Source organism: Hyposmocoma kahamanoa, unplaced genomic scaffold (assembly GCF_003589595.1).
Source record: "Hyposmocoma kahamanoa isolate Upper Pololo Valley unplaced genomic scaffold, ASM358959v1 100021, whole genome shotgun sequence".
Classification (NCBI taxonomy): domain Eukaryota; kingdom Metazoa; phylum Arthropoda; class Insecta; order Lepidoptera; family Cosmopterigidae; genus Hyposmocoma; species Hyposmocoma kahamanoa.
The window spans coordinates 18,656,297-18,783,138 of NW_020653200.1; the positions used below are offsets into that span (position 1 = coordinate 18,656,297).

The 126,842-nt window shown below is 33.8% G+C and overlaps 1 protein-coding gene across 2 annotated transcripts; it reads right to left on the reverse strand.

The window, feature by feature from the left end:
* Positions 1-14,447: 14,447 nt before the first annotated feature.
* LOC113227651 lies at positions 14,448-115,211 on the reverse strand. Of its 2 annotated transcripts, XR_003310222.1 has the most exons (5): positions 114,456-115,211; positions 44,500-44,843; positions 19,065-19,213; positions 16,476-16,592; positions 16,269-16,283 (listed from the first exon to the last, which is right to left on the reverse strand). XR_003310222.1 is itself a non-coding variant. In XM_026460617.1 (4 exons), exons 1-4 carry the CDS (start codon positions 114,604-114,606, stop codon positions 16,235-16,237), a joined length of 693 nt encoding a protein of 230 aa, XP_026316402.1. In that variant the 5' UTR covers positions 114,607-115,211; the 3' UTR covers positions 14,448-16,234. The 2 variants fall into 2 exon arrangements, 1 of the variants encoding a protein (XP_026316402.1); XM_026460617.1 differs by lacking the exon at positions 16,476-16,592 and having other exon boundaries at positions 14,448-16,283.
* Between the last annotated feature and the right edge of the window lie 11,631 nt (positions 115,212-126,842).

Below are 126,842 nucleotides of genomic sequence, written 5' to 3' on the forward strand. Positions count from 1 at the left end.
CGCATCTACAGCACCTCAGTCGCGATACAGTAAGCTGCGATACATTCGCAATGCAAACGTGATGCTATTGCCATGCAAACGCGATGCAATCGCCATGCAAACGCGACACACGTCTTTGATGATTCAACATAAGCGACTGCATCGATATAGTCGCGCGTTTGCATCGATGCCACTGCTTATAAATCGCTATGTAATCGCGCGTTTGTATGGCTGGTTAAAGACGCTGTATTTAACCGCTCTAAAATTAAACTATTTACTTCGCAAAAGTATGTCAACGATGAAATTATTTAATATAGGTACTACGGAGTACAAGCCGTGATATGTGACCGTTAAATTAAAATATATATATATATATATATATATATTTATGCACTTTTTGCTATTCTGGTCAATAATTGAATTATTGTAAGTTATGTCTGTACATATTCTAACCAAAGTACTAGATAATATGTGTACTACTTACTTGGTGTAACGGGCTATTGTCCGCAACTCGACGTCAAGGCGCCTATTTTGCGTGTGGTAGATAATATGTGTATATATTATAATCTAGTAGACAACATAACTGATTTTGGTAAGTTTCCATGCAAAGCGGTAGGCTGTTTGTAGGTTTATTATCGTTATCAAACTAAAGCCTACAATTTTCGAGATAATGCAGATTAATTTGTATTTTAGAATATGAGTGAGTTTAAATAATATTATCTGTATTTTGAACAGAGAATGGTAAAACTTATTTTGTAAGTTTACTTAAGAACATTAAAAAAGGTCATAATTTGTCATTCAGTTCTTATAACAAAAAAAACATATACCTAAACTCAATTTGTCACTCCGCAAACCTCAATTTCATAAACTTACAACAAGGAAATATAAAAAGGAGAAAAATAATGTTACTTATGGTAACAATCGGGGTATATACATCTCTGGTGTTACGAAATAACACGACGCGTCGATGTGTAACAACCCCTTTATGTTAATATAAAAGGATATTACACGAATATGGAATATTTTTAGACTATTTTCTATTCCATATTTATTTACATATCTTTTTCTTCATCTCTATCTAAGTAGGGAAATCTAAGTATGGAAAGTTGATAAATAGTCTTATTTGTAATTTTAGAGCGGTGATAGCTAGTGGGAGACCGGTTGCTTTTTAATTGAAATGCCCACGGTTTGAATCTCTGTCACGGCATATGACTTGAATTTGCAAGTTAGAGCGATGCGGGCTGCGGCGAAACCGGTGCGTTGCATCGTTGCAAACGCTATGATTTCCATGCACCGAGTGCCACACAAGCAATGCGATGTCGCAACATAACACTATTTCCTCTAATAGGGAGGGTGCTGTAAGTGCACCCGTGACCGCTCAACCGAGGTACTAGCATTTTTAGAACCGGATGAAGTCATTAGCATTGGTCTATGACAACCCTATCCACGAGCTAATCTGGGCTCAGGATCTAAACTTGGTCCCTGTGCTTGCATAGGTTATAGTGATCTTCCCGTATAACCAATCTGCTTCGTCTTCTTATTTCTTCTTCTTCTTATTTTTAAACATAATGTATAAAGGTTTTAAAGGGTACACAAGAGTGAAGTTCGTATAACAAATTTAAAATTTATTGAAATTATTTTCGAAAATGAAACAATCACCAATTTTCTGAATTCACGTCAATAATTCGATTTAAAAGCAGAAAACACAAAATTTACAATTAAAAACAATGCAATTCAGTATTCACAGGGGAATAAACCATCACATAACGCAAACTGAACCCGCTGCGTTCCAAAAAAGCAATATGTAACGAATTTGTTTTTCAATTTCGTACCAATTTTACATACGGAACTTCATCACCGCATAACATGGACAAATAAAATGCAGTATTGTGCTTTTACGATGCGTAAATATTTTTTTGCCTTTATTTCGACTTTTATTGGTGTTCGTAAGGTGGAAATGAAAAGATGATAAATTCTCTTTCATAACAGCTTGTTACTGTCGCAGATATTTGTTAATAACACATGGGGGACTTTTTTTAGTACCACTGTACTTTACTACCTTCTTGCTTTATTTGAGTTTTGTTTTTTGTTTATTAGATTTTGGAATTTTTTTAAATTTTCACGATTGATATGAAATAACAATTGGCAATCGTCCTGGAATAATGTTCTCTACTGTAAATTTCACGCAGTAGGTGCATGGTTACCTCTACTGCAGGAGTTGTTAGTCAATCAGAGAAATAAATCTTCGCCAATTGACACATAACAAGTCTATTACTTTATGTGTTACTACTGTGCATCGCTATGAGCAAATTGCATCCGTTGACCACTTATTCACTTCTGTAACGCATTTGCCCCTCTTTCTAGTGCAGTCTATTGTCAATCAAAATCAACTACTCCCTATTTACTGTGATGGCGTATAATCTATTTGAACTTATGACCTTAGTCAGTAAATGTGTTATCAATTGGTACATTACAATTGGTTCGTTTAGGATCCAACCTAAGCTTACTTAGAGCTATCTAGAAAAAAAGGATTGGTTATCAAAGCGCTTTTTTGTAGCACCATGCAGTGCTACGTTAATATTGCCACAGAGATATTTATAAATTATCCAAACCGCATAAAAAACACTAGAAAATGCTAAGTTGGCAACACCTAGCAGTTATATCCGCGCTATATTGCGCGCGTACGGTATACAAAAACTTATTGCACAGGCCTTAGGCAGCAGCTCATATGCAGAACTGATAACTACAGGGCAATACACCAGCTATCAAAATCATACTTTGAAAATGTCTAAATCAATATCAAAATGTAACATATTATATCTAAAAATATTGTTCTAGACGGACTTACAAAGTGAATTACATAGCAAAAAAAGCAGTTGGCAACTCGTAGACGAATCTAGTAAAACTAGTAATTCCAAAATATTCAATGTGTTGTTACTAAATGGTAATGTACTTGTGTAGGTACTAAGAGAAATGGGACATTTTGCAACCGGAGGCACGTAATTGACTTTCATGATGATGACGCAGATGCGTCTCGTTGCATGTAATTGGAAGCTGACTACCGTATAGCGATTATTGTTTTGTACCGATTATTTTAATGTAGTGGTTGTAGGTAGCTAGTTTATTAAGCACAATGTCAGCGTGATTGAAATGAATTATTAGTGCTAAATTTTGTTCCTGCTCATCACTTTGTTTGGGCCGTAGTTCGTCACACTAATCCGACGCGTGTTAGTGACTTTTCACGTACGATTTCTTTAAATAACGTGTTCCGCAGCATACTTGGTGTGAAACAGACCGACCGAATTTGGAACACGACAATGCGCTCCCAACCTAAAGATTGCCGATGTAGCCCAAAACGCTGCGAAGCTGAAATGCAGTTAGGGCTGGTCTTGTCCACCGCATGCCAAAAACCTGTGGGCCAAGGTAGTCACTCACCGTAGCCCCAAAACGCGTAAGGCGCCACGGCAGACCTAGGAAGCGATGGCGTGACGAACAGATAGCTCAGGATCGGGATGCGTGGAGGGATAAGGGGAAGGCCCTTGCTATGCAGCAGGATACATCAGACTTATTGTAATTATAACTTGTTCTGACATGCGCACACGTATGTAATGTCGTTTTCCCTCAACATTAAATGACGAGTTGGCCGGCAACTTTATGTAAATTTAAGCTAGAAATTACTAAGTAGGTACGTTTTGTAAATACGAAAAACTTGCTTAGCTCGCCATCTTCACTTAGTCGATGTCAAATTTTGTTTTATAAATCTCAGCCTAAAGTACTTCGACAAGGCAAGCCTATGTTCTCCGAACTAGGCTGTATTAAAATTTTGTATTGGTGATTAATAAATTAAGAATACGAAAATACCTAATAAGACGATGACCATCATTTGTTAAAACGTGGTCTAGTTATATGTGTCACTTTTAGAACTTACATTTCACACTTGATGCTTTAGTCCTGTTTGTATAGATTTAACATAATATGTAAATGTTAAATATATATCCTGATTGATCACCAAGTTGATTCGCAAATAAGTTAAAAAAGTACGTGTGAACACGATGTCCCATTCTTTTCTCGTGTAGTAACCATAAATAAACCAACAATAATGAAATTATCGGTGATCGATGATTGTTACCTTGTCTATATGTAAATTCCTCATAGTTCGCGGCCCAAAATTTGAAATGCAAATAAAATGTTATTTGTTTATTTTTTGGATGCGGTGCTTAATAGTGTGTGCACTGTTGCAATATTGCGTATGCAAAAATACTGATTTGTTTGGTTACGACATTTTGACTGTCGGCCCTTTTAGATTGGATTTTTGATGGATGCCAATCAGTCTGTCGGATTCTTTGTAGTGTGGGAAACAGACGGAAATATAATTGAAATTAATCGGTTGTGGATGAAAGGATTTCTGCTTTTGTAAAAACAGGGTTCTTTTCCGTACATAAAGAAACAGCTGCTTTGTGCTCAATCTTAAATCTTTTTAAATATTTTGCAAGACTTGTACGTGCGACTTTACGAGAACGACTAATTTAATGTAGAAATTTAGGGACTAGAGTCGTTGACTGGTTTTTACAAAACTTTTTCAATACCCTTATTTTTGGCCACATCCACTCATTTAAATACAAAGAACTTTGGCTATTAATAGCCAAAGTTAGTAAAAAAGTGCGATGAACTGATGACGTGTGGTACCTACACAAATCATTACTATATATTGTTGTAAAAGAAGTTGTAGTAACTTTTGATTAGGTTTGCGTTATTTACGCATTATTTTTACTTCAAAATTCGTTATCTTAGTTTTGTGATGTATTTAGAAGTTAAATTAGTGAAAAAGTGTTCGTGGGAGTATTGCACTGGACGTTAATATATAAAGGTAATTTTTTGTGGAAGTTGAAACGATGAAAAACTGTCAAGTGTGCTAATGCAAATGGATCTTAATGTATAAAGGCCTTCTAACGTATACGTACTCCATCTTATTTCAAGGATAACAATCCTTGTTATTTCAAGATGGAGTACATATACCACGTCCTCGTGAAGAGACCTAAGCGAGGCAGATAGGCGTCAGCCGGGCATCAAATTCAACTTGGCAGTACTAAGTATGGGTATATGTAACAGCGTACTGGCTAACCCTTCGTCCAAAGTTGGCAAAGTGCTGTACAACATAGTACAAAAATGTATACAATGTAGATAATTAGTGTTGATTTGTACGTATTGTGTTTTATTGATGCTATGTTTCTATGAGTATGGCTTATTCTCTTGAGAATAAACCTTCTTACAAATAAAGGCAAAAATAAAAAAAAGGTCATTTTTCGTGTTCCTTTGATACTTTCCGTTATTTATAGTAATTCTTTTTTATTATAATTTTATAATGTTAAGTACTTATTGCTTCGGCATTATGATTTATTAATGAACTGAAATATAAATAAGCGTGTAGTTTATGCTGAAAGAAATTAAGTTTATAATAGAAAATTAAAGTCTTTGCGATCGCGATGGTGTGATAAAGGCGATAAAGACTTTATTCTGATTTTTTAATTAGAATATCGATACTTCTGCAAAGAAAGGACGTAAATTCGAAACTGCAAAGTATAATTGACGAGTGAAACACAACCAATTAGAGACGTTTGAGTTCATATCTTTGTTTTTTTATAACTGTTAAATAAAAATGGAAGTAAATTAATTTGCTACTCCGCGAATCCGGTGGCGGCTAAATCATTATTAATTAATTACTTTTATGATTGTGTTTACGTTACAAAAACCTTTTTTTAGCGAATAACTAACTTTTGGGTTGATATACAGAAAATTTAACGCATCTGCCAACTCTTTATTGATAAAAACAGACTGTTGAGCCTTTTTTTACCGCGAAGAATTGATTTATTAAATATAAGAGAATTTTTCAAGGTGTCGCCATCTCTGAGGTCCCGGAGGTGTAGATAGACTATCTTTTCTATATTGTATTGTCTAAGTGTTTGTGGTATCATCTTTGTTTCCGGTTTCCGTGACACAAGTGTTTTAGTTACTTACTTTGGGATCGGAGTAACGTGACGTATACATGTGGTGTTGTGTAATAGTTATATATTTTGTAAATTCAACAGTTTGTTAAACTACTGTAGATTTTTTTTTTAATATATAATAGACACACGCTTGGCCACAATCTCACCTGATGTTAAGCGACGATGTGACCGACGATGGGACGCGTTTGCCTAAAAAATGCCTATTCACTCTAGCCTTGAATAGCCCCAAATTGTACTTTTCGGGAAATACAGATGCCGCCGGTAGAGCATTCCATTCCTTTGCCGTACGCATCAGAAAGGAGGAGGCAAAGCGCTTAGTGCGAATAGGTGGAATATCAACGACATAAGAATGGAGTGCTCCGGACCTTCTAGTCGACCGAAGGAGGAACGGTGAGGGCGGAACCAAATTGAAAAGTTCCTGCGCACACTCCCCGAAATGTATCCGATAGAAAACCGACAAGCAGGCTACTTTTCTGCGATTATATTGGCACATTATAACAAATGTTATATATTTCGGCTTGTAAATTTCAAGAAACGTTATTTGAATTCGGCACCCAGTTTTATTTATAATTGTTTATAACTTTTTGTTGACGAAACTGGTGGAGAGATTTGTGCGTTGATTGAGCTAAGCCTCTTTTCCTTTGCAATTAGATTGGTGTTTCACTGTTGAATTGCACAACGTTACTGATACAATTTGATAACGTGATATCATAATAACTAATTTCGTTGAAAATTTTAAGGAGATCTAAATTAACATTAGCTTCCCAAATTAGTTCGAACGGGATTCTAACCCGAAAATTTTTCAAGTATTACCCCATATGCTTCAGCGCTGATTCAACAAGGTCCAATCCTCAATTACGAAGAATTCCAAAGCTCCCATTATTAATACTATTTAAAATTTTAAAACACCCTCAAATTAAGTCAGAATTAGAAACAAAGATTTAAGTTAATACTAATTGTTTTAAAAGTAATTATGACGATTTATTGCTCCTCCCTCTAAAAGTTATTGGGAATGTGTGGAATCTTTAGTTTATTCGAATTTATACAACATTCATTGACACTTTATGTTATGTTTAGATGTAAATAATTAGTTTGTCTTGTTGGAATCATGCGGCTACAGTCGCATTCTTTGCATTTCACACACGAGTTAACAATAGAATTCATCAATATAATGAAATTGTCATTTATTTAGGAAAACTATACGGACCTCCTTCATAGGTGAGCATAGAAACATAATAAGCCACATACTGCTTATTTTTAAGAAACGTTGTGTAACGCAGTGGGGATGTACGTGAACTGGCGACACACTACTTACCTACGTACGTTGCGTAGCAATAAAGCTCCTTGTGGAAGAGTTCGTCCAGGGAAGTACTGCCACCTTACCTATTTCTGCCGTCAAGCATATATGTGGGCATTACTGCGTTCCGGTTTTGGAAGGGTAAAGAGTGCTGGTGGAATTACAGTTACATGGGACTTGCCAACCAAGTCTCAAGGTGACGGGCACAGTGGCAGTGCCCCTCAACGCTTTCTTATTTAAATCTCTGGTATAATAAAAAAGAACAGAAAACTAAATTAGGTACAACATTTCTTAAATTACTTTACTATCAATGTCATAAGGATGCGCAAACATGGGTTGAACATGATTTGGGTCACAGACCACATATCTTTTCTTTCTTCCGTGATTTGGGTCTAATAAAAATAACAATAATAATAATATTAATGATAATGGTCGAGTAACATCAAACTAGGTTGCCTTTAAGCCAAAAAATAAAAATAAATGTCATACATATAACATAAAAAAATGTAGTCTATGAGGGCTAACCTATTTAAGTGTGATTTTATTATACTATTTTTTTACAATAATCCTAATGACTACAATACATAACTCTCAATTTACTGCCTTGTAATACTCGTCCATCAATCCCTTATTTCCCGGCCTCTGTAATAATATACTCAAACATTACTTACTTATTTCTACCGCCAAGCAGTAATGTGAGCATTACTGCGTTCCGGTTTGGAAGGGTAAGGTTGCTGGTGAAATAACAGGCACATAGAACTTGTCAACTTATGTCTCAGGGTGAAAAGCGCAGTCAAGTGACAGTGCATCTAAGACCTTTCCGTCCCGTCATAAGGTATTATAAAAAATGTGCTTAGAAAAACATTATACAACGTTGTTTAAAATGACCAACTTACTTAACGATGCTGTTTATCTAAGTTATAAACTTATCTAACTTAGACCGATGACGATATGAGTTTGTTAACTTTAAGTTAGAATATGATAGAGCCGGCTCAAAAGTTTGTGATTGAGTGCTCTGGGCTCTTATTAGATGTTTTTAAACTTCTTGTCAATATGATATAGGATATGTAGACGGCGACACGATTTGATTAGCTTCTATGTCATTCGGGCTAGCTATATCAAAAATTATATGAGAGGGTGATAGGCGCTGAAATAATTACTTACAATGACATTTCGTACAAATCTCGATTTTTTTTACAAGCCGTGGTAGCTTAATGGTTTGACATACCGCCTCTCAAGCAGAGGTTCTGGGTTCGGATCCGGGCTCGCACCTCTGAGTTTTACGTAACTTATATGCGAAATTTGATTTGAAACTGTGACGGTATGATACTCATTGCATCCCACCTTTTTATCGCCTTTCTCCGGTTCCTGGCCACTCATATTTAAATTTATATTTTGAATTGCTCATAGTTCTTTAGCCTTTTTCATTTTGTTTCGTTCCATCGTTACTCCACCACAACTCTCGGAAAACGTGTGAAGTCCACAACCCGTATTGGGCAAGCGTCGCATACTATGGCCTAAACCATTAGAGGAGACCCGTGCCCAGCAGTAGGACATTTAAATGGGTTGATGATGATTACCTTCAGCTTTATATTTAATACCTAATTTCGTCAATGCCGGTGTCGCAGGATTTTTTCAATACACGTTCAAAAGCGCATTCCATGTTAGCAAGCAACGGAATTGTTAAAACTCCAAATAAAATTGTTGGTAAATAAGCATTAAATAAGCATCTGATTATCCAACCACTAGTTTTAATTGAAAAAAGAAAAAAAAAATTTAAGCCACATTCTTTTTTTTTACAATACCAAGTGACAGAACGAACAAGTCGTGCATGCGACACGCCTATCTGTAGCAGTTGCAATGCCATCGCAAAAATCTTATGGGCACTGCGCCCGTCACCCTAAGACATAAGTTGACAATTCCCATGTGCCTGTAATTTCCCCAGCGCTCCTACTCTTCTAAACCGGAGCACAGTAAAGCTCATATTACTGATTAGCGGCAGAAATACCTAAGATACATCTCTGGGCGAACTCTTTCACAAGGAGCTCTGATACTGAAATTTTTAAAAGTATAAATGAAAGTACAGTTCGAATTGTAATATAATAGTGAGAAATGTAGTTATTACTACGAATAATTATACGATTATAATAGGTTTTGTACAGATAAAAAAATAAGTTAATGGTAATGGCCGGATTGAACAGCTCTATCATTACCATTAACCCTAACGTCTCATTGATAATTACGAGTCACCTTCTAAGTAGGGGTTCAGGAAATGGTCCACCTCTCTGTCCCAATGGAGGTTGGGGGCTTACATGTCCTCGAAAAACTTGGTGACCTCTGAACACTGAGAAAGAAGATATCGTGACATATTGATTCAATATAATATATTACGCTGTATCTCTGACGGCTGATCCCGTCCACATGTTTGTATAAAAGAACGTATGGCCATGATAGTATTAGGATTATATTGTGTCACATTGAATTACTAAAAATAAAACTATGCGTTTTAGAGAAAAAAATTGGTTAAATAAAACTTATTATTGCTGTTAGTACCTACAATGGCACCTGCATGTGCAGGCACATGGGACTTGTCAACTTAAGTCTCAGGGTTGATGGGCGCATTGGTAGTGCCCCTCAGGTCTGTGCATCTTAAAGCTCTGAGTGGCACTGTAACTGCTATGGACAGGCGTGTAGCTTATCGTCAGGTGCTCGACTTGTGCGTCCCGTCACACTACGTTATAAAAGAAATGTAGTTGTTTCACCTCGTACAAACACGTATGTCGATTTCCACTGTATTGTCTTAGCGCCCAGATATATGAGGAGAAAGTTTTCGCGCGACCGAAGTCGAAGAGCGGACTCCGCTCGGCGACCGCGTAGACAAAAGAAAAGCTAGTGCCTTCCATCTAAAAGCTAAAGAAATAGAGCGTATTTTGCCATGACAGTTCGGTCTCTGACGTGCACGCGGTCGCTGCTGGCGGCCGCCGTAGACTCCGCTCTTCGATTGCGCGGCGGCCGCCGCGGATTCCGCTCTTCGCTCGCGCGCGGTGAGCACGATGAAATTCATGTCGTATAAACGCGCCATTATATCTTTATCTTTAAAACTACTACATTTTGATTGAAGTTCAGTGTGAAATTACTAGCAAATAAAGGAGATGTTTGTAATCAATTTTATATTTTGTACCACCTATAATGTTCACTTTTTTCTGCCTCTGACTTAAAGGTCTATTCAGATATAAGCGTTATTTGCTACCGTAGTAGGTAGAATAAATACCGCGCGATATCCCGCCGGGTATTTGCAGGAGGATCTCTAGGCTTAACCGGAACTTCGCGCTATACCGTCCAGGTACGCGGTATCTTTTCACTTGCTTTGCAAACAGGTTTCACCAAATTCAACCCTCCGCACAGCTCGTAAGTCAGTTAGTGGTGATCAGTTGACATAATAAAATTAAATTATAATGTATAATCGTAGCGCTTAGCAAATAATGCGTATGTATGAACAGGCCTTTATTCATATTGCCAAGGAATATACAGGTGAAAATAAAACACCAAAATATTGATTAAAAAGTATATTTTAAAATTATTAAAAACAGGCATAATATTGGCAGTTGATTTAAAAATAATTATAATAATATAGATCAGAATAGCATAAACAACTTAAAAGTAAAGTCACTTGGTATGACTAAAAAACTAGACTAAAAATAACCTAAACTGTTGAATACAGGGTGGTACAAAAGTGTCCAATAATATTTTACATAATGGTGAACAATTTTTAGCTAAATAAAAAAATACATACAAAGAAAGATTTACATTTCATACAAATCGTTTCAGCTCCGCAATATAAAATATACCCAAGGTATAAAAATAACATTACATTGTTCCTACTGATCAACATCACCCATATGCCAACGAATTTCAACACGTCGTTTATATTAAAAGTCTCCTAGCTGAAGAGTACTGACGAAATGCCTTCAGTCACGGATACAGTGTTGAAGCTTGCTGCCAGATGGGAGTCAATCCTAAAGAAAATCGACATGAAAAAATCGCGATTTTATTTTATTACCTATTGAGACCTTAGGTAACACCCTACAAAGAGATTAACTAAAAATATACAGGCCATGTTTATAGATTTACATAATAAAGATCACACACTTTAACTAAATAATTTACGAACATACATCTAAATATTATCGAGAAATAATAGTGATATATACGTAGGTCAGTATGTTGTATAGGTTATCAGCGTATGACGTCAATACTGTTGAACCATAATCCCTCTTTAATATAAGAGTGCAGCCAGGAGAAGAATATGGAATGTCCACGTGTTTATGTTCGCGTTAGGTGCTCGAAACATAACAAAAGCTGACACCTTTTCTTCGACTCTAAAATTATAGCATTAGCATGGTCTCGATAGCCCAGATATTAGCATTGTGGTTGCTAGACGTGGTGATCCCGGGTTTGATGTCTGGTAGGGCAAATTTAAGAAACGATCTTTTCTTAATTATTTCCCGTGAGTGCTCCCAAGTTAATATTACTCTTATTGATTAGAACACCCTCAAAACTTTGCCAGCCTTTGCTATAATCTTAATAAAACGACATAAATGTCATCAACCAGCACGAACAAAGTCCTACACAGTAACTAACCATAAAGAAGAAAGAAAAAGGATCCAACTACCAAGTTAAACAATTGACAATCGTTTTGAGCGACTCCAATAAAAATTATATTCCCGAACGCGACCTTTGCGCTTGATAAAATATAAAAAAATATTTATATTAAATGACTACAGATTATGACATTTCAATATCAACCTTAAAACATAATAATTAGAATAGTAAATGTAAAGTTACGGGTATTAATATTTAAATACAGAGTGAAAATATAATTAAATTTTTACCAAAATTATTTATCTTTTATTTTTGGGTATTATGACCCAAACAAACAAAAAAAAAGTTGGTAACATGGACGAATTTTCAACAATATATTTAAAGATTTTATTTTCAAATTCGTTAAAAAGTTTTATTCAAATTTCGTTATCAGTTTACATATTAATGCTCGTAACGTACATTAAATGTTTTAAGGCAATATGTTTATGACTTTATGGTTTACACAATGCTTCGAAATTTCAGTCAGATTTTCTTCCGTTTGCTTATAAGTAACCACTGAACACATTTTGATGTGACTTACCTAGGAATCCTTACGGGTATCACTGAAACTACAGGCTACTTATCCCGTTCTATAGTACTATTCTCATCTATTGAAGACAAACCAGTACATTCTAAGCTCACAGGTCGTCAGTTACACCATGTAGTACATGTAGTACAGCACATACCGAAATTACAATCCAATGGTCTCCGGAAAAGTTGGTTTCAATTTTAGAATATTTTACTTAGTAAATCACATTTACTAAAATCGACTATTAAATTAGTAAATAATTTACGTCTTTACTGAATATTGCCAACGAAAATCAAATTAGAATTTTACACGCCAGTTTAGTCATAATTAGTGGTCGATAATTCGGATGCTTTTATACTTAAAATTAGGCGAAATGTGGAAGCGGCTTCTTATAATACTGCGCCTGCAGCGCGACAGGTATGTTCGCGGCGACAGGCGCCGACTGTTTTTATACGACCATACTCTAAAGATGCTCATTACGGACCTGGCCATCATAGCAGGAAGGCTAGATTGCCTCTATATCCGGCACTTTTGTGATAAGCATGCCCGGATATGGCGGCAATAGAGAGAAGAAGAAGTTAATTTTATTACAATTTGTTAATTTTAATGTAATCCTATCTTTTAAATTTTTGAGATCTGACGTTTAATTTACTTTTAGTTTTATTCTATCTGATCAGTTTTAATAATTTATATTTGGGATAATATGATATTTTAATTAAATCATACGATTTTGGCTCGGTACAAATTTCAAAGGTCTGATGATGGCCAGGAGCACGTCGCTTAGATCTTAATAGTATGCACAACTAGAAGTGTCAAATTTAAACGATGGTTTCGGTAAAAAAATGATTTAAGTACAATTTCTTTTTGATGTCCGTTTTTTTACATTTTTCACTTATGAATTTTAATTCAATTGTTACTAAAAATTACAAATTACATTTAAAATGTTTATTTGCCTTCTATGTATTTACGATACATGCCTTGGTAGCCTAATGGTTTGATCTAACACCTCTCAAGCACAGACTGTGCTTTCAATCCGGGCTAGCCTCAGAGTTTTCCGAATATATGTTCTTTTTAGTGAAAGAAATATCGTGATGACACCTGCACGTCGAAGAAGGTTCAGAACCTTTGAAAAACGTGTGAAGTTCCCAACCGGCATTGGGCCAGCATAGCGGACTATGGCCTAAACCATAGCCTAAGAGGAGACCCATGCGCAGACATGCGACGTATAAATGGCTTGATGATGATATTAGATAGTTTTATACTTAATAATTTCGTCAATGCCGGTGTAAGGGGTTTTTTCGATACAAAAGCGCATTCCATGTTAGCGAGGAACGGATTTTTTAATACTACGAATTGTTCGTAAATAAGCATCCGATTATCCAATCACTAGTGACAATGGCAAACTAATATTTGGAGCCGCATTGTAATTTTTTAAAGTATAAATGAAAGTACGGTTCGAATTTAACAAAATAGTGAGAAATGTACTTATTACTACGAATAATTATACGATTATATAGGCTTAAAGTTCGGTAAATCGATACAAGTTGATTAGTTATGTTTATGAATTATTATGTTATATAGAAGCAGTTTAAAGCAGCGCTATGCAGATATAGTACAGAAGACCTGTGCGTTTAAAAATAGAACAAATTTGCAATTTTTTTTTTGCTTAATTCCACTCTTGATAGTAATGTATGTTCAGGACTCGTCTGGGTAATAATAACCTTACCCATTGCTCCCTTTGCTGTGTTTCTGACTGAAGGTTAGGAAGTGACAGATTCAGTGACAAAAACGTTAATGGACAGCTAATCGACACTATCAAGTGGATGGTATGTCTGTTTGCCGGTATATCGATACCTACCTGAATATAATAATGAAATAATGAACTCTATGCTATTTTTATTTTTTGGCAATTTTCTGCTATTTCTGTAAACAGCCATATTTATTTACTAATTATGCTCCCCGAATTTTGTAAAAAAAAAACAAAAAACAAAGTTCGAAAAAAGAAAACAATTTCGTGAAATGAAAAACAAAACACAATAGCGTATTGTTCATTGGAGGTACGATATATAAAACAATAAACACATTTTGTTTTATCAGCTTATTTCGACTTATTATGAACGGACTACGCTATGGATATAGTTAATATTAATCATGTATATACGGAATAATGTACAGCAAACCACACAATTATTATTTGTAAACTGAACTTTAGATAGATATGTGTAGTTAAATTACGATACGATATTATCAAATTATTAAAAACTTACAGTATTGGTATCTTAGACAATGATAATTATACTAAAGATATAGGTGACGACCTCAGTGATTAGCCCTGTGGGCACTGGATGAAAAGACCCGTGTTGGATATCCGGAAGGACCAATATGGGGAATGAGCTTTTCTAAATTATTTCTGATCTGAGTGTTCTTAGGAGTGCCTCTTTTAATTCGTTGGTGTGGATTCCCTGTCATCTTATTATTATACTATAGTTAATTTGGTGCTGGTAGCTGTTATTTCTGGCAACCGGTACTTATTACGTATCTTATGTCTTCTGTACTATGGCATATAAGAATATTCTATTATATCAAGCGATTATTAGGTATGGAAATTTCGAAAATTTCATCTAAAAGTTACTCTTAGAACAATAATGCATACCAATTTTATGTACAAAACTCTTATATGCATCGTCATATTCTATTTGCTTGTACTTTGTGCTCATAAATGTACCTATTGCATAAAAATTGCATTACAAGGCTTAAATAGCTTAAATTATTAGCTGCTGCTTAAATACACTGCTTAATTATAAAAATTATTCATGTCGTTATTAGTATAATTGTAACAGGCTCTGGGTTTCCAAGGAAATCGACAAACAAAAGAAAATAATAGCCGAAGTGAAGTAAGTATTTTGTTTGCATTCATCATTCCAGAAAGGTGAACATATTTATGAGTCTGGATCGGATATTGAAGACTCTTGATGGTGTAGATGTAATAAATATGGATATTGGGCAATTAGTAGTATCCAATCACGTTACAAAATATATGCAAAAAACGTTCATTCACTAGCACAAAGCAGCAAAAACTAATCAGCAAATAAGAGTTTCCAAGAGATCATTAGGAAAACTTCATTTTATTTTAATAAAAATCCTAAATAAATATCACATTTGAACACATCCATCCTAATTTGTAACGTCTTCAAATAAACAAGTAAACTGTAAACTGAATTTTGTTCCCAAATGTTTTGATCCCACTATATTACAATTTGTCTTTTCAACGGAGTTACAATCACTTCCAATATTTGATCATAAAAGTAATATGATTTTTCATACTAACAGGCTATACTTCGCTTACTAAAAGATTGAAATCAATAAAAAAATCTAGATATGGTTTCGTTCATTGAATATTTAATAAAATCCAGCGGGTAATGTAAATTTTAGAACTATCATTACTTTCTGACAAGTTTTAATAATGCCACGTTGAATGTGACAAAAAAGCAATTTTGATCAGTTTATTTACTTTAGTGACGAAAAAAATTCGGATCAAATGTTCACAGAGCTCCGTTTGGACCATACAATAGCAATTGACGTTTCATGTTACTTGACATATATAATTGTTTTTACAATTATTTTAAAACAAATTGTAATTGTCCTCAACGGAACCCTGTAAGACAAACTCGAGAGCCTCAGACAACCTAAAATTAATAATAAACTAGCAAAGTAATTGCGTATTTACAAATAATCATTAATTACAAATAAAAAGCCCGTATCATTACTGCAGCGGTAACAATTTCAGACGGTCTCCTCTAATACTCCCAGCGATGGCTGAGTGTCAGAGAAACTGCAAGGATAGATTAACAAATTAGAATTTTCGATCAACAGCGTTCACTCTTTCGAAATGCGCATCCAGTTCCATGTAATGTTTTTTAAGTGCGCATACACTGAATACACTTATGTGTTATGAGGCAAAATATACGACAGTTACTTTTAAAAGGGTTGTAACGAAATCGCATATGTAAATTAAACTACCTGCCTTTCAATTTGACACTGCTTCCGAATAGATCGAATTTTATCCGATTTCTCAGGAACGTTGCCTGTCGTGAACAACATCTTGAATAATAATTCTCAGTTCGTATGTAAACGTAATGTGCTGAAACGAAAGTAGTTACAATTATAATGCTAATTCATAGTCTTAAATATTGAAAATTCTTAGTAGGAAACATGTAAATGTTATCGAAAATATATCATTTCAAAAATATTAAATTCCTAATGTAATTGAAAAATATAGAGACGCATTTTACTTGAAAAGTACAATGACGGAAAAATTACCGTAAATTTCAAAGATTTTTTTATCATTTGTTAATTGAATTCTTTCTTAATTTCTTAAATTCTTAAAGAAAAATCCTTCAGTAAGATATTTTTTAAGAGAAATCTAGAGAAAAGTCTGACCGAGTTATATTTTTTAAATTTTATTTCTTTACCATATTTCAAATAGTTAAAAATACACAAATAAAATACATTTAAAAATTTAAAATTAAGAATGTTGCAAAAGATACGTTAATATTTCAAGTTTGTTACTTTTAGCGAAAATAATAAAAAAAGTAACCTAATTATGTAAAATTACTAGTATTGATATCAAAAGATGCATTGCTTAGAAGTATAGAATATGTATTTATTCAAAATAGTCAAGTATTTATTACGAAAAGTTTTAAAATCATTCGTAAATTTAAATGAGAATAACACAAATGTTGGTAAGCAATTTAAAAAATTATGATTGTGATCGTAAAGTTGAGTGACATGCGTAAGCATGTCATCACGATTGTACTTTTATAGTAAAATTGCCCAAAAACAAAATAAAATATCGCATGGCCACAACATTCGCAACGGCATTAAACTTCGCTTTAGCTTAATTCGCAATCGCTTTTTGATTTCGTTACAACCCTATTATGTAAAATGTTTATATTTTTCAACAAAACCGGTGATTGTTTATTAAATCGCTATCAAGAGTAAAAGCTGTAGTATTTTCCGAAAAAGTTACTTCCTTTGACTGAACCAAGTAATTCTATCTTGAATAAACTCAATTGAAAAACAGAAATGACGGCGCTATCAATCACCCTTAAAGTAATTTATTTACAAAAATTAATCGTAATACCAAAATAGACCCTCTCTCGATAAAATCTTCATTTGAAACTTGGCACAAAGTCTATTCAAATGTCCTATTTATAAATACGCTACAATATTAATTCTAAAATAAACATTTTCATTACAAAAATAATAAAATGAGATCAATCGATGATAATTTTTAGGCTGCTCTCTTTGGAACAATTTGTGGAGGCGTGGACTTTAGTTTATTTAAAATAAAATGTTACATTTCATTTTTGATTGCCCTAATTACGTCTGTAACCAGTCGATTATTTAAAAAATTTAATAAAAATTTTATTAAACTTACCAAGATTTAAAAAAACATCTTAGTTTATGTCATGAATGTTTGCTTAGGTAAATGTTGTGTAGGTATACTTTAAAATCTATCGGTTATATTTCAACATCGAAAGCGGAATGTAGAATTGACGTTAAACTGCAAGACTTACGAGTAGATTTTCAAAAAATGTTAAAATACTTTACCCTAGTTACTACGTTATCTACGTGTCATATAAAAAATCACGAATATCAAAGGCCCATGGAGCTAATTTCCTTGTGACTATATAGTGAATGTATATATTACGATGTATCACAAGGCTTCACCAATCTTCGGGCAGAATTGTGTTACACATACAAGAATAGAGACTCCGCTTCACGTCACACGTTTTAAAGGAGCTAACTTACAATAATGGTGATTACATGGGGATGATAAACGCTACAACATTATCTTAAATATACTACTTTTAATCAACGCTTACGAATTTCGACTTAGTCGCGTTTATATCTAATCTACCCACTGATATTACGAACTAAAATTTATCTCATTCTACTATTACAAAGCAGCAATCGAATGATTCAATTTTTATATTTATGTGATGGACTGACTACGGTCTTTCAATATCTTATAAATGGTAATCCTTACAGTTACTTAATCATAAATTTACAACTCTCCTGACTGAATTACTCGACCTTCACACTTCTAATAAGAGTTACGATCTGGATAAATTTCCATTAAATCTAATAAGAATTTGGTTTAACAGACTTCAAAAGTCTTTCAGGTCGAGAAATTTGTTAGGAAATAGCTAAACATTGATGTTTTAGTATATTACGAATACTAATGCTAAGTATAATATAAAATACTTATCAGAATAACTGTGCGTTCGTTAATAGACAAGCATTAAAAACTCGCGACTTTTACTAAAGTCGTGTATTAATCATGTCTATCGTAAAAAAATCAAATGGATTATTATTTAGAATACATGGTACATACGCTAATACAGAAATAGAAAAATGCGTGGTGCGGAATAATCATGTGACACATGTCACATAATTTATTTATATGTTTACTTGTTGACATGTAATGAATGTTTTTGTGACATGCAATAAATAAATAAATAAAATAAGCAGTAGGTTACTAGTAACACGCTGCTTTCCTGAGCGAGAACAGCACCATACTGCTTATGAAAACGGTCAGTGCATTTACCGTTTATGAGATAGTATCGTCCAGCCGAGCATAAGAAGGATCGCAGTGCAGATCGATCCAGATACCTTGTACGGTGTGATGGAAGAGATTACGGAGCTCACTGATGAGCCTCTTTCATCTTGCTGATTTTCGTTGGATGCAGCGTTGGCCTGGAATAAGAGAGAGATGCAAGTTAGTTCATAACACCATTTACGTCCAATAAAACAAATTTCTCTTTCCAAAATATTCTGTCAGAAGAATTATTTAAAAAAAAAACATTTCGGATTGAAATCAGATTTGTTTGGTTCGCCAAAGGTGTTCCAAATTTTGTAAATTGTTCTAGTTTTCTGAACTTATAGTGCTTAAATAAAATGTTTAAATTATCGTAAAACTAATTCCTTGAAAAGGTTTTAATATTGTACGATGAGCACTGCCCTAAATACCTCAAGTAATCGAACTTCTAAGAACTAAAGCAATACGACAAAATCAAAGCGAATGCTAAGTTGGGAACGCCCTATAAGAACTATAAACTTAGCGTGTCCATAAAGATTGTAAACACTTAAACCTATAAGAACACTTCTAACTAAAACCCTGTACTTGGAAGCACTTTTTATAGATATTAATAAAACAATACCATCATAAACTTTAGAGCTCAGAAAGTTCCTTTTGAATGTTACGACACGACTACGACATCCGGTTACAAATTACAGGTTTCTTCGTGTCAAGTGATGTGAATCATCTGATACACATCACTTGTACTAATTAATTAGTACTTGTGCTAATTGAGATTTAGTTATGTCAAAAATCAACTGAATATACGTGTTTGCAAGTTGTTAAGCATTCGAAAAATTTAAAGAAAACAGTGAGGACAAAAGAAGAAAAGAAACGAAGGTTTTAAAGCTCTCAAAGGACATGGACTACCCAATTTTCAATGCTCGAAACGCGTACAGAGCCATATTCCTGCGTGGTGAACAGTATTTTGCCTTGACACATAAAGTGTCTGTTTTGCAATCATGTATGATTAAAAAAACACAATTATGCGATCGGGAAATTTGGTTTCCAATAAATTGATTGTTTCGGTGGCTGTCTGACTTGTAGCACCGTCTTGTTGAAACCACACGTTAGTGATATCCATATCATCAATAATAGGCCAAAATTAAGTTGTTAACATCTCTCGGTAGCGTAAACCATTGACCGTAACCGCTTTTCCAGCCGAATTTTCGAAAAAAAACGGCCCAATGCCAACGGCACAAGTCACACAGCCACCGAAACAATGAATTTATTGCAAATCAAATTTCCCGATCGCATAATTTCACGGAATTCAGCCGTTAAGTGGTCAGCTAGATCATGTGATTTAACTCCGCTGAATTATTTTTTATGGGGTTATGTTAAAGACAGAGTCTATACGGAGCCAATTGAATCGATTGCAGCTTTAAAACTCAAAATTCGTGAAGTGATTAACGAAATAGACCCACCATTTTGTCAAAAACTAATTAAAAACTTTGAAGAAAGAATCGACATCTGTAATTGTGGTTCATAATTTGTCAGACGTTTATTAGATATCATTTTTCATTCATAATTGCCAAACCTTACTTTTTTAATGCTATATAAATTTGGATCATTGTTATCTAAATGTATAGTTTTATTTTGATTTACAAAACAAAGTTCTTGTTGAAAAACCCTTTATAAATAGGTATTTTTTTTTTTTTTTTTTTATAAAATATAGGTGCGCATTTGACCTCCATCTCACCTGATGGAAAGTGACGATGAGGTCGACGATGGAGCATGCACACCTAAATAATGCCTATTCACTCTCGCCTTGAAAAGGTCCAAGTTATAACGTTCAGGGAACAAGTCTGCAGGCAGGGAATTCCACTCCATAGCCGTTCGCCATATAAATGTGGAAGCGTAACGCTTCATGCGAATCTTTGGAATATCCACAACATAGGGGTGGAACCCAAGCCTACGCCTAGTCCCCCGGTGATGGAAAGGGGAAGGCGGAATTAAATCATGTAATTCCATCGCACACTCTCCGTGATATATCCTGTAAAATACCGATAAGCAGGCAACTTTACGGCGGTGTTCAAGGCTCTGCAGCTTCGCCTCCACTAATTCCGAGTCACCTATAAGCCTCTTGGCACGGTTGTCAATTGAATCCAAAGTGGCCAGTTGATATGTCGCAGAGCCATCCCAAAGGTGGCAGCAGTACTCCATGCACGATCGGACTTGTGCTTGGTACAGCTGGAGCAACTGTCCCGGTGTAAAGTACCGCCTCACCCTGGAAAGGATCCCAAGCTTCCTTGCTGCATTTTTGGCCGTGGATTCAATGTATCTGCCGAAGTTCAAATTGGACGACAGGTCCATTCCAAGTAGCTGGAGACAATCGGCTATCGGTATGGATATATCACGAAAAGTCGGAGTCAGCTCAAAGGGACTCCGTTTTGTGGAGAATAGACACGCCTGCGTTTTGGTAGCGTTAAATTTGACAAGATTGGCATTGCCCCAATCGGAGACTGCCTGGAGTGTCAAATCCAAACGGCTAACCATGGACTCTCGACAAGACTGGATTTCCTCTCCACTGACCCTTGCATTGGTCAAGTACCTATCTACAACTGTGCTGTCATCAGCATACGCAAAGGTACCTGGAATTAACATATCATTGATATGCAGCAGAAAGAGAGTTGCAGACAGTACGGAACCCTGAGGAACTCCGGCATCTATCGCCATATGTTCGGAAGAGTAGCCTTCTAAGACCACTCGAATCGAACGTTCGCTCAAGAAATCCGAGATCCAATTGCAAAGGTCAGTGGGAAGCCCATAAGAGGGAAGCTTGCTTAAAAGGCTTGCGTGCCAGACCCTGTCAAAGGCTTTAGAAATGTCCAAAGACACTGCAAGTGCTTCGCCTTGCTTTTCTATAGCCTCGCTCCATATGTGACAGGCATACACAAGAAGATCCCCAGTAGATCGCCCTCGTCGGAATCCGTACTGGCGATCACTGAGGAGATCGTTGTCTTCAAGGTACGATAGGAGACGGTTGTTGAGTACACGTTCCATAGTCTTGCAGAGTATGGAAGTGACTGAGATAGGTCTATAGTTGACAGGGTCAGCTCTGCTTCCCTTTTTTGGTACAGGTTGCACGTTTGCAAGCTTCCACGACCTGGGAACTACACCAGTCTCAAGTGAGAGGCGGTACAGGCGTGTGAGAACAGGAGACAACTCAGGTGCACAGTTACGCAGGACTATTGCTGGAATTCCATCTGGCCCGCTAGCTTTATTCGCGTCTAGATTTCGCAGAGTTCTAAGTACCTCTTTTTGGCGTATGCGAACTGGCGCCATAGTGCAGCCAGCCTGAGGTAAAGTAGGTGGTAGGGTCCCTGCGGCATCTAGACGCGAATTTTCTGCAAAGAGTGAGGCAAAGAGATTCGCCTTCTCTTCCGCAGTATGAGCCAGCGAACCATCCGGCCTCAGCAGAGGTGGCAAAGATGGGCGACAAAAGTTCGATTCGACCGCTTTGGCCAGGGACCAAAAGGATTTGCTGCCTGCTGGATAAGAGGCAAGCTTGGCTCCTATGCGGCGCACATGGTCGAACTTGGCCCTACGTAACATGCTTTTGCACTTCTTGGCGGCCTTATTAAAAGCTTTCTTCATGTTCTGAGTACTCGGAGTTTTGCGTAGTCGAGCATCTGCCCAAGCTTGGTACGCGGACTGTTTACGTGCTTCAGCACAACTACAATTAGCGTTAAACCATGGACGAGCTTGGGGTCCATTGGGTACATCAGAGTATGGAATGTAATACTCCATACCCAAACGCAAGACCTCGACTACAGCATCAGCACAGCTCGACGAGTCTCCTGAAGTAAAGCACGCCTGCCAGGGATATGACGCAAAGAAATGGCGCATTTCGTCCCAATCTGCTAACTTGTATCGCCACACCCGTCTCATACCACTAGGGCCCTGATCGGGTGGGGAGTATACGGATACAGTTTTCACCAGACAATGGTCGGAAGTACCCAGTGGGGCCTCCACAACCACAGAGTATCGGTCCGGATCAGTTGTCAGCAGAAGGTCCAAGCAATTAGCCGTATGGGATTCAACATCTGGTATCCTAGTGGCGCCACTGACAAGCTGGGATAAGCTTAGCGTTAACGCAAGTTTACGCGTCTCTCTCCCAGCGTGATCGGTCTTCTGGTATGGGAACAACCATTCTTGATGGTGTGCATTAAAGTCCCCCAGAATGACTAGTTGCGCCGCTGGGTACCTATGCTGAATCTCATCAGACGTCTCACTTAGATATTGGAACAGCTTGGTCGTCTCCTGATCTCCACTGTGCGATCGGTAAACACAGCAGTACACTATTTGTGTAACTCCTGTGTCAACCAGAAGCCATAAAATTGAAAAACTCGGTGCCTCAAGGTTCTTGAGACGCTTGACACAGATGTCATCGCGAACGTACACACAGACTCCGGCACGAGGTACGAACCTGTGCTCCAGAGTATACCCGGGGTAGCTGAGGTACGCTGCGTCAGTCGGACATCTGATCTGCGTCTCTGTGAGGAACAGCAGCTGCGGTTTGTCGGTTTCAAGGTGGTAGTGGACCGAATCGAGATTTGAGTGCAGACCTCGGATGTTAGTGAGGTGCACTTTTAGTGGGAGGACGTGTATTGATGTCAACGACCATACACTATTTATGTAATCGAACGGTGTAAACTGACTTTCGGTGGTAATCCAAGTGAGTGATACACTTCACGTTTTTATTGTAAGGATAATTTGAATAGCATTTTTATTACCGTGGGGTGGAAACAATACATGTGTTATAGCCGCATTAAAGTGTGTATCGATTTTAAGTCAATACGTTTTATTGATGCGTTTACCTTAAGTAGATTTAAGATTGCTTTATTTTGTTGAATGATACCACAAGTTACATTCTTCTGTATTATGTGCGGCTATGTTCTGTTTGTGTATTTGGTAATATTTCAAAGTAGTTAATCAAAGCGAGTACGTAATTAGCATATTGTATACTAAAACTAAAGACATAATAGCGATTAACAAGTCGTTTCGCGGAGCCTTCACAAATTTTGAATAATAAAATTCAGTAGGTATAAGGAGATCTTTATTAAAAGCTGTAATTCACAAGATGACGATATTCTATTGCCATAACTTCGAACTGAGTAATAAAATATATCCGAGGATAGCTGGTCTAATGGTTTCGTAATTTATTATTGTTTATTCGCATCGGTTTGCGGTCCTAGTGGTTTTCCAGAATAGGTCGGTTGTTTTAGTATTCCTTTAACGATATTTTTGGGATGACCACATGTTACAAAACGCGTTCGTAAGTATTCGTGCACTAATTTTTTTTAATGTTTTTATTGCAATGGTATGTTAAAACACATTTCGTGAAGTATTTACTTTATTTGTATTTCATGTTTGTTTTTTATTGACGACTACCGTGGTCGAGTGGCTCTCATATCGGTTTTCATCTTGTCGCCATCTCTGAGGTCCTGAGTCCTTTCCCGGCCGCGTCAATGTAGAAAACTAACTTTTCAATATTGTCTCGAGTTTGGGTGTTTGTGGTACCGTCGTTGTTTTCGATTTCCATTACACATGTGCTTTATTTACCTTAGTATCAGAGAAACGTTTGTGATGTTGTCTAATATTTATTATTTATTTATGTTTTTAAAGGTACAAGGTACTTTCACATAAGAATAGTCATTGACTTATAGGTAAAGTAAGCCATCGTGGGAAAGCCCACTGAGAAAGTTACATAGAGTTTTAACTTATTGTATGTTATTGCGTTAGAGTGGTTACATACGGCGACTTTATGCAGCGATGCAAACGCGCGTTCGTGAAACGCGCGATCGCATCGCTACACTTGCGATTTATAGGCAATTGCATCGATGCAAACACGGGACTGCATCGATACGTGTTTGCATCGATGCAATCGCCTATAAATCCCAAGTGTAGCGATGCAATCGCACGTTTGTATCGATCCAGTCACGCGCTTGCATCGCGTGTGCGTAGCTGCTAAAAGTCGCAGTGTGTAAATCGCCCTTAGACTAAAGTAAGCCTGGGCTTTGCGCGTTTTACAACGACTACACTAAAACGTGCAATTTAATAAATAAAATATATTTTTGGTGACTACAACAAAGCACCATATGTGATCCAGTCCCAATTTAATAAGATTACAAACCGCAGGTACAAAAGACACCCCTCTGAAAATAAAATTACGCAAACCAATCCTCTTACATATCTCTTTATAAACGTTAACGCAAATCTGTATAATTTTATTATACCTAATTTTGCTTTGCCAAATTGAATACGAGACCGGCAAATTGCTTTCATTATTAAGAGATTGGGGGAGAGAGACGTAGATATATAATCTGTTAGGAGAAAAAAAAGAAAAAAACACCACCTGATAATCTGAACGACATAGCATCAATCGCAAGGAATCATTTACATTTGCATACATTTTAAGGAGTAAATAAAAAAATAAATTAGAAAGAAAATGACATTTCCACCCTAAGGGATCGTGCTTTATATTTTAAAGTGTATTGCTTTTTTGATAAGTCTCCTATTTGCAATTTGTTTACTATTTGTTTCACAGTGCTACATTGAAAAGCCAATACAGACATACATAAAGAAGCATATTACATGTAAAGTTAGGTAAGTCGATTTCAATAAATAAAATGTTTTCATTGTAAATTAAATACATAAAATCTACTAGAAAACGTGTGATAATTCTCTAGAATCACCACCGTTTGCTTTAAAATAACGGAAAATAAAAAAAATGTAAAACAACATTGGAAACCGGGTTTGTTCATAGCAGAAAAAATCTTTGAGGTCTAACAAAAGCTTCTTCAACGTTCCCCGACAAATCGGTTCAAAGGGAATGCAAAGAACAATTTTCACTCGATACCAATCCTGCTACTTAAAAGACGTCTAGCAGAAAAGAGAAAAATTACCCCTACACATTTTCTATAGAGTCCAATTTTCTTTACAAAAGAACTCATCGCTGTATATTTACAATGTTGGTCGATGAAAAGGGGTGTCGTAAAAGAAGTCGCGAAATGAATTCTATTTAATTTTGAGGCATTTTTTGTTTAGTTGTAATAGAAGCGGATGCTGATTGATGTTTGGTAGTCGTAAAATTTAAAATATATTATGATTATTTATTATACGTAAAGCATACCTTTGCTGTATTTGTATGACATGTGATTTTAGACAGATTCAAATTTTGACGTAAATTTAGCTTACAAATACTTCCTTTCTATGGTATAAGACGACATATTTGAACAATGTGTGTGTAATAAAATAAAGCAATGTTATGTTATGTGTGTTATATTCGGAGTCAACGTGTGATTCATCTTTAAGGTGAAGTGAGACCCAAAATAGGCGATTTGATGTATTTCTACCTCGCCGAAAATCGGTTCATCGACAAAAAAATACGAATTTAATTTCTTTTTTTTTATTAATAATGAAAACAGAAGATACCGGTAGTGAGCTGTGAGCCCGAAACACAATCTTCCGTAAAATTTACATTTTTTGAACCGACTTCAAAAAAAGGAGGAGGTTCTTAATTTGACTGTATTTTTTGTATGTATGTTACGCGATAACTAACCGATTTCGATGAGGGTACCTCAGTGTTAGTCTCATTTAAATTTGAAGAAAATGTTCCACCTCTAAGTCGCCCTTTAAGGGATGAATCCCGTTTCGTGCACTTTCCGGTAACCGATTCGAATAAAACTTTGCAAATAGATGTAATTCCACGAACTTTTGAGGTTGGTATTTTTTTATATACAAGTTACAATTATACAACGTTCATTTACAGAAAATCGATTTCATTCGATTGTTATTAGAGCTAATTTCAATAAATTTTTCTTTCTTATGTTCCGTAATAAAAATGTCAATGTTTAAATATCATGCAATGAATTTCTCCGCTTCTACTTCACACACTTCAAAGCCTATGGCACTGCAATACTATTTCGCCTTAATAATTGCCGCGTTCACCCTCCATGGATGACCAGTGGACTGACTGGACACAAACACAGATTAACTAGAATGACAGAAACTCAAAATTAGATTTTACAAAATTACAAAATTAGAATTAGATTTCGCCTGGACGTATTGTATAGATTAACCGTACAACAATATTTCCATCTTGAAGTCTAAAATAAATACTAAATGATATCAAATATGGCGGTTATGCATTCAGCGGTAAGGTGCAGTTGAATTGAATACTGTAGTTAAGCGCTTTGTGTGATAAAACTTCTATTGCTCCTTATAAAAGAGTGACTGTAAATAGAACTGTAAATGGGGACTTAACACTACAATAAAGATTTTTAATCACTTACGGGTCATAATTACAGCTTATAGGTAATTTAGAGGTTTCATAGGGTTGGAATTAATAGTGTGTTGATACAAAGCCTTGTTTGAGGATTAACTTTTTAACGGTTATTGCTGCCGGGCGCGAGTTTCCTCAAGCCAGATCGTTAAGGTCACAGTCCACCACGTTGGCCTAATACGGGTGAGTTCATAGACTTTTCGAGAGTTGTGAGCCTTCTTCGACATGCGAGAGGTATTGTTACTAAACACTGACAAATATATGTAGCTTAGAAACTAAAATTGTAGGTCTGTGACCTCTTAATTGAAAAATGACCGTTTTCCCACTGGGATACTAGCTCTACTTGCTTTGAACACGTACGAATTTGTAAGCTGTTACACGTCAGGTGTATTAATTACACAATAAGTTAAAATATATAGGTATGGTACAATAAAAGCTTAAATGCTAGAAACTAAAACTAGGACTAAATTATATGAATAAAATTGGGTCCCCGCGATAAGATGCCTATGCTAATGCGTTGAGTAAGGTAGCTGACGGCTCTTGAGTTTCCCAGACAGTCTATAAATTTTTTGGATAGAATTATTTACAGATGAAGGGCACTGGGACACCGCGGGCCAAGGGTTTCGACTCCAAAGGCTTGCAAATAAGCAATCGGAGCCAAGGTCCTGGTACCTATTACTCTCTATTCTTTCCGCCAGGTATTTTGCGTTTATTTCTACATTATAAAGCTTAATAGTTAAAAATACTGCTAAAGTAACAGCGATTTAATTAAATAAAAATATCTTCTGAAATACAGAGATGGATCCATATTATTATCCATGTTAATTATTCGTATTTTTTCCTTGAGTTATTGGCAACGATATTTATGTGCTTAGATACTTTTACGTCATTTTGTTTGCACAGCGGAATGCATGATTGTTTGTAGGTATAACGCCAAAATTATGTATACGCACAATTATGATAGACAAAGCTGCGTTGTCGTCAAAAAATTGCAATCTTGTAAGTGTCGTTAAAAATCTCGTCGGCCACAAATAATAATCTCAAAACGCACAACGAGCATCGATGCTCCACACTGACATTTACGATGACACAAATAAATTAAAGTCGATCGTAAAAAAATATCGAACCGTATCGGTGCGCGTGTCACATCACTATAAAAAAATGTCTGGTCACATAAATGCGTCACAATAAAAAGTTGAGTTATTCTCTTTTTCTCTATATATTTTTATACACATTATTTACGGTCAAGCCGTAAGGATTTTGGCTAATCGCTGGCTCGTAATAAAGTGAAATCTCATTCATCGTAAACGTGCGTGGATCGTAGTGCAGCATCGTAAACTGTTTATAGATTGGAATATATTCTGTTATGTTGCGGATTTACTGGCACATGTGCGATACCGAACGGACCGTTAACTATTGTTGTTACTGCACAGTCATACATGTTTTGATTACGTTGATTTTATTTAATGTAACCGATGTAATCTTAAGCATAAATAATTTATATCATGGAGGAGGAGTAGTGGAAAGTAGTGGAATGCGCGGCTAGTTGCTGCCCTCTTACTACGTCCGGGAATCAAACGACGACATTCGGTAAAGAGGATTTGTTTTATTGTAAATCAAATTGGCGAGTCACGACCGTGCACACTATTACAAAAGGTAGTGTCCAATTTACAACTTGGCGGTGCACTACCACCTCAATAAAAGGGATCTGTACCGTTGGATGCGAGCGCGACGTAGAGTCCACGACAAGTGTCGATGGGTGCAGATCTTACAAAAAGACATACACTCTGAGGTGTTCTTGTAACCTATCCCGTAAGATGGGTATGAGTTCGAGATACTTCCTTAGGAATGACGATGAATGACATTTACGCATTACGTCCTATTCGTATCTAGGGGTCTACTCTCGATCTCCGTCTGACATCCGTCCGAAAAAATTACTGCCAAATAAGCAACACTTGACCAAATGAAAAGACGCGTGATGCGAATGAAGCTTCATACTTGATACTTGTCTTTTAATTTTGTCGAATATTACTTATTTGACAGTAATTGTTTCGGACGGATGTCAGACGGAGATCGAGAGTAGATCCCCAGTTCCGAATCCGAGAAACAACGGTCCGAAATGTCACAGGTATCATTTTGTCTCTAGGTGTACAAGCGTTATTAGTGTTTTCTCGGATTGTAATAGGGCTTAGTGCACAAGCGACATCTGAAGTGGGTCCGAGTTTTCTAGGTTTGTATTGTCTCGGATTCGGAACAAATACGAATAGGGTGCAGAGCGTACACGCGACCATAGGATTACACTAATAATTTACTTTGAATAATAATTTAAATTGAATTTATTGAGCTGCGAATTTCCAATACTGTTTGTGTTCTCAATAAATGCATAAGCTGTAAAATATGATTTATCACTAATCGTAACCGTGAAATCTTTAAATAACAGTAAAAATGCAATTAGCACTAAATACGTGATAATTGGCAGAACACCCTTTAACTTTCCTGGTGATCGTAAAAAATATTACAGCTTATATTCCACATAAAACGGAGCTATGTCATTAACATATGCGCACGCGTCTCGGGCATAAAACGTCAAATAAAATTTGAACTTCGAACTTACTTGGACGTAATTCTCATCTGACTGCTATTGTCCGACAGTATATTCGTAATGATATGACGTTTTTACTCTGGTCCATTTAATTCCTTCTCCACTCGTTAAACTCACTTTATTGACAATTAAATTGAGTTCATTTTTATTCTTGAAACTAAGTATTCGATTTTAATTTTATATGGTATTTTTAAATCATTCCCAATTAGTTCCGGTTATAAAAATTACCATTACATTTCATTGGCAGTTTTGGCTACAATACATTTTTAAATACGGTAAAGAATGAAATATATATTTATTTCAAGTTTATAAAGCAAATTATTCTTCTGCTCGAACATAACAACAACAACAACAATTTTTAACTATTTTGTTTTTAAAGTAGTAACTTATAAAACTTGTTATTACCGTTAGCAAGTTTGCTCTTCTTTTCGCATTTACGGCATTGTCAAGATGAATGATATGTTATGCAACGAAAAATACTGAATATTAGGTTACATTATAAACAAGACTTTTAAATAAGAGTTTGTACAAGAGACAGAAATGAGACTTGTCAACTTGTGTCTCAGGGTGACGGGCGCAGTGGCACTGCCCCTCAGATCTTTGTGATTCAACGCTCTGAGTTTCACCGCAACTGTTATGGGCAGGCGTGCAGCTTACCATCAGGCGCACGACTTGTTCATGCCGTCTCTTGATATAAAAAAATATTCACGGGCGATAAATCCATGTCTTAAGAAAAACGATAGAAAACGAAGATATAAACCAAATTAATACTATATATTTAATGTTTGTATTTTCATAAAATTTATGAAAAAAAATTGCATAAAAATAAAACATATACATATGTATTAATTTGAAGACTATAGCTGAATTAAAGTGTTACTATACTTTGAATTATTTTTAAGTATTCAATGATGGTGGAAAAGTAGTATCGGTAAAAGCCGCACTCCTGGTTAAAGCATTTTAGAGAATAGTTCGCTTGTATTACCACCTCGTTCTTTACAGAGTCAGGATTGCTATGATGTCGTGCAACCTCCGATAGCTGAGGGACCCCAAGAAGAAGTAGGTACACAATATCTCAACATATATTGCAAAAAAGTCTAATTTATCCACAAAATACACCATATTAAAGCCGAAATTTGCTAACTTTCAGCCTTCACCTAAAGCTAAACACCAAATTTACTGTATTAATTTCTAAATAATAGATTTATACTATTAGGAGTTCTTTTTAAATTTAGAAGCGGATCAAATTCATGATTAGCAACATTGACTTACAATTATATAGCAATTTAAAATTATGGAGATAAAAATAGTATACAATACACTTTGCACTTCTATCTTTATTAAGATTTTTTTTATAACTTGAGTGATAAAACAAAATTCAAAACATTGCTGCACGCGCTAAGATACGAGAATCTTTAGAACAATAATAAAAATTATGTTTTTTTTGTTCGGTTACTACCTCCCGATAAAGGGGGATTTTCTTAAGAGTTTAATTTTAACAACAAATCTTTTACTCCCCCTTTATGTTAGAACAGTAAAGCTGAAGAATAAAAGAGAAACATAAAATAGCTAACATTCGAAAGAATCATAATAAATAGATGGGTTTGCTTTTTGTGCACAGGAAACGGTATGGGTAGAACCGTAGGTGGAATATTTAGCATATGTAGTATATCTACGTGTATTAATAATTTTAACACTCATGGACATCAAATGTTCAAATATGCGGCGTCGATTTTCGCTAGCGATCGTGTAAATGCTTATAATCAGCCTACGCGGACTCAGTATGTGGCCCTATTAATCAATCTAAAATTAATCTATTGGTTGTAATTTGAAGTATTTGTAATTGACTGATCGATTTTTTCAAGGAGCTTATTATTTATTTTACAATCTCGCCTCGCGTTATTATTATTATTATTATTGTTATGTTCTTCAATTTTCTATGCTTGTTAGCAAATACAGTATCTATGTGGAAGGTGGGTAACAAAAGCCTACTTCGTCCTCTTCTTACTGTAAGAATCTTCTGACAATGCGATGCTGCTTTCTGTAACAGGTGATATATGTTTGCTGGTAGGTTCAGGGAATACAATGAATGGTGTAGCTGTTTGGGAATAACGCCTGTGGTTGAAATAGCAATTGGTACCATCACTACGTTTTTCAGATGCCAAGTTCTTGTTATTATTATCACCGTCTTTATTTTTCTCAGCTTGTTAGCTGGTTTGAACCGCACTTATATTATTATCTGGTTTTACTTTAATTTTCCTCAGCCTGTTGGCAGGTATTATTATTAATTAATTAATTATTATATTGATTAACTTTTCTTTATCAATTAATTATTCGTATTGTTACACTCTTAAAATGTTGTTATCAATAAATGACTATGACATATAAATGAAATGAAAAATTTAAGTTTTTCTTGTAACCGCTAGGGGCGGTGCACAATTTGCCATACAACATTGTCTAACGTTTTTCGCTTAATTAAACTATACCGTGGTGGTATTCGTTGAGTCTTCCGTTGCAAAAAAAAACATACTTCCAATATTTTATATGGATTATTTAGCGATCTATCGGTATGTGGATATTATACTGGATAGGATATTATGGCAATAGTGAGTGGAAAATAAACTCTTTCTCTTTAATATTTTGTCACCATGCAGTACCAGGGTATAATAAATTAACCTATTGTAATTGCTAATTACACTATTTACGGTTTCAATTATTTAGATGGGACTTATTTTCATTACCATTCGGCTCTATAGAACGGTCAAGTTATAGAATGCTTAATAATATAAACTTATTGAGTAATTTATAGTCTGAAAGGTTTCAAGCGAAGTCTTCTCGCATCTACAAAACATACATTATACTCATAAGTCATAACACATTATTTATTATGGAAGCACATTCGCTGTTTTATGTTCTCAGCACACACGTGGCCCCGCATCCATCTAAATCCATCGTTTACTTTAACAACTGAAATGAAATTCGCATTTTCCATCTTCCGTTGTAAAAAGTAAATGTCTTAAATTTAATATCGCTTTTATTACCAAGATTACAATAATAGGGTGAAGGGAGAAATAATTATTTTTCTTTTAACCCATGGTAGTATTTAAGTGCCTAGCTAGATGTATGATTAACAAATCTCTGTTTGCATGTATTTAAATTTTTCAAAATTGCTATAGCATATTTTTATAATCAATAACAAATAAACCTTTCAGTAACATATATATATCGCTGCTTTTTAGGAGTGGTAAACCCATACCAAAATCTGTTTTTAGAATGTGTGTTAAAATAATAAGTGGTTAAAATAATCCCGTGACTACATTGAACTAGTATATAATTCGTCAGATTTGAGCACTAGATAGATTTAATTTAATTTTTTGAGATAGGCCACTATTCTAGAAAGCCATCGATATTACATGCACATGCACATGCACGATATTACATAGTTACACTATGTGATTTGGTCAACTTCAGGTAAATATTTTTATGTCATGTATAGAACACATGACATATTGGTCAAACATTACCTTATGAATACACAAACATACTGTATTATTTCATGAAAGTGCTAACTATAATTTCTAAAACCAACAAAAAATAACAAAATACTGTAAACAACCCCATATATTAGAATAATCTTCAATAGAATAAAAAATACGACTCACGTTGGAATGTGTTGATTCTTACGATGTATGGTGCCGTATGCAATTTATTGTTAATAATAACTCGTTTTTTTTATGACTGACACATTTGTTATGATATCAGTCTGTATCTACTGCCTTAAATTTTTTATTAGGACGTAAAATGGCAACATTGTTGGTGTATCGGTATCGTTACAAAAAAATAGTTTTAATTTCTATATTACAACGAACAGATAAAGTAAATATAATAAACTGTATCTACTGATACTATAATTATTTCATGCCCGTTGCCTAGATCTGTCTATCTAAAAACTAATTTGTAACTATATAATTTGTATAGTTCTCTAGCTATCACATCGCATTCATATTCCACGTAAAAAAACTTGTAATCTATGGTTTTATTTTTCCAACAACAATAATTTAAATTCACATAATTTTCCCTGTTACTTATCTGATCGCGATCGCGTTGCTATAAAAGACAACGATCGAGAGAATATTGCACACGTATGTATACCCTATCTAGACATCTATAGCCAATATTTTTGCGGAATTTGTGCACAATACCTACCTAAAAATTCACACTACTGGGTACGGGACTTTATTAGAGATTCTTTTAGCCGTGACCCATCACTTCGGCTCAATACCGATTAGTGAATTTACTCTTCTTGGCAGTGTTCTAAAAGTCCTTTTCTGTAGTGTAGATATTAAAATTTTATCACGATATTTTTCTTCAGATATTTCGAAATACAATGATATGACGAATGACAAAAATTCAGGGATACGTTTATTTGTCATTCGGCAAGAGAAAACGTGAAAGTAAAATTCACATGGGAAATCTCTGTGACTGCCACCTTTTTATCTTTATTCCTTTTAAGAAATCCAAAATATGACGTCTCAGCCATATTGCGATTTGTAATTATATATTTCCGAGTATTTAAATTTGTATTGAATTCATATTCAATTATTTTTATGTTTAAGTACTCTACTGGTTTGTTATAATTGTTAATACGAATGTACGTATAATTACGAGTATTAATACGGTTCGAATCCGGCCGGATCGAAAGACATTTTTCTGGGTGTTAGATCTTTGTATTAATAATTATTTCCAAGTATGTTTTACAAATTTTTTTGCGAGGTAATATTTCTATTTTGTAATTAAATTTTCATGTCATTTTAAAGTCGGACTGTGGAATGTGGATGATGTTAATTTTGACTAGCTGAAGGTCTTCTCTATTTTCACAAAATATTTAGAATACTTAAAGCAAATTGCAAACGTGTAAAAAAACGTATTGTTCAGGAACAGGTCACTAGTTCATAATAAGACAGATTTAAAGGGGCACTAACGTAATTCAATTTTTTTTAATATAAATTTTAATACGACGTCACACAGATCACACAAAGGGGCTTCCCTTAAACTTTTCTTTCGCCCGATTTCATTTTGCGATATCTGCAAAGAATGTCATGATTTATTCTCAAAGCTTATTTGTCTGACTGCCTTTCATATATTATTACCTTCTATTCCGATTTATAAGATTTCATCTAAATTGTTTTGGTGGATAGCAAAATTTAAAATATTTTTCCTGTACAAAAACAATAACTCAATATATTATTATTTAACAATATATTAATAATATTATAAATTTAAAGAATTAATAATATTATATATTATTAATTTTGGCTATACACATATCGCACTCGCAAAATTGCGTTATATTATATGCCATCTCAAAATTTCGCTATATTTATGTCATCCGTATACGATGTAATTTTAAAGTGACATGACAACGTCGCTTTTAAATTAAATAGGCAATATTAAGCAATTTTGAGATAGATACTATGTTAGTTGTCATGCGATATTATGTATTGTGTTTTGGTAATGGAACTTACACACGGTAAACAACAGCTTTGAATTTTCTAATGCCACCTTGTTATTCGTAATATTCCTTTATTGACTATCGCGGTGGCTCAGCAGTTAGAATGCATTGCGGTGATTCCGTAACGACTCTCGTTTGGAAAAAATTGTTGGTGGACAAACTATTTTAAACCTACCTTCCAACATTAGGGTAAGGCACTCATAACAATAGAACTCAAGGTTGTACACTGGTAACAATAAAAAAAAATAAGTATCCAGAAATAGAATTTGTTCGTTTAAGCAAAGATTGTTTTGTAAATTACGAAAGCTTTTTTAGCTCGGCGCTTGTCTTTAATCGCAACAAATTTATAAGTCTCACCTTTAGAATATGTAGCGATAGTCTTCATTACGAAATACGAAACCCATACGTTAGGCTAGATCAATTTGTAGTTTGTATCCTTACTACAACGGCTGGTGCGGCTAAAAGAAAATGCTCCCTTAAGATAAGACAGAAAAGTTTAAATTGTCTCACTTGAAAAGTGCAAAGATCCCCTGGACTTAGTTATCCTTGACTGACTTATTAATAGCAAAATTTACTGCACTCAAATAACAGCAATTTTTAAATTTAGCATTCCCCATAGATGATAATACCCTCATAATAAGATCGTTGCCCCTCTGTCGCCTCCATTTAGAAGTACAAAATTAGGCCTCAACTCACTGGTCTCTCGTCTGTCTAGATTACATAATGAGGACAGTGCAGTAGTGGATATGTCCTCATACACGCCAACCTATCTCTGCAGGGCAATTAACCTTACTAATTTAATTGTAATTATTTTAGTTTTATGTTTTATATAACATATGGTCATTTTGTGTGAAATATATGCGTTTCATCTTTTATGAGTTGCGCATAGCTGAAGACGCCTACTTACGCAAAATGTAAATTTGTATCTGTTGATGAACTTGAATAAATAAATAAAATTAAATGGGGAACGGTTTCAATGTTTTTGGTTACATTGTATTATATTGTCCGGTTGATTATAGTTGTCTGTGAGGAAATTTATGCACCATATACGTGAAACATTTACAAATACAACGAATATTTCCAATGAAATATACGAGTATATAGACATTTTAATATTTTATACATTTCATTGCAGATGACTGTACAATGTTTCAATTACAAGCTTAGAAATAAAACCGTTTGTGGCGAGAAAATAATACTCCATGATAGACTGGATCGTCTTACACCCTTTATGCTTGCCTATTCCCATGACCCGATAGCAGCCGGTATTTAAAAAGGGTTGAAATAAGTGATAACAACTAATGTAAAGTTAATTGACCGTTAGACATATTCTCATTGATGATTTCATTGATCGAAATCGAAAGTATATCCGTTGTTTTAGATCTGGTTAGAAAATGGTCTCTTTTGTCTTCCAGTTTCGAAGGTTTTAGAAATAGATAGAACAATTATAGGGCTTGTGAAAGTGAAGTATGAAAGTCTTCAATTGTACTCTACAAATTATATGAAAGTTTCTTAAAAAGTATACATAGTTGAAAGAATCCCTAAATATTTCACTGCGTTGACGTCGTCTGTGTTTCTGCATAGTACTTAGACGGGAAAAAAGAAAAAATATTTCCATTGAAACTTTCACTAATTAATATCATGCCACGTGCAAGCCTTAAGCGGTGTTCAGCCGCGACGCCTCTCAGAACTCAAAGATCAGTGACACCACTCTGCAGTTTTCCATAAATAAAAAAAGATTAACGTTAAAAAGTCGAAAAAAACTCTCATCCACTCCGAGTTAATGATACGGCACGGTGAGTGGCGAAAAACAAAGGTTCGAGTTACTCTTACACCGTCTTGTGACACCTAGAGTCCAAAAAATTAAAAGAACAGATTGATATTCTTTGAATTTCAATTAATCTATTACATAATTGGGATACTGACGCAAGCCAGTAAAATAAAAATATTTGTAAGATATTCATCTCATTTTTAACGTAATGAAAATTCCTAAACACACTTTAGTTAACAAATTTTAAGGATTAATAAATCAATGTCTAGGATTAACACTGTCAAAGCAGTAGTTTTCTTTTTCATTACAAATATTTAAAACATTCATTTTAATTCTATGTTTTTAAGCCCAGAGATAAACCATCTCACTCAACATATTCAATATGTAAATTTAAGTAATAATAATTCACCATATAACATAAATAAATTATTACAGCAACCGAGCGATAATTTAAGCATAAGACTTAAGCATTCTCTTCTAAAATTATTGCTCTTTCCGTGGTCTTTCCAAATAAACAAACTTATTCCGTACGTAGGAAATATATGTAGATAAAAGTATCCATGACTTTACAACTTGCCAATTTTAATTTTTCTATTGTTAAATTAATTTAATATGTTCCTAAACATGCTTTTATATATATTTTTCACCTCCAAGGAAATAAACGATAAATGGTAGCAAAACGGTGTCACAGACAGCTTTCAAAACATCAAGGTTCGCTTCGAGGCTTGAGACCCGTCGCTACTAGAGATGTCTCGATTTTTTTCTACTTTATTTTCGATCCGTTTTCCGAGGTTTTTCGATGAAAGCGTCTGGCTCAGCTTCCTCAAGCACTTCATGACTTCAGATCCAGTCCAGCGTAAGAGCTTTGTGTCGCACTAGTATTCTTTAAAATACTTTAGTGATTCGTACGTACCAAATGCATCCATGCATCCGTTATAATGTGCTCTATTATAATGCTCATTTTTGTTTTATTCGGTTAGCAACAAATATCTTATTTTCTTAATTTTTGTCACGTAAGAGCATATTTTTATTATGATACCTCTAAACATCAAGACAGGGAAATTACTACAGCAAAAATGTAAAGTTTTCCATCCAATTTTCTGAAAACGATTACAGAGTTCATACTTTCTTGTTTTGCTCAACAAGCGAGTGTCGTACATTTTCCATATCCATGATCTCCATTACACCTTTCTTCCTCTTAGAAAATCTCCCCTGCTTCTTTAACATGTTTTGCTTTTTCTTTCATTACTTTTTTTTGTACTGTGTTTCATATCGTTTTTTCGTCGAGCGTCTAGGATGATTGCTCCGTCTCGTACAAGTGGGCGTCTCCACAATGGGATGGCATTTTCTTTTTAATCTCTTATCTTGGAGTCGACTGCACCCCATTTCTGTGTAGCGATATGAGGGGATTTTACAGAGAATATTTAAATGAGTCAGGTGTGTCAGCGTATGAAAATTTTTCTGGTTTCTTTCGTGATTTCAGATAACATTGTGATTATTGTATAGAACAATGTCTAAAACAAATATCTCACAGAGGATAACATAGTGACTTTATGCTTCATTATTTTTACTACGTCATGTTATTTTATAATTAAACAGGTACAGTAACTACACGACTTTCTGTTTAGCTAGAAATTATATGCGTATTTGAAAAAGAAATGAACAATATCTTAAAAGACACCATCAAAATCTCCATACAATCTATCCCTGTTAGATGATTCCAGCAATTTACTCATGAATATTAATAGCAGCGAAGCGAATAAGACGGATCGGGGAAATAATAAAGAAAAAAAAGAAAATGCTCGAAAGCCCGGACACTGTTCACAAAAAGCCTCGCCCGAACCCTCTCCAGTGATCCTTGAAAATGCGAAAATACATTATGACGGATGACAAAACATAAAAGATTACAAGAAAATCGGGTACCTCTTGTAATTTTGTGCACATTTAATATTTGAGAGTGTTTACTGTGTATTAATATTTCTTGTGGAAGGTTTGGATTTGATCCCCTTTTTCCTTATATGATTTCTTGGGTTGTTTCTTTGTCAAGTTTCTGTAGATAAATGTCAAAGTACACTATTGATATTTGTTTATTATTACGGGCCCAGAACCTATTAGGACAGTTAGCAGGTAACTCCTAACCTCTCATAACCCCACAAACAAAAGTAGAAAAGCTAACGCAGTCAATTAATTCAAGTATTTCATATACATTTGTATAGTTTAACTCTTCGTTTTACAACAATCACGTTCCGTCTGCCAGGTCAATTTCATGATAATATAAAGTTGTTAAATATAAAGTAAAAGAAATAGAACTTTGTCATATTCTAAATGTGTTTAACATGCATAGTGCTCGTAGTCATGCTTGATGCACATACGCTTATCTTTTAATTAGACAAAGGTTCAAATGGTTATTGCGTGCTATTCCGCGATTTTATGTTCACGTTTGTCTCCCACTGTGAATCAGTTAGGCCAAGAATAGATTGAGTGTGATACAATATAATATGTATTTATGTCGTCGAGTTCGCTCGTATATTACTGGTACTGTTATTTTATTTAAAACCAATCGTTGTAAATTTGGGTTCAAGTCGAATTATTTCTGATGTAGGTATTGGCGGACTCGTAATTTCAAATTCGATTTAAGTTTATTGTCCTATATTAATACATAAGGGTATTACTCTGGTACAGCGGGTCACTCTTAGTGTGATGAATCCATGTACCTTATACGAATCCTTTCGTCGTTCTCAACTTCTTTATTACACGTTTCTAGAAAACCGACCTTACTTATTCTATTCCCGAAAGTTTTAATTAGTAATTACTGCAACACAAACACTACATTTTCCCGTTATAAGGTTTTTCTTCTAAGGTTGACAGATTACTCACTATTAAAGTTCGATTTCGAGGTCTTTGCGCATCTTATCCAATTGAGAATTCCTATGAACTCTGATGGTCAGTTTTTTCTATGCAATGATAATTCCTCATTATTACATAATTCACTTTACCTCTTATAAAGTATAGTAATTTTAATATTGTAACTTCATAGAGCGCGTGTGTTTATATAATACACTCAGGTCGAAAGTGAGAGAAAGATGAAAAAGCTAAAACTATAAAATTAAGTGTTTTAGATGTTTATGCTGCTGTATCCATTAAAGCTTTATTGGGAATCATGTAAGGTTAGGTGTTTTTCTAGGAACACCCGTTATTGAAGATGAGAAAAATACTTTTATTGTATAATCATATGAAGTACGTGTTTTCTCCATATTAGGTCAGTTCATCGAGTATGTAACCAGAAACAGAGACGAAATAAGGATCATTCATCCCTAGCAACTCATCAGGTAAATGGGTTTTATATCACTTTTAAATATCAACACTCAATTACCAATTAGAAAGCTGATATGATACAGCACTAGCAACGTGTGTACGTCTACGTATATTCCAAAACTATTCTGTATTTATTGTAATAAAGATAATATCTCTAACAATGCGAGGCTGTTCTATTCGGTGGTGTGGGAAAAACAGCAAAACATCTAATTACAAAACAAACAGAATCACATGTCATCGGTAATTAAATATTTAATATGTAATTTTTCAATTTTCGTACATTATAGCAAAGCTTAACTTAAACAAAGTTAAACTGGTCCTTTTGAAGTGAAACAATTGACGACTCCCGTCAATCGTTTCGAATTCGGGCTGGCTAAATATCATTTCGTCTCTATCTCTGGTTATATGCTCAATGGGTCAGTTTAATCAATTCTGTCATTTTCGAAAACTAGTATTATGAATTTTGAGACCATGTTTTAGATGTGTTTTCTTCATCTTGAAAGCACATGAACAATAATCCTAATTGATTATACATATTACTATGTAGCGGCAGAAATAGGTAAGGTGGCAATACTAGCCTTGACGAACTCTTTCACAAGGAGCTCTATTGCTACTAAAATATATACATTGTCAGTCTAAAGACATACGTACACTTAGCGCCTGCCGGTTTTTACTGGGTATTAAAATCTTCAGTCAAGTCAAGTAATGATGTTATTACAGTTGGCCGGCCATTCTTGGTTTACGGCCGAGACAACAGACGCTCGGATTTATACTTTCGGATGCAACAAGGTCACTTTATGGTTGTGAGTTAGTTGATTCTTTTAGGCTACCTAGTTCTTTATGGGGATTTTCTGGCTGATTTAAAGCTTATGTTGTCAAACCCATGCGAATACCACGCGTGAAAAGAGAACTGTGAAATCCATAGATGCGGTTTATATGTTTTCGGAGCCAAATAGTTTATAGTCACGAGATAATTATACTTACTATATTCAACGCAAAATTTATTAGGCATCATGATAAATCATCATCATGATAAATGCGTGATGGAACTTATCTTAGTAGAACTTTACGAAAGTTATAGACACAAATGCTAGGTGTATTTTATTTATTTTGTGACCTCTTATACGATTTTTTCAAAGATAAGTAATACAAAATAATTTGAGTTTCAGCTCATTTATTTTATATTTATTAAAAAAAATTCGTAAAGACCATAACCAACGTCTTAGACGCACACCATAAAATTACGCATTTTATTGTGCATATAACATTACAATGAGTCATTGCCTGAAATCCTAAGCACTTCCATCAAATCCATCCAATAAAGCGTAAATCTAGCTTTCGTCGGGCCCCTCACAGTTTTGTGGGGCAATTAATTTCATACTAAATACTAAAATAAGTTTATTTTACGCGAAACGTAAACCGAAGAGCGAAAGTCGACGAGTGAAAGAGGGTGTCATCGCGTGGAGTGAGCTTCTGCAATATTTAGAATAGATTGTACACACTTCACATACATAGCTACAAATATATGTACCAAAGTGTATATTAAATTAGGCCAAAGCACATGGTACAAGAGAGCTGTGTCTAGCGTAAAAATGGGAAAGTGTTCGGAGTTCATACCAAAGATACTTGTTAATTATCTTCATGACTGACATGAGATGTTCGAAATAAGAAAATATGTTCGTTGCGAATGATGTACATCGATTTTCAATTATCTGCTTTGATATTCGCGTTAAGAAAAGATGGCAAAGAAATCATTTGTCATTCAAAGTCTCGCAACAACAGTAAAATGACAAAAACATATCGACGTTAAAATGTCGCAGTAGTCTACCGCGTTATGTGACCTATTTCTGTCAGAGCGAAACAAAAACAAATTAATTCTAATTTTACTACTATGTGCTGGGTTGTGTTTACAATAGTTTTCGAAGCCACAAGTTGTCTCTTTTCAAATTACTTGTATTTATCTTAGTTCTCTCGAAAGGACTGACAATTAAAAAGTATTATAAGCCAATGTCAAAATGACAAGTAGAAAAATATACAAATTTCCAAATATCATTAACTCCTTGTTACCTGACACAGTGATGACGTTTTGTTCTTTTTGGAAAATTTGCAGAAATAACTCGTTGCATGGCAACGTTCCAAGATATTTGAACGCGCAAGCGAATTTTCCATTACAACTGATTTAAGATTGATAAATCGTATGCGGCTAATTGTAGCACATGAATAGCTCTGGTTATGTAACGAATCATGCTTTTTTTATTAAAAACATATTATAATTGAATATGTGTTCCTTTTGAGATTCACAATAAATTTCGTAATCATCATCCACCATAGGATATTGATGTATTGATTATCCTTACTTCCTTACTAGTCCAGCAAAATATAGAAGGATCGATATGTCTAAATTATTTAAATTTTCAGTTTATAAACTTCAAAGATCAGATACACGGTATGTTTTGTATATTTTTGTCAATAAGATTAAAAAGATAATAAGTATATTATTTCGGTGTATCAAAAAAGCATTTACATAAGTATTATAACCGGCCTGTTCCTTTCTGCTTTGTAATATGGGTACGCCATTTTCACACAATTAAAAAAGTTACAAATGTTTCTTAATTTTTTTAACTTACGGGAGCGATGAAGGCGGGGTAACTATGCTAAATTTTAAAACGATAGCAATAATAGTTTCTGAACAAAGAAGCCGTGACGTGCAGTCGGAATTTAATCACTGAATATCTTTTATCTTTTAGGTTCGGAAACCTAAAAATGAAATTAAACGCATATATTTTTATGAGCAATCACATTAAATTTAAAGATTAAGGGTAATAAAAAAGTCCGCTCCACAGTTTTTATCTGTGGGTGCAACAACACTCACACCGAATTTTATTTGAACGTAAACCAGTATCTATTGGAAAGATTTAATTTCGTTTCAGTCAGCACTTTTAATTTCATTGTTGTATTAACAATGTAATTGTAACAGTGTAGCTTACTTCTTGCTATTGGTCTTTAAACTGCGTACTATGAAGTGTCAATTTAAGTAGACATTTTGATGGAAAATAATACGAATTTGTCGTTTAATATGTATGTTACTTTTAAAAATGAGGGGTCACTTTTACCACCTCATTGAGAAATGCACCAGGGACAAAAAACATATAAAGTAAAATAATTCTTGTAATTAAACGTTTAAATAGTTTATATCTTAAGCTTAGTTTGTAGGTGAAACTGAAGACAGTATATACCGTGATAACAAATTTGTAAAGTACCTACCAACTTTGCTTTATCTCTCTTCTCGCTTTATAAATTGTATATATTCGCACGTGTATCACCGTCAATATTTTGTGCAACTTTTATTAATTTAACGCCGGTACGTTTATTATTTTGTCGTGCGCGCGCGCCGGTTCATCGACATGGTGAATCATCTGCGGTTAGACAAAGGTTCGCCTCGCACGTGCGTTTTTAGAAAAACATATTACGATTTTAAAATCTATTAATGTATTTGTGTTCAGCGTAAAATATTGCGCAATATTCACAAAGTGTCCGCCAACTAATGAACTAGGATTAATTGTTAACGGCGTTATTGATGTCGACGAAGCACTTGTTAAGAATCAAACGTTCTATGTATAACAGTGGTTCTGGATGCATATCCATGTTATTTATTTATAATGCTTTTTATTTCATATGGTATTTAGTACTTTCCAATTGTATTATAAAAATAAATTAATAAATTTGTTGTCATACATGTTTTGTTTGACCTACACTCGTACGTATGTTTACCCGTAAATATTGAGGCAGTAACACGGCAAACTCGTAATATTTTTTTAGTGAATTTTGTTTCTCGTTACCTAATCCGTGACACGCATATCCACAAACTTTAAACAATACACGCACTTTAAATTGAAAATGAGTGATTAAAATACTCACATCATCGTCATCAGTGTAAGCAGCATGGGCTCCGTCAGCATGATCCGTTCCGCCCTTATCTCTGCACTGCTTTTGACTGCTTACAGAGAAGGTGAAGCTTCTCTCACTTCGGCCATTCAGCAGCACTCCAGCTGGAGTTCTAGGGCTTCCATAGCCAAAAATCTCCAAGTTCCTGGACGAAAACAGATCATTTCCATTGGCGGTTCGTGGGCTGACAAAGACGTCATCTTCCAGGTTACTATCGATGGTAAGAGCGGGAGGAGAGGACGAGGCTGAGCGACGACACTGCTGCGGCTGCGGCGCTGGACCGGGTCGATCGATGTCGGATTCGGAGAAAGGACGCTCTGCGAAAAAAAAAAGGAAATTAAGAACCTTTTGAAAAACAATATAAATTCATAATTCGTAAAAATAGTAATAATTTCTAAATGTTGATCATATATATAGATAGTTTGCTATTCTTGTTAAAGAAATAATTATTTAAAAAGTGATATGAAACACGTAACTTAACTTGAGACCTGACTTGGATGACTAAGGGTCGTATTCCAGAACTCTACTCAATGCTCAAGTCAGGATTGCAATTGAAACACAAGCACTGGAAATACGACCCTAATGGCAGGGATTTGAGTATGATTTCGAATACTTTAAACCATACTCAAATCCTGACTTGAGCATTGAGTAGAGTTCTAGAATACGAGCCTAAGAGTCGTATTCCAGAATTCTACTCAATGCTCAAGTCGGGACTTGAGTATGATTTAAAGCACTGAAAATCATACTCAAGTCCTGACTTGAGCATTGTGTAGAATTCTGGAATACGACTTTCGATATATATATACGATTCGTATCCTGTTCCAAATCAGAGAAATGACGGTCCGAAATATCACAGGGATCATTTTATCTCTCTAAAAATATACTATTGTTCCAAACCTCAGAAAACATACATATGTGATATATAATGGGACACAACAAAAAACGCTTGGTAAACCGCAATATCTCTCTGTGGCCCTCTTATTGATGTCATGATTAAATTAAATAGCTGTCACTAATTTTACTACTAATTGAACGCTGCATAAATCACATAAGGTGAGATTTCATCATTTTTGTAACCCAAGGTCTACCGTAGTTATTACCGTACCGTATCGATTGACCACTTGTTCACGATCAGGAGGGCCCGCATTCAACGCGGCGCATCCCAGTGTGGTGTCATGTTCAGCGTGTTGTAATCAAATATGGGGCATTCTATTTCCACAGTTCTGACCCGAGTGGAAATGCTTAAATCGACTTCGCACTCAAGTAGGTCGCGACAGAAACAAGGTGTGTAAATGAGGTTACAGGGATGCTAGTTGTACCCAATACCATTGCGGTGTCCCAACAAAGTCTAAGCAGCACTTGCTGTTGTGTCCCTTGTGGCCTAATACCTGTACGAAGGAAGAACACTACGCGGCCACGAATGACGTAGTCAAGGTGGCAACATACTATTCAAAGTCAATATAATCCTAAAATAAAACAAGTACTAACACGATAAGAAGAAGAGTGCCAATATATAATATTGTCAATAATTGTTTTTTAAAACAATATTCAGGTATATATACCCATATCTTGCCCGTTTAAGGTCATTTCTATATAAGGTTTAGCGAAGTGTTGTATCGATTAATCAATCGTTCACATTGAATTAATGAGCATTTGTCGATGTCGGGAAATAAATCAAAATCTTTATTAGTCGCGATTTCGCCTACGTCGCGATTGCGTGCGTTTATGTTCACGTAGACGGTGAGATGGTAAAAGCCTTGGTTCAAGGATGATTTTTAGCGAATTAGTTTCAACGTTTAAGTTTAACACTCTTGTCATCGTCACGCTATTTAAATTTTCACCTTGACTGTGTCCTTCTATAAAACGGGGTGGAACTGCATATACATACACTATAAATCACAATATATACCTCCCGACTGAAATAACTTTACTTTCTACGACATTCCTTGGAAGATATGAAATTACAAAATCTCATTTTAATTGTTGGCACGACTTCGAAGATTACTTATTTTTATTTTTATTATTGTTTTTATTTATTTTAATTATTACAAAGATTGTTATTATTGAAAAATAATATTCGTCTATACTATCGATGACACGTCTGTGCAGTATGCAATCGAACGCTTTACCTGCTGGGAAAGCTTTGACACGTCTTAAACTTTGCGATGTATGCACACCGCTAACTTTTAAAATCCAAAGTAACTAAATGAAACATTTACTTTTCGTGTCGTGTGTTTTCCAACCTCAGCCAGAACTATTATTAGAAATCCAGAATTTCTTCATTTGGTACTTTTGTGGTGCGCTCAAAGGGCCCGCCTATAGTTTATATAACCACAAGAAACGGTAGCAACAGACATTTGTAGCGATTGATCAATTTTATTATTTTTTGTGAACAAAATTATATGGCTTTCGAAAGGTCTCGAAAGATATAATGCAACGTTTGAAAGTGTAGATATATCCGACGGTCATTAAAAAAAAGTACATGGATGTATTAATCGAATTAATTTTGAAAAAAATAAAAACTTTAATGAAAAATTTGTGTGGAAAATTGTTATTGAGTATCAAAAGAAGGCCTCGACAGACTAGTAGCTATTTGTTAGCGGTGGCTCGCCTCAGGCTGCAGTTTGACGTTTTTAATGTATTGATTATTGTTAATATACAATTGAAAATTAATTTTGTTTTCGGATTGAAACTGATTTTTTGTATATACGTTAGGTGGTGGTAGATAACAACAGTGGTTCTGCAAGTTTAACCACAAAATAAGTTTATTAAGCATCAGTAACAGGCAGCCCTATTCATACTAAGACAAATATGCACAAAAATAAAAATTACCAAGTAAGATTTGAAACGACAGAACAAAGAAAAGCAATTTGTTATCAACATAATCGATGGAGCGTGTACCAGGGCACCAAGACTCTCGAAGAGGTGAAATACAAAATGTATAAGAAACACAAATTAATAAAATCTTGGTGCTGTCCGCGGGCGAAACCCGTTTCATGACACACGTGCAGCGACCAGCCGCCGCGGAAAAGAGATGAACAGTATAGCTTGTTCCCTCTAAACTGCAACATTGTCATTAACATGGACGCACATGTAGAATATCAAACATCGCCGTATTTAATAAAGGCAACGTAAACGTAAAAATGCCGATTTTTAATCTCTGTCGCTGTAATAACAGAACTGCTGCTCGCATCCTACCCCACATTTCTGTTTATAAAATAACTTACGAGAAGGTTGCAACGCTCTTTCGTTATTTTGTTGTAACATTATCTCTGCTAGGCTCTATTTTATCAAACCAAATGTCGCTAACGAAAATATAGGGCCAAGAGCACTTCCAACTTAATTTTCAACTTCTCGTATATGCCACTTGCTTTAAGAAAGGGTCAAAGTCTAAAGTGTCAAACTTGATATGTTCTTGATTGTGTAATCAATCGTTATTAAACTATGAAATTTTTACCTTTCAAAGATAATTACAATATTACGTAATATTGTAATCAACTTTCAAACGTAAAACAGCAAGTATATGAGTTAAACGTAGTAACTTATTTAATGTATAAAGCGTTTGTCATTACATTACTGTACTTTTAGGCTACTATATTATTTATTTAATGCAATGTAAATATTGTTATAACATGTACCGCTTAAATGCGTTAATGGTCTCAAGATATGTCCATACTATGCTCTGCGTGTGCATACTGATGCGAGTCTCATTTTTTCTTTATCGACTCTGGATGCGTAACACAGGTGTCTCTAGCTTACGCCTATTTACTATACATGTTTATATATGTATAAATTATTTTTATACTCGTTTCGTATCGTCGCTGACATAATTAAAGATATTGGTAGATGGCTTTTAATTTAAGCTTCGCTTTGCAAAAGGGTAAAAAAGGTTGTGAGAGGTTGTAAAAAGGGCTTTCCTTTATTATAGTAAATATTTTTTTACACATTTAAGGCAAATTGTTAAATAATCATTTTGCTACATTGTACTAACAATGTTTTTTACAAAACTTTAGTTCCTTATAGAACAGCTCAATATTACAAAAGCACTTTGGTTAGTTCCAAATAAGATCTTGGCATCGTTCTAAATAAACCTTGCCCCAAATAAAATACTTACTATAAAGTTAAATTTATAGCGTAAATTTATCTTTGATTGTCAACTTGATATGGCAGAATTTACGGCTTTAATTTACTGTTTGATTGTTTCATTCAGTTATCTTATTTGAGTTTTAAACGAAGTAGTAATAGATTAACCTGGCAACGACTAGAAAATATATATTATATATTATACATATATGTATATACGTGTGTTGATCTTCACATTAGTGTTGAAAAAATAAAGTTGTAGTAAGTAAAGATTGTATGAAGCCAAGATCAGATATTCATATTTACCGTTTCTTTTTTTTTTCTTTTTTTATATCCCCGTACCAGGGAAGCCGTCTGTCGCGGGTGCCATGGACACACACATAGACAACCACAAATTACATCCAAACACACGAGAGAAATAAATGTAGGCCATATAAATATTTCTCCCGGCACGGGAATCGAACCCGGGACCTCTGCGTAGCAGTCCGGCATGGTAACCGTTCGGCCACGGAGGCAGTTTCAAGATTCACTTTATTTCAGATTCACTTTATTTTTACGTTAATTTATTTGAATTACTCATATTTAGGAGATGGAAGAGTAACTTTAATACTTGGATAGTGACAATGGTAATACAAACCTCTGCCAGGCATTGAAACGTAAAAACGTTTACGGAATATTTGACTGGGGATCCGAAACATAAGCCAAAAACTTGTTTGTCATTTAGATACAATACAATATACAAAAAAAACATAACGAAAACAAGTCACACATTTTTTACTGCAACTGTCCTCAAAATTAATTTTATGCCGTTCTTTATCTGCCCTAAATGAAATAATTTCTAATCTTTAAAATAATACGTAAAACAATTGATTAAGATATTACTTAATACCAAATTGTTCGAAATCTTCTCTAAGTAAACAATATTTACAAACCTAATTACTGAATACATCAAACCTCGTAACTTAAACGATTGTACTAACTACATCCAAAATCACTGATTTTCTCCAAGGGTAATCATTATTTGCTGCTTCGGCTAGCCTGATTTCATCACCTGACATCTTGCGGTACCTTAATTTGCTAATTCCAGCCTCTAATGATAGAAGCCGAGTTACTGGAAACACATAATGTGGGGTCTGCAACTTCTAGAGCTGCAATTTGAGTGCGTATTCATTATTGCGTACGATGAGCTGTTGAATGATTTGTGGGTTATATTTCTTGTTACACGTTTTGATTGAATCAAAGTAAATAAAAATTTTGTCACTGGTTCAAAATCTTAAGTATCGAGCTCTAGATAATGCAAAAAAATTTAAAGGAAAAGGTTATGCATATGTGACAACATAAACAAAAGAGACAAACTAATAGATATTTTTGCGATTGTTCTTGTCTATGTTACTTATTATTATTTATTTATTTTATTTTATAGTTTATTGTACAGGAAAATCACATTTAACAAATGGAAAGCTCAAACAAAAGGTTCTATTTATTTCTAAAATAATTTTCTTACAGCATATCTAGGTACAGGACATAAAATATCGAAATTACGTGCTCAACAAAATTAAAATTATGTAATACAAAAACAATATCAATGACATAAAATTATAAACTATTTAAATACTTACATAAATACATATTTCATGAGGCTAAATAATACGCCTTGACTGTCATTTTGAAAATGGCTAACTAATTCTTTAACATTTACTTATTCTTTGTATATTTGCAGTGACTGGTTACTGTACCTTAGTCGATAACTGTAACTTACATTATTTATTGCTTATTTAGTATACAACCTGCAAATTAACTAATAATATAAAGTATATTATTACATCTACAATCCATCAAAACCTATTAACTATTATCAAAAAGAATAATTCTAACCCCTTTCTAGCCTTTCAAGGCACAAACTTTCTCTTGTTACGATCAATAAAATAAAACCCAAGAACTAAATAAACTATTTAATACTTTGTTTAAATGTAAACACTGAGGTGTATAAGAAGTAGCACATCAACACTGGGGGGTTATAAAACGGTCAAGTTTATGACTGACATAAATCACGTATCGATGGATGATCGCTCTCAAACACTGCCCGGGAGTCAGACCGCTGCTCAAGCGTTTCTTTTCGGAGCTACTTTAGACAATAGCACCTTAAGATTTACTTAAAGCTTTCTCGATCCTTTTTGCTGAATTTGCTAGAGCTTTATGTTCTTGTGTTTTTCATGAAAACTTTTAAATAAATTTACGTAACAAATAAGAACTAAAAGCTACAGCGTACTTGATGGTGATGTATAATAAAAGTTTAAATGAATCTTAACTAACTGTCGTTTCCCACAAAACATTACGTTTTGACCAAGATTTCACACATCACTGGCCACTATCATTTAATAGATGATTTGTCACATTAACCATTACCACGATCTGGACTTAAAGTGATTATTCCACGAGGACAACTCGATGACTTTACACAAAAAACTATTCATCCTATGAACACTGCATGATTAATCGATTGAGAACTCGTGATCGAATACTGTTTAAAATTTCTCAAGACCTTCCCGACTGAATCGTGAAAAGATGCTTAATTTACCCAAAATCATTGTCCTCTCCGTTCCTGGAGAACAACATAATAAGGATGATGACTGAACAGTTATAGAAACCAGTGATTATTTTCGAAAAACTAGTTGTAGATTGGATACAGTTGACATGGACGCAACTGGTCAAGTGAGTACGCTTTTTGAATCACAGTGATCATTCGTACAGTAGTCGTGGGACTGGTTCTCTGTACAGTTATGTGGTAGTTGAAAGATAGGATTAAGTATTTAACAATAATTATAAGTATAAAAGATGATGGCGGTGCACGAGACGTCTATTATTAGGACAATCAAACAAATTAACGGTGTAATGACGGTTGGCATAAAAGTATTATTCGAAGTAATCTAAGACGTTGAATATCTGCCTGTGGATCATTTCCTAATTCCAAGCAAGTTGCTCCTAAGTATAGTGTCCCGTGTCTAAAGTGTAGTGTGTTAGTTAGAGGCAATAAATTTGCATCAACTGGATTTTTTTATAGTAAACAACAGAAACTGAAAGATGAAATCGATTTTGACGTGTTAGTGTTAGCATTGTTCCAAAAGCGTGTGTAGAGTTTTTGGTTAAAAGCATAAATTACTATTACGAAAAAGTTTTTGCAATTTAATAATATATTATTTTCAAATTCATTAAGTACTAGTAAAGTTGCTTTTTAAGAGTCTAGATATTTTTATTAATTTTAAAAACTTTATAAATAAGTGAGAGTTATTTATTTCGAGTGCAATCCTTTAGATACTGAGTTGTTTACAAAATATATTAATTTTAAAATCCTTGCTTTACAAATTACTCGAGTTATTTCAAATTTCGTTAGCGACCCAAAATCATTGTGCCTGAGTGTAGATATTACGAACAATTTCATTTGATACCCAAATCTATAAGAAACCGTCAGAGATTAGCCGAGGCGTAGTCCTGACCGTTTTAGTGCAATTACCTGCCTATTATTACACTTAATTGTTGCCCCATTATTGTGATATACCAAATCATAGACAACGCATCATTAAATGCGATCAAACCATCACTTTGACCATAGATAGCTAACATTGATGCTTTATTTAATGACTTTGAGAGAACAATAATTTCTACTACTGAACTATATCATATATTTAATGCGGAACATTTTATATTTATTTCCAGCCATAGTTTTAAAATGTATTTAACCTTTAATGCGACGCTATAAGGTTTAAATTGCGAAAGGTTTTTATTTCACGACTTTATGTAAAATTATTGTCCAATATGACGTGAACTTTGTCATAAATATCTTTTGGCAGATTATTTATGGAGGAAAGTATGATCAACATCAATCTTTCATTTTACGAAAGATAATAATTAATAGGGTTATTTAGGTTGCTGGATTGCTGTTATTAATATTGTTTTGTTTTATTCCCCAAATAAAAGATAATTGGTTCTAAGCTACACTCTTCTTTGCCTTCTTATATCTTAAAATATATCTTATATTTTTAACCAATTGAAAAGAGGAGGAGGTTCTCAATTCGTCTGTATGTTTTTTTGTACGTATGTTACGCGATAACTCCGCCATTTGTGAACCAATTTTGATGATTCTTTTTTTGTTGGAAAGAAGGTACCTTAGATGTGGTCCCATTTAAATTTCTAGAAAATATTCTACCTCTAAGGGTTCCAAACTAGGGGATGAATGACTGTTGAGGTCGGTGTTTTTAACCGGAGGTTAGGTTATAAGGTATAAGAAGGTATGTCACATTCACTTCACAAATCTTAAAATTTTTGACAAATAATATACGGAAAAACTTTGAAATTTCAACCATCTTGGAATATACGACCACGATCAGCACTGTATAGAGTCAGCACTATATAAGGAGCGACGAAATTAGATTCCCAGCAGAAATTCCTAACGAACTTTTCTAAACTTATACAGCCTGGGTTTATTGGGCAGTGTTAGAATTAACTTCATGACATTGTACAGGAATTATCTAATTAGAAAACACGTAATTGGTGTGATTAGTAACAATATACAATATCTATACGTGTAACTCGAAAGTCAGCCTAACTTTTAGAGTGAAACCCATTCTGTATTTTAATTTCTGAAGACAATTCGCACATGACAACTAACATAGTGTTATCTCAAAATTGCTTTAAGTCATATTAATATTACCTAGCGACAATGTTGTACTGTCACGTTGAAATTAAATCGTATGCAAAGGACATATAAATATACCGAAATTTTGGAGATAAATTATTAATATAACGCAATTTTGAGATAAAATATAATAAAACGCAATTTTTGAGATAAAACTATGTTGATTGTCAAGTGCAAATTAATCTATGAATTCTATATAATTTGACAAATGAATTTCCATGTCATATGGTTAGGGGCTGGACTGAACTGGGAAAATCGTTCAAAGTCAAAGTGAAAGATTATTTATTCCATAGGTAAAATAAATTTACACTTGAAAACGTCATATTTACGCTACTGCTCGTTCACTACGCTCACCTCCCTGAGAAGAACGAGCAAGAAACTCTAGGGATTGCTCTTCTCAAATAAACTTAAATGCTATGTAATACACTTTGAATCAAATTGGTGTGGATTCTGGAACCGTGTCGTCTTTCCGTACATCTTTATGTAACACGTAGTCTTCAATTTTGTAATATGATTTTTCGATCAAAATATTTTTAATGTAGTTTTTGAACTTAGGAAATGATAAACTTAATATATGTTCCGGAATCTTATGGTAAAAACGTATACAGTTCCCCATAAAAGAGTTCTTTACCTTGGTTAAACGAAATAGTGGTACCATGAGTTTAGCTCTAAGGTTAATATAATGGATATCTCCTTTCTTATTGAAATTATGTATATTTTTACGGGCATATAAAATATTTGAGTAAATGTACTGTGATGCCACAGTCATGACACCAGTCGCCTTAAACTTTTCTCTGAAAGAAACCCGAGAGCCTAGACGGTACACAGAACGAATCGCTCATTTTTGCAATACAAATATGGTTTGAATATCTGCCGCTTTACCCCACATGAGAATCCCGTAGGACATTATACTATGGAAGTAACTAAAGTAAATTTGTCTAGCAGTACTAATATCGGTCACGTATTCTGCGGACTGATTATGCAGCGGAGCTTAATCTGATCGTTCAGGATATGGTTCCTCAATTGATTGATTTAAATATGCCAAAGTCGTGTCTTCTTTGCCCGCAAAGACTGGGTGACACAAGTAATAATGGTAACTGAATATCCGATTGTGGTTATTTCAGAACACGCTCGCGTCTCGGCACGGTATTGTATGCTAATTCGCCTCAAACCTCAAACTTATTAATTATTGTGGTTGCACACATACATGAATAATAATTTGCTTTTCTAGTAAGACATTTTGTATGGACGTTTGCAGACGAGCGGCTATGGTGTTTTTAACTTTACATTTTTTTTATAATATCAAGTGACGGAACGAACAAGTCGTGTGCCTGATGGCAAACTACACGCCTGTCCATAACAGTTGCAGTGGCACTCGGCTCTTTAAATCGCAAAGATCTGAGGCGCACTGCCACTGCCCTCGTCACCCTGACACATATGTTGACAAGTCCCAAGTGCCTGTATTTCACCAGCATCCTTACCCTTCAAAACCGGAACACTGTAATGCTGACATTATTGCTTGGCAGCAGAAATATATAAGATGACAGAACCTCCCCGGGTGAACTCTTTCACAAGGATCTCATTTTGCCCTCAGATAGTTAAAAATGAAGGTTCTTATTGACATTTTTATATTTTGTTATTTTCTAGATGCCCTTGTCGCTCGTCTGTAACGGTCTTTTGCCCAAACGACTAAAACATTTAGCTACTGAACTACGCAGTCTTTCAAATGGTAATCTGTTCGCAGCCATTGTTATCGATGATATATTATTATGCGAAAGAGGTGCTTTCAACTTTTTGTTGTGTTGATTTTCATTGCTTTAGTTTGAATACAACACATATATTGAAAAATGACTACCTTCTTCTTTGTTAATAAAAATTTATATTTACCGAAAACAGTTGCTCATTTGTTCATTGGCACCACACCCAGCCAGAGTAAATTTGACTCGGAAAAGCCGGATATAACAGGGTGCACAGTTTCAGGGAGTGACACGCAGGAGGGGAAGATCAACCAGCCGCAACCGGTGGCCAGATTCCTACCGGCTATGCAGCGCGACACAGAAAGTAGGTAGTAGGGGTAGTTAGTACTACTAACTACACTTCCTACTGCTAACTACACTCGCTCCGGAGCCACTCACAGTAGTTAGTGGCTCGAAAGCGCATGTGATACGTCTGCTCACTCTGGCTGTCCACATAAAACCCTTAGGCTCAACTCACACTGGCGCAGAGTCGAAGCGTCGCGACGCGTCATGTTTTTCGCCTATAGCATATTCATCTATATTTTCCAATTATTAACACACAACACAAGAAAACAGTTTTTGAAAAAAGATTACAACATTGTGCCTCGTTCGATAAAAACTACAATAAGAACATGATTTTAGGTATTTAGTATTCATCCATTAAAAGCAGGGTTAAAAGTATTCGCAAAATGCCCAGCCCGCATCCGAAGTAAAAATTTTATTTGGGGCCGACAAAATTTACGACTAAATTCGGTAGCAATATAACTTTTTTGGGCTTTAAAATGCGTCCAAATATTTTCAGCCCGTATAAGGATTGTCAAATTCAGGTAGCTGCCATTTTGTGGATTAACGATAAAAACACCATTTTGTTTTAAATAAATTTTTTTAAGATATATATTGGACAAAGGTGGCGGTTTTGCAAATTTCCCAAAGGATTTAAACTTCTTTTATCAGTGAGTTTTACACGGTTTTGAGGAAGTTTGCGTTAAAACTTCAGAATTTTATTCTGGACATCAAAACTAACGACTTTGAATACTCGCGCAAACTGTGAAATTGACCATCTTGTAGTTTATATTTAATTAAAACTTGGCTAGTTTTATTTTTATATTGCACGATTAACTATTGCTTTGTAGTAGACAAAGTTTGCAAAATCTTTTGAACAAAATAAGAGTGGCACTGCAACTGTTATGGACAGGAGCGTCGCTTACCATCAGGCGCACGACTTGTTCGTCTCGTCACTCGGCATCATAAAAAAAAATGGCCCGTGACATATCGCCTTAAACATGTGATCTATATATAAACGCATATATAATATTTACGATTATTATATTCGATTGCACATTTAGTTTAATCACGTAAGTATAATTACGTGCGGATTTTATTATATATTTATTATATATATAAGCAAAAATTAGCAACCCGTGAAAGTAATAAGGAAAGTAATAATTATCTTTTCTTGAGGGTCGACACTTATTGGGATCTCTCGGTATCCGTCTTTCTTTTTCTAATGTCACGTAAAGTAAAAGCTCTAAATATTACTGATAAACTGTAATTAAATCTGTAATTTCTATCTTCAAATGAATAAGCAAATAACAGTTCTTATTACATAGCATCTAAATGTGACCGTATCAGAACAAAAATGAAACCAAAGTGTAATTAATCAATTTCCCAATATTAAGTCCAACGCCCACTGGTTCCGTGGAGAAATCGACAACAGTATCGCATCAGCACATCACTTACGGGCACTGACCTAAAAAGCGTAAGAAAAAAAGGCAATAATTTTATTTTTGAGATACAAGTATCTACTATCGTGGCATAAATTAAAGAGTTTATTATTTTCTCTCTTTCTCGGGACCACGTGCTTGGATGTGAGTGCGTTCTCAGTGACTTGCAGGATCGACAAAAAAGTACTGACTTATGTACAAGGTATTATTTTTATTAAACATTGTTCTTTTTTGTGTTTGGCAAATACCAACCATAGCTGTTCTTATTTGAACGTATAAAGTTTTTATTACCTACGTAATTACATAATTACATTTGGCAAAAATAAAAGAAATCTAAATGGACTAGTTTTCTGCCGTTAAAGTTTTTATACATTTTAATATAATCTAGCAAGTTAACCTTTTTCGTACTTAATTTACTTAAGTAACAAGAAATACTTTGAAGAAAAGTTCGAGATTACTTGTTACGCTGTCGGTACGCCACAATATCACGATTATTACCGTACAGTTACGAATAAACTGGCCCACTACTAGCTTTACGCACTGCATTTGTGTGAGTGACTGTACACCACCTGAACTCCGTTATAAACTAGTGTGAGTGAAAATAAGATGGTCAGATGTTTAACCGTGTGCGTTTTTGGGACAGAGTAGACTTATTTTGTACGCATCATTTCCAAGCTCATACTGATAGCTGCATTAAAATAATTAGCTATTGTCTGCCAAGTATTATTTTATTTATATTTATGTTTGTATATGTATATGTCTATATTTATATGTTTGTAACTTCGATTATAGCGTATTTTTGCGTTTAAATTCTTTAGGGAAAAAATATTACGCAATGTTATTTTATTAAACAATATAAAGGAGGCGACATTAGGACGACCAACCCATTTAGAAGATTGCATCGCATTTTCAATTCTATATCATCTGCCATATTATCTTAATAGAAAGTAGACAACACATATTTAACAAACAATCCCAAAACAAATGTATATGATCCATCATAACTCGTCAGCGTCATTTCCATGTAGTAACTTGTACCGTTAGCAAAAACAAAAGCATGCATACGACAAATTTAACAATGCAGTCATTTTTATAAACTTAAATCATAAATTCCACCTTACGACATTTGAATTAAGAGATGTACATTTCTTTTATGGTTCCTTTTATTAGAAAATTAAGGTGGTTTCTCGACAATCCGAGGCGCGAGTGTAGTAATACACAAATAATATAATGACAGTGATATCTTCTTGAATCGGTGCGTGATTACGATCCTCGTATAATGCATCGTATTTTGAGTTGCATGAGTTTAAAAGTTAGTTAAGATTGTTTTGAATTGGGGTATAACATGAAAACGAAGCATCTTTCACGTAATATTTTATGGTGGTTTCCGTTTCACATTTTATAACCATTGATTTCTAACAGAGCTATTTTACAGTACAATTTTTCAAATGCCGTTTAGTCCCAAAGTATATCGACGTTGTTAGAAAGATATCAACAATTGCAAAAAATATTGAAAGATTTCGTAGAAGTCAAAGAAGTCCGTTACATTTAGCACGTCAAAAATACAAAATATCTATTATGCTATACCATTCATTGTTAACATAATGTATTACGTAATTAAATTTAAGGATATGCATAATTTCATAACAATAGTATATTTTTTATTGCATAAAATAATTAAGAAGTATTTTTTTAGAACGCATACCTAACGTCAAAATATTCTATACAATGGATTTTCTATTCAAAAGATTCTTATCTTTCTTCAAAATTTTAAGTCGAGCAATTCGGATATAAGCAGCGGTAGTTCATTGTATAATTTATCTTCAGTTAAGGAAATACTAAAATAAAAAAAGAATATTAAACTTTACGCCTTTGTGATAAAATGGAAAAAGGTATTATCTCTAATAATATGATTTTCAGCAAAATGATCATTAGGGAGACGTGATTGTATTCTATCCTCCAGTGAGTAGTGTATAATACTCGTTGATTATTTTTACACCGCACTGAACAAGGGGAACTTAAATGTTTACACTGTTATTTTTTCTCATAAATACAAATTTATTATTGAAAATTTACAATTTGGTTAATGCCTAATAATATTTATGTTGTTATAATTAATTATAAATAAATAAGTAAATTAATATAGAATTAGGAGACATCACATACGTTGCTCTGATCCCAAAGTAAGTAACTAAAGCACTTGTGTTATGGAAATCGGAAGCAACGACGGTACCACAAACTACAGGCCCGAGAGAATATAGAAAAGTTAGTTTTTCTACATTGACCCGGTTGGGGATCGAACCCTGGACCTCAATGACGATACCATGAAAATCGGAGTGCAAGCCACATGACTAAGGAGGTTTTCGTTAATTACGTGCTTTTTGGGTAGATATCGATCGTATTATAATGAAGTTTATATTGGAAAGAGACGTAGCTATATTGGCATAGTCCAGATATGTATCGCAGGCAAGTTGTTTTCTCAGACAATAAACTAAAGTCCTAGGCATTTTAGGAAACAGGGTGATTTAATTTACGACCTTAGTAATAACGACCTGGCCCATGTTAAATCCATAACTTGTTCATGTAAATTGCGAATTGTCCTTATTACGCTAAGTCATTATATGGGCTTTTCTAAAATATTTTAAGGTTTTAATGTAAGTATACGAATTTTGTATAATTTCATACGAATTTCAAATAAATGTATACACTTTTAGTACACATGCAAATTGTGATAACTATGCATGTAGTATAAGTCTTAAAAATTTGGCAATTTATTCCACATTACTCTTTGAAATTCTCAAAAGTTAAAACAGACTAAAGCTTTCTGTGTTATCCCAACAATATGTGACAAATAAAGAACTTTATTAAAAAATATACTAAAATAAATTGCGCGTGCGCATGACTTTAATTATCCAAAGGTAAAATACAACAACGAGTAACTAATAACTTTAATTGGATGGGTTCGTCTAAAATATAGCTAAAAGCAACAAAATAAGCCAAAAAGGTTCACTAAGAGCAACAAAATCAAAATAAAAAAAGATCCGTCACGAACATAGGCGAGGGAGAGCGAAAAGAAAAAAAAAACAGTACACAAGTTCAACGTTTATTTTGGTTGTGTCCTGTTCGTTCTAAGGCCGGTCTTGTGATGCTATCTCATTCTATCAAGCCGAACGTTGGACACCTGTGCTTTAGTTTCCCCTGAGTACCAACGACCTCTTCTCAACTCCGCAGCAGAAAGACTCTACGCCTGAACTCGACCACCCTATAGTGATCTTTAAATGAGATTCAATAAGGCTTATTTTGGTCCGTGCTGCTAATAATTATACATGTGTAATTTTTTGACGTAAAGCAATCATTGTCGTATACCGATTTGATTCGTAGCAAGTTCGAAAGCTTAGTTTTTTTAGAGTTCCGTAGCCTTGTGGCAAATAGGGTAATATTATAAATTCGCTGTTGCTACCGTTCCCTATCATATTGATTAACATAAAATAAACATATCATGTCTCCCGCAATTAAGGCTTCTAAAAAAGTTATATTTTTAATAAGTTATGAACTCACTTATTTTAAATTTTATAATTTGTATTAGTAATAGTATATTTTCTTACTCAGTGTCATATAATACTGACTACGACATCTATGTTTAATTCATAGAAAGTAAAGTTCATAAAAACAGCTATCATCACACCATATTTTTTTAAATTTATTTAATTCTCTTATTACAAATCGAGAAGACTAAGCAATGGGCAGGTTTATAGTGAGAGCTTCGCCACATCTACGTAAGCGCGTATTAGACGCTTTTTCTCAATTCGTGGAACCCTAAGTTATTATTATATTCTACTTCTCTTGGCTAGTTTTTTACGACAGTGCGTAAACTAATGTATCGTAATAATACTGGAACACCTGTTGACCGTACTAATGCCTTTGTTAAAATCTTTTAAATAAGGGAAACCGGGAATACCATCCCGCTTTCCGTATGATGAAAATGTATGAGTAAATAGAGAATATACCTATCGTTGTTAATGATAATTTGGCTTCCTTAATTCTATGAGAAACCGACTTACAAAAAAAATATGGAGTTGGAAGAAGAGATGTAAAAAGTAACTAGGTGTCTGCCTAAATAATAGAAAGTAGAGTTAAAAAAATGACCACATAGTTAACTAGTATCTAAATTAAATTTTAAATTATATATTTTTTTATATCAATTAAAAAATGCAATATTTGTAATATAAAATGTAAAAACAAATTGTTATCGTCATTTGTTAACAGTGTAATCATTATTATATTATATTTATAAAACTCCATTCGAGAATTACGTATTGATACTGAGTCGATTAGCTGACACTCGTAACTGATATAGCCAGAAACGAGGGAACAAAATCTCGGAGTTATTGAACTGCGTGACACGTTTGAGCTTACTACGACACACGTCTGTAGTAAAATTATGTTGAACTTAGTGTGAACACTCTACAAGGTACCCGTTTTATTGAACGATTTTATTTAATTTTATCCATATATTATTGTTACTGACTAAATTATTCCTAGAATTTCAAATTTGACTACACAATATTATTGCATATCGAATTTAAGCTGATGATTAGGTCAGAATGTAGAAATGTCAATATATAATTTGGAGTTAGTATTTTTTATAATACAAAGATCGGATTCGAACCGACATCTTCTAGCATACCGTGGCAGACGCTATACCAACTAAGCCACGGAACGCACCAGCGGACCTCACCAATTTTTCTATATGCTTGTTGTCGTGTCTTTGTATTTGGTTTTTCAACGACTTTTTAGCCGCCGCGCCATCTACGAGAAACCAATGAAAGTATTTCGTCACCCAGTTATGATACCTTTACAGCTACCAGCCCCGGCTAGACATGTCGCAATTCACTGTATTAAAATTTTTATTGAAATCATATTCTAATATTTTTTATCTGAAATTACTCCACTAGTTTGTTATAATTATTAATAGAAAGATCAAACACTTATTATTTTTTGTTAAGATAATCATGTTTTTTTTGTTTCTACCACTGGTTCTCCTTGTATAATTTCAATGTTTTTGATACAATATTTGTTTAACTTTTCCCGGAACTTCCCGGTAAGTTCCTCTGATTTTGTTTCAGGAAAGTAAATAAATTTCTATATGGTAGGAATCGGCGTCGCCGTCGGGGCAAGTCGGCACGGACTCACTTTTTTATAGTCTTATCCTTCTTACACTTGTCCCTTTATACGCTCAGTTCTTGATATCGTATTCAATCGCTACGTAATGCACACCACATTACAAACACAATGACTATTGATGGGCTCCCATTTTACATTTACGTCTCGTATATTGTTACATTTTGTATGTATGTGAGAGGGCCCTTATTTTGTAATATTGTTAAGGTTAATAAGGTTTGTTTATTGAAATAAAGGATTTTGAGCGCGGTTGACTATGGCCTAAATAATCTTCTTAGAGGATCGATACCCTAGTCCATATCCCATGAAAATACGAGTCTTGCGTTTTTTGGTACAGAACACTGAGTAAATTGTATCTATTTATTTATTTTTTGTTAATACTTTGTGGAGTATCGAACAAACACAAAGAAAAATTCGCTTATCCGGCTGGACTCGGACCAATGATATTTTCGCGTAATGTGGGCATCTATATATCGCACTGCCAACAAAAAAAAAATGAGTTTAAGTAGCAATATAAATTTTTACTAAATATTTTACACCTAGTATGTCATTATATGATCTCCTGCTATCATATGTCATTAAATGTATTCGTATTATAATTATACCTTATAGAATATAATAGAATAAGCTTTATTGCACACAAAATAATAAACAGTGACAATACAAAAAAGATAAAACATAGTTAAAGGTACAATCGGCGGTACCTTCCATATTAAACAGTATTTAAAATTAATTAGTAATTAGTAGGGGCCGCATCATTTAACATATTGACCGTCTGATATAGAACGCTCGGTTTGTTATTGTTCAGTACGGGAATAGAACCTGTACCGCAATTGACGTCGGGTATAACGCTACTGATTAAAAGTGTAAGTTTCTTTATTCCGTGCGACACATTAGCGCCGTATAGCGGTGAACCGCGATGTGCAAATGAATCTGGCTTTATATATCTAGAAAAAGTATTTTAATGACAAAATATATTTTAGATACCTACATTCTTTTGATTTTCTGATAAAGCACCGCTGAAATTCTTTATCTTCGACTACGTGGAACCAGAAAGGGTGAAATGAGTATCACTTGGCGTAATTAAAATGTGTTTATATAGTTTTGTAGCGTAGTTCTAATATCAGTGTTAATATTTTTTTATTGGACGTATCATAGGATTATATATGACGTCACAAAAACTTAATTTGTTACTAGCCGCCATATTTGTTACTATTAACAACACAGGGGTGTCACATTTCCGTGTCTAAATTTTGATTAGTTATAGGAAATAAAACTAATTTTCAGGCTTTAAATCGCGTATATTTGTTTTTTCAAACAATAAAAAAAAAATTTAATCCGGAAAAATACTTTCATTTCCTATGTGCAACAATCGCGAAAATCTAACAACTCGATATTGATGAGTTATTTAAAGCAAATTATTTAGTGCTGAAAGCGTCAACTTCCGTCAGGTCAATTCTATACCGAAAATTACTGATACTGCGTATTTGGTAATACTTAGCGGTACATTTGAATGTGTCAAGCAATACAAAGAAACAAGCAAAGGGTAACAAAGTAAAACGCTGATAGTCGACGACTAAAACGGCTTGCTAATGCGTTCCGGTTTTGACACAAGTCTTGAAATTGATTTATTGTTTAAGTTCAGCTCTTTCTTGGTTGGTAGGTGCGAGGAATATTGTTATTTAGTTTGTAGTATAATTATTACTTTATTTTCGTACGTGCCTTCAAAATCTCATAAAGTTTTCATTGAGCGGGTAAGTGTATCAAATTATGTTATGCCGCTCGTAATAGTATCCATAAAGAGCGTAAACTTTTGTTATAAATTTATTTGTGACTATAGACACTTTAACTTATTATTATGATCCGTAAGTTGTTATTTATTTAACGCTTTAAGTCAGCGGTCAACTTTACATCTTGGTTTAGGGTCGTTCTTAAAAAAACTAGGTTTGAGTTGTATTTGTATTTTAAGTGTAAAGCTGACCGTATTTTAGATAGTACCAATTAATTAAAAAGCAACTTTTTCAGTTCGTCCTAATATGACTTATTTCCCATACGAATCGGATTTTCGAGTTCTTTTGTTTCGTGAAATCCGTAAAGCGCTGAATTTTGTAGTTTCAGAGTTAGATGATACGTTAAGATAAAAATAGAAATGTTTACTTGGAACAACACAGAAATTAAAATGAACGGGTAAGTTCGATAAAACTACAGTAGTCAATAAGGCTGTATCAAAGCTATCAACGCCCAACTCCGGGTACCTAGTGTAATGAGATGTTCCAATTTACGTAAGTAAACATAAACTAATAAATATAATATAGCAAAATAAATTATAGACTAAATTGTTTTTAGATTTATTAGAGGAAACCCTTTATTACACTTTTGAGAATTTGAAGAATCTTTGGCAATGAACAAAATTATATTTGTTAAAAAAAATCTATTGTTTATTATCGCCAAGTAAATCCGAAAACAATCACCCATATTTCAAAATAATTCGGAGTTTCGTGAAAGTATGTCCAATACATATGGAAGAGACATTATTTTCTATTTCAACTGAAAAAATTGATTATCGAGAAGTAAACTACGTTTTAAAATTTCAAATCTCAGCATTTTTGGAAGTATAGCGGCGAATCAGAAATGGAAAATAACCCAAAAGTTTAAAACCGAGTGTCATGTAGAATAATTCAGATTTATAAGAATAAATATTTAATGCATACACGTTCACACCTGAACTGAAAACATTATTTCCATATTTACTTCACAGTTAATCTAAATTCATTTCATTCACTCTTTGTCGACGTTGAGTCGTTTAAGATTTCAATAAAGTATTATTTTTTACGCCGACAGTGTTGATGTGGGAATATATTTTTTTGGTCAATATACTCACCCTAACATTAGGCTTCTGAATATAAAATAACTTTTTCTCTCCACACATTTGAATATTTCACCAATACGATACTTTGATTATAGTATGAATGATAAATGGACTCTTCTCAATAACGCCCGTACTGGAATAATACCCGTTGACGTGCAAAGTGTTAAGTCTAATTGATTATTTTCTAAAATGATTTTTTTCTTATGAAGATATACATATAGTAAATTTGAATATGAATTTTTGATACTAGTGACACCACACTTTTTTCAACAGATAAACGACACTTAATCATTAATGTTATTGTTAAATAATGGCATCAAAGGTAAAAGTCTGAAACCCATCTCATTGTTATTTCAGGGTATCTATCTATCTTTGATATATTTAAACAATTAATTCCTTATCATATACCTCAATCATCAACCTTCGTCAAATTACAACGACATGTATCCGAAAATTAAATTTTCCACCTCTATTATTCTATTCACTAAATAAAAGATCAAAATCCTCAGATAAGTGTTACATTATTTATAGTGTATTAAAAAGTAGCTGAGCTACCGGACAAAGTTGATTGACCTCAGCCGGTCACTCGCGGGCGCGCGCCGGCCCATCTCGTTGGTTTTTTGTGTAGTATGACTTTTGTGTGAGTGTATTGTTTTGGTCACTTGTACCGCTTTTGTACTAATTTTAGCATTTTCTGTCTGTTTTACGAGTTTGCGTTCCGCCATCCAAATTATCTAGACAAACACAACAAAACAAAATTGTAAATGACGAAATATAATCGTAACATTTTATTGCTTTAAATTAACCCATTACTACCTTTGTCCGTAACGCGGTAGGAACGTGTGCTATTTGTTAAAGAGTACATCTTGTTGGAGAATCACGCGATGCTGTAAATTATTTCCTCTAGCGCTGCAGCAAATATCTAAAATCTCAGCCCGCAATCTTGTTTGCTAGAAACATTGCACGTCAGGTTCTTGTTATCTTTTCAAGATCGCGTAGAGATTGTGTTTCTTTACCTCGTTTAATGTTAACGTGTCATCGTCTGAAGTATTATTACGGCCAACTAGACATTTAACAGACGCCAAAAACGCTCTGAGCACTAAAAACTTCACACAAAAACAAAAACTTGGTGCTGTGCGCGCCAGATGTTCGTGACCTACCTCAACGTAGCACGCTTCCACTATTTCTCATAACAGAGTAACGTAAACAACGAAGCGCCACCGAACTCGAAGAAATTCCCGCCGACTATTTATCAAACTGGAAATAACTGGAATAGTAAACAAAAATTGTTTACTATTCTTCATTATTGTTGTTTAGTACTTAGTTTATATTCGTCTACGAGCCGCACCTTTGACTTTTGCCGCGCCAGTGAAATATTGTTTTCATAATATTTGTTCGGTAATGTGCCGAGTGCACGACTGGCGTCGTAAAAGCTATACAAGAACCGACTTATGAAGTAAAGGAGAGCGTATGAGATTCAGCGTCCACGAGTTTGTATGTTAAGTTACAATGTATTGTCAATAGAAGGATGACTGAGTTTACAATGTTATCATTATGCTCCGAAATAAAAATGATCAAAGTTGAAAACTGGGATTACCCCATTTTCTCCCCAATAAATTGTTTATATTATATATATTTAAACTAATAAGTCGTTAAGTTTGTTTTATCTGAACTGAGGCTAAGTGATAACGGTAAGTGAGGTAAGTGACTCGGCGATAATAATATTACACACGTCTCTCTATGAAAAAACGCAACTCTTAGAAGATCACAATAGGTAAAGCTCTGCTTCTACGGTCTGTCTCTTAGTAGTAGGTAGAGCTCCTTCTTATCACAAAAAAAAAAAAAGATTTTTAGACTTAATTCAGCTCTAAATGTGGAGAGTAAATAATGCGAGAAAATTCTCAGGTATTGTTTAGAGTATTTCCAGGGAAGTCCAGCCACTCCTCCTATTTCTACCTCCAAGCATTACTAGGTTTAGGTTTTGAAGGGCAAGGGTGCTGGTGAAATTACAGGCACATGGGACTTTTGAACTTATGTCTCAGGGTGACAGGCGCGGGGACAGGGTAGTAATGCAACTGTTATGGATAGGCGCGACGCTTTCCAGCTGGCGCACGACTTGTTCGTCCCGGCACTTTGTATCACAAAAAAATATTTTTAGACTTAATTCAGATCTAAATGCGGAGAGTAAATAATACGGAAGAATCGTTAGGTATTGTTTAACGTATAAAAATTAAAATCTTAACTTTACAATAAGTAGTCGTATATCTGTTTTTTTCAAACAAACCAACGATTCGGGCCCTTTACCGGTCCCATGGTGGTTGTCAGCCGTGATCATGGGGTATAATACTTACGTGAATTATACTTACACTTATCTTGACCCAAGCTGTCATCATACTGTACATTGTTACGTCCACTGAACATCCTGTATTTTATTTTAAAAAGCTTTAAAATCCTTTTTTTATTATTCCAAGTGACGAGACGAACAAGTCGTGCACCTGTTGGCAAACGACACGACAGTCGATAGCAGTTGCAGTGCCACTCAGAGCTTTAACTTGAAAAGATCTGTGATTGCCACCGCGCCCGTCACCTTGAGACATAATTTGACAAGTATGGAACTAGTGTCTGTAATTTCACCAGCATTCTTACCCTTCAAAACTGGAACGCAGTAACGGTCAAGTTACTGATTGGCGACAGACATAGGTAAAGTGGAAGTACTTTCCTGGACCAGCTCTTTCACAAGGTGAAAAACCTTCTTTACACTGCTTTTAAATTAATGACACTTTTATTTATTACAACATTTATAATTCCAGTGTTTATTTATATGTCTAACCTGTGCTAAATATGTATTAAGCACAGGGTCAAGGGCACACTAAGCTTGTCATTTAAGATTTAAATTGAACTGTAAGTGGTTTGCGATGATAACATGCAACGATCCGTAATCTAAGGTGTCAAGTTTGACATGCTCTTGACTATACCTTTGAGTAATTTACCATATAAATATTTCAAAATATTTTTTTATTACAGCAATATTTTACATGACCAAATATTAGCTTTTATCAGGAGTAATCGAACTTTATAGAAATAAGAAGCTCAGTTCATTACGATTTGTTTGTGTATTGCTATCGGCTTCCAGTTTGAACTGAACTACGCTGACTAAAATCAAGTTCTTCATGAAGGTTCATTTTAAACTAGACATTTTAAATATTTTATGCACGTATTAACACATTCGGTCAATCGCCCGAAGACTGTACGAAGCACGTACGTGGTCGTGAATACAATACGTATCATGAGACTAATGAAAAAGTCAATAGATGTCTTGTTTAATGTACTTTTGAAGGTTATGGTATCCGTATGCATTATGTAATACAGTCCATTTCAAATTTTTCGTTTTCTTAAGATATTTACTTGAATTTCACTCACACACTGGTTTAGTAAAATATATTTACTAAGTATAAATTTAATGTGTAATTTAACCTTATGTGTATTACCTTACCAAATTGTATTTAATTTATATGTTACCAAACATTACATGAAATTACACAGACAAAAAACACACAGAAACATACGCATAAAATAACAATACACAGACACATCGCGCGCCCACACATTTCATTTTAGTCATGTCTACGTAAGTAGCTTAAGTTTAATAATTTATTGTTACTTAAAAATTATTTTATATACTTTTTAGTTAGTTGATACCATGTATAATTGTTTGTTATCCTTTAAAAATAAATAAAAAGTACTGTTAGGCATTGGTCGCACAAACAACGCATTACGATTCGATGCAAGTCGTCGCTTGATTGCTGATTTTTCGTAAATGGACCCAACAATCGTACTGTTAAGTGCAAATGTTAACTCTATTAGACGTAAAGAACAGTGTTTGTTTTAACATGTTTAATATGATATGAAAATGATATGAAACGTCACAATGACAAAAAGAAATCTCAAATATTAAATTTTACCATTCCTTCAGAGTGTTAAAAACATTAATTGATAAAAATCAATCTTAAGCCAATAAATATAAGAATTATTTAAGGTTATAAAAAGAAAACAATTGCATTTTGAATTGACATACACGACTCATAGTAATTTTTTGTTAAATGCATCGACCTATACATAAATGAGAAACCATAAAATTCGACACTGACTCTACAAGAGACATAATTAAATTGATGAATGAAGCAATCTTCTTTACATAAATACTTAAATATTATTGAAATAAATCAAACCCAACAAATCAATTATTGAATTGAACCATAATAACACCACGTTTAACATCATGTATTGTATGTACCTTTAAAGGGTTGTACGGTGCCGCAATCAAAACAGGATATTAGAAATAAGATTCAAATTGGAAAAAATAATAAACGTGGTGTAAAGAAATCTTGACAGTACTCACTCGAAAGGTCTGTAGGAGGCCTGTCCATGAGGTACGCTCGATTATAGAAAGGAAAATAAAATTCTAACTCAGCTAGAAGGCTTAACAAACAAAAATACTATACCTTAATTGCTCTTAAGAAAATTGATTTATTATAGACACAGTCGTGTGTAATGAAATATAAACATTGACACATTTTCGAATATCCATAAATAATACTTATTTAAAAAATAAAGTACGTTTTCAAAATAAGTGAGTTTTGTTCAAAAATATGTAATCGTGACACCATTTTAATAAAAGGTATGCTTTTATTTCAGAATAAAGTATACAACCCATATATAATTAGTGAAAGCGTTTTTATTTATGTATCCATATCATTTTCGTAAACATTTTACACTGCATTTTTATTAAAATGCATACAAATACAAGGTAAATTAGGGTATAAAAGTCCAATGGGGTAATTAAAATTGTTATCGATGGTACATTCACTATGCGCGCGTGCACTTAGGTGAATAAATTAAATATAGCAAAATAAAATTTGAATCTTAACGTAACCGAAGAGCTCTGCTTATCTAATAGCTTGTATATCCAAAAGCCGGTATAACATTAGGGCAAAACATCATTTAAAAACGTAAACAAACGTTGACATTCAACTTGCAGAGACTGGAAGACCTTGATTACTATAGCCCTACAGTTGTTCACTGATTTAATAAAAAATACTAGACTATCACAACCAAGCGCCCTTAAACACCTTATTAGTATCTCAGTATGGTTCAATATCCAATCTTAACGAAGCATCTATTAGGATCTACTAAAATAAGCAAGAACAAGTTCATACGTACAGCTTGAATATGTATCCAAACATGTTTTTACTGAAAATGGAAACTGGAAAATTGTTAAGTTCAATATGTCTGCTCTTGGCATTACTTGTCGTATTGCTGGTTACGTTTTGATGCAAATAAATAATACTTCTTTTTCTTATCGTCATCACTATCAATTTTCACATCACTAAATTGTACGTGTAGACCATTGATAACACTGATCACGTTAATACAATCCGTAAACACATAAAACACTATTTCGATGAATGACAAAGATTGTATCCAGTCTCAACGTGTTAAAGGAGGTATTTTGTTTTGGCCCAAATTGTCTACCGAGGTACAGGGTCAAGAGCACGTCAAGCTTACTTACTTAAATTTAAATCCAACTCTGTGACGCTTACGATAAGAACCGTCCAAAGTACAAAGTGTCAGTCTTGACGTGCTCTTGACTGTACAAGTTATGTCAAAAATTTCTAATATCATTTAAGAAAGGATTAATAGATTAAAGATTCGATTAAAAGGATTAATAGATTTAAAGCTCAGAGTGACACTGCAACTTAAAGCTTAAAAGCTTGGAATATAGTATTTTAGCCAACCTGATTAGTAATTGCAATAATATAATAATAATAACAATAATGGACTCGTAATGAATTAATAGATATTTTTTACAGACCTGCAAAAGATGATTAGACCTATTTTGTTAAATAATCCCGATAGCTGGATACCTACCATTTGAAACATAGACATTGCCATATATAATTACAATAATTATATATCGTCTGTTTAAAGGTCATTTAAATGTTTTAACGATAGTTTTGAGTGGTACAAGTGATAAATAAATTCTCTTTTATTTTTTTATGTCTTCACCGATTTTTTTTGTTCACTAATGTGTGTAATAAAATATATATATATATATATATGATATTTATGGAGGTACATGTTTTCGGCACAATTATGTGGAAGGATAAACGCATCCCTTGAAAAACACAGCACAATCGAAGAAGATATAGAAACCACAGTTTCTAAGAAAGATAATAAGATCTTATGACAATGAAATGATCATAAGGCAAGGTGATACTAGTAAGTAAGGCAATAATATTATTACGCATTAATACTAACCACGTGCAAGCAGACAGTCTGGCGACTGAAACCAGAGTCTTTGTTTAACACAGTCTCACGTCTCGGTCCCAGCTTCTGAATAACACTCTTTTGTTACTCAAGGACTCGAAGTCGGCCTTTGCAAATATTGTTAAACATGCAAGTGTTTATGTTAAATACTCGCATATGAAGTGATGCTGTACTGATACGTTTCTTGTCTTTCTGTCCTTTATTGTGTGTTAATAATGTTGCGAGTTGTTCATATACCTATATTATTGATTAAACTTAGCCAGTCATTGCACACTTTCATAAGAAAGAGTAAGCAGTGGCTTACTTATTTACAATGGTACTTACTTAACGTACAAAAATCACAATGCTGCTGGACTAAATTGTTATCGTAATTGTATTTTAACGTAGCAAATCGTTTCTTTGTTTTAATTTTCTTCTTAGTTTATTTGTCACCTCAGTACGTTTAAAAGTATATAAGAAGTCGAGACCTATTCCAGTGCCGTTTATATCCGGTATTTAATGTTCTTTTACTTGTAATATATATATTCGTATGCTCATCGAAATAATAAATTAATTTTAAGCATGTGCTACAAATTTCAAATGTAATTCTTGTGAAGTTTGACAATTGTCAGCAGCGGATGTCCATGTAAGAAGATGGAACCTGAAAAGCAACATGTAGTGCTGGGGTTTTTTTTCATTGGCACTAGATTCCACATTTCCGTAACTGTTAATTGTTAATTTTTTTATTGTAAATGTGATTATGAATAAATATCTCATTATTATTTACAGTCACGAATTGCACATTATTGAAAATGAGGTTCTTTTTCAATTACTTATTTACATCAATGGCTTTTTGTCAATTTCATAATTAAAAAGAATAATTAAAATTAGGTAATTATCATTACATAAAAAAATTACCTTGATCCCTAGATAGTATTTAAGTACGTGTATTATGAATAGTTTTACAATTACTCTGGTTTTGAAGATTAAAGGTACTGGTGAAGCACAAGGGTCTACTTATGTCCTATGGTGACGTGCGCTATGGCAATGCCCTTCAGATCTTTGCCGTTTGTACTGCTGGCGTAGCGTATTGTATACTATGAACCTATACAACATACTAAATTAGATTGAGATTTTAACATCATCGAGTCGCTGGTCAGAAGACATGTTTGCCATACTAATTATAATCCACTGATTGTAGGTATAATAAATCAATAGAAGATAATAATAATATTGTGCCAGTGAACCATACAAGTTACCTGGTCTCGAATGTAGTAACAAAACTTTCTCCGGGGCACTACTCGGAATAGAAAAACCGGGATAAAAATTAGAAAAGTACTTTCGTAAATTGGTCTTACCGTGAATTGAACCAGGATCTCCTTATTTCTCCTCAACATTGCCCATTGTGCAGTTACAAATTAATTAATAAATTTATAAATTTTGCTTACAGGAAATGAAACTATTTTTCGGATACAAATTGCGTATGTTTAGTTTCTCAAACAAACCACAGTGAGCCAAAGTCAGCCGTGACCATGGAATGTTGGTTTGTTTGATTCCAATAACAATCGAGAAGACCTAAGAATTCGATAAGTTCTGCTTAGTTACTAATTTGTTATACGCACTATGTTACTTCAAAGAAGATAAATTTGATGAAATCTCCATCTTCTACGACAAGCAATACAAAGCACACAACAATTATAGTAAACACATTAATCTAAAAAGCATTACTGAAACTTCAAACAGACACACCATTAGTAGCGAATGCCATTGCAACAGATCACGACCACCAGCTGCGTGTGCGTATGTGTCACTATTATACTATAGAAATAACTGGACCAAACTCACTAGACTTTACGGCGACCGCGACCGAAATGGTCAGCATATATTAGTACTTAGTAAGCTTTAGAATGTTATTACTTGCCTTTTAAATATAAATAGCTGTAATTCCAACGTCCTTTGTTAACATGAAAATACATTAACTTACAATCTGTCCACACATACATGGAAATTTTATTTTTGTAGCGATTCGAATACGTTATGTCACCTTTCAACTGACAAATACTTTGCATTTTCAAATGAAACATTCTTAAAAGCAATTTCAAACTTTCACCTTTAACGAAAATACTTCATTTAGGGGACTCTCGTTTAACCTGAAATTAAAGTGTCGAAAATCAATGTCTCTGTCATCCTGTTAGGAGGGAAGAGCATTAGTCATGTTGCTAACTTACATTTTTTGTCAGACTGGATATTTTGGGTGATTCTACTGTTAACTTAAAATAACTTTACTTTCAAATACAATGACAGGTTAATTGATTTCTAATTTTGTATGTAAACAACTACTAATTTGTTTGAGATACTTTAACAATATTTATTATATTATATTTTTTCCAAGAAAAATAAGACGATGTTGTTGGTTGATCTAATATTACTCTATATAAATGTTCAATAACACCGTAGCTTGTCAACTTATTATAGAACCGAACTAACGAACTAAATTATAGGTGGAACAATAATCAAGTTCAAAAATAATTCAACACACTCGAAGAAACAAAACATTCAATGACAAATACTACTTCATAAATCTTGAGTAGGTACCTATCCCCAAAAATAGTACAATAGAGCCGCGAGAAACAAACTTAATCTCAACTAAAAAATCTTCTGAACTTAAATGAATATTAATATTGCGGGGACAAAAGGCACCCTAATTTAGGGTAGTCCAACTACATTCAAATAAGTCACAAGACAAAATGCTACTTAAAACTCGACGACTCGACATTTAAATTAATGTTTCTTTTTTTACCAACTTTTTTCGAATTGACAAAAGATGCCCCTCAGTAGAGAGACGGCCAATAAATTTGAGAGTAATTATAGTTACGGGCATTTTGTTGAAAGGCAATTTGAGTTAAGACGAGATCGAGTAGTTAAATTTATTGGTAAAACAATAAAGTTAAGGGTAAATCTTTTTCAAATAAGCCTGACTTATCGTTGTTTCTTTCTTCTAGCTTTATTGTGGGGTCAACAAATCATAACAGATATAGTGTATTTAGAAAAATCCCCTTCAAACGCTTGTAAGTAGAAAACATAGCACATAACCGATAATTTCGTTCATTTACTACCTCAGTTCCACTGTTATTAACAATTTAACAAATTAATGACTTTTTAAAGGAGTTTATAAGACTTTAGAGTCTTTCAGGCTTTAACCAAGGTACAATCTTTAGAAGTTAACTCATATAGATGTCAATTTTGCTCGATGGGAGTCGTAACATAAAATGTAACGAGAGAAGCTAAGCTTGGTAAGAGGATCTTTGTCTAATGTTCTTTGGCAAAGTTTCAAGCTGCTGGGTACGTGAAAATGTACGAATACATAACATACGTTTTGATTGTAGCGATCAGCAAAGTTTTATAAGGTAATTGTTGTATCACCACAGTGTTAGCTTATCACTGCCTTACTGTCTTCAATAGGAAATTAATTGTCCGTATGTAATAGGCCCCTATTCTATATTTATTTAAATATAATATCAATTAAAAAATAAAGGTGATTCGACATGAAATCAACAAAATAAAAATGCCGTAGTATCATGTTGTATAAATGTTGCTGCAACAAAGTATACGAGTACAATCTAAAAAGTCACCTGTATTAACTGAAATGTTAAATAACGCTGCAAAATTGACAAAACTGCAGCAATGTCTTGAATAACGTTATAATAACAGTTTACTTTGTTTATCTAACGATAGTTTAAGGCAAATGATGCGTGGTGAAAGTCGTTACATATTTTCTTTACTTTCATGGGTAACATGGCAAAGTATTTACTATAAATAATTTTTATATTAAATATCTACATTTTGTTCATCCTTTTAAAGAGTGTTGCTGAAATTTGGAAAATTATTACGATAGTAAATAAACTAGTGAAATCGTTTTCAACTTGGGAAATTATTCGTTTTTTTCATAAAAACCTTGAACAATACATATATTACCCCAAGTATAGGAGCTAAAAAACGTCTCTCTGTAATTGGTGGTGATCACAGAAAGCTATTAATATGTTTTATAGGGTGCTTCACGTGAAATGTATATAGTAGCTTGTTATAAATCTCTTAAGCCTCGCGCTGTTGAACTTAGTCAAGATGTAATACCGAAAATTGTTCATGTACATGTTCGCAGTAGTGCTTTTTTATTTTATTTACAGTTGTTTTAAGTCTTAAACGTAAAACTAAAGAGGGTGTATATTTATTTAATGTTTATGTGCTTTGTGAAGTAAATCATTCGTCATTGAAACTTATATTTACTTACAAACATCTTATTTGTTTAAATTGCATACGTGTTTTATAAAACAACGGGTTACATTTAAAAATACCAAAATATTCTCCATAAAGATGGCATATTGAGTATTAAAAATGACCGGAGGTGAGCCGCGCGTCGCGCAACCAAAATAGCAATTTTAATGTAGCTGAATACTGGCAACAGTTGCCATTGTACTCTGAATTTTTTTTAGACAAAGAAATAAAATGAGTTTTTTTTAAATATTGTTTCATTTTACTTTCAATGTAGTTTTTTCGCAAATGTATTAAAAAACGTCGTTTGATACACGTGCGGATTTGTCTTTTTCACTTGACTCGAGTCTTGACACTCGCCTTTGGCTCAGACCAAGATTCCTCGAGACTCGTGAATAATGACTTTCCGCACTTGTATCAAAAATGGCTACTATTGTATACGACTATAACTAGTCGTAATATAACAATAAGCATCGTAAAACAAACATATTCCTTACCTATTTTCGGCAACATGGGAACCTTTTCCGTCCACTTGAACTAATATTATTCTAATTCGAGTACTAGTTGTCGTAATAGCTTCTTGAGCATTCTTAATGCTTAACAAGCACCCTTGAGTTGTATTTTTAATAAATGTTTGGATATCATTAGTTTTAAATTGATTTATTTTTAGGCGTGAGAAAGTTTTGGTCAATACATGTCTTGTCTGGAATGGCATTGTTAACCGACTTCAAAAAAAAGGAGGAGGTTCTCAATTCGACTGTATGTTTTTTTCGTATGTACGTTACGCGATAAGTCCGGTATTTGTGAACCGTTTTTGATTATTATTTTTTATAGGAAAGAGAGTACCTTCACAGTGGTCCTGTTTAGTTTTGAAAAAAATCATCCACCTCTAAGGGTGGCTGTTCACGCATGAAGACTCATTTTTATAAATAGCGCCTAAATTTTATTGTAAGGAGCAATAATTTTAATGGTTCATTTTGCTATTCTCCAATTCAAGGCGTTTTTCTCTCTAAATATACTTTGAGTAGTGAGAACCAATTTTTATTATCTCCTATGTAAAGTTCCGTATAGTGCCGAACTAGGGGATGAATCCGGGTTTGCACACTTTCTGGTAACCGATGTCAATACAACTTGGCAATTAGATGTAATTCCACGTACTTTTGAGGTCGCTTTTTTTGGTACCCTGTATTGAGATTATTTCAGAGTGTACTGTCATCACAAGCCGCGTGCCAAGTACGATTACTGATTACATATACCATCAACTTTTTACATAATTAGAAGTAGTAGTGAAGGCCAATCTTTATAATTATAACTTAAATTGAGCTGTTTATACAAAGATGTTAAAGGCGACTCAAGATTTCGCAGGAATTACTGTACACACTAAAGCAATTATAAACATATAATATTTATCGAGTTTGTTGATTTTGGAAAACCAACGTTTCGGGTTCTTTCCAGGTCCCATAATCATGGAAGACCCGGAAATCTTGATTTGTTTAAAAAACAAATATATGCGATTTAGACTCGAAAAGAAATAATTTAATTTACAACAGAATTAAATAAGTGTGCGCCAGTTGCGCATACATATAAGCCGCGCTGTTATTTTCTATGGAGTTACCCTACGCGTTTTGTTCTACTAGGCAATTATTAACATTTTGGATATATATTTTAAGCTCTCGCCGCTCTCATGACCTAAAAGAATAATTTTGAATTTTTAAATGGGATAGGCGGTAATGGCACAGTTGGCTGGTGTCAGGGCCTCAGGTTCAAAATTCGGCGAACAATACGTATCGTATCGAGCAGCTTATTATTATGAAAAACTAGTGCAAACATACGCTGCAAAGCTGTTGTACTGGTTCAAACCGACTCTCTATTACTAGAACAGTGCGTAGTCAAGACGTATCTTACAAGTTATCATTACGTCAACTGCACAGCGCGTGTGTCGTACTACTTGTGCTACAGAATGTTGCAATATATCATTAGTAGGCAGAAAATTGTAGTCTATGGTGTAACTTAAGTATCAACTTAAACTCCAAGTGTCAGTTCAGATTTCATTTAAATGATATATAAGTCCCCAGTTTTCTGCGTACGTTTAATCACATCGTGTGGCCTTAGAAGACTTATACGCTTTGCATCAATTTCGTCATTATTTTTTGAAGAATCTTCATTGTTATCTCCAAATGAGAACATCAGATCTAAAAGCATCTATAACGAACGTTCCTCAGAGCGCGTTATACCTGAATGAATAGGCGAGATATTAGATTTTAGGAGGTGAGGTTGGGAGTAGGCGCCCACTCGCCCGCAATCCGCGAACAGAAAAATAATATTGATGAAATAAGAACATGCAGAGAAAATTTTGACACAGATACGACGTCGACAAGAGCCCGATGGCGACTGACTGGTCAGCAGGCGGCGGCGGCGCGGCGCAGCACCTCGTTAAACCGCTGGGTAATTTTAAAGTTTAGGGATAAATATGAATTCAATTTAATAACTATAGGGCTTTAGTTGAATACCAAAACGCGGCAGGTTCTCTGCAGTACTCAAACAGAAATGTCTCCATATAAAATTATGTGTAAAGTTAGATATTTTATTATTAAACAATTTGTTTTCGACATTTAGTTTAGTGTGTTTTCGATATTTTATATAATCGAGTAAAATACATACTATTGTGTAATAAATGGCGTATTCTTTAGATGTTATCTTTAGGTGTATGGTATATTACTGGAAGTTCGTTATTTAATACTTAAAACATTTCATCTAGCGAAACAGTTTTTCCCGCTTCTCCCTCGCCAACTCACTTTAAGGTGCAGTTTGATTGTTTCCAAATAAATATAGTTTCAATTAAAATTGCATTTTTCAATCATTTAGTTACGGTGCCTATCTCGTTGCGCTATTCTCAACCGAATGCTCCAATTACATTTATCGGACATATTTCAACAATGCCTTTAAAAATGCTATTAATTATTATTTTTTATACAATACCAAGTGACGGGACGAACAAGTCGTGCGCCTGGTGGTAAGCGACATGTCTATATATAACATTTGCAGCGCCACTCAGAGCTTTAAATATAGGGGCACAGCTACCTACGCCTGTCACGCTGAGACATAAGTTAACAAGTCCCATGTGTCTGTAATTTCACCAGCCCCTTACCCTTCCAAACCGGAACGCAGTAATGCTCACATTACTGCTTGACGGCAGGAATAGATAAGGAAATTAATCCATCAATTATTGTGTACACATGATGTTTGACTGTATCAAGTCACGCTCAGTTATACACTCCTAAGCTTTGATGCCGATGGTAGTTAAAAATGACTTAAGAATACTGACCAGGACTCTCACGTGGCAATGTGGTTATAATAAGTACACGTCTAATGCCGAGCTAAGCAAGATTGTATTTTGTGCCATGAAGCGTGATAGCCATATAAAGGGCTTAGAGTACTCACTTCTGGGTAAACAACTCCCATAGATACAGTAGTTAGAAGTTAAGAAAATCATACACTCTATGTGCGATGCGACCTCCTTCAACGTCATCCCACATTTTTATCACCCTCCTTTCTGGTTCCTTGCCACTTACTTTTGCAATTTTGAATCGTTCTCTAATTCCTTTTCTTCGTTATTCTTATCTTGGTTCGGTCCGCGTCACTTTCATCAAAATTCTCGAAGAACAAGGACGTGTGCATCCTAAACATCAATTCTCAATCATGCAAACCTCACGTATTTTTACTGCTTATAAAGCATTGGATATATATATACGAATTTAGGCCCTATTGGGCCTTCCGTTCCCCTTATACCCTTTACCGAACCTTCATTTAATTTCGCCAAGTCTGTGCTACATCTTCAAATCTGTTGATCTTGGATTAGTGGAGATCATAAGAGATATATTACTGGTTCTAGTGACGTGGGGCAATATAGGCCCTGCATATGCCGTAATAATAATAGTAATATTAGTAATATTTAGTAATATTTTTTAATAATAAATTTAACTTAATAAAAATTCATATTGTTAAAATAAAATAGTTTGTAAAACATAATGCAGCGTAAATTGGAATGTTTCTGTGTAAAATTAAAAATAAGGTATTTAATTAGTAACTTTTGTAAGTATGGTGAAAAAATATGGTGGTTTACTATAATATTAGACATAACTGATTGATGACTTTGCCACCTCAGTCAACCGTGACTATAGGACCTAAAACGTTGGTTTGTTTGAAAAAACATATATACGCGATTTAAATGCGGAAAGATAGTTTCATTTCCTATTTATCTTTTAGGTCATGAGTGACAAAAAAATATATAAAATTAGAATTAATAGAACATTAATTATTGAGGCAAATAAAAATATTTTCAGAATTAAAGAAAAATGTACAAAAAGATCTTGTGACTTAAATCTCGCATAAAATACGGTTATTCATAAAAACTCGCACCATCTATATGTAACAACAATTTGTTTTTAAAAGAGTTACGATTTTAACTAATTTTAAAAAAAAGGAGAGAGTTTTCAATTCGACTGTATTTTCTTGTTTCGTGTGTATGTACGCGGTTACTCCGCAATTTGTGAAGCGATTTCGATAATTCTTTTTTTGTTAAAAGGGAGGCTTACTACTACTGTAGTCCCAATTAAATTTGAAGAAAATATTTCATCTCTAAATATGACAAATTAGGGGATGAGTTTGTTTTTCGGATTTCATCCACTTTCCGTTATCTGACTGCAATAAAACTTGAGGTCAGTTTTTTTAAAGTTACAATTATTTTATTGTACACATGTTATTAGTCTTATCTCACGTGTTAAAGAAAGTTGGTCATATTTTTAGAATTAATTAGTCGAAACATTAACAATTAAATATTAAAGAAGCTCATTAAAGTTGCATTATAGTCACAATATAAGTATATATAAAGATATGCAAGTACATTTCCACATTACGTTACATTGCGCAGTTCACAGTCCAATTTGAAAAATAAACCAACTGCATTAAGTATTTCGTACAGACCAAAATAGCCCATATTTGTACAAGATACAGTTTAATACAAAAGCATGTATTATTTAGTGGAGATAATAATATAATGGGTTGGAATTAAATGCGGTAATCTACTGCATTTCTTGCAAATATTCCTAGGATTTTTAATCTTGGCTAGTGATGGGAACGGATACAACTATTTTTTGTTTTTTATTTTATTATTATTAATACAAAGATCGAAAACTCAGAAAAAATTCCTTTGATCCGGCCGGATTCGAACCGACTTCTTCTAGCATGCCTAGACGCTATACCAACTAAGCCACGGAACGAACCAGCGCACCTCACGAATTTTCTATGTGCTTGAGTTGTGTCTTTGTATTTGTTTTTTCAACGACTTTTTAGTCGTAGCGCCATCTATGAGAAATCTTTGAAAGATTTATCACCCAGTTAGTACCTTTACAGCTACCAGTCCTGACGAGAGAAGTCGCTATTCACTGCGTTTAAAATTTTTATTGAATTGTTATTCAATTATTTTTTTGTGAAATAATTACTCCACTAGTTTGTTATAATTATTAATACAAAGATCGAACACTCAGAAAAAATTCCTTCGATCTGGCCGGATTCGAACCGTCAAAACGTCTTCTAGCATACCGTGCCATTTTTTTGCAATTTATTTTATTACTTACGTTGGACAAATTTCAATTGTTATGAAATAAAAGTAACTGATACCTAAATAATAAGGAGTTTTTTTGTAAAAAAAATTCTCTTATCTCAAAAGTTTACTAATTCATTTTCGCTGCATTTTATTTGCATTGGAATTACAATTTACATCTATGTACCAAGTTTTATTGAAATCGGTTAACTGAAAGTGAGTGAAATTCACTAAACCAGATTCATACCCTAATTTTCCACCTTTACAATTGGAATCTTTTCGTCAAATTTGAATGGGACCACTATTGAAGTACTCCTAACCTCCTAAATATAGTCGCTTTCCTTTCTCAAACTCGTATCTTAAAGCACAAAGTTACTGAAATGCAAAAAAATTGTATATAAAAATTTTGCAGCCTGGTTTCACATCACATTTCCTTCATATTCACACACTGGCTTTTTCCTATTCTTAAGATAATGCATCCAAATTAACACACTTGGTAAGAAATTTAAAATAAATGGAAAGTTTTGCCATCGCTTGAATAATTATTCCTTACAAGATACGAGTTTGAGAAAGTTAGGCATGGATATGGAATGTAGAAAAACAATTAAAATCAAATGTCAATACGCAATGATTATAGTATTGTGACTTATTTTTAATTATTTGTTATTGCATTTTATTTTATTATTTTTTAATGACGTAAATACTGATTTGAAATGTAATGTAGCGTAATAAATTGTCATTTTACAAATAGTCACTTATTGTAAAAATAGTCACTTATTGTAACGTATAAAACATTGGCACCGACAAATAATTCCATTTCATTTCATTTTACATTCCATACAAAACAACTGAAGATTTGAGAACCTCCTCCTTTTTCACCATAAAAATCGGTTAGGAAAGGTGTTCAGGACATGGTCTGTCCATATTGAGAGCGGAGAAGAGATGTGCATTAATAACTAATCGGATTTCGTTACTTTGATTCATGGGCGCCGTAAATATGTCATATTGACAAACAAACAACAACAACTACTTGTTGCTGAAACACAAACGCTTTTGGAGTCAAATGGCCCCACTTATAGACTTGCGATGTATTCATACTAATAACTTTGAACAAATGACTATTTCATTACTAATGACCTCATAGTAATTATATATCCATGTTTTAAAATAGTATGGTACGTGTATCTAATAATCTCTACGATTTAGTGATGTAAAAATTAGATTATTTATTAAGTAATAATTAGATTATTTTACTGGAACGGAAGATCAAACGTTGTACACAAGGAATAGTTTTTTAAATAAACTTGTTTGTATTAGGGAAAAATCACATTTGTTCATATTTTACCCGATGAATGATATTGCCTGTAAACCTATATCATGGTTATATCGTGCAAAAAATACATCAGAGGATGTTTGAAAGTGGCGCCAGAGATAAGGAGTAATCGGTTAGCGTGGTATGGACATGTCACGCGGAGGGAAGAATGTCATGTGACGAGAAAAGTGCTGGGTATCAAGGTGGAGGGAGGAGAGAGGAAGACTAAAGAAAAAATGGATGGATTGAGTGAAAGATCACTTGGATAAGAAAGGAAGAATTTTTTTTAAATTTAACTAAATTTTTTATTTACATAATATCAAGTGACGGGACGATTGAGTCGTGCGCCTGATGGTAAGCTACACGCCTGTCCATAACAGTTGCAGTGCCACTCAGACAAGCTGACAAGTTCCATGTGCCTGTAATTTCACTAGCACCCTTACCGTTCAAAACCGGAACACAGTAATACTCACATTACTTCTTGGGCCGCCAAGCGCCAAAAATAGATAAGGTGGCAGTATTTCCCTGGACGAACTCTTTCACAAGGAGCTCTACTGCTACTAAATACATATTGTGCCGACGTCACTTAGCACGGGATAAGGACAGGAAGAAGAAGAAGAGGAAAATAAAGTAGTACCGCAGTTCTTTGCAGCCCGCCGTCGCTTACTGCATCTTCGTTTTCATTTGTTTGTTTAATGAAATGTTGCCTTATTTTGTCGAGGATAAAGTTTATGTTGCATTCCTCGCTTTAATGTAGCTCCGCGCCACGTCGCGTAGCGTCTCCACGATGTGAATCAACGCTTATGTGTTACTAAATAGGTATGGCAATAGAAATATCGTGGCACCATTTTAGTAAATCGTTGTATCGTCTGTAAAGCTAACACTGTTGGCATATCACGAGAATCTCTTTCCATATTATAACGACACATTTCTCAATGACGTGCAATTGTAATGTCTACAAGTGTAGACATTACACGTCTACCTACAACATACAGGTGCATCTTGTAGGTTTAAGTCAAAAGTTTCACTTTCGGAATAGGAAACAAAAAATATATACTTAGTGTCAATGAAATTGGTGCCAGAAATTAAGCATATTAAAGATCAAAACTAACAACTTTGTTCTACGACTTTTTTAAATACGCGTTTGTAGTTTTTATTTTTATTTAAATTTTAATTCACATAATTCTGGAGGATATAATGTTGTGAATGAATAGCTGTACAATAAACATAATGTGGTTTTTCAAGTACAGAATAAGCTTCTTAAAAGTCCTATTCATAGAATCTTGTTCAATAGTTGCTACAATTAACTCCATCAGGTTCTTTAGAGTTTTTTGGCAAATTTCAGATGTTTTTTTTGTACTAGTTAGGTGCGCGTTTTATTTTGAAAGTAATAATTTGCTTTATATATCTTTTTGAAAAGCGCATAAAGTAAACGAGTAACCGACTTGCAGGTTAAATTAATACCAATGTTCACTTTTCAAGGAATTCTATTTTATTCTACCCCATGTAAGGGTATGTTTACATTACCCGCAACGCAAGCTAACTTTAATGTCATATTTATTTACATTCAAAATAATGCACATACGTGCTGAAGGCACGTGTTTAGAGTTAGGGCGTGTCATAAAAATTTTGGAATTTGTTCGCATCTGGTGCGGTTAGTGTACACTAAGCTTTAAATAAGATGAGTGTAAAATACGGTGATAAAAAAATAAACTGTCATAAGATTTTTATGGCTATTTGTGACGGATAAAATATTAACGACTGTGTAGTCTTCAAGGTACATGCATATAACGCTTCAAATACCCGTGTTTTAAAAACACGCAAGTAATGAAGTACATCTAAATATCATTTAAGTAATGCGCTACACATTAATATCCAAGAAGTCCCCTAAATGTCATTTCAAACTAAGGCAGACCTCGAGACTTCGTGACAAAACAATTAATGGCAAACACGAACAAATTACGGTATAGAATTGAATAGTCAAGCAAACTTCAATCAACATTATACACAATTACGTACAAACTGCAGAATACATCGTTATACATTGGTTTACTAAGTTGTATGTTGGATACAGGTGTTCAAGAAGCAATTATTGTCTAAGTGCTAAACGTAGACTAGACGTGTCAAAAGACTCGCAATGAAAAGGACAATGTTTTAGGTTCGAAAGTCAGAATTGGCTAGAAACACCTGTTCAGGTTGAAAGTAATACTCGGAAAGTCAATTTTGGTTGAATCATCAGAAACAACACTATAGTTTGTAAGTAGGAAAGTATATCGAATGGTGAATTATTTACAATAAAAATGGGAACATGTTTTGAAAACAATTAATATAAGCCCATTATAAATATTACCGATATTTTTAAATAAAATTACATTGTTTAGTCTCCAAAACAATCTAATACGAACTACCTAGAAGTGAATGCTCACTTAATTTTATACGGATCCAATATGTTTCAGTGAGTTAACGTACCAGCAGCGCCTCAGTAACCGGTGTCAAGTTCCGAGGGTTGCCTCAAAGATACCCTCTGTTTTAATACCAACATTCGTATGGTTCAAGTTATAAGCGAGAACGATTTTTCATTTTGATTCATTCATTTTGATCAAGGTACGGGATGATACTCGTTAAGCAGGACTGGTACCAATTTCATTCCGTACATAATTGTTAGTACGTGGGTTTACAGTGCGCCGTCATTGTAACGTAATGGCCATTGTTTACCAAGTCGGGGCGAAGAAATGTTTTGTTTCAGAAATCTCTGTATGCTGAACACACTCACACACACACACACACACACACACACACACACACACACACACACACTCACGCACCCACATTCACACAACCCCCCCACACACACACACGCACGCACGCACGTACGCATGCACAGATACGATCACGCACTCACGAGTGTGCGCACGTACACATACACACACACGCACGCACGCATACACACATTCAGAATACGTTTCTATTCTGCTCCGATTATACAGATTACGGGTTAGTTAGAACTGATCAAAGCTATAAATCGCCTGTCTCTTGACGCTAAAACTATAATATGAGTAAAGCATGAACTGTAAACGTTCAATTTGTCGGTAATTAACTGTTAAAGAAACGCCAGGTTTGATGTGTAGCTGTACTGTTTTGAAATGCTATCTTGTGTAACCCGATACGATAAAATAAAGTGAAAGTGTGTATTAACTTTCAATATAAATTGTCTCAATTATTGTGTATGTATACGCGACACTAAAATTATTGTTTGTGTGCTTTTTAGTAATTCTTCCGTGGCTTTGTTCAGTTAACAGCTGGTAAAATCTCGCACTGTAGATTGAAACTGAAACCTACATATCGACTGTGAACTGGCAAATGGCACTATGTCATTTTTGACAACTTTATAGGATGAAGAAAAAATCATTTATCAGCTGGTTGACGCAAACAATTTTTCTCTTCATCTTGTAAAGTTGCAAAATTGACATAGTATCGATTGTCAATTTTCAGTCGATATACACTAATGATATGAATGATAGTCTAAATTGCATTCTTCTCTTTAGGTACGTACCAAATTTCTACAAACTCCATTTTTTATAAATATCACATTTTTTCAGGGAAAGAATGAATTAAGTACTTGTATTAAGTCTGCACCAGTATACAATTTCAGAATGTCATTGCTGAAAACTACGCTGATTTTGAATATAACTAACACTTGCATACTGGTGATGGCCATTGAAGATTCCACAAACTCATAGGAAACCACAACTTCTTATTTCTCTTTATCATTCAACTACAGACCAGTACATAATCTATCTATCTATTATAATCAAACACGGCTTTGTGTACACGCTTACTATCGGAGGTCCTTCGTCTGACTCGTGACTGGCTTTTGAACTTAGTAGCTCCTGTGCTGCTGACACTTAGGGCTGTCACAATAGATTGCTTTTTATGTGACCTTTCTTATGTATTTTTGAATTATTTTCCACAATCTCACTATGAATGGTCAGTATCAATTTTACCGGACAGTTACTTTTTTAACAACTCTTGTTGTGCTATATTTAGTATATATTATCCCCGTTGTAAAAGCGTGTGAAATGGTATAAGATATTTAATCTAATATTTATTATTTATTTCACATTAATTTATTAGATTCAGTTTATATTAATTTACTTGATGGTAGTCTTTGTTAACTCACAGGTAAGCACTACTACGTACAACGCTTTAATATGTACATAAAATAGCCTCATTCTAGAAATTATTATAAATCGTTATCATGTGATTGAAATCAAGTAGTATACTGATTTAGTGGCAGTGATATATTTTTATTCAATTTTAGTTTATAATTCTTACAACCCTGGAAGCTGAGTCAAGTCCCGACACTTTTTGCCTACGATATCTAATGACAAAGGCATCATTATCTAATCACAGCTTGTCTGTTTTTTGTATTACTATAGAACCGCTAGATAGAGTACAAATAAAAGTACGGTATAGTTGTACAGAAGCCACAAGGGCGATAAAAAATAATGGATTTTACAAAAGTTATGCTGGTCTGAAAAAGTTGAGTATAAGTTTCACTATGATGGGATATAATAAAAAATGGATTGTTAATCAACTTACTGCCTGAGATACTCGGGGTGACGGGCGGTCAATAACAAAATTAATAAATTTTCATTACCATTTCCTCCAATAGCATGATGCAAAATTTTTAAAATTTGGGTCTAACAATTATTAGAAATAAAATACGAAATCTGTAATTACTAACGCTTCTGCTAAATCTGAGTTTATCTCATCGGGGTCAACTGTTTGCCCTTCTCATACTAACCTGTAATTTGGCTGATTTCGCTTATGCGAAGCGAATGAAGCGTGACCTTACCGACTCCTTTTGAGGAAAGAGCACATACTGGACTGCTAATATTACTATAGTAACCCTTGAAACTTCTATAAAAATACACCTTTTTAAAGCGTAAGTATCAAGTTTGACCAGCTTATAAATATGGTTACGTATTACGTATGTACATATTGTTAGCCATAATGCAATGTATGTTCTAAATGCGCTGGAATATTTTTGAAAGTAAACCGAAAATAAATTTCTCTCCTTATAACTAACACCTAGTGACAAGTTTAACGTCCTTTACGTTGCTAGGGAAAAAAGTTAGTTGAATCTTTATTCGAATTCGAAAGTACTGGTTGAACCTACAGAAGTGCATTACAATCATTTATCAATTTGACGTAATGGTAGGTGCGTCGGCGCACACTAGCAACAGTTAGGTGCTCAGTCCGATTATAATGACTTCAATTTAGTTGATTCGTTTGTAAAACGATAATATCTCATCTTACAAATCACTTTTGACATTCAAATGATTGAAGTGTAAAAAAAATAATTATGGTAATTCCAAAGACTTTATGAAATGCTTGTCGATCGCCACAAGTTACTTAAATGAACAAGACAGTAGAAAAGATTTCAATTCCGTTTGTAGTGATAATTTATCCACATTTTCGTGTCAAAATTTGTTTGGTGTTAGAAATAGCATAACAATCATCGTAGTCTATTCACGAAGTAGTCTCTTTGCTTAAATCCGATGAAATATTCTTTAATCAGTTATTTAATATTTTCAAACGATCGTGACCCAATCAGAAATTCATAGCACTATAATAGACAACCTAGACACGTACCCAGACTGTGTTTTAGGTCCGAAACTAGGCACTAAGTTGGCATGACAATGCACCCCGTTATAAGTCGTGATGAAGATGGAGCGGTGTCTAGAATATTTTTAGTGCAGGACTTTCTCAAAGGGACATACATAACGTGAATTCGTAATAAAATTATCATCTTTTCCTGGCAGTGGGTTCATGCTTGAACTTATTCCTTTCTTTATCTAATCTTAGTAAGCACTATGTTAGTTGTCAGAAAACAATATGTCTGAAGGAAATACCTAACTGCGAACAAATACAAAGATCCGATAACAAGCTCACAGAAAAATGCATGAGGTCCGCTGGTTCGTTCCGTGTCATGGTTGGCATAGCATTGGATCGAAGGAATTTAGTCTAAGTGTTCGATCTTTGTATTAATAATTTAAAAAAAACTAGTGGAGTAATTTCACAAAAAATAATTGTATATCACATTGGTGAAACGTCCTGTCTTTCATTAAAAAATTTAATTACAGTTGATAGCGACATCTCTAGGCAGAGCTGGTAGTTGTAAAGGTACCTAACTGGGTGACGAAATACTTCGACAGATTTCTCATAGATGGCGCTACGATTAAAAAGTCATTGAAAAACCAAATACAAAGATTCGACAACAAGCACATAGAAAAATTCATGAGGTCCGCTGGCGCGTTCCGCGGCTTAGTTGGCATACGTCTGGGATGGTTTGCTAGAAGGCGTCGGTTCGAAACCGGCCGGATCGAAGGAATTTAGTCTATGTATTCGATCTTTGTATCCTTTATTTAATTATAACTATTAAGTTATAACAAACTAGTGGAGTAATTTCACTAAAAATAATTGAATATCACATTGGTGAAACGTCCTGACATTCAATAAAAAATTTAATACCTAACTGCTTTATAAAAATCGAAATTACTAAATGCTTGTGTTGTTTTTTTTTTCAAAAATGACTTCACAATGTTAAATCCTGTGCTGTGATAAAAATGTAGTAGCATTACTTACATGCACTTAGGATACCTGACTTATATCAGGAAAACAAGATAAAATCACTGCACTAAGATTTCCTGCAGTTCGTGCGCGAACGCAGCAAAGTGGGTCAAGACCGACCGATTATGAATCATTTTTCTGCGATCATCGCCATTAGATTTGCGCAACCACTACGCTGTTAGGAAGTATAATGATGTCTTGATTTGACTTTATTATGTCTCATTGGCATCTTATTAATATTTGTATTTTATTTACAAATTGGTTACAAAGCATAGTCATAACAGTTATCAATTTAAAAATTAAGATATTAAAAGGTCTTTGGAATTGAGAACAAAATTATAACTTTCATAACATTGTATGAAAACTCTTCAAAAGCTAGCTACCAATACTAAACAAAATACTTTTACATACGATCATAATCATCATCAACAAACAGCCTACACGCATCAACTGCTGAATATAAGCCTCCCCTTCACTACGCCAACTCTCCCGGCGATACATAGATAAATCATTCTTTTACCTTTATTTCATTATTTAAGATCGACTAAGTTCTATTTTCTTCTTCCACCATCTCAGGTAATAATTAGTAAATCTATATTGGTGGCTAATTGTAATAATAGTAACCGATACACACGTACATAGGCGCCTTTAAACAAGAGTTATAACAATAATTTAAATATCTATTTAACATCATTGAAAAATATGTCTTCTATCTTTTATTTCATTATTTTTGTACCAAGTGGAAAGTTTTGTGATTTAGTTTCATTCTAGGAGTATTGCTATATTTACTTATTTTGCATAAAATGTATATTCTAATAAATTGAACATACCAAAATTTGAGTAGCTCAGGATAAAGGACAAGCAGTTTAGAAGGTTTGTTTATTCCAAACATGTTTCGACTGCAAAGTGTACGCCTACCAGGCTATGCATTAGTGGGAAGACTGGTTCTCTACAGGTTGCAGAATTGCTTTAGCATTGCAGTTTTCTAGGCGTAGTTCTATATTGTACTGTATTTTAAGCTTGGGGATTGTGACGTTTATGTTTTGGAGTCTTAGCGTTACTGATTAGTAAATAATTACTCTGTTTATTGCAAAATTGAGTTTCGCAATTACGGTCATAGGTTGAATCTAGATCAAGTGTTTGCGTTTTGAAAGTGTGATTACTTAAGTGAAGACACATATTTATTATACTTGTTATATACATCATTGCACAAGCTGCATGAGAGATCGATGTCATCGACAATATACATGTTCACTAATAGAGGTACATGTGAGAATTTACAAGCTAAGTACATATAGACTCACGGAAGAAAAAACAATGAAAGGATCTTTAGCCTCGATTACTATCAGAACCGCTGTCGCCAAAACTTACAATATCATAAATTTAAAGACTATAAAATCTTGACAAAGATTGGTCGTAGCTTCGAATTTAAAACAACAATTTAAAAACATGTAACAAATTCCGGACTGTCAATATAATTTAAACTTTATTTATAATTCAAATTTATGAAAATCAAAGAAAACTATGATAATAAGTCTAATAATATGAAACATCACCATGTATAGGTGTGCTATAGGCGCGACTATCATTTTTGCGCTCCAAAGTAGCAAAACAAGGCATTTTTCCACGATTTTCGAGCTATGCGAGGTTTTGCGGAACTCTGCATACCATTGGCACACGTAATACGTCCACTAAGCACTTCTTTTACATTTATTGTTATGTAGAATCTTGATCAAAAAGTGTTTAGGTTTTCAAAGAGTGATAATGTAGAGATATTTACATATACGTAATCACTTAAAGAGGTACATGAGAGGAACATAATTATTACGTGATATTGTGAAGTGACTGAGATATATATATATATATACAAGCTAAGTATATTATATAGACTAATGTTACGTCCAGAAAATTTATAATAGAAAGTTAATCAAAGTTTATCCCGAAAAGGATTTATTGGAGAATTATACAAATAAATTGATAAATGTTCACAAAGTTGGCACTATCCTACGCATGGATATTGCTGGCAAGAATTGCGATTTGCGAAATCTCAAGCACCTGCCGAGTTTCGACACTGACATTAGTAGATTCGTTAAACACTTGAAATTCTCATTTAAGACTTTATTGGTATTAATTACAATTCCGGAATAATTAAGCGCAATTTATTCTATTGCTCCTCAACTTCGATGTTCTCATACGTTGTTATTTTGTATATATTGTGCTCAGTTAACAAGAGTGGTTGTGACAGGTACTACATCTACAATCCATTTGGCATTTTATGTAGCAGTAGAGCTCCATGTGAAAGAGTTGCTCCAGAGAAGTACTGTCACTTTGTAAGTAATAAGAGCATATTGCTAAAATCACGACCTAACGCTTGTGTGTTATTTTCCTTTGAAGTACAGATTTGATTTTGTTTTGTTTTTATTATATGTATATATAGTCTGTCATAACGAAACATATTATACAAAATGTCAATAATTTGGAATAAGAATATTAAACAGAAGAAACGGTTGCAAAAATAAACTCAGTAGCGAATAACAATTCGGAAAACATAACTTTAATAACACTAGGCACTCAAACGACATAATACAAAATAGTACTACAACTTACAGGCTCGTGCTGACATTGCGCAACTTAACAACCACGTTATTAAACAGCTTCAACCAGCAACCTAATATAAAGGCGTTAGGCCTACATTTGAACAAAATTCAGTATATGATAATATTGCTGATGTAAAGCAGCTTTATGTCATTGCAATCGCTTCAGAACTTATATTTAACGACTGCCCTATAATTTATGTATGCGAGATTAAAATTATAATGTTTGTAGTCAGTGTCGAAAGCGTGTGGTTTTTAGAAATGACTAGTTTTATGTCTATTTACGAGAACTACGTCTATCTATAAAGGTACCATGTGTTATTAAGTTTATTTATTACTGCAAATACGAAATCAGTCAGCACCGTTCATTTTATTTATGCCAGAGTTAACTTTTAACTGGATTCTTTCTCTTGGTATTTTGATCTTTTTCTACTTATACTATTTTATATTACATTAATTATTGTTGTTTATATTAGTGACGAGCATATTATCCGATGACATTGTATTTTAAATTGTAATATTGTGATTCTTTTCTGTATTATTTTATAATTAAGAGAGAAGTTCGATGAGTCGGAAGTGAACTCTGAATATGAACATGAAATTGAGGATGCATGGAAGCTTTTAAAAGATGCAGTGACGAACGTAGAAATCGAGTTGAGTGGGGTGGAAGTAAGGATATCAGGAAAATAAGTTATAATTTGAGAATGTGGTACGATAAACTGTTAATAAGAAGAAAAAACATTTTAAAACTAGTTATCTGCTCAAGGTAAGCATAGATTGTATGGAATGAATGGTATTAGTGAATATGAGGGAAGTTCAGAAGTGCTGAAAAGGAGTGACATAATAGTAGACAGAAATAAAGAACAAACAGGAAATGGTGACAATTACATGTGCGTTTCAATGAAAGGGAATGAAAATTAATGTAAGTAAAGTAAGAATTAAGTAGTAGTGGTTGAAAGGGGAAAAAATCACATAGAATTCGAAAACATCATTGTTGGCAAGAGGTAATATAAGTGAAAGCATTTAAGTATCTGGGTTATCTATTAACAAGAGAATGTGAAGGTGATATAAAAGGAGAACGATAACCAGAAATTAGATAAATAAATGTCAAGAATGTGTCAAAATTGAATGAGGTGATATAGTGAGTAGGGCAGATAAGGAAATATCACGAGAATAAAAAGGTGGTTGAAAAATGTAGAGAGAGTTCTCTCTCTACAAATTTGTAGAGAGAACGTGAAGGTAAATGTGGGCTAACGTCAGGTCGAAGTACATATCGCAATCAGATTGAAGTTATCCATCAAAATGTCACATATTGTGTAAAAGTATCAAGAATCAGCAGGTATACGTGATGGGAATGGTGGTACCGAAAGGGGTATGTTAGGAACATAATGGATAGAAATCCATAAATTTTGTTTGGTCCTGAAAGAAACAGGCGTGGTGGTCTTAATGATCTTTAAAGTATAGAATCTAATACTTCATATTTTATTGGTTGCTAAAAAGCATACATAAAGATTGAAAAAACTATACTCATTACTAGACAAAATACATACACTAAATTGTCTGACTATAAAATAGAAAATTTACCCTGGCAATATGTACTTTTGTCTTCGTCTCGTAATAAACTCAAGAATATTCAAATAATCCTAAAAGCAAGTTAATTTAAACAATACTAGCGGATTTACATAAAATATATGCTTTTTATACAAAGTCACAAAAATCTTCCGTAAAAATAAACCTTATGACGTCGACTTACGGTTTAGATTCGCCAAACTAGCGACATGTTTTATTTTCGTGGTTGTGCAAGTAAAAGTTTAATTGTAAAATATACAATATAACATAACAATAAACTCGACTGATTAAAGGCTAATTTGAACTTAAATAGAATATGCTTGTCATAAAATATTGACGGAATATAAGTACTACCGTTGTTTATCTTTAAAACTTGCAAAAGACAAATCAGTCAAAAATGTGTATCGATCTGGTACTTAGTAAAGTCCAAAGAGAGAAGCCTTTAATTGATCATAAAGTAAATGATATACAGTAACTGATTTTTATGGGCGACACCTTTCAGTATCTTAGGCAAATATACACGAAAAAGACTAAACAATCAAGCCATAATTCGTTCCGTTTCCTAATAAATTCGAGGAGTAAAACCTAGTCCTGAAAGCGAGTAGAATAAAGTAAGAGACAGGGGTTAATATGAACCAGGAAACGAAATAGACAATATAGTTATAGTAAGTGATTGTAGGTACTAGCGTGAGCGAGCGATAGTATCTATGGACAAGGAGTAATAAAGACGCCTCGTAGCAAAATCTAGCCTCGGGATAGGGGAGACCGTGGAGACGACTGTATTCGAAAATATTGTAGACAGTATTAGTGTGCTAATTTGTATTGAATTTATTTTTTCAATTATTTATTCCACTATGCGGTAATACAAATACAAAATGAATTGAGAGGCAGATGTTTTATAACAATATGAACATTTTGTCACTGCGATAAACAATGTCCTAAAACGTATTTCATATAAGACGGCGCTATCTAGAAGAATGTTATAGAATATTTAATAACTGGTGTGTTCGATTTCGCAGGTAAACAGTTTTTTTGCTGAAGATTTTCTCAGTATGTATCTTAATTCAAATAAGCAAGTTGGTAGTCCCAGACATAACTAGCAGTTAGATGTGGCTGCTATAATAATGTTAAGTCTTCTCTACAACCCACTTTATTCTCGGAGTCAACGTGCAGTATTCTAAAAACCGGTTCTAAAACCGCTTCTGCTGTTCCCTGACTGCAAAAGTTCATATGTGTATACATTCAAGTAATATACAGTTTGAGTTTGGTTCAAGTCAAGAACTTATGTCACCGTCACTACGTTGAAACATACGGATTTTAAATTAAAATTCTTTGTAACAGTATTTTCAAAGGCGTACTATGTCAAAGTGAAAACAAAAACGGGTATTGTGATTAAATTCTGGTTTAATTTCCATTTTCATGGCAGTTTTACAGTTATTTGCTAAAGTTTAGTCGCCTGTCGCTCGGCTTTTGGTTTAGTACTTTGGTCTGTCCCGAGGTGTTAGACGGTAGCTCCAACCCTCAAGCCAGCGATTTCTTGGTTTCCAGACGAGAATTATGCTTATTTGAACATGGTCGGATGTTGGGCAAAACAAAATCTACTTTGTCGTTTTTCTTTACATTCAATTTGCGCTTAATAAACGTTGTGCAGCTGTCGTACTTTGTTGCAGTAATTTAAAATTGTAAAATTGTTTTCATGATAGAGTTTAGATTTTTGTTATTGGCAATTTATTATTTCTTTGCGTCTCGTTCGTCATTGCCTACATTTCAGACTGGTCGCGAAAGAAGCAATAATGTTCGCAAAGTTGATGCCAAAAGTATAGACACTTATTTTTACATTGAAAATGTATTACTTATTTTACGAAGCTTTACTTTACTTGTGCAAAGTTATTTACTTGACTATAATACAATTTTAAATCGGTACTTCAACTGGTACATGTAGATAATAGAAAAGTAATAATAATCAGTGGGCAATTGATTGCTATAACTTTCCAGAAGTCATAGATCAAAGTTCGAAAGACAAAACAAGATTCCTAAATATTGGTATACTTTACAGATATCCTGCACAAACAAAATACACTTTTCGTAATTTTCTGAGTTTAGATTTTACAGTTCTCCAGGATGTGTAATAATAATGTGACGACCATGTGCATAAATGACATGTAGTAAACAGAACGACCGATTCGGTCTGTGAGATACATTATTTTGCGTGCCTTTTTTTAAATTTATCTTATGGCTCTAGAAATTATTCTTTTCAGAAAAGTTTTTTTGAGTGTGGTTTATTTATGAGTTCCATTCAGTGATGCCAGAATGCAATATAATTTGACTTTCACAGTAGTAGCGTTAGTTTATTCAATTCAATTCGCTGCTCTTCAAGAATAGTGGTCTAATGCAAAATAGTTCCTTTTTTGACTTACTACTGAAATTTGTTCATAAAATGTTATAATTTATCGGGAACAGGACATTAAGTTTTTCTTTGGTTGAAACAATTACACAGCAGAGATGGTCTTTGATTTTTTAAACTATCTTACCGAATTAGACGCTTTTGAGGTAGGCGCTATTCTAGAAAACCATCGAATTATTGTAGAAAACCATCGAATTATTGTAGATAACAATAAAGTCTCATAATTGGATAGGCAATAGCGTAAACCTAAGAACTGGATGTCGTAATTGGAGTTATTCTGTAAGTTTTTTATTTAATTAGACACGAACTCTAGAGTTAAGGCACGTAACCTTTGTGAACATAAGAAGAAGAAAAATGGTGGAATTCCAGGCACACGGGACTTGTCAACCTATGTCTCAGGGTGACGTGCGCATTGGTAGTGCCCCTCAATTCGCGATTTGAAGCTCTGGTAGCTCTGCTATGGCACAGGCCTGTCGTACCACACCATTAGGTATATGACTTGTTCGTCCCATCACTTGGTATTATAATAATCTCAGTACAGATACTAAAAAAACCGATCTCAAAAGTACGTAGAATTACATATAATTAACAAGTTTTATTGAAATCGGTTACCGCAAAGAATTCGTCAAGCCAAGATTCATCCCCTAGTTCGCCACTATACGGGACTTGACAAAGGAGATAATAAAAATCGGTTCTCACTACTCAAAGTATATTGAGAGAGAAAAACGCCTGAATTTTGAATTTGAATTGAATTGGAGAATAGCAAAATCAACCATTAAAATTATTGCTGCTTATAATAAAATTTAGGCGCTATTTATAAAAATGAATCTTCATTCGTGAACAGCCACCCTTAGAGGTAGATGATTTTCTTCAAAATGAAATGATACCACTATGGGTGTACCCTCTTTCCAACAAAAAAAGAATCATGAAATTCGGTTCACAAATACCGGAGCTATATCGTAACATACATACAAAAAAAAATAAACATACAGTCGAATTGAAAACCTCCTCCTTTTTTGAAGTCGGTTATAAAAGGCTTCGTTTTTTAATAGAAAATTTTATTAAACTTTATTTTTGGTGAACTGAACTAAACTGCACTTCACGGTTACACGAGCGTAAATTCTTAGGTTCATGCTCTGAATAAAGACTCTTTATTCGCTTCATATTATAATTGCGAAGGTGCAATCCAAACAAATATGGCAAGCAACCTTATTTTGCAAACAGTACTTATCTACACTTGTTGACTTTGATAAAATTACATTTCATATTTTCAAAGTGAGATAAAAGTTACTGCACTTCAGAGAAACATGGGCAATATTTAAATTAATTGTATTTATGGCCACGTAGTTTTAACTTTAGAGTATTATAATATAACTAATGCTTAATGATTATCACTAGTATCAGGTTTCTTACCACGGTATAACTTCTTTTTAAAAAGAAGTCATACCGTGGTAAGAAACCTGATACTAGTGATAGTCATTTAGTGAATAACCACGAAAGTCTTAAAATCTATATAACTAATGCTTATTTTTCTTACTATTTTATTTATGTCAAATTATTCAAAATCACGTCTCTAGAATTTAAAAAGAGGATAAAATTAAGAATGCAAATCAAAAAATCCTATTGTAATCGTTTCTATGTTTATATTATTTTCTCAAAAACGCTCGGAAATGTTTGCATTATTTTTAAAAATTGTCATCTTTGGACCGTGCGACTTCTTCCCGGCCAAGGCCTGCAAGGTAAGTAAGAAAATCCAAGACTGTCCGCTGTTTTAAGCTTTTAAATTTATATGAACTAACAACAACAACAACTAACAATGAACTATGTAAACAGGCAAACTCTCATACAGCAAACTGTCGAGTCTTCGTAATTGCGAGAATTAAAAATACCTACCCGTACCCTACGCTTCCGTTAAAAAAAAAGAAAATGGTGGTGAAGTAAACTAAAGTGTTTGGTATTCTTTTGTTCTTTCCTTTTTTTCGTATTTTCGAAAATGAGTTCTAGTGAGAAGAGCGATAACGAAAATACATTAATGGATACATATTCAACCACATCATAGAAGTTTTCTTGCTTCTCATGTAATTTGAAAACATTTGTAAGTATTATAAAATACCGGCTATCCGATGTTCAAATTAAATATGTAAATATTATCTTTGTATGGCTATTAATTTGTAATATGTTTACGTACCGTAGATAATTAAATCAAGTATGATTACATAAATATTAATACCAAGTAATGTGGAAAACCAAGTGGGTAGTAGGTACTCGGGTTTAAATGTACAAAAATTCTTCGCGAAGCACAATGTAATTAAATACCCATAGTTTAATATATTATTTGTATGGAATAATAATTTTGGGGAATATTGAAAAAACTTCATAATATAACTTTTTTTTGCAGCATATACTTTTTGTTATAATTTATAGTTTCTTTCTTATAAATTTGTATTATTTTTTACTTTTTATTTTGTTGAGTTGTCATTGTAAAATCCTGGATTCAAGACGACTATCCAATATCCAACTAGCCGAGCGTCTCGCCAACAGTAAGTAACAGATGCTTTATTTATGGGTAACTAATATTTATTTTGTGTTGAATATATAATTTTTATAAATAATTCACTTTTTATTTTGAAATAAGTGACGCTCAAATGACGCTTAAAAACTAATGTTCGATTTGAGCGATATTGTTTGTTAAACGACGATTTAATATTGTTGTCATCGGAGACATTTAAGTCACGTATGACGAAAGTAATTAATTATGATATTAAAATAGGCAAACTTTTATAATTATGTTAAACTGATGCCATAGAGAGCTATAAGTATATGTTTAAAATAAGTAGGTACGTATTTATAATAATAATTGTACCATTCGAGGCTGATAATTTTACTACTCACTACTACTACGCATATGCACGTACATGCATTTTAGATAAGGACATAGTATTGCGTTATATTGGAGACCAGTAAAGGTCAAGTGACTTGTTTATTTTGTGAAACCGCAATGATTCACTTTATGTTGTGTTTCTCATAATATATTATGAGAAAATAGTTGTACTAATACCAATTCGTAATTTATTAGATGACTAATTCATTTCCGCAACTAAGGATTAATTTTTAATCTTTATTGCGTATTTGCGATACATTAAACGTTAACTCGATGCAGACAAATATTTTGATGAAAATATATTTGGAGGTTTGCAGAAATCGTAGACGTTTCTTACAAAATAAATAATTATGTTAACAACGAGCTGACAGCCTCTTCCAAGAGCACAAACACGTGTTGATAAATTAATTATAAGAAAGTATAATGGTTTCTCATAAACACAAAAAAAAAAGTTTTAGGTCAAAACACAAAAAGAGTTCTGCTCTTTAAAATTAAATACAAAGTACGTGTAAATTGGAACTATTGTTATCAGAGGAAACCAAACAGAGGCACACTCGATAATATTATAGAAATTTAATATCATTCGAGGGCGCTGTAGAGATAAGGAATAAAATGTATTATGGCTGATTGAATAGGAACTCAAAAAGGAATGAATTAAAATTTACAAGAGGTGCCAACGGTGCCAAGCAACACAAGTAACAATACCTTATCCTGGGCTCAAACAATTCGATTACAGGATTCTAAGTGCATAAGTAGAAAAATACAATACCACTATCTGAAAAATAAAAACTTATTTCGAAAGTTTTACTCTCAACAAAAATAATAAAACTAACTCACGGCTTTTCTAATGCTCAAACCATTTACGTACCTTTCAACGTACCTGGTTGCAAACTATACCTACATTTCCTTGCATTTTTTTAAGAATGTAGCAAGTAACATCGGCAATAGCGTTAAAGTAACACAACTAAAAATAAAAAAACAATATAAAACTTTAAAAATTACAGACTACTACTATAACATTACAAAAACGAATAATGATAAATCTATTTCAATATTAGATTAACTTTCAACGCCATGGTCCGGTTACAACTTCTTACCATTTACAGACCGCATAATATTATATTTTCCGTACACCACAAGACCGTTTGTCTGATACGACAAACTGGAAACGTGTAGTGATGTTTTGTTTACTACACATACATGTATCGATACTAGCATCTTGACTTCGTAACTTGTAGGTTACATATAAGGGATGAATATTATTTGTCATTGATAACTGATAGATGATAACTGATGATAGAACTGTAATTGTTATATTTTAAACTGAAAAATAATGCAACTTTTATCAAATCGTAAGAAAAAATGTTTATCTTTAGTATGTCAAACCATTAGTGATCTAAATGTACCAAATTATTTTGATCATATTTTGTAGTCTTTCAGTGTAAAATCGATAACGTAGAGAGGCATTGCTAGACAGCCCGAACCGTCATGCTTACATTATATATAACCAATGGTAGATTTGATCATCGCACGCGCCGGTCTTGTAAAACCAGTGTAATATAATATTGTTGCATCTAATGGTTCCTTTAGAGTCGAGGATCACACGTTACATGTTTATACTCGTTTACATTACATGGTAAACATTATTGTGAAAATGATCTATGTGAAATTAACCACAATTAGTCAGAAAACTCCGTGGCCAAATGGTTATCACGCTGGACTGTCACGCAGAAATCCCGGGTTCGATTCCCGGGTCGAGAAAAATATTTATACGTCTTGATTTACTTCTCTCTTGTGTATGGGTGTAATTTGTGGTTGTTTATGTGTATTTCCATAGCGCCCGTACAGGGTTTCCCAAGTGCGGACTATGAGTGTGTGCGTTGTTAATGTAATTAAGAGGCGTTCAATGAAAATAAAGATGTAATGGTAAAGAAAAATTCGCTAAAGCAATAGTCGTTCGCAATGCAAAGAGATTACGCCCAGCTGACGTTGCTCCTTTTCAGGGTGCAAGAAATACAATTTTGGCTAAGAGTAATCTTGAATAAATCACTAAAATTACACTAAACGAATTCAATCTAAAATTTATTTTTTGTTACAATTCAATCATCATGCCACATGATACGGTTTTGTCGGTCTCAAATGTGCAAAAAAGACTGTCTATTCCGTTGTTGACCTTAGCGGATAGATTATAAAATCAAATAGTACCGGAATCAGGGTCAAAATCATACGTGGGGTGCCTGTTGATTTTACTAAATCATATTAAAAACATTAACGAATTCAATGTATTTGCATAGCCATACGGAGGAGAACCACCTTGGCATTTTGGACACCTAACCTTAGACCTCCATTAAACCATTTAAAAAAATTATAAAACGGTTAAAGTTAAATTTCACTGTCTAGCTTAGTCTTAAACTTTATGAAAAGTATATGCATATTAAGAAATTTGTTCTTTATTTGTTGATATTCTAAGAATTTTTACGAGAGCTATCACCGCAATAGTATTTATTTGCTGAAAGTCCACAAGTTTACGATGTGCAATGAAGCCATTAGAGAACTATCGAAAACCATAAAGCTTTTAAGAACGTACCATATTTCAATTCACAAATAGTAAAATCCATTTAAAAATATTCTTAGCGCAATATTCTTCAACGGTTATCTTGGTTCATTTGAGCGACACTTAGTCGGTGTCAAATTGATCACACATTTACCATGGTAGGTCCACGATACGCAATGGGTTAATAAATCAAAAGTTAACCGCTAGTTTATTCGTTGTTGCTAGATGAAGTACGTTATGCCACTTAACAGAGCTGCGTGTTACACCGTACAGTAACAAATTAGCATCTATATTACCTGTTAGATAGTGAAATGTACCTCTTAAAAAAAATGATTTATAGGTACTCGGCAAAGTCACAATGTAACCAAGCCCTATGGATTGCTGTGTGAATTAATAAAATAAATTTAAGCTTTTACTTCGACAGTTACAAACAAGCCATAAATGTGTATTTTACTCATATATTGTACTCACATGCTTTTTCAAGATTGTTGTTGAAGCTTCTTTGTAATATTAGACGTATTCTCATCTGATCCCATAAAACCGATCCCCTGGGGGATCAGTTTTATTTTAAAATAATTCCTATTCCCATCGGATCCCCAATGCAGTGGTCCAAGAATAAATATTAATCTTTTGTTCCCACCTGATATCCTGGTACTTCCAAGTTTATTTTTGGTAGGTACTGTGGTACACGTAAAAGTACAAGAAAATGTGTCTATCTTATCAAGAAAATATATATCTTTATAGGTGACAATCATAATATTAAATTAGATATTAAATATTGCCCAACACTGATTTATGGTATTAGTGATTTGTAATTTGCCAATTGCCTGCTTTTTTGCATTTGCATGCAGACCTGTCACAAAAAAAGGATCAGTTGCAATTTTAAATTGGCGGTAAATCAGTTTTGGGGATCAGATGGGAGTAAATCTAATATTAGTAGTACTGTAGCGCATTTTGTTAAAATTGATTTAATTTTGATTTAAAAATGATAACCTCATATTTCTTGTGAGTATTTTTGTATGAAACTTAGCCACATAGCATGTCATTTGGTAAAATTATTGCTGTATGAAAATCTCTTTGTGTAATACCAGCGTGACTTTACGACCAAGGTTTAAGCGAGTTAGATCTTACTTTGTGTAACGTAATTCCTTGCGATTTAGTTGTGCCTCTGTCTCTAAGTTTAGAATTATGATTTATTTAGTAACACAACAGCAGGCTTACAGAGTTCGTATATCTTGAAACTTAAAGCCAGGCAGCACGGTCAAGCTTCACCGGGAGTAAACTCGCGCAAGTCAAGTATGCAAGTGACTTGCATAGGATACCGTTTTTCCATACAAACATCGTACATACAAATGCGTATTTGGTTTGCGCAAGTTTACTCTTGTTGAAGCTTGACTGTCAAGGCGATTGGCTATTGTTTTTAGTTTTAGTAACACAATGAGACATAATGATGTTCGATGTAAAAATACTAAGAAATAATACAATAACATGGCACAGTATCTCATAGTAGGTAAGTTGTCTAAGCTTAATACTGTTATTATAAAAGTATTATTATAGTCCGATGTACAAAACACGTGAACTGCAGTTTATCTACATGTGTTGTCGTCCATTAACTGGATATAAAAATTATAACCCATTTTACAATCGACGCCGCCGTTATTGCTCTCTGTCACGGTGACGATGCGCAGGCGCATTGAGTGTGGTTTACGTTTGAATTACGAACGTTACTTTTAAGTGTTAAAGGCTGTCCGCTATTAGTATCCTGCTAGATGAGTTACAAATGGTGGGTGCCCTTTGTCTGAAGAAGCCTACCTACTCAGGTAGGCTTCTTCACACAAAAGGCACCCAAGAGAGAAGAAGAAGAGGTGGTTAAGTACCCACTTAACCACCACTTCATCCGCTTGCTTTTTTCCGGATTCAAAGGTAAAGGGACAGCCAAATGCAAATGGTGTTCTTCATCTTTCGACCATCAATGAATTTATATGAAGACACATTGTAAAATTCCAAAAAAAAAATTTAAACTAACGATTTTAAAACAAACACAAATTTTAACAAAATTTAACAAATTTAAAATAGAACCAAATAAAAATTTCAATAACATTATCATACTATCGGCTCCTGCGTGGTCGTTTAAAAAAGCTGTAGCAAACACTGCAATGAAATGAAAGAGTCAGCCAGAGTCGTCTAAATCGTGACCACGTGCTATAATGGCCTTATAGCCATAATCGATTGATGGAAGCTTTTTAACGAATGGAAAATGATTTACAAATGTTTTAGTGGTCACTTATGGTGTCATAATGTCTAAAGTGATGGTATCATCGTAATGGTAGCTTTTTAGACGGTTTTAATAGCAATTTTAGACTGATTGCTGTTATCGAAAAGACGATTAAGATTCTGTAATTAAAAAAATATGTGCCAATAAATGACTTAAAAACAAATTAATGCACTGATATACTTTTGACGCATTAGCGAAAACTTTGAAATTTAGAAAGATTTTAATTAGATTATTACCTGAAGAAAATCAAATTAAACTTAATTTTTAGTTGTAATAAACATAACTGTTTAATTATTATAAGTATTTACAATAATTAAATAGTCATGTTCTAAAAAGCAAACCGCGACCGAAAAAGAATAAGTGTGTGCCTCAATGGCGTATCATCGTTGTCGATAATTTGAATGTCACATCACAACATTTGTAAAGTCGTGACTATTTGTAAATGTCCCATCCATTACTTCTGCATAATAAGTGCATAAAGAGATAAATAAATGTTACAACAAAACAATAGATGCTTTTAATACTCTACAGACAAGGAAGAAAAGGAAGTAGCTGACTTAAAACTATTCTTATTACGTGTAGGTACCTGGGGTAGGACGTCATAAAATATTTTCCTAAATCGTTAGAAAAGAATATGAATCCAACAACAAAAACTTCTACAATAATACAAAACGACAAAGTGACAATTTATCTTAAGCAAGTGTAAGCAACCGTAGTACCATCAAGTATAAAATGTGAGCTTAGAGTGCCACCATTAAGTCCTAGGACAAATTTTAGTAAAAACATGTACCAAGCAGACGCTATACGAGATGAATTCGATATACTTTTGCTAAATGAAGCGGAACGCCCATAAGGCTTTGTATACGTTTTCTTACTAAGCTTTTACCTTCTTATTTTTGTTGTTATATTACCAAGTTATTTTGCTTCTGGTAATACCTGTTAACCAACGCATTTTCTACCTTCCTGCAGTTTGATTAAAGTCTCAGCTTCTAATAGTGATATTTTTCTAAATGAAACATGATCAAATGCAACATCAGATATTGTCTATTGGAACTATACTACAAAGTTGGTTTGCAAATGATTTACGGTTTCGTTCCGGTCGCTTCTAACTTCTATTGTGTGCGTTAACAGCCTTATTGTCGTATGATACTTCCAAGAAATTATTTTCTTCTCAACAAAGTTTATAACGACATGTGTAATATTATTTTGTCTCAATATTAGAATCTAATATATGTACGTTGAAATCTTTATAAATAATCATAAATAAACTCTTCATTATTGGTGTTCCGACACACACTTCGCCGGTTTTTATCAGATACTATCGGCAGCTAGAGATCGTGTCAAATTACCTCTATAACTTCGATCCGAAAGTTAATCTGACACATAATAATACTCAGGTTTGATCGATCACATAGCTTTAACAAACACAAATTCTCTCAACCACAAAACGATGGGCGTTATTCTTTTAAATATAAGGTTGAATTTGTTTTAGAGTTTATTATTGTCTAGAAAATAAATGCGTTATGATCAGATTAAGTAAGAGCAAGACAACGAAAAAGTTTATTGACCCTTATCATTTGGCATAATTTGAAAATTATATATATATGTTTATGGCTCCAAAGAGATAATATGAAACAAAAATTTACTTGCCTTGTGTTGTGTTAATCTTACAAGAAACATAATAATGTTTATTTACCTGAAACAAAAAAATTGTAAATGGTTATATATGAGAGGTGAAATTTTCACAGACAAGTAAAAAAATAAGAGGACAAGTGTAATTTTGCGAGAATCTTTAAGAAATTAAAATTACAACATGTAATCTGTATATATGTATTTATTTTTCTCCTTATTTTAGTTTTTCGACTGTTAACGGTCTTAAAAACGTCTAAGTTTTTACTGCCGAAATTGGACACCAGTGTTATGCCATAATGCCACGGCATTAGTTTTAATTGGTGGCTTTTATACATTACGTTCATTAGAATTTATGATTAGTCTCCTTGAATTCCGAAATATTCCTAGTCAAAGCTTTCGTTGTAGACAAACTTATTGTAGCATTTAATTTTGTATTAGATGGCGTCTCAAAGTGCCAGTATTTGCGTATTCGGGCAGTGCAAAGAAAAAAAGTAGATATCGGCCTATTAGGTTTTCGCTATTCTATCTGAATCGTGTGTATTTGTTTTTTCAAACAAACCGACAGGTCTTATACTTACGGCTGACAAATGTGACCCTGGCGTTCGTTTCTTAAACAAAAAATGAATTTTCCAAAACAGAGCGTAATTAAAAGGGAAAGTGGGATAGGATAGCTTCTAGCGTCAGACATTAAAAAAAAATCCTTACCTTTACCTCCCATATGTATTATAACGACAACCGAATGTATGGAATGTAAATTTTATTACTGACTCTTGAATAGAAAATTAAACTATTGATTGACTGAGTCAGCTGTGACTATGAGATCTGTAAAGGGCCCGAAACATTGGTTTGTTTGAAAAAACAAACATACGCTATTTAAATCCTAAAAATGATTCCATTTCATTTTTGTAACAATAGGGAAACCCTAAAAACTCGATATGACTCTTAATTACTAATTACGTAATTTCAAAGTCGTGGACACTTTCCTAACCTTATAGACTTGACCTTTTGTAGTTTCATAATATTTTATTTTACCCAACGGTACGCCACACTACTCTAACCTCTTGTATATTATTAATTCGTCATAGCATCTAGTTTGTTAGCATTTTCCTGTTATAATAATGTTTTGAGTAAAAGAAGAAAATACAACAGTCTTGTACAGTCAAGAGCACATTAAGCTCGACTCTTTGTACTTTGGACCGTACTTATCGTAAGCGGCATAGAGTTGGATTTAAGTGTAAAGCTTGGCGTGCTCTTGACCATGTACCACTACATAAATAATAATAATACGAGGGTTTCATATTTCATTCTAATTTAAAAAAGAACATCAAATCTTATTTCGGGATAACCAATTCCACTAATTAGTCATAATTATTTTTTTATGGAAGGCGAGGTAAGCTATAAATTTTAACCACATACAGTGATGAATAAGAAGATCCCATAATTGTAATAAAGCACGGCGTAATTGTTTCTTAGAAATTTGGTTTTTGCGCATCTGTTCAAGTTAACTATGAATTAACATTGTTGTTGAATTTTGTGTTTCAAAAGGTTTTAATATTTCAATAAATTCAACAACAATCGATTTAGTTTCAGAAATTCCAGCAGTTGCGTTAACCGTTTAAATATCTGGTAATTTTAGAAATATTAATTTATGTAAAAAAATTCATACGTTTTATTGTTAAGCACTTTACGCTTTATATGCAAAGAAAGAACTTTAGTAGCAGTAGAGCTCCCAGTGAAAGAGTTCGGCCAGGGAAGTACTGCCACCTTACCTACTTCTGCTGTTAAGCAGTAAAGTGAAAATTACTGGAGAATTTGGGTAAGGATGCTGGTGAAATTACAGGAGGATCTTGTCAATTTATGTATCAGGGTGACAGGCGCAGTGGCAATGTCACTCAAATATATGCGATTTAAATAAAGCTCAGAGTGGTACTGCAAATATGTGAACAGGCGTGTCGCTTACCACCAGGTGCACGACTTGTTCGTCCCGTCACTCGGTATCATAAAAAAGTCATTTGGAAATAGATTATTAATTTTCAACTCGAGAATCAATAGTTAAATCTTAAATAGGCATGTTTTTTATGTACCGATGTCGATGTCGCCTCTAATTGTCCATGTTAGAGTTGCTTTACACATAAAATGTATTTCGCAAAGTGTAGAATTCAGCCATATTTATACACGGCGGAGATGATATAATGTTTACAAGGAAAAGGCAAAGGCTGTGTTATATTATGATAATCTTGTCAATTTCCGAGCCCTCATAATTGAAAATCTATTGAATCTACCACATGTGATTTATTTTGTCTAAAGCTCGTCGTATATGAAAATTTAGTAAGTTCAACGTATTAAGTAGGCAAGCAATAATCTATCGTTTTAACTATTTACTCCTTTAGTATTTTTAGTCTTATTATATTTAGTCCTTTTGCGGCAACGGATTATGGAGTTTTTATAAATTACATGCCAATAATCAAGTATGATACTGTAGATTTACATATTATTACTATATAATATCATAGTTTGTTGCAAGACACTTTTATTTAAGTTCTTCTTTGTTGCCAGTAAAGCCGACGGACGACGAACATCTACTTGGTCGTAGTTTTGCGCTAGGCCCGTTTTTCTCATGTTATGTGTTCGTACCTACGTGCGAGGGTGAACTTAGAAAAGAAGAACTATGTTCCCATATGAAAGTAATCTTTGTTATCTACCTTGTCTACCAGTTTTGTTAAAGTAAACCTCTCTAAATGTACCTTTTAAGTACCAATTAACATTTCTATGAAGTTTTACTTTGATTGTTACCTTTATGGCTTCTAAAATGACATTGTAGAAAAATGCTTTTAACAAGAATGTATAATTCTTAAAATTGTACCCGTTTAAGATTTCAAACAATGTTCTTAATTGACTATAAACAAAATTTAAAGCATAATGTGGACTATAATAAAGTATAATACAGTATTATGATGCTTTTCTCAGGCAATGAAGCGTAACAATTTCCCACGATCATAATAGGCATGAATAAGGCTTAAGGGACGTCATACGGGGATTTAGTTTTCCAATATGATTAATTTATCAAGAACATAAAATATTTTTAATTTTTACTTAATTACCTAAAATTATTTATTCAATTATTGTTGTCGGTGTAGCTCCTATATCTCTTAACTAAAACATTTAAAAGGTACTAATGTACCGGATATGCGTGGTACTTCTAGTGCCATAGTAGTTTTCTTTATTTTCCATTCGAGTGCAATATAACCTGAAATATATTGTTCATACTTCATTTACCTTTGAAATTATGATCAAGACTACAGTGAAATCAATTTGAGAATCCACTCAGAAAACAATGATATTAATAACCTCAAACTTAAAAATGTTGTGAATTTCTTATTTTAGCAAAATTTCATATTCGTGGAAGTCGGGTCATTATTAAAAAAGTATAAAGGAAAAGTGATATTAAAAACGATTTTATACTTGATCGGTTCAATAATACGAACCAACTACAGATACGTTTCTAAGTTATACCATGCTCTAGGCGACATTGTATCAGCTCGGACAATAGGTCGACAGAGGGCCTTTGTTCTCAATAATTGGTCACACGTGCTTTAACTACTTTGAAATGTTTGACTTTTACTTGCGTTTGAAAAAAAAATATATACAATATTTATATAGTCATATTAGTTACTTTTTACAATAAGATTATGATTCTGATATGAAAGTACCTACCTATTTTCTAATTAGATTTTGAGTACTTTGACCAGTCGACGTCGTAGCTCCTTTTTTGCTTTGAGTAGATACACGCAAACACAATATTCAAATGGTATAAAATTGCATCCCTTATTTAAGAGCAAATATTTACGAGTAAAAGGAGGAATGTGAATACCTAATGGTTTTGTAATATTTTGTAATTATTTATTCATTATTGTAAATATTTAAGACATACATGATTTTCAAGTGAATAACGCCGTGTCGTCATTCGATTAAAAAATAACTGTTCCACAGTGGCTCTCTTGCAGCTGAGTGTATGTATTTTATATTACGAAGTAATGGTAACTACACAAAATACGAGGAGATACTTTTCTAACAGAAACTAATCCAATTTGTAATAGTTTTATTCAAAAATAATCCTAATAAAAGTTTGTTAATTTTAATGTCTGGCCTACGTGCATGATAATCAAAACAATTTTATTTTAAAGGGCACAGTAATTCCACATGATATTATATTTGGGGTCAAAGATCAATGTTTTGTGTTGACTTCATAATCTAAACTTGTAACAAAAGTAAGGCGCTGCCATTGAACTCTGAACAGAGTCTATGGACCGTGAAATAGGTGAAATTCATCTTTTTTTCAAACTCTTTAGTGGACATTCACTGCATATAAAACTAATTATAAAAATTGTGGTCATCTTTGAGTGAATGTAGTTTGTCTTTAAGATAAAATTATGCGAACAAAATGCTCACAAATGTAAAAAAATAATGCACCGCACATATATTAGTGTGGAAAGAAACTCAATGCAAATTTAAAACAAAAATGTATCTACATATTAAAATCTATTCGAATTACCTTTTTATCGACAACCCAAATATTATAAAGAATGTGCTACTGGGTATTCAACAGACGAAGATTAACAACAACAGTAAGATAAAAAAACTACATTCTAATTCCAATCAAAATAAAAATCCTAAACTCTCTTAAATTCAAGAGTCGTTGCAATAAATTATCATTCGTTCCACAACCTTCGACGTCGGATTGAAAAAAAAAGGATCAAAATATACCAATCGTGGACTAGGAGCAAACACAGACAAAGCTCTATTGAACTTGTCTGGACCTGTCCCAAAAAAGAAAAAGAAAAAAGGGCACCTGTTTGGGACGGCACCTGTAGAATATATTATTATAGCTCTCTTCCATACTAGGATCCATATCTGCTGCTACAGAGAAAAACAGCGTCAACAGTTTAGTGACAAAACCACTACTAGTTCTCAAGGGTTGAAACTTAGCATGTTAAATTGAAATTGTAATACATGTAGCGCACTTAATAAATATATACAATTAAAATGTGCTATTTATTATTGAATTTGACAATTACCATACATTATTATATTTTAATTTACATTTATTAGTTATTAAGAATCCATATTTACATTTCCTGTATTATTGTAGTTACACCTGACATTGTTAGTTTTATTCAATTAGTTTTCATTAATTATCTTGACTACTGTGACTTATTATTATTCTAATAATAATTATTAGAATAATATTCTTATAATTATTATTCTCATTATTTTGTAAACTGACGATAACTTTTCGGAGAGTAGTATAAAATGACATGTAATTGTGTTTGTATGAAATTTGTAATGTTGAGTGAGATAAACTAAACCAACCTATAAATGTTGTGCAATAATTACCTATTTATTATACGCAACGGGAAATATAATACTAATAAACAATATAGTGTAAATAAGTGAAACCGCAAATATGGTATCGCTTTTAACAACATGATTAAATGTGGGTTTACCGTTTTTGCATTAATTTTACTTGTTTTGGTATCTTTCTTCAAAGCTCTAAGATTATATATTGAATTAGTTATTTTCGTAATGATATTTACACCTTAAAATAAAATTTGAATTGTAAACTTAAAATTAAATAATTTCTTGACGTTTCCATGTTAAAGAAGCAAAGGCAGTAGTTTAACAATGTGAAACTGTGTAACCCTTGGCAACGTGCTAATTTTGTTCACGAATTCAGCTGATTAACATACCGACTCACAGTTAATGTGTTTTATTACTTGGAAAGTAATTGCTTGTTGCCGGTGTGACTAGTTTTGCATTAAAATAACAAAACTAAGTACTTGTGGTATTTTTTGAAAGCAAGGGTGTGTTACGTCACAAACACTTTCGGCAGTTAAAATTATGACCATTATATTAACACATTTTATTAAGTATTTTTATTAGTTTTAGTGACTTCTCGATTTCGTCGTGGCGTTTGATAATGCGTTGTAAGAAAAAACTTTTGGGTATATTCTTTTAAAACAAACACATTTTTAATTAAAAAAAATACTGAGCTTCTTTCGTTGAATAGCTAATAAAAAAGTGAGAATGATGATCAACAATGAATATTGTGGACTTTTGAGTGTCTGAAAAAAGCTTAATGACAATTTGAATCGTTCAACCGTCACTTTCCACTTCGACTGTGATCAAAAATGTCACAAATCCTTGAAAGCGTATCTTTAATTATAACTTGAATTTTTTACGTTAATTACCTACGACTTGAAGTTGCTGGAGATTATGTATTGTACTCGGTTTTTTAATTTTATATTGTATTCTTATTTTATGTTTTTTTATTGTGAGTTTGGGACAATTAAAAAAGAAATGTTTCTAAGTGAATGGTCTTATTCTAGTTTGGAACGTAATGCCTAGTTTAGGCATTTTTCAAGTTTTGCCTGTTAAAAACCACTGAAATTAAAAACATTATTTAAAATACAAGTAAAAGCACTACAAAAGTACTTTTTGGTTCCTTAACAATAAGTCAGATGAATAACTACAGAGAAATGTTTCATTTTTGAAACATAATACATTTAATTCCTGTGCAAATAAACTAAAATTTTACCCGTAATAATTAACGTAATATCTTACTTTATGTAAATTGCGTAAGTTACTTTAACTAGAAATATTTCAAAATATCTACGTAAATATTTTCCGAATTTAATTTTGTTAGATCTCGCTAACATAAAATGTTATATTTTATGTTAGATCTCGCTAACATAAAATGTTATATTTTAATCAAAAGGTTAGGTTAGAGTAGAGAGTACTTGCTGTTATTCTTTACAAAGATATTCGGACACAAATCTAGATTTCGATTTCATCCTGCACTCTGGTACGGGTACGATCAGATTTCGCTTTCAATGCCATGTTCCGAGTCCAATGCCAACGTCTAGGCCAAGTAGTAAAACTTTCGCGTCTATTAATTTCAGTGCATGGCAAAAAATAAAAATTTTAACAAACTTTAGTATAATTCTGGAAATTATATAATTGTGTTCATATTTTGTCTTTGATTATAAATTCGGTATCGGTATCTCACACAAATATATTTTGTCAAATGACAAAATAAAGTTTGACAAAATAACGATGTATTCTCAGATAAATTACATTTCATTACAATAAATTAAGATTTAATTGTGTGTCTCATTTAAATATTTATCGAAAGTTATTTGAATCTGAAATTCGGTAAATGCACATTTTCTCATAGCAATGTTTTTACACCGGACTAAATTTTCATTCCATATGAAATATGATTTTACTCTATCTCTTAAGTATTTAATTTTTTTAGAACCTACAACAAGATTGTCTAAAAATAAATAACATCTCAATTTGTTTCCAATGAGGGAAATCACTAATAATATATCAGCGTAAAATCATAGGATTTTAAAGTTATTATATTTAAGTACAACAAAAAAAATTTTACGCGACTCGTTAAAAGTTCTTTGCTTGCACCGCACAAGTTCGTGACTTCAACTCTGAAGTAGAACGTGCCAAGTTTAAGTCAATAGCTTGAACTACTTACTTCTTGATCTAGGAAGCGAAAGTAGTTATCTGAGAAATGTATCCTTTTAAATAATACCTATTATTATTATTCGATTAAAAATGTGTTGGAGGACTCATTGCATGCATTATCTATTTACACTTGAAAATATATTTTTTTTTGTAAAAATTGTTTAATAAGTCTTATCGATGACAAATTATTAATTATATTGCCTAGGGTAGGCTTTCGTCGGTAAGTGCCCTCACCTGTTAAAACACGTTTGGAAAACTCTGGTTTCGCCCGTTCTATGTCCTGACATTAGTGAATGTAAACAAACTTGGCTATTTTCGACTTGATTGACGAGCCTAGTTCTGACACTGTTTATGAGTTAGCTGACTTAACTGTGCGCTGTGCTTTATATACGAATTTACCCGTTATTTTGCTGTATGTTTATATTTCAAATTTATGCTCGTTTATTTTTAAGTTATACAGGGGATTCTCATTTGTTATAATAGAAGTTGTGTACGTTTTTTCTAGGTAAAATACTAAGTGTGAAATGATATGCTAATTTACTGTTGTTTTCTATGCTCGGTTATTATTTAACTAATCATAGAATCAAATGAATGGAAAAATAAAATTTTAAAATAGAAAATATGAATAATGAAAGGTTATAAATTAATAGAAAAAATATTCTTACATAGAAGTATTTATTTCAAAATATCCCAATTGAATTGTAAAGACATGAGTTATAATATAATACATAAAACACAGTCTAGTAGGTATATGTATGATAAAGTGGATTACATGGGGTACTTAATTATACGATTATTGTAAATAATAGTTGAAAATTATGGACTAATGTAATTGTATATTATAATTGAGAATGCTTATATAAAAATCACAAACATTTAAATGCAATATTTACAAGTTTCAAAATCATAAATCTACATCATAAGCTAAATATATAAAAAAAATTGGGAACAATTTCTTTGTGAAAAGTTCTTTTAGACAAAACATAGGTTGAAATAAAAAATAACTTTACGGTTGATTAATAATATGTATATAGTTACACTAAATTATAAAAAAATCAATACAAATCATTTAGTACCAAGGAGGCTTTATACTTGGATGGTGTCACCATTCGGAAACGATTTATTTCTGCATGATTTTGTATCATGTACACATTATCTAATATTTGGCGTCTAAACAAATTATTTAGAACTCAACAAAAGTTCTAAAATCCTATATGACTATCGAAATTATTTGGAACTAAAATACAATTTGAGATCCACATAATATAAAAGTTATGTTTAGTACGAAAAAACAAAAATAATTAAATGCTAACTGTCCCGAGAACTCTAGACAAGGTAATTATAATTAAACTAATCATAATTACTTTTGAGTAATAAAATTTATAAACAAAAAGAGATCAAATGGAAATGTAACTAAACATCAAACTTAACAAAATTCTAAATGTATATGACATATTATATTAAATGTTTGAATACATCCTTACATTGTATAAACCTGGTAAGATTACTACATCATACTTAAATTATTTTGCACTGAGAAGCACAAAAACATTGGATTTATTTTACGCACAGGTAATTAAATTTATCATAAAGTTTTGTGAAAAAACGCCACGTTTTCATGAGGCTTTTTGTCGAATTTGACTCAAATTAAGGAATCAAAAAGTATCTAGTAACTAGAGTGTAAAGCGCACAATAATGAAATTGAAATATCCAACAAAAATGAAAGGACATTAAACGTTAAAAAATATATATTCCTTTCATTTTGATTGACACAGACCACCATTTACAATTTAAGTGCAGTTTGACACATCTCTTCCAATATGCGTAATTAAAATGATTACAAATTACGAATGGACTTAAAAATACTTAACAACAGTCCAGATCTGCTTTGCAGTATCACCGTTAACGTTAGATACTTATCTATAACCATCTTCACTTATCTGATGGTACTGAAGAGTGATGACGTGAGAGACACTTTGAGGATGGCAACAACCACCATCAAGTTGACGATGTAGGTCGAATTGCATCTTAAGTGGTAAGGTGGTGTGTTAGGGTCTCGAGGGCACTCACCTCGACGATTTTCTTGAGCTTCTTGGCCAGGTTGCCGAGAGACCAAGATGTGGCACAGAACTTCGTACAGCTCAGCGAGGAGGCGGTTCAACCGTGAAAAGTTTTCCTCGGTTGCTTCTCTTTCACTCGGTAGGTTAAAGGCTATTGCCATCTTTGTCTCTGATAATTTCTTTTTCTGCAGATGAAACTCGGTCAGTTCGCCGTAAACTTTTCGTACTTGGTGCCTTTTTCAGTAAAGGTTTTCTTCAATATTTCTTAGGCTTCTTCAAGGGCTGGATCAATTTTATTTTTGGATGATGGGTTATAAGGACTTCAATTTTATTAAAGTGTAAAATCGTAATGTTTTCCCGAATAGGTCATTTACCAAGATTTTATTTCGATGTAAAAGTCTTACAAAAATTTATAAAAAGTCTACAAAAATTTATTGAAAAAGTTCAATTTTAGCACTTTTTAATGGCACACTGAGTCTAAAGACATAGAAAATTCACAGTTCTATTTGGCGCTATCGAGATCATAAAGTGGCGATTCGACCTCAAAAGTATACAAAAGTTTTAATGCGAAATCTCCGAGATGAGTATTGTCCAGAACTCACTCATAATTTAGCGATAACCGGCAAACGGTCGATGACACAATTGCGCTAAGTAACGCACTATGCATCGCTGTGATGTAAACAAACGGGCACTTAGCACTCGGCGCTACAAAAGAGATCGGCAGGCAGACTACTATTGTACGTGCGGCCGGCGCGGAAGCGGATCGTGTAATAAGGGATAATACTTCGTGCACATCATTGCTTCGCTCGACGCTCCTACATGTGTATTGGTGCGGTGCATAATGTAAGCACACGAGCACACAAGCATAACCTATTTGATTATAAATAGTCAAACGCACGGTAGCACGTTCCCTTCGCACTTCACCACTACAGACAACCGTGACACAGATATTCCCATCCCCTTCGAACATGAAGCTCGTTGTATACACCGCTCTCTTTTCAAACCGGTTACATCACAGTAAGGATAGTGAACGGCAAAGTAAATGCATCTCGCTTTAACGTGATTGCAAACTGTCTTAGTCAGAATGAAAAGGAAAATGGTCGAGCTTTAGCTTTTGGAACTGAGAAAGCGCGCCAAACTGAATTGGCCAATGGGATCTCTTATTTCATATGGGGTGAGGTGACGTAAGAATGGGGACCAGAGACTCGGGGTTGTTATACGGAGAGCGTTCACTTGGCGTTGAGCTTGCCACCACAGTTCTACTAATACGCGTGATACGATTTTCGCGAGGTTTTAACGGCTCTTTGTTCAGCAGATAGACGTTCGTAAAGCTGGTTTTAATGCGAGTTTAGGTTTGGGTTATAGGATACTGTGACAGGAGTAAGCGCGTGTGTAATTTTATTCCAAGTAATTTGGTAATGGTTTGTTTGTACGTTCGTGTAAATAAAACGGTTTTACGGCCGCGGTTTTGCCATAGGCATTTAGTTTGTGCAACGCAAGGTGTTTTTGGGTTCATTGGCATGTAGAATAAAGTGAAAACCATTGTATGAAGATTTGCTCTTTATGCATTACATATTTTTTACTGTAGAGAAAAATTAAAGTGTAAGTTAAAGCAAAGTATACAAACCATGATAAAAAAGTGTCATTTCATGCACCATTTTTTATTGTAGAGTCACAAAATAAGTAAATAATACATGCACGCGTTTTATTTATCGCGGTCGAAAAATTTAAACTTTAAGAACCAGCTCAATCAATCTATGTTGTTTCATGTTTTACAGCTCTTCAGCGGCCTCTATCATAATGTTAGTCACGTTTATTCTTACTACTACAAGCTAGCGAATCATTGCGTATGCGATTTTTTTTTGTTGATTTTTCTTATTTTTTATTACTCCTGTTCAGAGTTTTCTTTCCACACTACAGTCTTTTTTATTTTGAAATTAAATAGTAATAAATGGTAAATGAGTTTACGATATCTCAAATAATATTCAACAAGTTAATTCATAATTCTTGAAGACTCTACATAAAAGAGATGATATATTTTCGCTACGACCATTTAATTAACTTATTGAAAATTTGTAGAAAAATGGCACTTAGTTGATTAGTAAATCGTAAATATAATAAAAAGATAAATTCAACAAAAGGGATCCAAAAGGTTTCTTTCTCATTCATACCACGGTTCGAATCTAGAAAAACCCGCCAAAAGACAAAATGTTCTTAACTCTTTAGTTACGTAAAGCATTAGAACACGATTCTACAAAATCACACACGTTTTTCAAAATAAAAAAAAAACTGGTTCTCATGGGATAGTTTGCTTTCTGCAAACATATTTACTGGACTCATTACACAAGATTGTACGGTGATTGTTATAAATAATTATTTACAATGGCATGGTCATTTTCTATCCACGCATTAAATATGTACTCTGTACATGTTATGTAGAAGTATCAAAAACTTGATACTTCTCTCTTTAATTTGATCAAAAACTTCCAAATAATATGTATGTACATCCAAACGTAGATAGAATGAGATAAAAAAAATTACCGATAGCCAGCCGTCTTCAAGTTCAAACATGTTTTGCGGACGAACCAATGAGCTAACAGAAATGAAAGTAGGCCATCGCATATTATGCGAAGGGATGACTAAGCTACAACTAAAAAAGAATATAGATCCCACTTAGTAAAACCGGTAGAACGAAACATTTGAGGCCAGTTTTAATAAAGAACAACAAGATAAGACAGGGAAACAGTTATTGAGAATAAAGAAATATCTTTTTGGTTTTCCAACTTATCAAGATAATATATGTTGTAGCATAAAGATACGCATGTTATAAATTCTGATTGAAGTTTTGATTATTCAACACAAAAACATCAACGAACCAACGTTTTTCGCAAAAAAAAAATTAACACACTACAGCGATAGATGGCAGTACCAGTCTTGAAAAAGTGATTGCAGTTCTGATTAAATAAATAATATAATACATTATCAAACATTTCGTTATAAATACTCCAAGCAAAAATGAAATATGAGTTTTATTTTTTACCCGAGATGTTTCTTTGATGGCCTTCGCACTTTTAATCTGGAAGGGCTAAAGCGTTTTTAAATAATAATCCACCGTGGTAGCTACCATTTGATTTCACGCTTTGGACTGGGCTTGATTGGCCTTTGTATTGACGAAGCTTGCCGCAAAGGAAAAGAGTAAGCGATACTTTAATACAACCTCGATGGCTCAGCGGTTGTCACTGTGTGCTCTAGATAAGAAGGTCCCGAATTCGATTCCCGGTAGAACCAATTTGGAAATCGAACATTTTTATTCTAACTTGGGGGTTCTAGGTAGAGCCCCAGAGTTAATTTGATTGCGTTTGGTGCTCATAGTTAGTTACTCTTTAGTTTAGATCAAGGAATTGTGTCCTCGTCTGGTACACTAATATTATATAAAGTTATTTTTATTTATTTTATTTAGCCTAAAACCACTTAAGGCGAAGTATTTCAAAGCGAGCCTACATTTTGGGAGGTGCCGCAGACCGCCACTCGCGTCTCATAACCCGCGCGCTGCAAATTAGTATGAATAAAATTAGAACAGGAGGAGAAAATTTGACTCACATCTGACGTCGACAAACGCCCGATGGCGACTGTCTAGGGCCAGCGAAAGGCGCGACACGTCGTTAAGCCGCTGCACAACATTCAAATTTTGAGATAAATGTGAATTTAATAACTACAGGAATTCAGTTAAATACGAAAACGTAGCAGGTTCTCTGTTGTACTTAAAGAGAAACATCTCCGTATAAAAATTATGTGCAAAGTTAGATATTTTATTCTTAAATAATTCGTTTTAGTATTTTATTTTAGGATGGCTTCGGGATTTTATATGATCGGGCGAAGCACGTACTACCGTGTAACTCATTACCACATTCTTTAGACAATATCCTTAGGTGAATCGTATTTTAGTGTAACACGGTTACTTAATAGCAAATACCTGAACCATTTCATCTAGCAAAACAGTTTTTCTCATTTATCCTCCGGTAACTCGCCTTAACTGTTCTACCCAACTAGTTCGACAATGACAATGTGCTATCGGGACGACCGTACATATATGCTGTTTGTGCTACATTTTCGATAGTCGCTTTTTTAGATAAAAATTGAAATGGAATGATTCTGTTTCTGTTTGAATTTTGCAAGAAGTTGCGTACTGGCAAAGCATTGTGGGAACGATTAATTATTAGCAAACCCAACATGCAAATTTCTTACTATTTTTACTATAAGTGTTGTACTGGTCGTGAATATTTTGAAATTATAATTATATTTATATTCTTGTCGTTTTTGCTCAGGCGTGTGAAATTTTTCTTTTGTGTGTTCTTAACCTCAAATTTAATTTGAAAAATTCCATAAGCTCACAACCCTCGAAGAAGTTCACAACCCTCAGAAAACGTGTGTGTGAAGTCCCCTAGGCAATGCGACTTGCAGCCAGTGTGGCGGACTATGGCTTGAACCCCGTGTCTTCACTGGCGATAGAGAAGAGACCCGTATCCAGCAGTGGAACGTGTAAATGGGTTGATGATGATGTGTTCTTAACCATTATTGGCCATGGCAGAATACATGTATTTTTTTTAAATATAATATAAGTGCGCATTTAACCTCCATCTCACCTGATGGAAAGTGACGATGAGGTCGACGATCGATGGATCAAAATCAAAAAATGTCAGCCAGAGCAATGAGCTTCATAGTCTTCTGTAGCTGAGTCATAAACCTATTGGACATGTGATTATGTGTCCATTATTACCTATTTGCATTATAATTTTTTCACAATGCAATTTTTGCATATAAAATAAACTGATTTTGAATTTAATTTTTTATTTTGCCCAGTACATTCAACAACATTAAATTTACCGTGTTTAATATCAATTTTGATATTAATTTGCTCACTGCGCCCTATTTAAACCAGGCTAATGAAATTATTACTTCAGCTGATACCTATTATTAGTCATAACAAATAATTTTAACGACCTCCATGGTCGAGTGACTTACACACCGGTTTTCATGGTCTCGCTATCCCTGAGATCAGTGTAGAAAAACTAACTTTTCCATATTTTATGTCTGTGTAGCTGTGTATGTTTGTGTAGCTTTAGCTACTTACTTTGGGATCAGTGCAACGTATGTGATGTTGTATAAAATGTATATTTATTTATTAAGAAAAGCATTTGTAAATGGAAAAAAGTTAGTCGCCGTGCAAACATACAACTCGATGCGCGTATTTTTTGTATAATGATCCTAAATATTCTTTGGCGAATTCCTAGTAATATTTTGGTTTAAGTCGTTTGTTATTATGAGTACAATCACCAGTCACAATTTATGGATGTACCTTTTCGTTACAGCCTGTATTAGCCACAGTTATAAAAACGTTTAGTGAATAATCGAAGAGTCTGGCAGTGAAGGCGATTGCGTCAATTCAAATAAACTTGATACGATAGTAATAGATGAAGGCAAATTTAAATGTGTTATTTGCTAACAAATTTACTATCAGTTACAATAGTAATAACAGTTAGCCTATGTGATCCCATTGCTGGGCACAGGCCTTCTCCAACAATGGGAACTTCTGACAAATATCATTAAATTGCTTTGCAGATTCGTAAAGGTTTTCTCACTATTAGATACCCGTATCGTATCATTAATTTGACAAAAATTGACAAATAAGTTTGTCTCTGCAATTGTGACAGAATTGAGTGATTCTTCTTATAATATATTGTTCTCCCTGTCTCCAAATAAACCCTTAGATTTTTATTTAATAGCTAGGCAGAGGCCGGGACGTAAAAGATCGCCAGAGGAGTGTGTTGCTGGCGCTCGGCCTTGTATTGATACGAGTCAAAAGTCAAGCAATCCCCGTTGCCGCTGAGGCTTATATAGTACTTCTCTCAAACAGTGCGAGGAAATAATAAAAGATTAAATGGAAAAAGTAAAACAAAATATTAAATAATACTAAAAGTAATATTTGACGTGTTAGGACAATTATATTGCTAAAAGAAAATATTATTGTTTTTCCAGGCACATTAGTAGTAGTAGCCTGCTGAACTTCTAAGGATGTGGTGGAATGCGTATCTATTAAGTACTGTGTTTTCGTTAGCGTTCTTCTCACTTCATTCTTCTTTTTTTTATATTTAAATTTCGCAATTACAAACATTGAGAAGATGGCTGTATGATTTTTTCTTTTGCCTATTTACATAGTTTATTGATAATAGCTAGATTCAAAAATTTAAAGCAGCGGACTGTAATTAATCAGGCCTTAACTGACAAAGTATCTGTGCTCGTTTTTTGAAAGTAATGCAAACATTTCCGAGCATATTTGAGAAAAGCTTTTACAAGAGCATTTATCGAAAATACGACATAAAATGTATAATCCGATTAATGAAACCCGACTATAAAGCAATCAATACTTTCATGGTAGAATTTAAGCAACAATTGAGTTAACATTCTAAAAGCATATTAATTTACAATTATTTTTTATGCAAAATTCACTTTCGATGATGTTACGCTCAAAGGCCTGGGTAATAATATTGTGAAGAGCTTTTAAAATCGTAAATATCATGGTATCGACGGTTTTACATGGCTCTATACGGATTAATTGTTTGAGTGGGATGAGTGATTGCAAAGGGTTCATAGTGCATAGTAGTGGAAAATTTGTTGCACGCCAAATCTATTTGTCTGTTGGCTATCAAAATGCACTCTCTGGTTAAAAGAGGCGGTAGTGCGAGATGGATGTGAACAAAATGTATTGGGTATGCTTTAAAAATGTCACTTTATTTAAGAATGTTGTTTTAGTTTCGAATGTTCGATTTTTAGTATTGACGAAAGGCTTTCAGTAGTATTGGATATTTACTTTATTTCCATCTCTTTGTAACACATTCTTAACACTGAAATAAAAATGTAACTTGTAGAATTAACGTAATGTAATATACAAGGTATATTACAGTTTTAGTAATAGTAGAGGTCATTATGTAAGAGTTCGTCCAGGGAAGTACTGTCACCATCCCTATTTCTGCCGAAGAACAGTAATGCAAGCATTACTGCGTTCCGGTTTTGAGGGGTGGGGGTACTGGTGAAATTACAGGCATATGGAACTTGCTAACTTATACCTCAGGGTGACAGGCGCAGCGGCAGTACCCCTCCGATCTTTGCGACTTAAAGCTCTTAGTGGCACTGCAACTGTTAGGGACATTCGTGTCGCTTACCGCCATGGTTACGACTGTGCGACGTACAATCACTAAGTATCATATAAAAAAAAATTAAATAGCGTTAGGAAAATCATGTATTTAAGGTTGCAAGTACATGATTTAAAAATTAGAATACAAAACGTGATCCTGTTTAGTATGTGTTGCTTCTTCGTTATTTTCCCTTTTTTTGTTTTTTCATGGTGTCTGTGTGCTGTGTCTGTGTTGACTTTTCAATAATTGCATATGTGTTTCAACACATATACAGTAGATTGCAACGCTGAACTATTAAAAACTGCTGAGGATTTTACTGCCCATGTAAATATATGGGGGAGAGTTTTCAATATCGTACCATGATGAAATAGCTTGGTGGTTGTGCTTACATAACTATACATTTAGGTGGTCGCGATGGCAATATACGTAGTCCTAAATTGTAAATGATTGCTGCAAAGAATTTCAAAACATAAGGTATTGTAACAAATTGTAGGTACGTAATTATTAAAAACTAATATCACTTCAAGACAAACTACACTTAAAAATGTCAAAATTATATACTAGTTGATCAATATTTAGCTGCATATATTAATTGATTGAAAGTAAGATGGAAATTTCCAGAGAATTTTTTAATATGTGACATGTTGTAGAAAGGGGTTTCAGAGACGGAGAGGGAAAATGGAAATGAAGTAAAAATGCTCTGGGATCGTATCTGGAAAGTGTTATTAGTAATTTTATACAATGACAAATAAGAACTAAAACAAAACTTCAAAAGGAAAATAAAAAAAACAAAAAACCATAAACTATGTCAAAATGTATGTAATGCTAGCAACGAGGGTAAGTAAATAAAAATTAACTGAAAATTACTTATGTTACAATAAAGTTTAGTTGAAATACAACAGACCAATAAAACTGGTCTCGATTCAATATGTCGCGTGCGGGACGCGTCCACGGCAACGTTAATAAATTGCAATCCGGCTGATGTGCACAGATTAGCGCAGACGAGCCCCGCAAAGAGTTCATTGCTCGCTTTACAGGAGCTTTATAGAGTTAATACTACTAAAGCTTTAGACCATTACGTTTCGATACGGTATAAAAGTCACAACTTCATAACTATGTTGAGTGTGTGCTTTATTATAAAAAAAAATAAACTTATTATTTTCAGAAAATACTGTGAACTTTTTTAATATCTATGTAGGACCTAAATACAACGTTTATATTACAGGCTTAATTTGTATAGTAGTCAGGATCAAAGTTTACAATTGTACTTTCACTTATTAAACCGTGGAAATTGCTTGAATTCTAAATGAACGCGTCAATGAACAATTAGAAGTAATGTATAATTGATGAGTAAGATAGATAAAGGTAAACTTACATCTTTATTCCTGTCTTGACACGAACGTTGCACCAGAAGAGCGAAGAAGTTATGACTGAATTGATCCCCTAAAGACATTTATCCAGTCCAATTTAGCGAACATGGGAGATCTTTAGTGAATTGTTAGGTAGTTATGCACATATTTGCAAAGTTGAATGTACAGATTGTAAAGCGAATTCGTAAAGCTGTTGCAACGCGATAAACAGTTACTATGGGAGTTGTCTTACTTTTCCAAAGTCTGGTATAAAACTAAGTATAAACTCTTTATAGATAGATGTAACGTAATGGAAGTATTTAACATTATTCAAAATATTCTTAAATGTAATCAATGTAATGTAATACTTAAAAGTAAAGTAAAGGCATGATAAATATTTTAGAAAACACTTCTTACCAAGACTTAAGACACACAATTGTCTCACTATATTAATCAGCAACACACTAAGAACTCTATAAAAACCCGGTGTACTCTTAATCCAGTACAAACTAGAGTTATGATGAGAGATTTTATCGTACGAACAACACCTGTTATTTCGCGAATCCATATTATTTAGCGCACATTTGTTTATTGCTGTGTTTCTACATAATTTTTTTCTATTAACTAGTTTTTTATGGTTTGATGAGTCTGACGGGGAAAGTTGTGAGAATAGAGAAAATTTTAAAGATATGGTTGTAGGTAGTAATTGTAAAGACAACGGCTTTACTTGGGTTGATACTTTATAAAGAATTTTCAGCTTATTATTCTGAGGAACATTGAATCTAACTGCAACGTTAGTGAGACTTGTAAAAATTAACCAATTATGAATTCAGAAAATCACAACTATCATTTTAAATAGTCGTGTCGTAGTTTTGCCATAAATATTTATTGCAAATATTTATATATTCATTCATTCATTTATATACTCTTAAAATTGTTAAGTTTGTAGAGACATACGTAAATAAATTATGTATAAAATTGGCACCACCAATTGCATAAAGTCATATTCACTATTGAGCATCAAAATGAATTGAGAAATTTAATATTTTTTTTACATTACTTTTTTACCATTAAGTACATACATTACAAATTGACAAATATTTAATGTTAAAAATAGCAAGTATAAATGTTAAGTTCAAGAAATAGCGATCAGTAGTAAATCTTGCTTCTACCTACTGCCACACTTTGACAGCAAAAAATCCACCAGCCCTCAGCTGGAAGTAAAAAAAATATAAACAATCCTTTTTTTTCCCCTCTTTTTTCACGGGCGCAGGTTCGGACATGCTCTGCTCTACAGATAACCTTTTTGAGGTAAACGAACCAGTTTTTGGAATATATCGCAGAACTAAATTTTATTATTCCAAACTAGACGTAGTTACATTATTAAATACACTCAGTGTTTTTTCATATTTATATAACAAAACTAAATTGAGTATTGTACAAAATAGATAATATTTGCCAGTTATCGAAATGTTAACACAATACTTACAAAATTACTTTAATTTCTGACAATAAATAAATACACAAAATTTATTACATATAAATTTGCAGATTCCGTTATTGCTCTATATGTATACATAATGTAATGTACACTGATCCTAGACTTGGTACTTGGTACTTGGTGTAACGGGTTGGTATCCGCAACTCAACGTCAAGGCGCCTAATTTGCGTGTGGTGGGTGCAGGGTCCTACTCGTACTTCTCAAGCTCCTCCAGGAATCTCAGCAGCCTCCTCGATTTGCTGAAAACTTCGGGGAGCGACCTTTGCACTCCAAGGTACTTTGCCCTGTAGTTGGCCATGACCCCGTATGGGTAGTCCATGTATTATTATGTGACGATTTTGTACCTTTGTGTATAGTTGTTCTGAACAATTGGTAGGGGAGGGACACTATGGGTTCTGGTCCTACAGCGTCCGTCTCCGACCCTTTTCTCGCTAGTTCATCTGCTGCATCATTGCCACGTGAGCCGTTGTGTCCTTTAATCCACTGTAGAGTTACGTGGTTTTGTATACATACCTCCATGAGTACTTGATGGCATTCATAAATGAGCCCTGAGTTTATGTCATAGCTGTTCAGTGCTTGTAGTACTGAGAGAATTCGAATTCGGAGAGTATTCGAATGGAGTGGTTCTTAACTCTTCTCGCTATGATTGCTTCTGCCAGCAACTTGATGCCCATGCATTCAGCCTGGAAACTGTGTTGTGGTCACCAAGTATTATTTTGGGATCCTATTCACAGCCGCCTCCAGTAGCGGTTCCTCATTGACAGTCTTATAGAGGATTTCTGTGTGTGGGGTTCTCATGTGCTTCCAAGGCTGGCTCTGTTTAGACACACTGCTGTTGACGCCGCTTCCTGTCTGATGAACAGTGGGAGGGGTCGCAGGTCCAACATCGCTTCGAGGGCTTTGTCCAGCTTGTCGGTTGCGGTCGTCAGCTTGGTACGTGGCCACCATACTATCGCGCCGTAACTGATCATGGGTCTTATCACCGCTGTGTAGAGTCATAGTGTTATCTTGGGTGAAAGTCACCATTGTTTACCCACCATTGTATGGCACTGCCAGAAGGGGATAGTAGCTTTTTTAATTTTGTTGCTCAGATGCTTGTTCCAGTTCTACTTGTTGTCCAGTATTAGCCCCAGGTACTTGACTTCGGTTGATAACTGTAGTTCTGTACTGAAGAGTTTGTGTAGTAGGTAGTTACCCAGTAGTCTTTTGTTTGTAAACATTACTAGTTCCATCTTTGTTGGGTTTACCGATAGTTCGTATGCCCTGCACCATCTTTCTACAATCTGGAGTGCAACTTGTGTTATGTCGCAGAGTGTATTGGCATAATTTCCTGTTACCAGTATAGCTATGTCATCAGCATATCCTACTCTATAGAAATATTCTTTGTTTAGTTTAGTTAGTTTTTTAGTTTGTATAGTTTACTGATCCTAGACTTGCGTAGTATGGTTTAGTTTAAACGACTCAAAACCAGGTCAGTTTTTAATCGTTTCGCCCTGAATAAAAAATCCACTGCGCAAAAGCGTTGCGTATAAAAAAAGGTCATATGCCCGATGATTATTTAAAAAAAACTTGTAACTTTGTAAAGCCATTAACAGATAAGGGTAGTCCCATTAGAAACGAGATAAAGGACGTTATTATTACAGCACAAATACGAATTTTGAAGTATGGTGGTTTGTTGATAAGCGTAATGGACAAATCTTCACTATTACTACGCAGTTAGTAGATTGTCGTTACTTCATGAATAAGAGAGTATTTAGTATGGGAAACTAATCGCTTTCTGTATAAATGTCGTAAGAAAAGATTTATAAATGAAAATGGTGTGTAATATCGTCATTACTTGTATTCTGAGTATAGTTAAAACATGTCAACATCGACGCAATCTATCGTAAATATATACATTAATATATTTTGAGTGCATTTTTCCTAAATCTCTTTATTTTTATGTAAGTCTATTATAATCGACTGGAAAATTATAAAGCTTGAAAAATAATGAGTATGTATCAAATGTAATTGAAATACCTGTATAATCGCAGGTATTAAGCTCACTTAGTCCTTTCAATACATAAATAGGTTCCCTTGTAAAGTTGGTAGTGTGGGGCTCACGATTTTTTACATGTGAAGGATAGATGTATACCTCAAAACCGCCTACCTACTCGAAGTATACGCGCCAGTGACAAGTAGTGTGAGCACTTTTATTTAGCTTTAAATTAATTTAAATCTAATTTTGAAAGAGTATCTTTACTAAACATTTTTGTCCAACCACGCACACGCACGCACGCACGCACACACACGCACACACACGCACAAACACACACACACACACACACACACACACACACACACACACACACACA

Coding starts and splice junctions, on each gene's coding strand:
- LOC113227651 (XM_026460617.1), bottom strand. CDS start 114,606: ATGGCAATAGCCTTTAACCTACCGAGTGAAAGAGAAGCAACCGAGGAA. Junction 19,214..44,499: donor CTTACACTGATGACGATGAT/GTGAGTATTTTA, acceptor CTCTTATTCCAG/GCCAACGCTGCATCCAACGA. Junction 16,284..19,064: donor ACGATACTATCTCATAAACG/GTAAATGCACTG, acceptor CTATCCTTGCAG/TTTCTCTGACACTCAGCCAT.